Here is a 144,060-nt window from a genome sequence, read left to right as displayed (position 1 = left end):
GAGAGCCAGGGACAGCAAGAGGACAGCAAGGGAGTGACGCTGAGTGTGTGAGTCAGAGAGAGATTGTGCAGAGTCCCACCTCCTTCCTCCATCCCTCCATCCACCCCCTCTACATCCCCATTCTCCTCATAGGCAGGCAGGCTGTCAGAGCAACCCCTCCCCCCACCAAGCCCCTTCACCGTGATGTCATTTCTATACCAGCATCACAGGCCTCTCTCTAGTTTATGTTTTCCTCGACTGGCATCATACTATAGGCCCATATGCTACCTGACATATTTGAGGTTCACAATTATCATTATCTTGCAGAGAAATATATTATTTTGTGCTACAGATGCACAGGAAGAGGATGCATCAAAAACATAAAGGTCAAAGTTGAATGGTTATGATTTGTGTCCTGTTTTATTTTCTCACGGGTGACTGAACAGCTATTGATCCAGGAATCTCATTACTGTGATGTTTGACGAGGCAGCTAAAGGTAACCTCTCCTCCGTTAAGGCAAGTTTATCACGATAGCATATCTGTGATGCATACTCAGCAACTCCCTGCCTGAACATTTTGTCATATGAACTCACGCTCCCATGTGTGTGTTGGTGAATGACAGGATTGGTGGATCCACGTTCATCGAGCGAGACATGGTCTCTGACAGTAGAGATTAATCAGAGAAAAGACAGTGACTTCCACTGTGCATCTGTTTCATGGATAGGGGGAACTCACAAAATAGGGAACCATGTGAAACATTCTCACAAGGGCATGATTCAAAGTGACTGTCCCCCCAGGCATATGTGTAGATCTGAGAAGATTGGATAGGTTCAAGCAGTATGGCAAGCCTATCAGAGGGCAAGGAGGAGCTATGACCATATTGTTTATCCAGCCGATCTCTTCAGATCTGTAAAATTATGTTAGGTTTAGGGGCTAGGGATTGTTTCTGAGCAGGAGTGAGCTATCATGATACACTCATAGGGTTTGTTGCAAAAACTATAATGACACCGAAGGGGATGGCCACCATTTTACAGGCCCCTGACCAATTGCTATTTTGTGTTTTTCTGCACTGATCCCAACTTTCTTGACCGAAAAGAGCTTCTCGACATCAAAATAGAGATTACTAACCACGATTGGGGTGAGGACTTCTATTTCAATAAATCAAAGTTGAAGGATGCTCATCCCAGACCAGGCCCAAATCCCTGTCACTTGGAGGACGAGGAGGCAACGCTACAGAGGTCGGCATGCGGGATATCTATCGAGACCGTGACAGCGAGTAGATAAGTCGCCATTACCTTCCATTCTACTGGCAATCATTTAAAAATAAAGTGGATGCGCTTCGTTCGAGACTATCCTATCAACGTGATCTGAAGAACTGTAATATCCTATGTTTCACAGAGTCATGGCTGAACAAGGACATTTTTTTTTTTTTTTACCTTTATTTAACTAGGCAAGTCAGTTAAGAACAAATTCTTATTTTCAATGACAGCCTAGAAAGAGTGCCTGTTCAGGGGCAGAACGACAGAACAACCTTGTCAGCTCAGGGGTTTGAACTTACAACCTTCCGGTTACTAGTCCAACGCTCTAACCACTAGGCTACCCTGCCGCCCCATGTGAAATGTATTTTTTCTATACATCGGCAGGACAGAACAGATGCCCCGGTAAGCTGAGGGGAGGGGCGGTGTGACTCTTTATCAACAACAGTTGGTGCGCAATCTCTAATATTAAGGAAGTCTCGAGGTCCTGCTCGCCTTAGTTAGAATAACTCATAATAAGCTGTATACCTCACGATTTACCAAGAGAGTTTTCATGTATATTTTTCTTAGCTGTTTATTTACCACCACAAACCAATGCTGGCACTCAACTAGCTGTATAAGGCCATAAGCAAACAAGAAAATTCTCACCCAGATGCGGTGCTCCTAGTGGACAAGGATTTTAATACAGGGAAACTGAAATCCATTTTACTTCATTTCTATCGACATGTCTCCTGTACAACTGGAGGCGAAAAAACCTCTACTCTACACACATACAAAGCTCTCAAAGCTCTCTTATGGTCAGAAGCTCTCAAAGCTCCATCCTCTTAATTCCTGTTTACAAGCACATTTTCAAACTGGAAGTACCAGAAATGCGCTCAATAAGGAAAGTGGTTCGATGAAGTGAACGCTAATCTATAGGACTGTTTCGCAAGAACAGATTGGAATATGTTCCGGGATTCATCCAATGGCATTGAGGGGTTACCACATCAGTCACCAGTTTCATTAATAAGTGCATCAACAACGTAGTCCCCACAGTGACCGTACGTACATATCCCAACCAGAAGCCATGGATTACAAGTAACCTCCTCATTTAGCTGCCGCCACTTTCAAGGAGCGGGACACAAATCCGGACGCTTAAAAAAATCCTGTTACGCCCTCCGACAAACCATCAAACAGGCAAAGCAACAATATAGGACTAAAATCGAATCCTACTACACCGACTCTGATGCTCGTTGGATGTGGCAGTGCTTGCAAACTATCACGGATTACAAATGGAAACCCCGCCTCAAGCTGCCCAGTGATGTGAGCCTACCAGACAAGCTAAATTCATTCTATGCTCGCTTCAAGCAAACTATGCATGAGAGCACCAGCTGTTCCGGACGACTGTCTGATTACGCTCGCCGTAGCCGATGTGAGTAAGACCTTTAAACAGGTTAATATTCACAAGGCTGCTGGGCCAGATGGATTACCAGGACGTGTACTCAGAGCATGCGCTGACCAGCTAGCAAGTGTCTTCACTGACATGTCCAACCTCTCCCTGACCCCGTCTGTAATACCCACATGTTTCAAGCAGACCACCATAGTCCCCGTGCCCAAGAACACCACAGTAACCTGTCTAAATGACTATTGCCCTGTAGCACTCACATCTGTAGTCATGAAATGCTTTGAAAGGCTGGTCATGGCTCACGTCAACACCATCATCCCAGACACCCTGGACCCACTCCAATTTGCATACTGCCCCAACCGATCCACAGATGACGCAATCTCTATTGCACTCCACACTGCCCTTTCCCACCTGGACAAAACAAACACCTATGTGAGAATGCTGTTCATTGACTACAACTCAGGGTTCAACACCATAGTGCCCTCCAATCTCATCACTAAGCTAAGGACCCTGGGATTAAACACCTCCCTCTGCAATTGGATACTGGACTCTGGAGGGCCACCCCCAGGTGGTCAGGGTAGGCAACAACAACACATCGGAACACGGGGCCCCCTCAGGGGTGTGTGCTTAGCCCCCTCCTGTACTCCCTGTTCACCCACGACTGCGTGGCCACACATGACTCCAACACCATCATTAAGTTTGCTGATGACACGATGGTGGTCACCGACGACGATGAGACAGCCTACGGGGAGGTGGTAAGAGACTTGGAAGTGTGGTGCCAGGACAACAACTTCTCCCTCAACATCAACAAGATAAAGGAGCTGATTGTGGACTATGGGAAATGGAGGGCCAAGCACGCCCCCATTCATTCATATCAATGGGATGTAGTGGAGACAGAACTTCAAGTTCCTCTGTGTCCACATCACTAAGGACTTATGGTCCACTATGGTCCAAACACAACACCACAGTCGTGAAGAGGGCACGACAACGCCTCTTGCCCCTCAGAAGGCTGAAAAGATTTGGCATGGGCCAAAGTTATACAGCTGCACCATTGAGAGCATCTTGACTGACTGCATCACCACAAACTGCTCGGCCTCCGACCGCAAGGCGCTACAGAGGGCAGTGCGTACGGCCCAGTACATCACTGGGGCCGAGCTCCATGCCATCCAGGACCTCAATACCAGGCGGTGTAAGAGGAAGGCCCTAAAAATTGTCAAAGACTCCAGCCACCCAAGTCACAGTCTGTTCTCTCTGCTATGCACACAGCAAGTGGTACCAGAGTGCTAAGTTTGGGACCAAAAGGCTCTACCCCAAAGCCATAAGACTGCTGAACAGTTGATTAAATGGCTAGCCGGACTTTCTGCTTTTCACCCTCTACCTACATGTACATAGTTCAATCAATCAATCAATCAATCAATCAATCACCTAACCAAACCTACAAGTACATATTGCCTCAATCAATCACCCCAACTAAATCAAATCAAATCAAATTGTATTTGTCACATACACATGGTTAGCAGATGTTAATGCGAGTGTAGCAAAATGCTTGTGCTTCTAGTTCCGACAATGCAGTAATAACCAACGAGTAATCTAGCTAACAATTCCAAAATATACACAAGTGTAAAGGGATAAAGAATATGTTCATAAAGATATATGAATGAGTGATGGTACAGAGCGGCATAGGCAAGATGCAGTAGATGGTATCGAGTACAGTATATACGTATACATTTGAGATAAATAATGTAGGGTTTGTAAACATTATATTAAGTAGCATTGTTTAAAGTGGCTAGTGATATATTTTACATCAATTCCCATCAATTCCCAACTACCTTGTACCCCGGTACACTGACTCGGTACTGGTACTCCTTGTGTATAGCCTGTACTATATATATCCTCGTTATTTTTTGTGTTATTTCATTGTCTTACTATTTTATTTTCATCTATTTGTTAATTTTCATACTTTTTAACTGCATTATTGGGAAAGGGCTCGTACATAAAAACACTTCACGTTAAAATCTACACTTGTGATCGGTGCATGTGACATTTGAAATGTCTTTTGAGTGGGTAGATTCATTTGCACAAAGGATGTGCATATTTCTATATTTGATACTATATCGCAAGAGGCAATTTCAGGACTGTAAACCTAATGTTAAGGAAGTAGCTGGGCTAAGCTTCTCAGGTTTAGCATCTGGCCCATAAATAATAATTATGTATTTATTTATTTAGCGCTTTGAAAAACAAAAAATAGCGAATTCAGGGAGCTGACATTTCCTGGCAGAAGGTCTTCCACACCTACATGATAATGCAGTTCAATATATGAGTTCAATTGAGTGGTGGCGTCAATGGTACAGCTAGGAGGGAGAACATCAATCAGACAGGCTTTTCACCAGGAACCTCTGTATAGGAAGATCACGGCTACTCCTCCTCTGTAGGTAGGCTGGAACATCCAACACCGAAAGTGTAGTACCCACCTGGGTGATGCTTTGGCAGCTATAAGAGCCTAAGACCACCATTAGTAATCATGAAACAGTGTCTTATGAGGCGAATCTCTGTCATCCCCTCACACAGTCCACATCCTTACAGAAACAGGGGAAGGTGGAATTTAAAAAAACGGTGCTGTGTTGATCCGTTGTGAATGTTGGGCTAGTGTGAGAATGCAGTCTAAGTATAGTCTAAGTATAGTACAGTAGCCTTACCTTTGCTTTTCTATTTATTTCTATTTAGTAGCAACATATGGGCTAATCAATGACTCTGGTTATACCAAATATACCAGTTATCAGAACTCATATTACTGATAAAACAAAACAGCAAAAGCACAGTTAGTGATGCAATTTATTATTGACAAAAGGCATCCATGGAAAACGGAAACACGCCTGTAACACTGTCTCTCCCTGTGAGCCAAAACAAATATCTGACAGACCCCTTGGTTTGGACGTTAATCCCTCATCCACTCCTCGTCTAGGGGAGGGGGCTGGGCATCAGCCATGGAGGCAGACTCAGTGTAGTGTTAAACACTTAAGCATCTTATCTATCTTACTGGTTGGTTGAGGCTGGAAAGCGTGAATTTCAGGATCCGCACCGTCCAACACCCAAAGGAGGGGCTAAAAATAGGAGTGCATGTGCGATTAGCAGGGTGAGAATCCTGAATGAACAGCATGGCCTTGCCAAGAAGGGGAAGTCAATGCCACTTAGGGAAAGACTTACTTAAACTCTACCACATACTGTCTGTCTGTCTGTCTGTCTGTCTGTCTTTCCCCTCTGGATGTTTAAAAAGAACTGCACCCATTGAAAACAAATGGATTGTGATGCATTTTGTATGGGGTGACGGTTTGAATTGATTCTGTGTGTTAAACCGGAAAGCTTTTAAAATGTGACATTTTATGTTGTATTCTTCAGCAGTGGCCTCTTCTCTCTTTTTAAAAATATAAAACCTTGACAATTGTCAATACCCACTTGATTTTATATTTGTGAATCCATCCTAATAATATTTACATTTTGGATTAAGTACTAATTGTGTCATAGGCATAGCCTAGACTCACAGGCTATTGAACAGTGAGTATTGATGTAATTTTAGTTCAAATGTATAACTGTTCCATCTTACTCATTTTCACCACGTGTAATTTTCCAGACATAAAGGGCATTGTCATGACAGTCCACACGAGACAGATTAAAAATAGAAAATATATTTAATACACTGTCAGTGGGTCCTATGACTAACTTCTAGCATCAGCTGATATTGCACCAATTAGGGCCAGAACAAAATGTACTGGGAGGAAATTCATTGAACACCCTCCCCCCACATAGAATTAGCTAAAAAATAATGATTATGACCACAAATAACACTAACTTTAGCAACCCTGTGTTTATAAACGTGGATATTGGCTTTGCCTCTTTAGCATGCTTTTGTGGCACAGACCATGCCACGCAGGGCTACGGGTTGAGCATTCGCCGACCACCACAGACGAGCTCACTCTCCCTGGCTGTTTCATTGCACTACATTCAGAGCCGGCTGCAGACAATGATCAGCTAGGGGGAAATCAGATTTTCAACATTTTGATTCCATATTTTTAAATATATAAAATATATGCAACAAACAGGTTTCTGTGCCAATAAATCAAACAACCAATGAACAAAGCGTACTGACTTCGGGGACTTCAATACCATGGTTTGTGTTACCAACACAACAATAAATAGACTATGTCAATCTTGGCAAACAGAAAATACATCCCTCCCTACCTTGTAGACGCCTGCTCGTCAAACATCTCATTCCAAAATGAGAATCGTCTACAATGTTATTGTATGCTGTAGCTTTAAGATTTCCCTTCACTGGAACTAAGGGGCCTAGCCCAAACCATGGAAAACAGCCCCAGACCATTATTCCTCCTCCACCAAACTTAACAATTGGCACTATGCATTGGGGCAGGTAGCGTTCTCCTGGCATCCAACAAACCCAGAATCGTCCGTCGGACTGCCAGATGGTGAAGCATATGATTCATCACTCTAGACAATTTGTTTCCACTGTACCAGTGTCCAATGGCAGGCAAGCATTACACCTCTCCAGCCAATGAGTTTGGAACTCGGTAGTGAGAGTTGCAACAGGACAGACCATTTTTAATCTCAACATGCTTCAGCACTCGGTGGTCCCGTTCTGTGATCTGGTGTGACCTACCACTTTGCGACTGAGCTGTTGTTGCTCCTAGAGGTTTCCATGAGCAAAAACAGCACTTACAGTTGACCGGGGCAGCTCTAGCAGTGACTTTCAAAGTGGCACTGCATCCTATGAAGTCGTAAGTTAACATACACTTAGGTTGGAGTCATTAAAACTCATTTTTCAACCACTCCACCAATTTCTTGTTAACAAACTATAGTTTTGGCATGTCGGTTAGGACATCTACTTTGCGCATGACCCAAGTAATTTTTCCAACAATTGTTAACAGACAGATTATTTCACTTATGATTCACTGTATCACAATTCCAGTGGGTCAGAAGTTTACATACATGAACTTTACTGTGCCTTTAAACAGCTTGGAAAATTCCAGAAAATGATGTCATGGCTTTAGAAGCTTCTGATAGGCTAATTGACATAATTTGAGTCAATTGAGGTGTACCTGTGGATGTATTTCAAGGCATACCTTCAAACTCAGTACCTCTTTGCTTGAGCAATTTCCAAACATCTGAATGTACCACATTCATCTGTACAAACAATAGTACGCACGTATAAACACCATGGGACCACGTAGCCCTCATAATGCTCAGTAAGGAGACTCGTTCTGTCTCCTAGAGATGAGCGTACTTTGGTGTGAAAAGTGCAAATCAATCCCAGAACAACAGCAAAGGACCTTTTGAAGATGCTGGAGGAAACGGGTACAAAAGTATCTATATCCACAGTAAAACAAGTCCTATATCAACACAACCTGAAAGGCCGCTCAGCAAGGAAGAAGCCACTGCTCCAAAACCGGCATAAAAAAGCCACAGTTTGCAACTGCACATGGGGACAAAGATCGTACTTTTTGGAGAAATGTCCTCTGGTCTGATGAAACAAAAATAGAACTGTTTGGCCATAATGACAATCATTATGTTTGGAGCAAAAAGGGGGAGGCTTGCAAGCCAAAGAACACCATCCCAACCGTGAAGCACGGGGTGGCAGCATTCTGTTGTGGGGGTACTTTGCTGTAGGAGTGTATATATTGAAGCACCATCTCAAGACGTCAGTCAGGAAGTTAAAGCTTGGTCGCAAATTAGTCTTCCAAATGGCCAATGACCCCAAGCATACTTCCAAAGTTGTGGCAAAATGGCTGAAGGACAACAAAGTCAAGGTATTGGAGTGGCCATCACAAAGCCCTGACCTCAATCCCATTGAAAATGTGTGGGCAGAACTGAAAAAGCATGTGCGAGCAAGAAGGCCTACAAACCTGACTCAGTTACACCAGCTTTGTCAGGAGGAATGGGACAAAATTCACCCAACTTATTGTGGGAAGCTTGTGGAAGGCTACCCGACACATTTGACCCAAGTTAAACAATTTAAAGGCAATGCTACCAAATACTAATTGAATGTATGTTAACTTCTGACCCACTGGGAATGTGATGAAAGAAATAAAAGCTGAAATAAATCCTTCTCTCTACTATTATTCTGACATTTCACCTTCTTAAAATAAAGTGGTGATCTTAACTGACTTAAGACAGGGAATCTTTACTAGGATTAAATGTCAGAAATTGTGAAAAACTGAGTTTAAATGTAGTTGGCTAAGGTGTATGTAAACTTCCGACTTCAACTGTAGATACAGACACATTACAGAGATAGACAACAAAATACTCAACCTCCAGATGAGTATGAGGGGGGAGTTTAAGTACAATTCTTACAAGCTAGTTTGGCTGGTAGGTTATTCTTTAGATGTTTGGGGCTGCGGGTGAACCATAATGTGCAGGCATAATCAAAGTGACACTGGACTAGCGCTCTTGCCAGAGTCTTTAGGGTGTCAATAGCTAGGGTTCTATCTAATTGGTGAGAGATATTCATGTGAATATTCTAAAATCTTCATAAAAACAATATGCCATTTCAGTTTCCATTTGGAAAATTTGGCGCCGGGCAACATGACGGAAGACATTAATTTACCGGACATCCATATGCATTCAGATCCAACGTGACAGCCAGCGCCCATCAATAAACAAGAGATGTTGGCCAAATAAGCCCCATTTCTGTGTCCTTAAAAACATCCTCAAACGAATTGCATGTCTTTTTTTGGCTACTTTTCTTAAACAGTAATTGTCCACCTCATGGTTTAGCTGTTAGAGATTTGAGCACTATCTGTATCAGGGCATTGCATGCAAAGGCCTATAGGCTATGGTGTCCACTGTCTGATGTTAATATTTGAATATACACAGTACCAGTCAAAAGTTTGGACACACCTACTCATTCAAGGGTTTTTCTTAATAAAAAAAAACATTGTACATTGTTGAATAATATGAATACATCAAAACTATGAAATAACCTATATGGATTCATGAAGTTACCAAAAAAAAAGAGTTAAACAAACCTAAATACATTTTAGATTTTAGATTCTTCAAAGTAGTCACCCTTTGCCTTGATGACAGCTGACGGAAACCGCTAAGTGGTCGAGGAGAGTGTCAAATAGTTAGTAGGCGAACTGAGAAGTGTCCTTAGGTCCTCGATAGCCTTCTCCCGCCGAGGAAGTACAAGAGTACCCAACCAGAGAGGTAGAATCCAATCGCTGTCCTTTTCTCAATTGGTTTGCTCAATACCTGCTTCCTCTCTCCTCTGTCTTTTCTCGCCTCCTTTTGAAAAGGGTAAAAGGTCATCAAGGAGAGGCGTTAGATCTTTAAAGCATACTCAACTTTCGAAATTTCACATACTTATAAAACGTTCTATTTTTACATACCCAAAAGGCCTACTATTTAGAACGCATGTATGGGTATTCAGTTCCAGACCAAATAGGCAAGGCACCTGCACAGTGTACCCTCCCTCACACGCTGCCTGCCTCACCAGGGAAAACTTTAGATATCCCTGTTTTTCTACAGTCAAAAGATTACAATAGCCACAAGGTTGTTGATAAACCAAAGCAATCATACAATACCACAGTATGAGTCATTATACCCATAAAACCTAGCGGTAAGGGAAATGGTGGTAATAGTTTTTCCGCCATTCATTTTTCCCATAGGTGATTTTAGAAATAGCTGTTTTTTCGTGCAGGCTTACCCTGGCGTGATGTTTTGATAACCGTGTAAATCTCTCTAGGACAAGATTAATTTTATCAATACGGTGCATTCGGAAAGTATTCAGACCCCTTCCCTTTTTTCCATATTTTGTTGTTACAGCCCTATTCTAAAATGGATTAAATAAATGTTTTTCCCTCATCAATCTACACACAATACCCCATAATGACAAAGCGAAAAAAAGTTGTTTTAAATTTTTAAATGTATAAAAAACAAGAAACAGAAATACCTTATTTAGCTTTCAAGGAGCTCTCAAGGAGCTCGGCCTCCGACCGCGAGGCAGGGCCAAGCTTCCTGCCATCCATGACCTCTATACCGGGTGGTGTCAGAGGAAGGCCATAAAAATTGTCAAAGACTCCAGTTACCCTAGTCATAGACTGTTCTCTCTGCTAGCGCACGGCAAGCGGTACCGGAACCGGAACGCGGAATTGTCCGTAGAGCCCCGAGACAGGATTGTGTCGAGGCACAGATCTGGGAAAGGATACCAAAAAATGTCTGCATCATTGAAGGTCTCCAAGAACACAGCGGCATCCATCATTCTTAAATGAAAGAAGTTTGGAACCACCAAGACTCTTCCTAGAGCTGGCTGCCTGGCAAAACTAAGCAATAGGGGGAGAAGGGCCTTGGTTAGGGAGGTGACCAAAAATCTGATGGTCACTCTGACAGAGCTCCGGAGTTCCACTGTGGAGATAGGAGAACCTTCTAGAAGGACAAGCTTGTAGCGTAATACCCAAGGCTATAATACTCTAGGCTGTAATCGCTGCCAAAGGTGCTTCAACAAAGTACTGAATAAAAGGTCTGAATACTTACGTAAATGTGATATTTCAGTTTTTTATTTTTAATACATTTCCAAAAATGTCTAAAAAAACGTTTTTGCTTTGTCATTATGAGGTATTGTGTGTATATTGACGAGGGGTCTGAATACTTCCCGAATGCACTGTATGTAATCCAGTTCACACTGGCGTTTTGCAAGCTCGTTTTTTTTATCTACATTTTAACCAAGTTTATTGCTCAGCCTGTTAATATCAACAATAATATCCATCTGTTTGGAGAATCTGTTTGGAGCTAGCATTTTATAAGTGATGGCAAGACCATTTATTTATTTATTTATTTCATCATTACCCATTTGCTAATAGCAGAAAGTGCATAATTGAGATCGATCTCACTGATAAGATCTTTAGACTGTAAACAGAAATACTAATTCTTTGAAAGAAAATAGTGACATTTCCAGTATGGTTTAAAAAAGCTCTTATCATTAACCCCAAAGAAAGAAGGATGGAACAATGGTCTGTCAGTGGAGCTGAGGAAATATCACATTCACTGACAAGATTCAGAGGATTGGAAGATACCAAGCAATAATCAATTATAGATTTGAATTGTCTCTACTAGTTGTAGAGTTAAACCAATACAAATGTTTGAAAGTTTTATTCTGAGATTGCCAAATATCATAACGTTTAAAGTTAGAGCAGAAAGTATTAAGTTAAAACAATAGGCTGATGCCTAATTGGACATTTATCCACCCAGTCATCATGAGCAACATCATAATGACCACCAACAATAATGTTTTCTGTTGAACATTTGTTTTTAAACTCAGTTAAGACTTTGCTAAAATATGTTAGAAGAAGACTGTCTTGACTGTATGTTATAACCATTCATATTTAGAGGGGCTAATGGTTGCCTGGCTAACCAGACTCCTTGCTCCGGCTAAACGCTACGCAATGGGCGTTGGATCATTTTTATACCCATAACACAACACAATTTGAAAGGCGGTGACCAACGTTGGTCACCGCCTTTCAAATTGTGTTGTATTATGGGTATAAAAATGATCCAACTTGTGACTACGTAACTGCATGGACTTTACAACAACCCTCTGATCAAAGGTCATAAACTTTTGCTTGCAGTCGACTGAACATTTCTGCAGTTGCTCCTTGCCAACTGCATCTTGAAGTCGGAACAAAGGCATTGGGGGAGGCAACCTTCTGTTTTTTTGTGGAGGTTTTTTGGGCTCCCGATTGGCGCAGCTGTCTAAGGCACTGTATTTCAGTGCTAGAGCTGTCACTACAGACCCTGGTTCGATTCTAGGCTGAATCACAACCGGCCATGATTGGGAGTCCTATAGGGTGGCGCACAATTGGCCCGGCGTCGTCCGGGTTAGGGTTTGGCCAGGGTAGGCCATTATTGTAAATGAGAATTTGTTCTTAACTGACTTTCCTAGTTAGATACATTTACAAAAAGATGCTACATGCTCATAAATGGTTGAGGTCGCCACTGGTTATTATCAATGTATGTTTACTGTTTTGGGTGGATGACTATTTAGATCTTAACTACATCTTCATCCTTCCAATCTGATTACATAGACCTACATGTGATCCACATTTCGAACATATATAAATGAAATATTCTACTTGAGACAATATAGCTAATGTACACCGAACAAAAATATAAACGCAACATGTAAAGTGTTGGTCCCATGTTTTACGAGCTGAAATAAAACATCCCAAAAATGTACCATACACACAAAAAGCTTAATTCTCTCAAATCTTTTGCATTTCGTCTTTGCCAAGATAATTCATCCACCTGACAGGTGTGGCAAATTTAAGAAGATGATTAAACAGCATGATCATTACACATATACACCTTGTGCTGGGGACAATAAAAGGCAATAAAAGGCCACTCTAAAATGTGTAGTTTTGTCACACAAATCAAATCAAATCAAATCAAATTTATTTTATATAGCCCTTCGTACATCAGCTGATATCTCAAAGTGCTGTACAGAAACCCAGCCTAAAACCCCAAACAGCAAGCAATGCAGGTGAAGAAGCACGGTGGCTAGGAAAAACTCCCTAGAAAGGCCAAAACCTAGGAAGAAACCTAGAGAGGAACCAGGCTATGTGGGGTGGCCAGTCCTCTTCTGGCTGTGCCGGGTGGAGATTATAACAAAACATGGTCAAGATGTTCAAATGTTCATAAATGACCAGCATGGTCGAATAATAATAAGGCAGAATAGTTGAAACTGGAGCAGCAGCACAGTCAGGTGGACTGGGGACAGCAAGGAGTCATCATGTCAGGTAGTCCTGGGGCATGGTCCTAGGGCTCAGGTCCTCCGAGAGAGAGAAAGAAAGAGAGAATTAGAGAGAGCATATGTGGGATGGCCAGTCCTCTTCTGGCTGTGCCGGGTGGAGATTATAACAGAACATGGCCAAATGTTCATAAATGATCAGCATGGTCGAATAATAATAAGGCAGAACAGTTGAAACTGGAGCAGCAGCACTGCCAGGTGGACTGGGGACAGCAAGGAGTCATCATGTCAGGTAGTCCTGGGGCATGGTCCTAGGGCTCAGGTCCTCCGAGAGAGAGAAAGAGAGAAGGAGAGAATTAGAGAACGCACACTTAGATTCACACAGGACACCGAATAGGACAGGAGAAGTACTCCAGATATAACAAACTGACCCTAGCCCCCCGACACATAAACTACTGCAGCATAAATACTGGAGGCTGAGACAGGAGGGGTCAGGAGACACTGTGGCCCACTCCGAGGACACCCCCGGACAGGGCCAAACAGGAAGGATATAACCCCACCCACTTTGCCAAAGCACAGCCCCCACACCACTAGAGGGATATCTTCAACCACCAACTTACCATCCTGAGACAAGGCTGAGTATAGCCCACAAAGACCTCCGCCACGGCACAACTTAAGGGGGGGGGGGGAGCGCCAACCCAGACAGGATGACCACATCAGTGACTCAACCCACTCAGGTGACGCACCTCCTCCAGGGACGGCATGAGAGAGCCCCAGTAAAGCCAGTGACTCAGCCCCTGTAATAGGGTTAGAGGCAGAGAATCCCAGTGGAAAGAGGGGAACCGGCCAGGCAGAGACAGCAAGGGTGGTTCGTTGCTCCAGAGCCTTTCCGTTCAACCTCCCACTCCTGGGCCAGACTACACTCAATCATATGACCCACTGAAGAGATGAGTCTTCAGTAGAGACTTAAAGGTTGAGACCGAGTTTGCGTCTCTGACATGGGTAGGCAGACCGTTCCATAAAAATGGAGCTCTATAGGAGAAAGCCCTGCCTCCAGCTGTTTGCTTAAAAATTCTAGGGACAATTAGGAGGCCTGCGTCTTGTGACCGTAGCGTACGTGTAGGTATGTACGGCAGGACCAAATCAGAGAGATAGATAGGAGCAAGCCCATGTAATGCTTTGTAGGTTAGCAGTAAAACCTTGAAATCAGCCCTTGCTTTGACAGGAAGCCAGTGTAGAGAGGCTAGCACTGGAGTAATATGATCAAATTTTTGGGTTCTAGTCAGGATTCTAGCAGCCGTATTTAGCACTAACTGAAGTTTATTTAGTGCTTTATCCGGGTAGCCGGAAAGTAGAGCATTGCAGTAGTCTAACCTGGAAGTGACAAAAGCATGGATTAATTTTTCTGCATCATTTTTGGACAGAAAGTTCCTGATTTTTGCAATGTTTCGTAGATGGAAAAAAGCTGTCCTTGAAATGGTCTTGATATGTTCTTCAAAAGAGAGATCAGGGTCCAGAGTAACGCCGAGGTCCTTCACAGTTTTATTTGAGACGACTGTACAACCATTAAGATTAATTGTCAGATTCAACAGAAGATCTCTTTGTTTCTTGGGACCTAGAACAAGCATCTCTGTTTTGTCCGAGTTTAAAAGTAGAAAGTTTGCAGCCATCCACTTCCTTATGTCTGAAACACATTCTTCTAGCAAGGGCAATTTTGGGGCTTCACCATGTTTAATTGAAATGTACAGCTGTGTGTCATCTGCATAGCAGTGAAAGTTAACATTATGTTTTCGAATAACATCCCCAAGAGGTAAAATATATAGTGAAAACAAAAGTGGTCCTAAAACGGAACCTTGAGGAACACCGAAATTTACAGTTGATTTGTCAGAGGACAGACCATTCACAGAGACAAACTGATATCTTTCCGACAGATAAGATCTAAACCAGGCCAGAACTTGTCCGTGTAGACCAATTTGGGTTTCCAATCTCTCCAAAAGAATGTGGTGATCGATGGTATCAAAAGCAGCACTAAGGTCTAGGAGCACGAGGACAGATGCAGAGCCTCGGTCCGATGCCATTAAAATGTCATTTACCACCTTCACAAGTGCCGTCTCAGTGCTATGATGGGGTCTAAAACCAGACTGAAGCATTTCGTATACATTGTTTGTCTTCAGGAAGGCAGTGAGTTGTTGCGCAACAGCCTTTTCTAAAATTTTTGAGAGGAATGGAAGATTCGATATAGGCCGATAGTTTTTTATATTTTCTGGGTCAAGGTTTGGCTTTTTCAAGAGAGGCTTTATTACTGCCACTTTTAATGAGTTTGGTACACATCCGGTGGATAGAGAGCCGTTTATTATGTTCAACATAGTAGGGCCAAGCACAGGAAGCAGCTCTTTCAGTAGTTTAGTTGGAATAGGGTCCAGTATGCAGCTTGAAGGTTTAGAGGCCATGATTATTTTCATCATTGTGTCAAGAGATATAGTACTAAAACACTTGAGTGTCTCTCTTGATCCTAGGTCCTGGCAGAGTTGTGCAGACTCAGGACAACTGAGCTTTGAAGGAATACGCAGATTTAAGGAAGAGTCCGTAATTTGCTTTCTAATAATCATAATCTTTTCCTCAAAGAAGTTCATGAATTTATCACTGCTAAAGTGAAAGTCATCCTCTCTTGGGGAATGCTGCTTTTTAGTTAGCTTTGCGACAGTATCAAAAAGGAATTTCGGATTGTTCTTATTTTCCTCAATTAAGTTAGAAAAATAGGATGATCGAGCAGCAGTAAGGGCTCTTCGGTACTGCACAGTACTGTCTTTCCAAGCTAGTCGGAAGACTTCCAGTTTGGTGTGGCGCCATTTCCGTTCCAATTTTCTGGAAGCTTGCTTCAGAGCTCGGGTATTTTCTGTGTACCAGGGAGCTAGTTTCTTATGAGAAATGTTTTTAGTTTTTAGGGGTGCAACTGCATCTAGGGTATTGCGCAAGGTTAAGTTGAGTTCCTCAGTTAGGTGGTTAACTGATTTTTGTCCTCTGGCGTCCTTGGGTAGGCAGAAGGAGTCTGGAAGGACATCAAGGAATCTTTGTGTTGTCTGTGAATTTATAGCACGACTTTTGATGATCCTTGGTTGGGGTCTGAGCAGATTATTTGTTGCAATTGCAAACGTAATAAAATGGTGGTCCGATAGTCCAGGATTATGAGGAAAAACATTAAGATCCACAACATTTATTCCATGGGACAAAACTAGGTCCAGCGTATGACTGTGACAGTGAGTGGGTCCAGAGACATGTTGGACAAAACCCACTGAGTCGATGATGGCTCCGAAAGCCTTTTGGAGTGGGTCTGTGGACTTTTCCATGTGAATATTAAAGTCACCAAAGATTAGAATATTATCCGCTATGACTACAAGGTCCGATAGGAATTCAGGGAACTCAGTGAGGAACGCTGTATATGGCCCAGGAGGCCTGTAAACAGTAGCTATAAAAAGTGATTGAGTAGGCTGCATAGATTTCATGACTAGAAGCTCAAAAGACGAAAACGTCATTTTTTTTTTTGTAAATTGAAATTTGCTATCGTAAATGTTAGCAACACCTCCGCCTTTGCGGGATGCACGGGGGATATGGTCACTAGTGTAGCCAGGAGGTGAGGCCTCATTTAACACAGTAAATTCATCAGGCTTAAGCCATGTTTCAGTCAGGCCAATCACATCAAGATTATGATCAGTGATTAGTTCATTGACTATAATTGCCTTTGAAGTAAGGGATCTAACATTAAGTAGCCCTATTTTGAGATGTGAGGTATCATGATCTCTTTCAATAATGACAGGAATGGAGGTGGTCTTTATCCTAGTGAGATTTCTAAGGCGAACACCGCCATGTTTAGTTTTGCCCAACCTAGGTCGAGGCACAGACACGGTCTCAATGGTGATAGCTGAGCTGACTACACTGACTGTGCTAGTGGCAGACTCCACTATGCTGGCAGGCTGGCTAACAGCCTGCTGCCTGGCCTGCACCCTATTTCATTGTGGAGCTAGAGGAGTTAGAGCCCTGTCTATGTTGGTAGATAAAATGAGAGCACCCCTCCAGCTAGGATGGAGTCCGTCACTCCTCAGCAGGTCAGGCTTGGTCCTGTTTGTGGGCGAGTCCCAGAAAGAGGGCCAATTATCTACAAATTCTATCTTTTGGGAGGGGCAGAAAACAGTTTTCAACCAGCGATTGAGTTGTGAGACTCTGCTGTAGAGCTCATCACTCCCCCTAACTGGGAGGGGGCCAGAGACAATTACTCGATGCCGACACATCTTTCTAGCTGATTTACACGCAGAAGCTATGTTGCGCTTGGTGATCTCTGACTGTTTCATCCTAACATCGTTGGTGCCGACGTGGATAACAATATCTCTATACTCTCTACACTCGCCAGTTTTAGCTTTAGCCAGCACCATCTTCAGATTAGCCTTAACGTCGGTAGCCCTGCCCCCCGGTAAACAGTGTATGATCGCTGGATGATTCTCAAGTCTAATACTGCGGGTAATGGAGTCGCCAATGACTAGAGTTTTCAATTTGTCAGAGCTAATGGTGGGAAGCTTCGGCGTCTCAGACCCCGTAACGGGAGGAGTAGAGACCAGAGAAGACTCGGCCTCTGACTCCGACCCGCTGCTTAATGGGGAAAACCGGTTGAAAGTTTCTGTCGGCTGAATGAGCGACACCGGTTGAGCGTTCCTACAGCATTTCCTTCCAGAAACCGTGAGAAAGTTGTCCGGCTGCGGGGACTGTGCCAGGGGATTTATACTACTATCTGTACTTACTGGTGGCACAGACGCGGTCTCATCCTTTCCTACACTGAAATTACCCTTGCCTAGCGATTGCGTCTGAAGCTGGGCTTGTAGCACAGCTATCCTCGCCGTAAGGCGAGTACAGCGACTACAATTAGAAGGCATCATGTTAATGTTACTACTTAGCTTCGGCTGTTGGAGGTCCTGACGAATCGTGTCCAGATAAAGCGTCCGGAGTGAAAAAGTTGAGTAGGAAAAAACAAAAATATAAACGGTAATTAAAAAGTAAAAACCGTAAATTTGTCAGGTAGCAAAACAGGTTGGCAACAAAACGCACAGCAACTCAAAAACAAGTCTGCAAGTCGTCTCAACACAATGCGACAGATGCCTCAAGTTTTGAAGGAGCGCGCAATTTGAATGCTGACTGCAGGAATGTCCAGAGCTGTTACCAGATAATTTAATGTTCATTTCTCTACCATAAGCCACCTCCAACGTTGTTTTAGAGAATTTGGCAGTATGTCCAACCGGCCTCACAACCACAGACCATGTGTATGGCGTTGTGTGGGCGAGCGGTTTGCTGATGTCAACATCCTATATCTTCCCTATATCCGTCACTCCCCTTGTTTCTTTCCTCAGGTGTTACCAACTCTGTTTTCATGTCGGTGTGTTTCGTGTTCATGGTTTCTTTTATTTATTAAAACACTCACTCCCTGAACTTGCTTCCCGACTCGCAGCGCACTCGTTACAATCTAGATGTTACTGTAATGTTACAGCCTACAATTTGTCTGGTTTGTAATAATGTCAACAAAACAAATTTGTTGATTGCCTATTAAGTGTGAATACAATTGAATACATATTGTAGGCTACACTATTGTAGGGGATTTCTACACTGGCAATTTTAGGGGCTTAATCTGTCCGGGAAATCGGCTCTCAATGAGCAAGTACCCCAGGGAATCAACACCAAGTGCATATTGTTTACCCAGTAACTTATGTGAACTGATGTACAGTACATGTAGTCTAATACTTTTCTGTACAGTGAGTGTTTTGTCTGTAAGTGATAGAATCCAATTCTGTTCTTTACATGCTTACTGACAAAAGCAACAAATGTTGAGACTGAAAGAAATACACTACAGCCTGTAGTGACGCTGACATGCAATCAATTACCATACATTAAGAAGCTTTGTGGACTCCATTTAATGACATCTGTTACAATTCCATGTTGCACAATCACAAATAATGAGAAAGGTACAAGGGCATGAAGTAATGACAAACAGAGCAAATCCCATATGCTGCAAAAATACTGATATGTTTTCATTCTAGTAGCCTATGCACTCACTACCAGGTAATATTTTGTGAAAAACCATCACAGAAATATAGAACAAGACTTGTGAAAGAGCTTGGGGCTGGTATCTAATTTCCTTATCAGGATATTCATTCCTTGGAACATGTTGATCACGTTCAGCTTTGTGTAGAAGTGGAATTTCACTGGCATCAATTTCATCGTCATAAAAGAAGGCAAACAACATGTCTGCCATTGTCGTATACCTTCCTTTGAGTCTATTCGACTTCCGCCTTACCACGCAAACTCGCCCAGTGTGTCTGGATCTGAGTACCTCCCTGACCCTTCACCGAATGCGAATACATTCGGGGCTGCCTGATTGGTCCAGAATCTGATGGGTTGAGCCAGAACACACTTGGGTAATGCAGCGGTTTGAAAATTCACCGTTGGCTGTGATATTCTTATTGGCTAGCGCTGATCCAGTCGCTGATGACTTTGTTTTGTACAACACCCCCCGTCACCACAAACGACTTCAACGATGGCAGTCTCTGACTAAAGCCTGTCGCAAACCACAGAGAAGCGGCAGAATAGAGCGCGAGTCGTCAGGCTAGGCTAATGGTTCGATTCTGGGACTGTGAAAGGCAACCGACACGTTTATGTGACAGGGTTCAAGACTACTACCCTCCTTTCACCCCGAAGTCATGGAGAAAGAACAGTCGAATGGGTAGGGGCACATGCGTGCAAAGCTAGCAAAAAAACAAACAATGAAAGTGAAAAATAATGAACAATAAATACATGACAGACATATATTACTTGTTTCAAAGTGTATTACTTTCACATATTTGATACATCTGTATTTTTTTTTTTTATCGATACTTCACTGGAGGACTTCAACACAACAAAGATATTCAATGATATACAGTTGAGTCTCTGCCAAATAACTGACATTTTCTGCTCCTTTTTGGATGATAAAGTTTCAGAGTTAAAGGAGGGGGACGGATAGAGAAAGACAGATGAATGCTGCATTACTTACACATAGTTTAACTACAGGTTGTGGACCTAAACGGGAGGGACGTGGATATGGTCTTCGTCGCACACTTTTACAGTATCAATAAAAAAAAAACATTCTAAGAATGATATTCGCATACTTTAAAAGGGGTCTTTTTTCTAATTTACTGCTGTATGCAGAAGCAAGAGTACATCTGGCGAGAATATGGTCTGCACAACAGCCAGACTGAAACTAGCCTGGTCCCAGATCTGTTTGTACCGTATAGCCAATTGTCATGTTTGCTACGACAATGAATGACCATAGGAGATGGTTCAGTAAGATGGCACAATGAGATCTGGGACCAGGCTACACTGAAACGTCAAGTTTACACAAGTATCCACCAACAGAACCACAGTTAATCTGATATAGAGTAATAACTCCCAGACATGTACAGTCAGAGGGAAAAGCACAACGGGGCTTGATGAAAGACAATGAAACCTGGCACGACTTAGGTCACGACTGCATTACTTGAACTCTGCTATTTTGATTGCAAAGACCCCACAATTCAACATTCTTCACCAAAGACACACTTCACTTTGTGCAATTCATTTTCATAGACCACAGTTCTCTGACAGCTGGGTAGACGGCATATGTTCTTAGACTTACAGGCCTACTAACTACGATTTTGGCAGTTGGTTAAGCGCCTAACCAGATTGCACAAATGAATGAGTGGATATAAAGTGAATATAGAAATGAAACAAGTTACTTGAGTGTGTAAAACCATGGCATTTGATAAAAATGCCAGACAAAGCCTTTTTAAAACAACAGAGCTGCTTTTCGTCATTAAAATCCCCCGAATGAGTCAACAAAAAGAGTAATACAACAATTAAACATCTGTAAAAAAAACTTACCACAAATAAAAGATACTTTCAGAATACGATACTTGTTTTACATTAATAATTACAAATATTTCACATTTATGTATAGAATTCAAAGGATAAATTAATTTGCTGGATGGAAAGGGGTTTGTTCTGATATTGCAGGTACCTTCATCAGGCCTTTGGTGGGGTTTGTGTGTGTGTGTGTGTGTGTGTGTGTATGTATCTCTTAACTGTGTGTATGTGTCTATCTATCTGAGGCCATGGCGTCCTGGAAGCCCCACACCTCCAGCAGTGCCACCTGGAAGCTCTCGGTGGAGCAGAGCGGCGGGTTGTCGAAGGTGGTGCAGCGGGCTGTGCGTCCGTGGTTCAGTTCGCCGTCGATGTACAGCGCGTTGCCCTCTCCTCCCCCTGGCAGGAGACAGAACAGCAGGAGTTAAGACAGAAACATGAGCTGAATCTAGGCAAGTGCACTGGATCTGAGAGATGAATAAAACATTTAAAAAGACGCTGAGGGAGAAGAGAGGCACAGGCAAGGGCCACAGGGATCCTCAGTTCCTAGATGTTAGTTTAAATGCAACATTGTCAGGTCGACATCAGTCATTGATGAGGACAATCTACTCACTCTGGACAGTCTGTTTGATTAAGAACAAGAGACGCTGGTTAAGAAGGACTGATTTCTACTCACCCACTATGATGGAGTCAACGTTGCCGGCCATGAACATGGAGGTGTTTCTGGAGTTGAGGTTGAAGTGTCGGGCCGAGAGGAAGGGTGACAGGCGGTTGGAGGGGTCAGCGGCCGGCCTCTCCACGGGGAGGCTGTTGTCATCAGAGCTCTGCCCGTCGGTGGGAGCCTCGTACTCAGCAGGGTCCTCACTGCTCTGGGCCTTGATGGAGGAAGCCAGCTCCGGGTGGCGGATCACCACCCACTCATACCTCTCCATCTCCGGCTTCAGCTATATGGACAAACAGAGTAACAATCATTGATCACGTTTGAGTGTTTATTTTCATATATTTACACACACTTGAGGGGTTTACCTTGAATCATCCAGACACAAACTGGATACTGAGACTGTCATATTTGGGGTTTTTTTCCCTCCCCGTGCATACCTAATAGATCTGGACCCCATCTTACAGTGTGTTGTTCCGTGTTCCTGTCCTGTGTGGCTCAGTTTGTAGAACATGGCACTTGCAACGCCAGGGTTGTGGGTTCGATTCCCACGGGGGACCAGTACGAAAAAGAAGAGAGTCTGCTAAATAACTACAATTTTCAATGTATGTGGTGTCAAGTGAGGATCAAGTGCTACTGTACCGTTCGGCTCCAGTTACAGGAGTTTCCGATGAGCATGTGTACGTGTGTGTTTCTGCCTGTGCAGGGCGGTATTTACAGGCAGACGGTCAGAGCACATTGCTGTGCATCATCCTCACCAAAAACACTTTAATAATTAAACGGAAAAGGAGTTTGAAAGAAGGCCATTTCTAGATCCAGATACACTCAGCAAAACCTCTCTAAAAATGTACAAAACCTTTTGTTAAATTATCAGCTATAGCACTCAAGAAGAAATACTGCGTTTTGGACGTGACATGCTTTTCTGTTCAGAGTGGGTGGAGGCCAGACTGGTGACAAGGAGGCTTAGTATTCTGACAGTGGATGAAGAAACTATTTGTAAATGGCGCCCCCTGGTGTCCAATCTTAGTCACAAATTGCTATCTCGGAGGCAAAATTATATATGGGACGCACCCAAAAGAATCCACATAACATTCTAATCCCCAACAAGGTTATTAAAGTTGTGATTTTCTATTAGTTTTTTTTATTTGAAATTAGTTTAGGATTTTCATTTGAAATTCAGTTTCAGTTAGTTTTCAGACTTGATTTACTAGATGTCATTCAAACATTTCTATTTCATATGATTTAATATTCACTTTTAGTGTTTGGGACAGAAAGTAGCCTTATGCATGGGAGGCTAGGAGCCATTTATGTGTTGTAGGCCTATAGCGGCAGGTAGCCTAGTGGTTAGAGCATTGGGCCAGTAACCGAAAGGTTGCTGGATAGAATCCCCGAGCTGACAAGGTAAAAATCTGTCATTCTGCCCCTGAACGAGGCAGTTCACCCGCCGGTAGGCCGGCATTGTAAATAAGAATTTGCTCTTAACTGACTTGTCTAGTTAAATAAAGGTAAAAATATATAAAAATATCAGAGGTACTCAAGTACTATTTGAGATGATCCGGTCACATAAATGTCCTAGGTGGCAAACCCCAGACACCCTTCTTGATGGCAGAGATAAAAATGAGCAGTTTTGAAGCTCATTTTCTGCCATTCTACACATTATGCCATTGAACAAAGAGAAAATGAAATGTTAAAGCTTATGTCCTGCAATTCTACAAAATGTCCACGACTTGTGTGTTCATATGATACCAGGAGTCTACAAAGAAGCTGATTGTGGACTACAGGAAACGCAGGGCCGAGCACGCCCCCATTCACGTCGATGGTGCTGTAGCGGAGACTGCCGTGTCCACATCACTAACGACCTATCATGGTCCAAACACAGTCGCAAAGAGGACATGATAACACCTCTTCCCCCTCAGAAGGCTGAAAAGATTTGGCATGGGCCCACATATCCTCATTAAGTTATACAGCTGCACCATTGAAAGCATCACCGCCTGGTATGGCAACTGCTCGGCATCCGAACGCAAGACGCTGCAGAGGGTAGTGCGTACGGCCCAGTACATCTACTGGGGCCAAGCTTCCTGCTATACCAGGTGGTGTCAGAGGAAGGCCCTAAAAATGGTCAAATACTCCAGCCACAGACTTTTCTCTCTGCTCCTGCACGTCAAGCAGTATTGGAGCTCCAAGTCTGGGACCATAAGGCTCCTGAACAGATTCTACCCCAAAGCCATAAAACTGCTGAACAGTTCATTAAATGGCTCCCTGGACTTTCTTCTTTTATCAATCAATCAATCAATCAATCAATCAATCAATCACCTAACCAAATCTACACATTACCTCAATCGTCCCAACTACCTCGTACTGCCGTACACTCACTCCTGTATAGCCTTGTTATAGCCTGTATAGCCTATATAGCCTGTATAGCCTTGTTATAGCCTGTATAGCCTATATAGCCTTGTTATTGTTATTTTAGTGTGCCATTTTACCATTTTATCTTTTTGTTCATTTTCTTACTTTTAACTGCATTGTTGGGACAGGGCTTATGAGTAAGCATTTCACAAGTCTAAACTTGTTGTATTTGGTGCATGTGGCACATTTTTTTTTAATTTGAATTCCACATTTCTTTTTGATTTGAATTCCACATTTCTTGTCTTTATCCTGACATTCTTTGTGGGTGCTGTTCAGATGAACTTTGAGGTTGGTTGGGTTTTTCCATATTTAAAAAAACTAAAATAAATTCTCCTGAATTTTGTGATATCCAATTGGTAGTTACAGCTTTGTCCCATCGCTGCAACTCCAGTACGGACTCGGGAGAGGCAAAGTTCGAGAGCCATGCGTCCTCCGAAACACGACCCGCCAAGCCGCACTGCTGCTTGACACACTGCTCGTTTAACCCTGAAGCCAGCCTGGGATCGAACCAGGGTTTGTAGTAACGCCTCTAGCACTGCCTTCGACCGCTGCGTCCTTTCCAAAAATGTACTCAAAATCATCCCATACGGAGCTTTGCCTTTAGCGTCCGACCACTGCTGGTGTTGGGTTTGCTGCCGCCATTGTTCACGCTCAGTTTCCTAAATCGTTTTTCCTTTAGTGTGTTTTAGTTTGCTCCTCAACCTTGCTCCTCAATAATAAATTGGGATGAGAAAAATGAAGTAAACACAACTCACCCTGAAGACAAAACATTCTCCAGTCCCAAAGAAGCTGAGTTTGTTCCCGCCTCGCTTGCGCTCCTCCCAATCGGTTGAGAGAAAGGCTCCACATACCTGGACAGACAATACAGGGCATGGTGAGAGGGTGTATTACAGTAGAATCAAAGGGAGAAGTGGGATAGGAAATAGAAGGATGGGACAATGTCAAAAGGCGAGGAAGAATTTCGCTATTATAAAAAGCAGATACTGCATATGTATTCATTAAATGATAGGTCTTTAGCATATCAATATGATTGAAAAACTGTAGACTTAAAACACCATGCTTACTTTTTCAGTGTCATAATAATGTGAGCTCGAGAGTTACTTGTCTATTGCCGTGGTTGTCATTATACTGTTACACAAGGGTGGTAATGCACACACAATGTATTAGTGTGTGTGTGTGTGTGTGTGTGTGTAAGGTCGTTACATCAGCTTCGCAGGTCCGGATGAGTAGCAGAGTGGGCTCATACCCTTCAACATGAGCGTAAAACCTGGGACAAAAGGAATGGACAACCTCAATTACACATCCCTTAACACAATCTGGCCATGTATGCATGTGTGAAATGAACCAGAAGAAAAACACACACACATAAGCTTCCCTTTAACAATCATAATGCATCTTAAAGATGAGAAGCAAAAAGGTAGGGGGCACTTTTAACTGACAACATTACATTTAGCCTACAGTGCGATACATTCCATGTGTTTTTTTTTACAAGGTCAGATTACATTCGGTCTTGGTTTTATGAACATACTGCAGTTTCTCTTTGGTCAATGATTTCTATGTAGCATAATTCAGAAAGTTAACCCATTCCTATTGAAAAAAAACAAATGTGTGAATTTAAGTCAGAGATCAGCCTTTTTCACTAGCTGAATGAAAGTATGAAAGTCTTTATGGCCCCTAGTGATATACTTTGGATAGCTCTGATACTCACCTGTGTCTCAGCTGATGAGCAGTAAAACAATACAGGTGGGTAAATATTAACTAAACCTACAGTATTGATCCTTAAAACCTGTCCCTGGGAAAAAATGTCAGGCTACGGTTTGCATTCTATAAACAAGATTCTGTTTCTGTGTGAGCTATGAATATGACCCTGAACTAAGTCTTCCGTTTGGCCTGAGGGTGATGGATTTAGTACCCGAGGCTGTACAAGGGCAAGGGAATATTGAACAAGGGCCATTGCTGATTCATCACTAAACAAACGTTATATTCTAGTTCTATTGCTGCTGAACACAAAGACATAAATGGGTGACCTTACTGTCCAAGTCATTCCCTTACCCCTCCTTTAAAGAGGCAATCTGCAGTTCAAACAATAACAAAGTGACAGACCCGCCACTGTTTTGGTAAATAGTTGAGGGATGGGGCTGGAGAAATGTAACTGGTCTCAAATTAATAGACAGATGTAATGGCTGACCCTCCATGATATCAAAATGTATAGATTTAAGCATTTTTTAGGATATGAAGTGTTTGTGTACAATTACATTTATAAACAATGGAGTAAAACAAGCTTATATTTTGGGGACTGGTAGGGTAAGAGTTGATTGAACTAAGCTCATGAGGCATTTCTAAGTTATATTCATAGATATATATATCTATCTACACACACACTACCGTTCAAAAGTTTGGGGTCACTTAGATATTTCCTTGTTTTTTGAAGAAAAGCACATTTTTTGTCCATTAAAATAACATCAAATTGATCAGAAATACAGTGTAGACATCGTTAATGTTGTAAAATTTGATGTTATTTTAATGGACAACATTTTTTTGCTTTTCTTTCAAAAACAAGGACGTTTCTAAGTGACCCCAACTTTTGAACGGTAGTGTGTAGATACACATTTAAAAGTAAAGAAATTGACGTACCAATCGCAAATTGCCCCTTTGTGGTAAAGTAGGCATGGTAGCCAAGACTGTGGCGAAATGTAGAGTAAGCTTTATGGTAAATTGGGCCCAGTGCAAGGTAAAGTGTACCATTGAGGATGAAAAAAGTGGGCAGAATATCAGTTTCAGGGTACATTATCAGGGTATATTACAGCATACCGACGATATTATCGCATATCTGCGACATAATCATGTCTGCAATATTAATCGCATATCAGCGATAATGTTGCATATATGCGGTGATATAGCATCTCGATGACATGAAAATGTCGCTATAACCCAAGCTTAGTTGTCTCTCTAAGGTTAGGTTGGTGTGGAACCTGAGACGAAGGATAAAGTGGGTACAGGAAATTGTAGAGCGCAGGGGTACCAACCTTATTTTCCCCCATGGGCCACATTCGGTCTCCACTGAGGTCCAAAGGACAGCACTGAAACTTGATTATAATTAGCCAAAAATAGCCTAGTAAATGGAATTGTCAATGCTCCCTGACTGTCTAGCTTTTGTTTCGGTGACTGTTAGCAATCTGGACAAGAGTGTAGAGACTGTATAAAAATGTAGGTCCATTATCATTTCCACCCACTTTTAAATTTGGTTTTAGGTATTTCAATATTGACGGAGACCGTTTCCTCGCAGAAAACACATGCGGCCCACATCGGTATGTTTGACACCCCTGGTCTAGTGGTTTGCCTAGGCTGCAGTGGGTGGCTAAAGTGAGACTGGTAAAGTGGGTACCGGTTGAGGCTGCAGCCGTGGGTGGACGTGGTGAAGAGAAGCTGCGGTTCGCACAGGGCGAAGCGTTCAGGGATCCACGACCAGATGTCCCTCATCTCCTTGGCGCTGACCACCTCCGAGGAGAAGGTGTCCGGGTTCAGAGCCAGCTGCACGTTGCGCCTGTAGCCATGGTAACCGGGCAGGAAGGAGATGACTACTTTGTCAGTAACACAAACTCCTGATCGGTCAGTCAAAGTCTTTGTACAGCATGTAGGGCCATGAGGTTGTGGTAATGGAAGGTTAATAGAGTATTTTCTGAGCTTGCCTGGATATGTCATGGTTGTTGTTGTAGTTACTGTACAACTCCTGACCTCAAGGGTCACAGCGTGAGTCAGTCTGGGACTTTATTTAGGCCTATTCAATTGAGTGTTAACGAGAAGCAAAAACCAGCACACTGTTTCTTGGTTTTGCCTATGGTAGTGTGTTCTATGTCCAAATCGTGTTTTCCTGGTCACTTATAGTTAAATGATAGTTTACAGAGAATGTAGACACGGTTTCTAATACAATTTATCACTAACGAGGGAGATCAGCTCAAGTATTAACAGGTGAAGAGAGAGAGCTGAGAGAGGAGAGAGAGAAACACCTACCTCAGACTAACAGAGCCAAGTGCAAATGGGAGAATGGAGGAGCAGTAGACACATGGACACAGGAGTCAAGGTGAAAACAGAAGACGACGGTGGATGGAAAATGGACAGCAAAACAAAAGGGGGGAAAACTATGAACAGAATGGTGAGAAAAGAGCCACACAGACAGCCACAACAGGAAAAAGTGTGAGTGAACTAAAAAACAGAAAATTAGTTAACTATCCAAATGCTTTTAGCGGCAAGGTGTCCAAATGATTTTAGCTGCAGGTCGCACCGGCTTTATAAAGCCAGGAACGACAGCCACTTTTCACTGGTGGTTTTGCCTAGATGGGATGCCGAAAATGTTACTTTTTGTAGCAGGATATACGGTACGGTTTTGAGAATTAGGTTCAGGTTAGGAAAATGGTTAGAGTTAGCTAAAATGCATAATACCACATCCCTTCTAAACAAGACCCTTACTGGTGGCTAAAGTTGTCATGCACATTATTATTTTTTATTTTTTTGAGTGCATGCCTCTCATTTGTAGCATACCATTCTGAATTGTTTCATGTCTTTAATTTTTTTTTACTTTTCTCCCCAATGTCGTGGTAGTTACAGTCTTGTCTCATTGCTGCAACTCCCGTACAGACTCGGAAGAGGCGAAGGTCGAGAGCCGTGCGTCCTCCGAAACACGACCCAGCCAAGCCGCACTGCTTCTTGACACAATGCCCACTTAACCCGGAAGCCAGCCACACCAATGTGTCGGAGGAAACACCATACACCTGGCGATCGTGTCAGCGTGCATTGTGCCCAGGGTGCCACAGGAGTCGCTAGAGCGCGATGGGACAAGGACATCCCTGCTGGCCAAACCCTCTGCTAACCCGGACGACACTGGGCCAATTGTGCGCCGCCCCATGGGTCTTCCGGTCGCGGCCGGCTGCCTGGACTCGAACCAGGATCTCTAGTGACACAGCTAGCACTCCAATGCAGTGCCTTAGACCACTGAGCCACTCGGGAGGCCTACGTAGAACCTTGTCTAATGTTTATTTACACGCTGCCATTAGCTAAAGCGCTAGCATAGCATTAGCAGAGGTATTAGTGTCCACTGCCTCATTGATATCCATTCATTTCTCTAGAAGTAAATTATCGCTCCAATTTCAATTACACCCAATAAGAGCTCATGCTATGTCTCTAGCCCTCACTCACCTCTTCTGTTTCACGGTGATACCCTTCTGCTGCAGCGACTTCTCATTGGCGAGCTGCAGGAGGGTAATCTCTTTGCGACTGAACAGGCGGATGGAGAAGGCCTTCTCCAGCAGCTTGTCTGGGGTGATGCTGGAGCCGATGGCTTTGACAAAGGCCTGGATCTCCGCCTTGACCTCTGCAGAGTCCTGTTTCTGGCCCTCTGATGGCTGAGCTCCAGCTCCAGCCCCGGCTTTCTGCTTGCGATAGAACTTGAGCAGGGCCAGTGCCACGCGATACAACACCTTGTATCCTTCCACCAGGAAGACGTCTAGTACCCGGGCCACGTGGCTGAAGGGCAGGTCGCCCAGCACCCAGCGCTGCCAGCCCGAGTACACTTCCACCACGTCCTGCGCTGTGGCCACGATCAACTTGTGGGCGGCCGGGCAGTACTTGTTGGCCAGGTCGCCGAAGGTCATGCAGCTGGATTCGTAGGCCAGGAAGGTCTGGTCCACCAAGCGTCGGCCTGGCTCGTTGCAGGCCAGCAGACGGCTGATGTTCTCGAAGCACTGCGCCTCGTCGGCACTGAAGTGCAGCAGGAGGGCCGTTATGGCGGGCAGCGCCGGGCAGTGCGAGATGTCCGGGAACTGGCCAGCCAGACAGGAGATGACCCGGTGGACGGTGGTCACTGCGTCTGCTTTGAGGCAGTAGTGCGGAACAGCGCTGCCGTCCACAAAGTCCGGCAGTGGGATGACGGACGAGGCTTTTTTACCTGTGCTGTCCCCCATGAGGTCACGATAGACCTCAGCATCGGGGGTGACGGTGCGACAGGGGATGGCCTTGATGAGTTGCTGGTAAACCTGGGCACGAAGCTTGTGGTTCTTGGCCCAGTGGCCCTGCCTGGCCAGTTTCTTGAGCTCCAATGGGTCCTTGACATCCAGTTTGGAGGGGCCACTGCTGTTGGCCAGGTCCCCCATCTGGGTCCAGTCCACAAAGCAGCCGTAGTCCTCCTCAGCCATGGCTGCAGTATCTTCTGGACTGCGGCTGAGGGGTCTTGAGTATAGCTTAGCCTAACTAGCCTTCTGTCCTCTTCACAACAAATAAGTCCAGGGTGTCTCTCAACCACCCATGATGTTTACTACAGAGAGGGGAAAAGAATGAGAACATTGTTACAAACATATGGGTTTGCTTGACAGGTTATTTGGAACTTAATGCAGGGGGGGGGCGGGACAAAGTAAAGGGAATCTTGTATAAGCTAGCCTGTATGTGAGTGATTGCAGAATAAGACCTTTGACGCAGGCTAAAAATATGCAACCTACACTGGCTATATAGGTTAAGATTGCCCTGACCGGCTGAGACTGGTTTTGACTAGGTACTATACAGCTACGACCAGAAGTTACTTTTTCATAGCAGGTTAGGATAAGGTTAGAAATAGGGTAAGGTAAAATGCTCTCCTGCTACAAAAACTGACTTCTGGTCATAGATGTACTACGTCTAGTCACAACCATCTAGTCTATAAACAGCCATGTCTCAGGGCAAAGGTTGAGTGAGCAATTAAGGGCAAATGATGGTAAATATGTCTATAGTTTTAAGCAGCAAAGAAAAATGATGTTGCATGACAGAAACTGATAGAATTATTGAACTAAAGAACACTATAGTATGGGATCATCTTGGGTCTCTGACTTCAAGCCAGAGAGAGGGCTGCAATCCCAGGTACAGAGATGGAGCTGAGTGATTCCCCCAGCTAAAACTAAATGACTTTAGTTAGCTGGCTATAGATGAACTATATTGAAGAACTGCATTATTATGCTAAATTAACTGTCTGTGTGTAGGATCAGCCAGCAAGGGACACTGATGATAACAGCTAATGTGATCAAGACAGCTAGCTATACTGAACAAAAATATTTAATTTAACTACGTAAATCAGTTAAGAACAAATGTTTATTTACAATGACAACCTACCCCGGCCAAACCCTCCCCTAACACGGACGACGCTGGGCCAATTGTGCTCCGCCCTATGGGACTCCCGATCTCGGCCAGAAGTGATACAGCCCGGGATCGAACCAGGGTCTGTAGTGACGCCTCTAGCACTGAGATGCAGTGCCTTACACCGCTGTGTCACTTGGGAGCAACAATTTCAAAGATTTTACTGATTTACATTTTATTGAAGGAAATCAGTCAATTTAAAGAAATTCATTAGGCCCTAATCTATGGATTCCACATGACTGGGAATACAGATATGCATATGTTGGTCACAGATACTTTAAAAGAAATGGGCCTCAGGATCTAGGCACGGTATTTCTGCGCATTCAAATTGCCATAGATAAAATGCAATTATGTTTGTTGTTGCGTAGCTTATGCCTGCCCATACCATAACCCCACCGGCATCATGGGACAGTCCGTTCACAATGTTGACATCAGCAAACTGCTTGCCCACAGGACGCCATACACGTGGTCTGCAGTTGAGGCCTGTTGGACCTACTGTAAAATTCTCAAAAAAACAAAAAACGTTGGAGGCAGTTTATGGTAGAGAAATTTACATTAAATTATCTGGCAAAAACTCTGGTGGACACACCTGCAGTCAGTATGCCAATTGCACCCTCCCTCAATATTTGAGACATCTGTGGCATTTGTGTTGTGTGACAAAACTGCACATTTTAAAGTGTCCTTTTATTGTCCCCAGCACAAGGTGCATCTCTTTAATGATCATGCTGTTTAATCAGCTTCTTGATTTGCCACACCTGTCAGGTGGCTGGATTATCTTGGCAAAGGAGAAATGTTCATTAACAGGGGATGTAAACAAATGTGCAAAATAAATGTAGAGAAAGAAGCTTTTTGTGCGTATGAAAAAGGTATATGATTTTATTTCACCTCATGAAACCAACACTTTACGTTTATATTTTTGTTCAGCGTAGTTAGCCAACACTGACTAAGATAATTCATTTGACAGGCGACAAGGTGCCGACACCACAACTCTGCATAGCTATATGGGGCTGGGTAAGAAATGCATTCATATTGCTGGAATAAAACGGACTAAATTTAGTTGGTCAGCTAGCTTGAACCCCCGAACGCCGTGAAAACTGATAGTTAGTGGTAACCCTGGCAAAGGTGACAGGTAGCGCTAGCTAGAAATGCGGACAGAGCGCACGCTAACAAAGCGGTTTCCTTCCATTCACGTTAGCAATTGACATTGGTCCATTGTCTGATCAGTGTTATCACCAGGTCAATGCATAGCATAACATTAGCTAGAATAGCTAGCTAGTTATCACGTCAAAATAGTTTGCGACGACCATAAAGCATTTTCTTCAGATGCAGAGAGATAGTCAGCCAGCTAGCACCTAGCTAACTAGCGACAAGATAGCGAGACAAATTATCTTCCTCACTGTCAACATTGGTTGTTGTTGAACTTGCATTGCGAACGGGCTAACTAATATTATCACGATGCATAAGGGCAAGAGGACTGCGCATGTGTTAATAACTGCTGAAGAAACGACAAGACATGAAAAATACCTGTCAAGATATGAAATTACCCTACCTGGTTTGGTCAGATGTCTTGAGATGTTGGAGCTGCAGTCATATTTGTCAGTTTCGGACATGCGCAGTATCCCTACTCTAACCGCTACTAGCAGGAGCCATATGGCGGAGTGTAGAATGCAATTCATATCGGATTTGTTATGCCATTTTTTTTTGTTGTCTTTACGCTTTGTTCGATATATGAAATTGCACTGGCATCTGCTTTAAATGATGGGGAAAACCTTATAGCTATATACAAGTCCAGAAATCATTCAAACAAATAATGTAGCAGGGTGAAACAACCATTAGCCTACTATTAAAATCTAATGACCAAACATTAGAGTGCAAAGAACTTGAGAAGATTTTGAAAAACAAGATGCGCCACTGCTGTTTTAGGCAACATCTGAGTTACTGTGAGTGAGCCAGTTGGGAGTGGTGGAATAGAGGCAATATCATCTGATTCATCAAGCTTTGTTTACAGGCCTGGATGTCTGTCAAAGTAGTTACGGGCACTGGAAAAAGGACTGGAAGGCACCCAGGCAATTTTAACAAAACCCTGCTTTGTCCTCCTACTCAAAAGCACACGCCAAAAACAACGCCCAGCACATGACAGTTATTACAGATAACTCAATTAGGCCATCATTGCCACTCCAATATGGTTCTGGCCTTGTGTTTTTGCTTTGTATTCTCTCATTATGTTGTTCATTTCTTCATTTGGTGTTCTTGCAACAACAACAAGCCAATGTGTGTGATGGCCGTAGGCCTATGTGTGTGATGAAACCTGAAAAAACAAATTGCCAAATGTCCACGCCATGTCCACTCCATCATGTGTTTTTCTGAGAAGACCTTAGACATACTGTATTTTGTGAATGATAACCCACTCATATGACTCACAATGATGACATAGAATAAATACACTGTCCACAACAGTACTCCCTCTCTACTCTTTGTATAATTCTGTTGTGTTTACCTGTCTTTTCAGGTCTACCCTGTCCTGTCTGTCTCAAAGCCAGCTTTTCTATGACCATGGAGTTGGTTAATGGAGCCTTTGTTACATGCCAGCTGCTGGCATCAGTCCAACAGACATGACTGCAGGAGTGGACAGTATTCATATCATGTGAGGTACACTAATCCATAGGACGCTGACTATCGCGCTAGGGCTACAGCACATTTAGTGCTGTATTCAGCGCCAGGCCAGCCCAACATTTTATATCACGCTTTAACCTCAGAGCTATTTGATTGGACAGAGAATACCACTGTTTGGTGAGAGATTGAGGTGGGGAGAGAGAGACAGATGGATCTAAAGCCAGTAAGCCTTGAGGTCCAAGCTTATGGGGGGTTTATGCTCATCAAATCCTTCCGCTCGAACACACTGTGACATCACACCTATGGAAGGCAGGCGCGCACACACACAGGCAGGCACGTACACATGCACACAAACATGGACACGTGCACACACACACCCTTGCAATGTTTGAAGAAAGGTGTGACGTCAAGTGCTGATGTCAAGGTCGGACGTACTTAAGTGAGATGTTTGTTTGCCAAGTTGAACTTAAAGACGTTCAATGTTAATTGCATTACCAGTTTCGGTGCAATTGTCACAATGACCATATTATACCTACTATGAAGACCCTTTGACATTAAAGTGACATTGACATTTCACATTGATAAATTTGTCCTCCGATCAGGGGAGGGTGGTAATGGGACATTAGTTTAATTTCCTTATTTCATTACACTAAAAACTTTAAACGTGGATACAAGCTGAAAGGGATATCATCTTTAGTCTTCTCATTCTAATGGTAGTTGAGTTTCCCCTACAAAAATAACCTAAAGAAGGGTCATTACCAACCTACAACAGGAAATAGGCCTATCAAAACTGGGACTATGCTGCCCTCTTCAGGCTGCACGAAGAACTGCACATACTATATCTGTCCAACTACTAATTGTCTCCTGCAGTCTAAACTCCTCTCCTCTGGTATTTCTAAGGCCAGATGTCCTTCAAATGTCTTATGTGTGCGACCTGAAGTGGTGTGTGTGAGTAAACTGGAATAATAGAGAGAAGTATTATTGATATGCAAGCCTATCATGAGGCACAACGTTGTGTTTTTATTATTTAATTGCTTTTGTCAATTAAATTAGTTAATTTATGTGTTAAATCTTATAATATGCCCTCTAAGACATTCAAATAGGCTGGAGTAGCAAGTAGAGTCCCCAGTTCAGTTGTGTTTCCACTCACAAATAGGGCTTTTTATTCTGGGCGGTAGGGCTGAAAGAGGCTGTGTCACCCAATAGCGTGAGTTCTATTGTATCTGTGAAAGGCCCCAGCAGCACCATGGGTATTGTGTTCTCAAGAGAGGAATCAGGTTTCCTTGACAACCGCAGGATGCGTACCCAGAGGCCTAGGGACAGAGAAAAGGAGGCCAGAGAAGGAGGGAAAGAGACAAAAAACAAATGAGACTTTCCAGCCCCGCGTTTTCTCCAGCTTTTTTTTTATCAGGTCTTTTTTTTGAAAGAGGGAGCGATGGAGGAGGTTGCCGCCCGGTCGTGACGGAGCCTTAGAGTGTTTGTGTGGTCTGTGTGTGTTTGTGTGTGTCCGCGCTGAATCGGTAAGTACGCCTGGCTGTTCCAATGTCTTTATAACTCTGGCTTATAGACCACACAGAGTAACAAAACAAAGGGACTGAAGGATGGAGAGAGAGGGACTGGAGTATTGGCACAGTTTGTGACATGTATCAGTGTATCATTAACTTTCAATAGGAAACACAAAGGCACACGTTGAGCCACTTTTACGCCTCGTCAAAAGTATGACTGAATATGGAAGGGGATTAATATATTCCCATCAGTGTAAATGGAAACTATGATGTGATGTGGTGTTTTGGACTGAATGGTGATCTTGTACACAAAGGAATCCATTTTTACCCCATCTGCCTTATCTTCACTTTTGAGAACAGTGGGAAAAACAGGAAAAAAAATATTAGAGGCAGCATCTCTTTGCGTTTCTTTTTCCAAGTTATTGCACTATTGACTGATAATAACACTTATTTATTCTAATGTATGATTTTCTGTTTTGACAGTCAGGCCCACATCTTGATTCTGGATCATGCGTTTTACACTGCGTCCCCGGAGGTAAGGGCTCATCCCAAAAGCCTAACAATTGATTAAGACTAGATCTACTGTGTAGGAATACGGTTCAGATCTCTGGATATCGGCATGTGTATATTGCATGTTTGTCATGCCAGTTACATCGCACTTATTGGGAGTTGACTGAACATACGGTAAATGGACTATAATGTAGACTTGACTGATTGTTGGACCCACAAACAATGGGCTTACTAAGTGTTGAACTACGTGGCATCATCCTGTAACTCTTATTTTTTGAGTTTTTTCTTTGTCGCTGGTGGCCCTATAGTGGATGTTGTTTTCGCAAATACCCGGGCCAGTCACTGAGATCTCTTTGACAGATTTTTCTATATGGAGAGCTTTACTAATACAATTGAATTCAATTCAATTGAATTGAACCGGCTTGAGTGCTGAGTTTGGCCGTGTGTTTGGCTTGGCCCGAGGGCGTTTCACTTCTGGAACACACTCTTCGTAGCCGATTTGCTCCGACGAAAAGCCCAGTCCTCTTCTGCCCCAGTAAAAACCCAAACCCCAAAGGAGTCGCTTGCTCAAGTCGCTCTCACGCCATGACAGCACGTCACTCTCCAGCTGTTTGTTATGACTAAGAGAACCGCTCTTATTTGAAGCCTGTCCATGGAACAAGTTAATTCCCTCTTCTTCTCAATGTGCTCAGTGCAGGACAAACTGAGACTACACGGAGATCACCACAACAAGTTACATGACTTTAGGGCAAACTTGGTACCCCTCTACGTGGCACTATATGATACCATGTGTCGAAGCTAAATATAAGTTCATTGCAATTACATTACTAGTAGAGGTAGTTAGTTTAGTGTAGTGATGATTTCTGCTAAGCCCAACGCTAACCCATGTCCGTCTGTCCTCCTGTCTGTCTCCAGTGGCTGCTTGGTGCTGTGTCTTTCTGTCTCTCTGCTCACCCTGCTGCTGCAGAGCCTCTGGGTGCCTCCAGAGATGACCAGAGAGGAGCCGGCAGGTGCAGGGAGGTCCCCTGAGGAACAGAGTAAGTGTCCCAAGCATAGAAATATAATCTACATTCATTATACTGTATTTCTATGGTCCTACTCTTCGAGGAGTAGATTAGATAGTGAAATGCTTTACATGACTGAGATATTTTCTAGTGTGGACTCCTCTCTCTCTCCCCTACTCTCTCTCTTTGCCACTCCTTCCTGTAGTCCTATGGTTGGTGAGGAGTGATGCAGTAATTGTCAGCTGAGTAAACAGGCAGGGGGTGGATAGGGGGTGACATCACCATCATAGGGTTCCTTCCTGTATGTGTCATTGGGTAGATAGCCAATCCCAAAGGGGTCTCTGTTTAACCCCTATCTTCAGACCCCCAGACCCCACATCTACAACCTCCCTGTGGGTCCATAACCAGTGTATACACACACACACACCGGTAACCCCACACCACCGACACCCTAGCCCAAAATATTGCAGTACTATTTTATTGTCTGATTTCCACGTTTGCTCAATACTAGCTATTCAGTGCCAGGCCAGCCCAACATTTTATAGACCACTCTACGTTTGTGCAAATGCTAATGTCTCAATCAGGAAGTCCTTGATCGGCCCTCCCAAATAGCCCCTTAAAGCCCAACTGACAGGCCTCTTAAACACACATTTACTTTTTACTACGCCCCTGGTTGACTTGTTTTTCTGGCCGTCTGCTGCAGTCTGGCTGGTTAGGTTGCTGTACGCTTATTATGTATACCATGGGGTTCGTCAAACAAGGAAAAGGACTACTGCTTTAGGTCAGCCAGAGGCATTGAGTGGAAGTGGAACAAACGACATTATGTGATGTTTTGTTTTACTATATGTTTGGCTAGCGACCGTTATAGTGGGCGGTCTATGTCTACACTCTTAAAAACAAGGTGCTATCAAGAACCTACAAGGGTTCCTCGGCTGTCCCCATAGGAGAACCTTTTGAAGAACCAAATCAAATTTAATTGGTCACGTACACATGGTTAGCAGATGTTAATGCAAGTGTAACAAAATGCTTGTGCTTCTAGTTCTGACCGTGCAGTAATATCTAACAAGTAATCTAACAATTTCACAACAACTACCTTATACACACAAGTGTAAAGGAATGAATAAGAATATGTACATATAAATATATGGATGAGCGATGGCCGAATGGCATAGGCAAGATGCAGTAGATGGTATAGTGTACAGTATATACATATGAGATGAGTAATCTAGGGTATGTAATTATTATATAAAGTGGCATTGTTTAAAGTGACTAGTGATACATTTATTACATCCTATTTTTAATTATTAAAGTGGCTAGAGATTTGAGTCAGTATGTTGGCAGCAGCTACTCAATGTTAGTGATGGCTGTTTAACAGTCTGATGGCCTTGAGATAGAAGCTGTTTTTCAGTCTCTCGGTCCCAGCTTTGATGCACCTGTACTAACCTCGCCTTCTGGATGATAGCGGGGTGAGTGGCAGTGGCTTGGGTGGTTGTTTTCCTTGATGATCTTTTTGGCCTTCCTGTGACATCGGGTGGTGTAGGTGTCCTGGAGGGCAGGTAGTTTGCCCCTGGTGATGCGTTGTGCAAACCTCACTACCCTCTGGAGAACCTTACTGTTGTGGGCAGAGCAGTTGCCGTACCAGGCGGTGATACAGCCTGACCGGATACTCTCGATTGTGCATCTGTAAAAGTTTGTGCGTGTTTTTGGTGACAAGACACATTTCTTCAGTCTCCTGAACAGCGCCTTGTTCGCCACATTTCAGTTTGTCCGTGATATGTACACCGAGGTATTTAAAACTTTCCACCTACTGTCCCATCGATGTGGATAGGGGGGTGCTCCCTCTGCTGTTTCCTGAAGTCCACGATCATCTCCTTTGTTTTGTTGACGTTGAGTGTGAGTTTTTTTTTCCTGACACCACACTCCGAGGGCCCTCACCTCCTCCCTGTGGGCCGTCTTGTCGTTGTTGGTAATCAAGCTTACCACTGTAGTGTCGTCTACAAACTTGATGATTGAGTTGGAGACGTGCATGGCCACGCAGTCGTGGGTGAACAGGGAGTACAGGAGAGGGCTGAGAATGCACCCTTGTGGGGCCCCAGTGTTGAGGATCAGCCGGGTGGAGATGTTGTTTCCTACCCTCACCACATGGGGGCGGCCTGTCATAAAGTCCAGGACCCAGTTGCACAGGGCGGGGTCGAGACCCAGGGTCTCGAGCTTAATGACAAGTTTGGAGGGTACTATGTTGTTAAATGCTGAGCTGGAATCGTCTGGGCCGGCAGCCAGCAGTCTTACGAGGGTTAACATGTTTAAATGTTTTACTCACGTTGGCTGCGGTGAAGGAGAGCCCGCAGGTTTTGGTAGCGGGCTGTGTCAGTGGCATTGTATTGTCCTCAAAGCGAGCAAAGAAGTTGTTTAGTTTGTCTGGGAGCAAGACATCGGTGTCCGCGACGGGGCTGGTTTTCTGAACCCTTTTTGGTTCCAGGTAGAACTCTTTTGGGTTCCATTTAGAACCCTTTACACAGAGGGTTCTACACTGAACAAAAATATACAACATGCAAAAATGAATATAAGAAAATCCTCAATTGAAATATATTCATTAGGCCTTAATATAGGGATTTCACATGACTGGAAATACAGATATGTTTCTGTTGGTCACAGATACCTTAAAAAATAAAGGTAGGGGTGTGGATCAGAAAACCAGTCATTATTTAGTGTGACCACCATTTGCCTCGGGCAGCGTGACACATCTCCTTTGCATAGAGTTGATCAGGCTGTTGATTGTGGCCTGTGGAATGTTGTCCCACTCCTCTTCAATGGTTGTGTGAGGGTGCTGGATAATGACGGGAACTAGAACACTCTGTCGTACATGTCGATCCAGAGCATCCAAAACATGCTCAATGGGTGACATGTCTGGTGAATATGCAGGCCATGGAAGAACTGGGACATTTTTAGCTCCCAGGAATTGTGTACAGATCCTTGCGACATGGGGCCTTGCATTAATTATCATGAGGAAACATGAGGTGATGGCAGTGGATGAATGGCAGGACAATGGGCCTCAGGATCTCATCACTGTATCTCTGTGCATTCAAATTGCCATCGATAAAATGCAATTGTGTTGGTTGTCCGTAGCTTATGCCTACCCATACCATAACCCCACCGCCACCATGGGGCACTTTGTCCACTTTGACATCAGCAAACCTTGACAGCAAACCGCTCGCCAACATAATGCCATACACGCTGTCTGTCATCTGCCCGGTACAGTTGAAACCGGGATTCATCTGTGAAGAGCACACTTCTCCAGCGTGCCAGTGGCCATTGAAGATGAGCATTTTCCGACTGAAGTCGGTTAAGATGCCGAACTGCAGTCTGGTTAAGACCCTGGTGAGGAAAACAAGCACGCAGATGAGCTTCCCTGAGACGGTTTCTGACAGTTCGTGCAGAAATTCTTTGGTTGTATAAACCTACAGTTTCATCAGCTGTCTGGGTGGCTGGTCTCAGACGATCCCGCAGGTGAAGAAGCCGGATGTTGAGGTCCTGGGCTGGTGTGGTTACATGTGGTCTGCGGTTCTGAGGCTGGTAGGACGCACTGCCAAATTCCCTAAAATTACGTTGGAGGTGGCTTATGGTAGATAAATTAACATTCAAATCTCTGGTAACAGCTCTGGTGGACATTCCTGCAGTCAGCATGCCAATTGCACGCTCCCTCAGAACTTGAGATATCCTGTGGCATTGTGTTGTGTGACAAAACTGCACATTTTAGAGTGGCCTTTATTATCCCCATCACAAGGTGCACCTGTGTAATGATCATGGTGTTTAATCAGCTTCTTGATATGCCACACCTGTCAGGTGGATGGATTATCTTGGCAAAGGAGAAATGCTTACTAACAGGGATGTCAACAAACTTACCCACAAAATTTGAAAGAAATAAGCTATTTTGTGCGTATGGAACTTTTCTGGGATCTTTTATTTCAGCTCATGAAACATGGGACCAACACTTTACATGTTGCCTTTATACCTGGAACAAAAAAGGGTTCTACCTGGGACCAAAAATGGTTATCCTATGGGGATAGCTTGCGAACACTTTTGGAACATGTAGGCGTGTAGCCTGAAAACAAAAAAATGCTTGTAAAAGGACGTAGTTATGGTAGATTCAGTATAATATATCATGGGTGTTCTTTCTAAATCGCCTCTTTTTATTGTGTCATAGTAAGTACTTTCTCTCACAGTAAACTCTTTTTACCTTCTGTTGGGAGCATAGGGCATCCACATTTTGGGGGGGATCCAGCAGAGAATTCAAATGGCCTAGTTTCATACAAGGCATCGATATTGAGACCACTCATGTTGCAATGTGTTTTGGCATACACTAGAGCATAGTGTACAAAGAGCACTACACATGATGATGGGCAATGTCTTACAGTAAAAGTTGCATCTCTGACTGATATGAAATGACAGTGTTAGGGCGAGAATGTTGAAATCAACCTGACCTCAATATGACTTTAGAACTGAGGTTGATGTCATCAAGTTGAGTCAAGGGCCAGCGTTACCCGTTATGGCGTCTGTGTAAACATTCACTTATGTCTAGGAGTGTGTCTATGTGTGTGTGCCCATGTGTGTGTGGGTATGCTCGGGTGTCGTTCCTGCATGTGTGTGTGTGTGTGGGGGCGGGGGGGGGGGGGGGGGGGGTTCTGAAACCACAAAGCCACGTGAGAATAGCGTAATTATGTGAAGAGCTCCAGTTACCACTCCAACAATATTTTCATGCCAGGAATTATGACTCTTTGCCATCTGTCCTAAAATAGGCATATTGAACATTTCAGTCTCACCGTAAAAAATAAATGAAAATCCTTGCACTAGGTGCATGTAATATGGAAAATGGACGACCATAATCTCTCAATTCAACTAAAATAGATGGCGTTACGTAATCTGTTGATGGTAATGATGCAATCTGATATTTTATTTTAGGACAGGGCCTGATTGGCTTTGACATTTACAATATGATGTGTGTACAGGTGGTCCGTACAGGGGTTTCCAGTTGGAATGTTTGATTCATGACATTATTTGTCCATGTCTCAGAATTCAGTGTATTTCTCACTGTGCCATTATAACATGGACTGTGAAAAAGGATGTGAATATTATATTCCATGGGTATGCTCTTTTACTGTGCAATACAGTATGTTACCAGATCAGGGCCAGGATTTCCCCTGACCATGTGACCTGACCAAAGAAAGAGAGACTCTGGTCACATGGTAACGGAATAGATCCTGACTATATACACTGCTCAAAAAAATAAAGGGAACACTTAAACAACACAATGTAACTCCAAGTCAATCACACTTCTGTGAAATCAAACTGTCCACTTAGGAAGCAATACTGATTGACAATAAATGTCACATGCTGTTTTGCAAATGGAATAGACAACAGGTGGAAATTATAGGCAATTAGCAAGACACCCCCAATAAAGGAGTGGTTCTGCAGGTGGTGACCACAGACCACTTCTCAGTTCCTATGCTTCCTGGCTGATGTTTTGGTCACTTTTGAATGCTGGCGGTGCTTTCACTCTAGTGGTAGCATGAGGCGGAGTCTACAACCCACACAAGTGGCTCAGGTAGTGCAGCTCATCCAGGATGGCACATCAATGCGAGCTGTGGCAAGAAGGTTTGCTGTGTCTGTCAGCGTAGTGTCCAGAGCATGGAGGCGCTACCAGGAGACAGGCCAGTACATCAGGAGATGTGGAGGAGGCCGTAGGAAGGCAACAACCCAGCAGCAGGACCGCTACCTCCGCCTTTGTGCAAGGAGGAGCAGGAGGAGCACTGCCAGAGCCCTGCAAAATGACCTCCAGCAGGCCACAAATGTGCATGTGTATGCTCAAACGGTCAGAAACAGACTCCATGAGGGTGGTATGAGGGCCCGACATCCACAGGTGGGGGTTGTGCTTACAGCCCAACACCGTGCAGGACGTTTGGCATTTGCCAGAGAACACCAAGATTGGCAAATCCGCCACTGGCGCCCTGTGCTCTTCACAGATGAAAGCAGGTTCACACTGAGCACGTGACAGACGTGACAGAGTCTGGAGACGCCGTGGAGAACTTTCTGCTGCCTGCAACATCCTCCAGCATGACCGGTTTGGCGGTGGGTCAGTCATGGTGTGGGGTGGCATTTCTTTGGGGGGGCCGCACAGCCCTCCATGTGCTCGCCAGAGGTAGCCTGACTGCCATTAGGTACCGAGATGAGATCCTCAGACCCCTTGTGAGACCATATGCTGGTGCGGTTGGCCCTGGGTTCCTCCTAATGCAAGACAATGCTAGACCTCATGTGGCTGGAGTGTGTCAGCAGTTCCTGCAAGAGGAAGGCATTGATGCTATGGACTGGCCCGCCCGTTCCCCAGACCTGAATCAAATTGAGCACATCTGGGACATCATGTCTCGCTCCATCCACCAACGTCACGTTGCACCACAGACTGTCCAGGAGTTGGCGGATTCTTTAGTCCAGGTCTGGGAGGAGATCCCTCAGGAGACCATCCGCCACCTCATCAGGAGCATGCCCAGGCATTGTAGGGAGGTCATACAGGCACTTGGAGGCCACACACACTACTGAGCCTCATTTTGACTTGTTTTAAGGACATTACATCAAAGTTGGATCAGCCTGTAGTGTGGTTTTCCACTTTAATTTTGAGTGTCTCCAAATCCAGACCTCCAATGGAAATCAAATTTATCAACCCATGATCATTTTTGTGTGATTTTTGTTGTCAGCACATTCAACTATGTAAAGAAAAAAGTATTTAATAAGAATATTTAATTCATTCAGATCTAGGATGTGTTCATTTAGTGTTCCCTTTATTTTTTTGAGCAGTGTACATACACTCAGTGCACAAAACATTAGGAACACCTTCCTAATATTGAATTGCACACCCTTTTTCCCTCAGAACCTCCTCAATTCATTGGGACATGGACTTTATAAGGTGTCGAAAGCATTCCACAGTGATGCTGGCCCATGTTGACTCCAGTGCTTCCCACAAATGTGTCAAGTTGGCTGGGTGTCCTTAGGGTGGTGGACCATTCTTGAGACACGCGGGAAACTGTTGTGTATGAAAATTCGAGCAGTGTTGCAGTTGTTGACACACTCAAACCGGTGCGCCTGGCACCTACTACCATACCTCCTTCAAAGGCACTTAAATATGTTGTCTTATCCATTCACCCTCTGCATGGCACACATACACAATTCATGTCTCAATTGTCTCAAGGCTTAAAAAACATTTAACCTGTCTCCTCCCCTTCATCTACGCTTATTTAAGTGGATTTAACAACTGACATCAATAAGGGATCATAGCTTTCACCTGGATTCACCTGGTCAGTCAATGTCATGGAAAGAGCAGGTGTTCCTAATGCTTTGTACACTCCGTGTATAATATCAACTTTCTGTGCTGTCAATCATCCCCCAGGTCACCATGGTAACAGCGTGCGAAGACTGGCTCTACGCTTAGAGGCTCTGAGCTCTCAGGTGCAGCGGCTAGCGAGGGAGAGAGACACTCCCCAGCCTGCTAAAGAAGAACTTATTAACCTTCTGCAAAGGTACATCTACACTCCTAACACACATCCACACTCAGACAAAGTAGTTAAAATCATGTTATTGGATATTCAATACATAAATTCAACATTATATCAGACACACAGCACTGAAACTGCATTTTTCTGGTGAGTCTCATGTGGGTGTGTATGTGCGTAATTGTGTGGTCACCCAGTCTCCGGCAGGACCAGGAGGGCTTGGTGCGGTCCGTGGAGCGAGAGTTACAGAGAATGGCCCAGAAGCTGGAAAGCCTCGGTCATCAGCCCCACACACCACGACCACAAGACGACCACAGACCGCAGACAGGTAGGACCACAACCAGCCCTGGTCATAGCCTTTCTCTAACTAGTAATAATACAATATGGTTCTTTAGTAGGCATACATTTATTATCAAAAGCAACTTACAGTACAGAGGGGCCATGCAGGAATCAAACCCCAAACTTGGAACCACATTGGAACTACATCATATAACATTAGCTAGAGAAGCTTACCATAACAGAGAGACCTATAATTACAATTGGATCCTGTGTTGCTCAGATGGTAGATCATGGCGCTTGTAACACCAAGCGTCGTGGGTTTGATTCCACTGGGGCCACCCGCATGTAAAATGTCTGCATGCATGACTGTAAGTTGCTCTGGATAAAACCGTCTGCTAAATGGCATATATTATTATACACTGAGTATACCAAACATTACAGTGGCATGTGAAAGTATTCACCCCCCTTGGCATTTTTCCTGTTTTGTTGCCTTACAACCTGGAATAAAAATATATATCTTTTTTTTGGGGGGGGGGGTTGTATTATTTGATTTACACAACATGAAGATGCAAAAAATATATATTTTTGTGAAACAAACAAGAAATAAGACAGTCATTACTTCGTAGAGCCACCTTTTGCAGCAATTACAGTCTCTATAAGCTTGGCACATCGAGCTACTGGGATTTTTGACCATTCTTCAAGGCAAAACTGCTCCAGCTCCTTCAAGTTGGATGGTTTCCGCTGGTGTACATCAATCTTTAAGTCATACCACAGATTCTCAATTGGATTGAGGTCTGGGCTTTGACTAGGCCATTCCAAGACATTTAAATGTTTCCCCTTAAACCACTCGAGTGTTGCTTTAGCAGTATGCTTAGGGTCATTGATTGTCCTGCTGGAAGGGGAACCTCTGTCCCAGTCTCAAATGTCTGGAAGACTGAAACAGGTTTCCTTAAAGATTTCCCTATATTCTATCACAGTGCCATCCATTTTGTTACCAAAGCCCCTTATACCACCCACCACTGCGACCTGAATGCTCTAGCTGGCTGGCCCTCGCTACATACAGTGCCTTGCGGAAGTATTCGGCCCCCTTGAACTTTGAAACCTTTTGCCACATTTCAGGCTTCAAACATAAAGATATAAAACTGTATTTTTTTTGTGAAGAATCAACAACAAGTGGGACACAATCATGAAGTGGAATGACATTTATTGGATATTTCAAACTTTTTTAACAAATCAAAAACTGAAAAATTGGGCATGCAAAATTATTCAGCCCCTTTCAGTGCAGCAAACTCTCTCCAGAAGTTCAGTGAGGATCTTTGAATGATCCAATGTTGACCTAAATGACTAATGATGATAAATACAATCCACCTGTGTGTAATCAAGTCTCCGTATAAATGCACCTGCACTGTGATAGTCTCAGAGGTCCGTTAAAAGCGCAGAGAGCATAATGAAGAACAAGGAACACACCAGGCAGGTCCGAGATACTGTTGTGAAGAAGTTTAAAGCCGGATTTGGATACAAAAAGATTTCCCAAGCTTTAAACATCCCAAGGAGCACTGTGCAAGCGATAATATTGAAATGGAAGGAGTATCAGACCACTGCAAATCTACCAAGACCTGGCCGTCCCTCTATGTCCATAGGACAACAATCAGTCGTATATTGCACAAATCTGGCCTTTATGGAAGAGTGGCAAGAAGAAAGCCATTTCTTAAAGATATCCATAAAAAGGGTCGTTTAAAGTTTGCCACAAGCCACCTGGGAGACACACCAAACGTGGAAGAAGGTGCTCTGGTCAGATGAAACCAAAATTGAACTTTTTGGCAACAATGCAAAATGTTATGTTTGGCGTAAAAGCAACACACCATCCCCACTGTCAAACATGTTGGTGGCAGCATCATGGTTTGGGCCTGCTTTTCTTCAGCAGGGACAGGGAAGATGGTTAAAATTGATGGGAAGATGGATGGAGCCAAATACAGGACCATTCTGGAAGAAAACCTGATGGAGTCTGCAAAAGACCTGAGACTGGGACAGAGATTTGTCTTCCAACAAGACAATGATCCAAAACATAAAGCAAAATCTACAATGGAATGGTTCAAAAATAAACATATCCAGGTGTTAGAATGGCCAAGTCGAAGTCCAGACCTGAATCCAATCGAGAATCTGTGGAAAGAACTGAAAACTGCTGTTCACAAATGCTCTCCATCCAACCTCACTGAGCTCGAGCTGTTTTGCAAGGAGGAATGGGAAAACATTTCAGTCTCTCGATGTGCAAAACTGATAGAGACATACCCCAAGCGACTTACAGCTGTAATCGCAGCAAAAGGTGGTGCTACAAAGTATTAACTTAAGGGGGCTGAATAATTTTGCACGCCCAATTTTTCAGTTTTTGATTTGTTAAAAAAGTTTGAAATATCCAATAAATGTCGTTCCACTTCATGATTGTGTCCCACTTGTGTCCCATTCTTCACAAAAAAATACAGTTTTATATCTTTATGTTTGAAGCCTGAAATGTGGCAAAAGGTCGCAAAGTTCAAGGGGGCCGAATACTTTCGCAAGGCACTTTATTTGTCGCCAGACCCATTGGCTCCAGGTCATCTATAAATCTATGCTAGGTAAAGCTCTGCCTTATCTCAGCTCACTGGCCACCCTTAGCACGCGCTCCAGCAGGTATATCTCACTGGTCATCCCCAAAGCCAACACCTTCTTTGGCCGCCTTTCCTTCCAGTTCTCTGCGGCCAGTGACTGGAACAAAATGCAAAAATCGCTGAAGCTGGAGACTTATATTTCCCTCACTAACTTTAAACATCAGCTATCTGAGCAGCTAACCGATCGCTGCAGCTGTACATAGTCCAACTGTATTGCCTACCTCATCCCCATATGTTTTTATTTACTTTTCTGCTCTTTTGCACACCAGTATCTCTATTTACACATCATCATCTGCTCATTTATCACTCCAGTGTTAATCTGCTAAATTGTAATTACTTTGCTACTATGGCCTATTTATTGCCTACCTCCTCACGCCATTTGCACACACTGTATATAGACTTTCTTTTTTTTTCTATTGTGTTATTGACTGTACGCTTGTTTATTCCATGTGTAACTCTGTGTTGTTGTTCGTGTCGCACTGCTTTGCTTTATCTTGGCCAGGTCGCAGTTGTAAATGAGAACTTGTTCTCAACTAGCCTACCTGGTTAAATAAAGGTGACAAAAATAAAATAGAAATTTAGCGACATCCATCATGCCTTCAATTCTGACCAGTTTCCTTGTCCCTGTTGATGAAAAACATCCCCACAGCATGCTGCCACTACCATGCTTCACTGTGGGGATGGTGTTCTCGGGATAATGAGAGGTGTTGGGTTTGCGCCAGACATAGCGTTTTCCTTGATGGCCAAAAATGTCATGGAAAGGTGTTCCTAATGTTTTGTACACTCAGTGTATATATATTATCGTAGAACGTCATACCAGTAACATAGCATATAATGTATCATATCATAACGCATTAGTGAAGATACAATGACTACATGCTTTTGTTGGAGTTGGCACCTGATTAAGCCAATGCAGCCAGTCTCCCCATTACACCACAATAAAACTATTGGTTGACTATAGTGCTTTAGAGATTGGCTGGAGGGACTCTGATATTGTTACTCGAGGCCGCAGTTCAGGGCTGTACAATAGTTCAAGTTCAAAGATTAACAACATAGTGAAGTTAATAGCCTGGGATTCTAGAAGGGATGGTCGTTGGCCAGTAGGGGTCAAAGGTGAGAGACTACAGGTGAATATGATGGAGGGAGTCCTTAAGGCTGATGAATAAGGGGTTTAACAAGTCCCAGAGAGCTAGCTATGCTGGCGGAGTGTGTGTGTGTGTGCATGGTGGTGTGTGTGTGTGTGTGGAGCACCCGCCAGTAGGAAAAGGTTTACGTCCCCGTCCCCCCCCGGAGAGGTGTCAGGTGGGAGTCGGGTTACTGGCCGACCCTGCCACGTGAGGACGGATGGAGGGAGCTGGGGAGGGAGGCAGAAAGGGATAGAGGGATGGAGGGAGAGAGAGAGAGAGAGAGCAAATGAAAGAGAGAGGAGGAGGGAGAGGGAGAGCGAAGAGAAAGTGAATGCTCACAAACCCTGAATAAGGTGATTCATACAACGCAGGCCACCCCCCCCCCCCACACACACACACACACTTCTCACCACGAGCAGCCCACCCTCCTTCCCGACCCGCCTCTCTTCCCCTCACATTACCTCAGACCCCATAAAGAGCGATCAAATTACCCAGGAGTCCTTTCAATGGCCTGTTGACTCGTACGCGTGTTTTTTCAGATGCTGATTTTTTTTCATCTTCTCATCAGCTTTTTCGGGCTTCGCACCTTGGCTGTGACTGGGATTTTATTTTATTTTCTGCCCGTTTTACAAGGTTGTTTTACACAGCTAAGGCCTGTGTGTTTTGGCATGGTCTGCATTGTAAAGGAGAATGTTTGGGGTGGGGTAGGCAGGTGGGTTAGGTGTGTATGTTTGACATTTATGTGTGTGTGTGTGTGTGTGATTGACACTAGGGGGAAGAAGGTGGAGTGCTTACGGGAAGGGGCCTCTTTGGGAACACAGTGGGTTTCTTCTCATGCTATAGAATGCTACACTGTAAAAAAGCCAATTTAACCAATTGCTCAATCAGCGTTATTCTGAGTTGGGTAGACTTTGAAAGGACACCAAATTCAGCTAATGTGTGTTCAAAAAAAGTTTCACTCAACAAACTTTGCTCATAGTGAGTATAAAAACTTGAGTCAAATTACTAACTCATGTTTGCCTTTGGAAGGCAACACTGTATGTTGGTTCAGCTATATGCCCAAATGTTGAGGAAATTCATAATCCTATTGCAGCTTTTGCCGTACAATTGTACGTTGAATCAACAAACTGCTGCATCAAAGCTTGGACTGAGAGACTGAAAAACAGTTTCTATCTCAAGGCCATCAGACTGTTAAATAATCATCACCCGGTTACTCAACCCTGCACCTTAGAGGCTGCTGCCCCATATACATAGACATGGACTCACAAGTCACTTTAATAATGTTTACATACTGCTTTACTCATTTCATATGTATATACTGTATACTATTTTACTGTATTTTAGTCAATGCCACTACATTGCTCGTCCTAATAGATATATATTTCTGAATTACATTCTTTTACTTTTAGATTTGTGTGTGTTGTTGTGAATTGTTAAATACTACTGCACTGTTGGAGCTAGGTACACAAGCATTTTGCTACACCCCCAATAACATCTGCTAAATTAATCAATTTTAGAATAAGGTTGTGACATACCAAAATGTGGAAAAAGTCAAGGGATCTGAATTGCTAATTAACTAATTGCTAAGTTGCTAATTTAATAATGAGGACAGCAATCACTTTTGCTCCCCGCACTGCATGGTCGTAGCGGGAGAAGAAGAGAAGCTAACTCTGAGTTGGTCAAAACATCCTAAAGGTCTGAACCATTTCATTATGAGATGGGGGGAAATCCAAAGTTGTGCTATATATTCATTGGCTATGTCATAGATCATTTTTTTGTTGAATTTTACCCTGTTTTTCTCCCCAATTTCGTGGTATCCAATTGTTTTTAGTAGCTACTATCTTGGGCTCGGGAGAGACGAAGGTTGAAAGTCATGCGTCCTTGCCAACAAAGGGTATATAACAAAGTATTGAAATAAACTTTTGTTATTGACCAAATACTTATTTTCCACCATAATTTGCAAATAAATTCATAAAAAGATCATACAATGTGATTTTCTGGATTTTTTTTCTCATTTTGTCTGTCATAGTTGAAGTGTACCTATGATGAAAATTACAGGCCTCTCTCATATTTTTAAGTGGGAGAACTTGCACAATTGGTGGCTGACTAATTACTTTTTTGCCCCACTGTATATAATATCACAATCTCTTTTGTCAGGTCTCCGTGAGGTTTGTGAGGTGCCCGAGGACCCTGTGTATCCCCACTGTGCTGAGAAAGTTGCGGTGAGTCACAACACAATTAGTTGACAGTTAATCTTGTAAATGCTAAATCTGTTCTTGTTGTTGGGCCCATGAAGTCAACATTTCTCCTGTTACTGTTGTCCCAAACCAATTTTTCTGTCTCGATCTCTTTCTTTTCGAACACAAACACTTTGGCGTTACATTCCCAGTTCCTGCAAGCCCGTTGGGACTCAGACCTCTGCTATGCTTTCTACGGGGTGGATGGTACCACCTGCTCCATCCTGACCTACCTGAGTGAGAGAGAAGACTTCTGTCCCCCACACCCTGGAAGAAACCATTCAGTACCACCATGGCACCAGCAACCACACACCCACAAAGAGAAGGTAGCTTTAGAACAGGTTGAATGTCACTTGGCATAGGTATTATGACTATCAAAATCTGTCATGGAAAAAACAATGTTTGTATGTATGTCACTGAACATATGCTGACAGTTTTAGTAGCCTTTTGTCGAGATATGAAATGATCTTTTATTATTTTTTATTTAACCTTTTTATTTAAGCACAGAGTCATGCTGAGACCACTGTCTCTTTTGCAGATGAGCCCTGCATTTATTTATTGAAACTTTATTTAACTAGGCAAGTCAGTTAAGAACAAGTTCTTATTTACAATGACGGCAAAAGGCCTCCTTCGGGGATGGGGGATAAAAAAAAATTATATAAAAATAAAGGACAAAACACACATCATGACAAAAGAGACAACACTACATAAAGAGAGACCTAAGACAACAAGATAGCAAGGCAGCAACACATGACAACACAACATGACAACATCATGGTAGCAACACAACATGGCAGTAGCAAAACATGGTACAGTAGCAGCACAAAACATGGTACATGCACAGACAACAGCCCAAAGGCAAGAAGGTAGTGACAACAATACATCACGCAAAGCAGCCACAACTGTCAGTAAGAGTGTCCATGATTGAGTCTTTGAATGAAGAGATTGAGATAAAATTGTCCAGTTTGAGTGTTTGTTGCAGCTTGAGCACATCAATAAATGACAATGACACTATATATACAGTTGAAGTCGGACGTTTACATACAGTTAGGTTGGAGTCATTAAAACTTGTTTTTTAACCACTCCACAAATTTCTTGTTAACAAACTACAGTTTTGGCAAGTCGGTTAGGACATCTACTTTGTTCATGACAAGTAATTTTTCCAACAATTGTTTACAGACAGATTATTTCACGTATCACAATTCGAGTGGGTCAGAAGTTTACATACACTAAGTTGACTGTGCCTTTAAACAGCTTGGGAAATTATGTCATGGCTTTAGAAGTTTCTGATAGGCTAATTGACATCATTTGAGTCAATTGGAGGTCTACCTGTGGATATATTTCAACACCTACCTTCAGACTCTGTGCCTCATTGCTTGACATTATGGGAAAATCAAAAGAAATCAGCCAAGACCTCAGAAAAAAATTGTAGACCTCCACAAGTCTGGCTTATCCTTGGGAGCAATTTCCAAATGCCTGAAGGTGCCACGTTCATCTGTACAAACAATAGTACGCAAGTATAAACACCATGGGACCACGCAGCTCTCATATCGCTCAGAAAGGAGACATGTTCTGTCTCCTAGAGATGAACGTACTTTGGTGCCAAAAGTGCAAATCAATCCCAGAACAACAGCAAAGGACCGTGTGAAGATACTGGAGGAAACAGGTACAAAGTATCTATATCCACAGTAAAACAAGTCATATATCGACATAACCTGAAAGGCCACTCAGCAAGGAAGAAGCCACTGCTCCAAAACCGCGATAAAAAAGCCAGACTATGGTTTACAACTGCACACGAGGACAAAGATTGTACTTTTTGGAGAAATGTCCTCTGGTCTGATGAAACACAAATATAACTATTTGGCCATAATGACCATTGTTATGTTTGGAGGAAAAAGTGGGAGGCTTGCAAGCTGAAGAACAACATCCCAACCGTGAAGCACGGGGGTGGCAGCATCATGTTGTGGGGGTGCTTTGCTGCAGGAGGGACTGGTGGACTTCACAAAATAAATGGCACAATGAGGTAGGAAAATTGTGTGGATATATTGAAGCAACATCTCAAGACATCAGTTAAAGCTTGTTTGCAAATGGGTCTTCCAAATGGACAATGACCCCAAGCATACTTCCAAAGCTGTGGCAAAATGTCTTAAGGACAACAAAGTCAAGGTATTGGAGTGGCCATCACAAAGCCCTGACCTCAATCCCATAGAAAATGTGTGGGCAGAGCTGAAAAAGCTTGTGCGAGTAAGGAGGCCAACAAACCTGACTCCTTTACACCAGACAATAATTATGTTGGTCGCACAGGTCACCACCTTTGTGAAGGGGGAGTATATGGGCTGCCTTCCAGACCCTGGGGATGGTACAGAAATAATTGTAAGGTTAAAAATGTGTGTTTAAGATTCTGCAATCAGAGGAGCCGAAAGCTGCAGCAAGAAAGGGTCAAGCAAATCAGCCCCAGTGTTTTTTACATTAATATTGCGCAAGGCGTCTGGCTCATTACAAGTAGAAAGTTGTTGGAATGAAAACAAAGATTCACCAGAAGTTGACGGTACTTCCATCGAGCCAACTAGAGGCTGGGAAATGGGCAGGCAGTCGACTGTCTGACCAGGGTCAATTAAACCACAATTTCTTTCAAATTATAAAGCCTGCCGAGATAAAATGCTGATTTTAGAAGCACTATTTATCTCATCTTTCTCAGTAATGATGCCAGTCTGACAACTTGCTTAGTTAGGGAAGGAGAGGAATTTCCACGCTACAGTGCATTAACTGTTTTCCAACATTTTCGAAATTTCACCACAAGCTTTCTTTGAGGAAGTGCATCTATTTCTCAATTGCCGAAAAAGCTGCCAATCAGCTACGGAGTCAGCATTTCTTGATTTGTCAGCATAACTAGATCTGAAAGTTCTATAGAGAACCAAGAATGTGTTCTATTTCTTACTCTAAGGCGTTTACAGGGACTGTTTTTCTGCCAGAGAGAGAAAATGAATGAGAACAATTCTAGAGCTAATTCAGGGTCAGGCATGCAGCTAATAGAGGAGAAGTCAGAGTAACACATCATGAAGAAAAGCTTGTGGGGAAAAAAATTACATCTACAGTGACTTCAGAAAGTATTCACACCTCTTGACTTTTTCCACATTTTGTTGTGTTACAGTCTGAATTTAAATTGATTAAATGTAGATTTTTATTGTCACTGACTTACCTACACACACAGAATGTTTTTCAACATTTCTACAAACTTTTTTTTTTTGTTTACCCCTTTTTCTCCCCAATTTCGTGGTATCCAATTGTTGTAGTAGCTACTATCTTGTCTCATCGCTACAACTCCCGTACGGGCTCGGGAGAGACGAAGGTTGAAAGTCATGCGTCCTCCGATACACAACCCAACCAGCCGCACTGCTTCTTAACACAGCGCGCATCCAACCCGGAAGCCAGACGCACCAATGTGTCGGAGGCTACACCGTGCACCCGGCAACCTTGGTTAGCGCGCACTGCGCCTGGCCCGCCACAGGAGTCGCTGGTGCGCGATGAGACAAGGACATCCCTACCGACCAAGCCCTCCCTAACCCGGACGACGCTAGGCCAATTGTGCGTCGCCCCACGGACCTCCCGGTCGCGGCCGGCTGCGACAGAGCCTGGACTCGATCCAGGATCTCTAGTGGCACAGCTAGCACTGCGATGCAGTGCCTTGGACCACTACGCCACTCGGGAGGCCCAGGCATTCTTTCTAACTCAGTTGCCGGAGAGGAAGGAAACAGCGTTTAAAACATTGTTTAATGGCTGTGATAGGAGAAAACTGAGGATGGATCAACAACATTGTAGTTACTCCACAATACTAACCTAATCGACAGAGTGAAAAGAGGAAAGCCTGTACAGAATAATATTAAAAACATGCATCCTGTTTACAACAATGTACAATAAATGTGGCAAAGCAATTCACTTTTTGCCCTGAATACAAAGTTGTATTATTACCACTCAGGATATGACCTAGATGCAGACATAGGAGGTGGATAGTATAGTTCTCAGATAATTGATTATAAATCCTGGGCAGGCAAAGGGCAGGTAGAGGACCGGCAGAGGTTCGTGATCAGGTCAGAGTCAGGCAGGTACAAGATTGAAAGCAGGCTCAGGGTTAGGGCAGGCAGAATGGTCAGAACCAGGAAATAGGAGACAAAGGGCTGTGAGATATAGGTTTAATCCTAGACACATGAAAAGTGGGATGTATGCAGAGGGTACAGGGCAACAGAAGACGAACAGCAGAGGGGCTAAGAATCAAAGAGATGGGGAAAGGGCCGATAAAACGTGGGGACAGTTTGCGGGACTCTACCCGGAGGGGCAGATCCCGAGTGGACAGCCATACCCTCTGCCTGAGACTATACGGGGAGCTGGGGACCGGTGGTGTTCTGACTGTCGTCGATACCTGGGGGTGGTCTTGAGAAGAGCCAACCGGGCTCTCTTCCAGGTACGGTGATGGCGGCGGACAAACATCTGGGCCGAGGGTATGTTGACCTCTTGCTCCTGGAAGAGCGGGGGCTGATATCCCAGGGAGCACTCAAAATGCGAGGGGCTGAGCAAGGGAGGATGTTGCAGGCGTACTCTACCCACACGAGCTGCTGGCTCCAGGTGGGGGGATTGGCGGACACGAGGCAGTGAAGAGCCTGATTGGCTCGCTCCGACTGGCTGTTAGGCTGGGGGTGGAACCCGGAGGACAGGCTGGTCGATGACCCAATCAGCATGCCGAACACCTTCCAGAACTAGGATGAGAACTGAGGACCCCGGTCAGAGACCATGTCCATCGGAAGTCCATGGATCCATGAGCTGCACCATCTCCTTGGCTAAGGGTAGCTTGGGGGAGAGGAATAAAATGTACGGCTTTGGAAAACCGGTCCACCACGTTAAGGATTACTGTGTTGCCATCAGACAGGGGGGAGACCAGTGACAAAGTCCAGGGATTTCCACTCATCCCCTTCCCATATCCATACCAGATGGTAGGCGTTCTGGAGGTCCAAATTGGAGAAGATGGTAGCCCCTGGAGAGGCTCGAAAGCCGAGGCGAGGAGTGGAAGTGGGTAACGATTTTTAACCGTGAGGTCATTCGGGCCCCGGTGGGGAAGGCAGAAAGTGCCGGCGGGGAGGCAGAAGGACTGATACCCCCTGTAGCCAGGGAGTCCTCAATATACATCTCCATCGCCTTGGTCTCCGCCCTGACAGGGAATAAAGCCGCCCCCGAGGTGATTTAGTGCCCGGGAGAAGGTCAATGACTTAGTCATAGGGCCAATGCGGAGGAAGCGAGGTGGCATGGGCCTTGCTGAAAACCTCCCGGAGGTTCCTGGTACTCCGTGAGAACGGCGGAAAGGTCCGGGCTTTTCCCAAGCCCGCAGGAAGACGTCCCGGGGCAGGAATTGCTCCAGCAATGTGTTGAAGGCATGTCCTGGTGTTCCGCCAAGGTCTGGAATCCTTCCATAAGACCTTGAAGTAACTCCTCATGTCTTCCAATGGTGGCTCCCTGGGAGGAGATGGGAGGGCTTGGTCGGTAGGGGTGTCCTTGTCTCATCGCGCACCAGCGACTCCTGTGGCGGGCTGGGCGCAGTGTACGCTAACCAAGGTGGCCAGGTGCACAGTGTTTCCTCCGGCGCATTGGTGCGGCTGGCTTCCGGGTTGGATGTGCGCTGTGTTAAGAAGCAGTGCAGCTTGGTTGGGTTGTGTATCGGAGGACGCATGACTTTCAACCTTCGTCTCTCCCGAGCCCGTACGGGAGTTGTAGCGATGAGACAAGATAGTAGCTACTACAACAATTGTCTACCACGAAATTGGGGAGAAAAAGGGGTAAAAATTCAAAAAAATAAAAAAAATAAAAAAATAAATGCACAGGGGATAAGGGGGCAGATGGGCGACACCTGGAGGGGGGTGGAGACAAGCACAAAGACTGGTGAAACAGATCAGGGTGTGACATTTATGTTTGGGGCAAATCCAATACAACCTATTACTGAGTACTGAGAATTCCATATTTTCAAGCAAAGTGGTGGCTGCATCATGTTATGGGTATGTTATGGGTATGCTTGTAATCGTTAAGGACTGGGGAGCTTTTCAGGACAAAAAAGAAACGGAATGGGGCTAAGGACAGGCAAAATCCTAGAGGAATACCTGGTTTAGTCTGCTTTCCACAAGATACTGGGTGATGAATTCACCATTCAGCAGGACAATAACCTAAAACACAAGGCCAAATCTACACTGGCATTGCTTACCAAGAAAACAGTGAATATTCCTGAGTGGCCGATTTACAGATTTGAATTAAATCTGCTTGAAAATCTATTGCGAGACCTGAAGATTGTTGTCTAGCAATGATCAACAACCAATTTGTGAGGGCTTGAAGAAGGGGGTAAATGCCATCAACAGATAGTTGTGTATTTTGGCTTATGGACATATCAAAAACCAAAAGCACATTTTTTGGGGGTGATATTTAGAGAACTTGATGCCACGAGTTGATTTCACTTATATAGCCACCCTCCCCCTTCTTTCAGTCTGTGACACCTGAAGATGTGGTAATCAGCAATGTCCTTATCCGGGATCGAGCCATTTGTCCAAGTCTCTGTGAGAACCAAAATCTCCAGGCTCATGTCATTCACCCAAATATCATGAAGGTCCATCTTTGACGTCAAACTTTGTGCGTTGATATGTATCAACCCAACTCTATGCAATTTGAATACAGCAGGGGTATCCATTTTTGTGGTATTTGAAATAACATTATGGGACGAGCTTACCACAGTGGGATGAGTTTCCTGAGCAGGGGTTGGGATGTTTTTGAGTCAATGATTTATAAGAGCCTCCTTAATGTTGGCCAAGATAACTTTTGCCCCTTTCATATTTGGATGCAAGCCATACCTCAATCAAATTATTTTACCTAATTCTAACTTGCATACACTACTTTCGTACTGCTTTAATATTGTTGTTCAATAATCCCTTTTTATTTCACACAGGCAGAGGTCCGGACGACTCTGAGGCCATTGTATGAGGTGTTTGGTGGAATTCAGGGTCCTGCAGGAAGGTTCATCCGGTCCAGGGTGGAGAGGCTGTCTACATGCTGGATAAAGGCGGGACACAGGATACGAGAGAACACCACAAAGACGACTTCACTGCAGAAGAGGGTGGGTTAACCACAGAGATCCTATTAAATTAACTTCTAATGTCATTCTATGGGGTTAACATACTTTGAAGTTCATTCGATTTCAAACTCCCACATACTGCATCTATATTTATAATCCCCCTATCTCCTGCTGTAATATTTTCATACACTTGAAGTTGGAAGTTTACATACACCTTAGCCAAATACATTTAAACTCAGTTTTTCACAATTCCTGACATTTAATCCTAGTAAAAATTCCCTGCAGCAAAGCACCCCCACAACATGATGCTGCCACCCCCGTGCTTCACGGTTGGGATGTTGTTCTTCGGCTTGCAAACCTCCCACTTTTTCCTCCAAACATAACAATGGTCATTATGGCCAAATAGTTATATTTGTGTTTCATCAGACCAGAGGACATTTCTCCAAAAAGTGCGATCTTTGTCCCCATGTGCAGTTGCAAACCGTAGTCTGGCTTTTTTATGGCGGTTTTGGAGCAGTGGCTTCTTCCTTGCTGGGCAGGCTTTCAGGTTATGTGGATATAGGACTCGTTTTACTGTGGATATAGATACTTTGTACCTGTTTTCTCCAGCATCTTCACAAGGTCCTTTGCTGTTGTTTTAGGATTGATTTTCATTTTTGGCACCAAAGTACGTTCATCTCTAGGAGACAGAACGCGTTTCCTTCCTGAGCGCTATGATGGCTGCGTGGACCCATGGTGTTTATACTTGCGTACTATTGTTTGTATAGATGAACCTGGTACCTTCAGGCGTTTGGAAATTGCTCCCAAGGATGAACTAGACTGGTGGAGGTCTACAATTATTTTTCTGAGGTCTTGGCTGATTTCTTTTGATTTTCCCATGATGTCAAGCAAAGAGGCACTGAGTTTGAAGGTGGGCATTGAAATACATCCACAGGTACACCTCCAATTGACTCAAATGATGTCAATTAGCCTATCAGAAGCTTCTAAAGCCATGACATAATTTTCTGAAGTTTTCCAAGCTGTTTAAAGGCACAGTCAACTTAGTGTATGTAAACTTCTGACCCACTGGAATTGTGATACAGTGAATTATAAGTGAAATAATCTGTCTGTAAACAATTGTTGGGAAAATGACTAAAAGTCGATGTCCTAACCGACTTGCCAAAACTGTAGTTTGTTTACCAGAAATGTGTGGAGTGGTTGAAAAACTAGTTTTAAAGACTCCAACCTATGTGTATGTAAACTTCCGACTTCAACTGTATGTCTTCAATTATTTTTAGTTACTATTCCTTAGGTTAGTCATAGTGCTTGCGCTGATATGCTGGTGGGATGATTGTTGAATGTGTAATATTGAAGTGATAAAACCTCTATATACTCAAAAAGGCTGTGTTTTAAAAGTTATTTCTGCATGTGCTCCCAGGTGCTAGAAATATTTCTAATACCTTGATATCCAACATCATTGTGGCTTCGCGTATCCATTTCAATGTAATGAAGACTGATCTAATCATGAGTAATCATCTTCCTCCACCTCCATGTTCTCCCCCTCTCTAGGTCCTGCTCTACCCAGGGGTCCTGTCTGGGAGTGCGGGCCAGCGGTTCGGGGCCATGGTGGATCAAGGGGGGCCTCTGGGAGAGCTGGTGCAGTGGGCTGACCTCAGTGCCTCTCTCTTCATCTTGGGTCACAATCTGACCTTTACCACCTCCCAGAACCACCTGCACAGGTAACACACCATAGAAATAGAATTACTATAATGGGAATCCCCATTCAAGTCAATGTTCTGTGATGGATGGGTCAGCGGCCATATTAAGTGAACCCATAACCAGGAAGGCAAGCCAGAAGTACAGGATTCAAGGTGTGCTTTACACACCTTTTAATAAAATATGTCTAGTACCTTGATATCCAACAACATCATCATGGCTTTGCATATCCATTGAAATTTATTGAAGACTGATCTAATCATGAATAATCATCATCCTTTGACAACTTAAAGCTCTCACAATGCATTGTCACTTTGAGTTCTATCTCACCATCACAGAGTGTTTGTTTGTGTTTGGTGGAGCAGTGTGATAGGTGCAGCCCCGGGCAAAGGAAGCTGCCCCATCCAGATGCCCCTGCCCTTTGACCTCATCTATACAGACTACCACGGCCTAGCCCATCTCCAGGGAGCCATGGGGCTGGCCTTCAATCACTACCAGTAATGGCACTTTGGTTACTTTTGTTAACATGTTGGATTAAATGAGCCTTATTCCAAGGTACTGTAACAATATATATCATTACCATGTAATTACCATGAAGCAAACTCGTAAGTACTAGATTCAAGACAGTTTTTCCACATAATTTCAAGTCACATAAGATACAGTTCAACACAATGAAATATTCCTATGATGATACATTTCTTCCTCTCTCCAGATGCCGCTTCCGAATCCTTGACTCTTTTGGTACGGAACCGGCTTTCAACCTAGGGACGTATGCCCGTAGCCATGGTTACAACACGCTATGGGGAAGCTGGCGTCTACAGCCACTGCAGTACATGACCATGTTCCGTGAGTATACTGTATGTGTATGGGTGGGTTAACAGATGTGATCGTACGTGTAACAGATGTGTAACTAACTCTCTTGCATTGTGTTTTTAAAGAAAGGAATGCTCAGCCAGAGATCCCAGTTGATTGGTGTTTATTCTGACGGTAGACACAAGGAAGCACATTAGATGTGCAGGACAACAGTATGTTGATGGCTGCAGATTTGTCTGTTAGCATGGGAATAACTGTGAATTAGCAGGGAGCTAATGCGGCCGTTACAATTAGAGCATGCTTGCTAGCTCGCTCTTACAGCAATAACATACAAAACACATCCAAGGAAGCCAGAAATATCTAACACGTACCACACACACACACACACACACACACATTTACTGTATATATACAGTGCCTTCAGAAAGTATTCACACCCCTTTTTCCACGTTTTGTTGTCTTACAGCCTGAATTTCAAATGGATTCAATTGAGATTTTTGGTCACTGGCCTACACACAGTACCCATAATGTCAAAGTGAAATTATGTTTACAAATGAAAAGTTGAAATGTCTTGAATCAACAAGTATTCAACCCCTTATGGCAAGCCTAAATAAGTTCAAGAGTAAAAATGTGCGTAACAAGTCACATATTAAGTTGCATGGGCTCACTCTGTGTGCAATAATAGTGTTTAACATGATTATTGAATGATTACTTCATCTCTCATCTCCACACATACAATTATCGGTAAGGTCCCTCAGTTGAGCTGTGAATTTCAAACACAGATTCAACCACAAAGACCAAGGAGGTTTTCTAATGCCTCTCAAATAATGGTACCTATTGGTAGATGGGTAAAAAAAAATGTTTTATCAGACATTGAATATCCCTTTGAGCATGGTGAAGTTATTAATTACACTGTGGATCAATACACCCAGTCACTACAAAGACACAGGTGTCCTTACTAACTCAGTTGCCAGAGAGGAAGGAAACCGCCAATGTGATAGGAGAAAACTGAGGATAGATCAACAAAATTGTAGTTACTCCATAATACTAACCTAATTGACAGAGTCTTAAGGTGAATTCATCTCCCTGTGTCTGGTGGAATTTTCACATTTTTATTTTTTTGTACAGAATACATTTTTTCGAAAATATGCATGCTGTTTGCAACAAGGCACTAAATTAATACTGCCAAAAAATGCACTTTTTGTCCTGAATGCAAAGTGTTATATTTTGTGGAAATCCATTACAAAACCTGGTTCAGTCTGCTTTCCACCAGACACAGGGAGATGAATTCACCTTTCAGCAGGACAATAACATTAAACACAAGGCCAAATTTCACAATCTCCCCCTATCTGCAAGCGTAGCAAATAACACAACACCTGACTAATATGTCAATTCAACCAACCAATAGGAATACATAAACATTGAATACATACAGTGGGGCAAAAAAGTATTTAGTCAGCCACTAATTGTGCAAGTTCTCCCACTTAAAAATATGAGAGGCCTGTAATTTTCATCATAGGCACACTTCAACTATGACAGACAAAACGAGGAAAAAAAATCCAGAAAATCACATTGTAGGATTTTTTATGAATTTATTTGCAAATTATGGTGGAAAATAAGTATTTGGTCAATAACAAAAGTTTATCTCAATACTTTGTTATATACCCTTTGTTGGCAATGATAGAGGTTAAACATTTTCTGTAAGTCTTCACAAGGTTTTCACACACTGTTGCTGGTATTTTGGCCCATTCCTCCATGCAGATCTCTTCTAGAGCAGTGATGTTTTGGGTCTGTTGCTGGGCAACACGGACTTTCAACTCCCTCCAAAGATTTTCTATGGGGTTGAGATCTGAAGACTGGCTAGGCCACTCCAAGACCTTGAAATGCTTCTTACGAAGCCACTCCTTCGTTGCCCGGGCGGTGTGTTTGTCATTCATCATTGTCATGCTGAAAGACCCAGCCACGTTTCATCTTCAATGCCCTTGCTGATGGAAGGAGGTTTTCACTCAAAATCTCATGATACATGGCCCCATTCATTCTTTCCTTTACACGGATCAGTCGTCCTGGTCCCTTTGCAGAAAAACAGCCCCAAAGCATGATGTTTCCACCCCCATGCTTCACAGTAGGTATGGTGTTCTTTGGATGCAACTCATCATTCTTTGTCCTCCAAACACGACGAGTTGAGTTTTTACCAAAAAGTTCAATTTTGGTTTGATCTGACCATGTGACATTCTCCCTTCTTCTGGATCATCCAAATGCTCTCTAGCAAACTTCAGACGGGCCTGGACATGTACTGGCTTAAGCAGGGGGACACGTCTGGCACTGCAGGTTTTGAGTCCCTGGCGGCGTAGTGTGTTACTGATGGTAGGCTTTGTTACTTTGGTCCCAGCTCTCTGCAGGTCATTCACTAGGTCCCCCCGTGTGGTTCTGGGATTTTTGCTCACCGTTCTTGTGATCATTTTGACCCCACGGGGTGAGATCTTGCGTGGAGCCCCAGATCGAGGGAGATTATCAGTGGTCTTGTATGTCTTCCATTTCCTAATAATTGCTCCCACAGTTGATTTCTTCAAACCAAGCTGCTTATTGCAGATTCAGTCTTCCCAGCCTGGTGCAGGTCTACAATTTTTGTTTCTGGTATCCTTTGACAGCTCTTTGGTCTTGGCCATAGTGAAGTTTGGAGTGTGACTGTTTGAGGTTGTGGACAGGTGTCTTTTATACTGATAACAAGTTCAAACAGGTGCCATTAATACAGGTAACGAGTGGAGGACAGAGGAGCCTCTTAAAGAAGAAGTTACAGGTCTGTGAGAGACAGAAATCTTGCTTGTTTGTAGGTGACCAAATACTTATTTTCCACCATAATTTGCAAATAAATTCATAAAAAATCCTACAATGTGATTTTCTGGATTATTTTCCTAATTTTGTCTGTCATAGTTTTTTAAGTGGGAGAACTTGCACAATTGGTGGCTGACTAAATACTTTTTTTGCCCCACTATCTCTGCAGTGGCAAGTGGAAACAAAATGAACCCTGTTATACAGTACTAGTCAAAAGTTTGGACACACCTACTCATTCCAGGGTTTTTCTTTATTGTTACTATTTTCTACATTGTAGAATAATAGTGAAGACATCAAAACTATGAAAAAGCACTCTATGGAATCATGTAGGAACCAAGAAAGTGCTAAACAAATCAACATATATTTTATATTTGAGATTCTTCAAAGTAGCCACCATTTGCCTTGACGACAGCTTTGCACACTCTTAGCATTCTCACAACCAGCTCCATGAGTTAGTCACCTGGAATGCATTTCAATTGATTGTTCAATCAATCAAATGTATTTATAAAGCCCTTTTTTCATCAGCCGAAGTCATAAAGTGCTATACAGAAACCCAGCCTAAAACCCCAAACAGCAAGCAATGCAGATTCAGAAGCAATTAAAAGTTAATTTGTGGAATTTCTTTCAGCCAATCAGTTGTGTTGTGACAAGGTATGGGTGGTATACAGAAAGATAGCCCTATTTGGTAAAAGACCAAGTCCATTATATGGCAAGAACAGCTCAAATAAGCAAAGATAAATGACAGTCCATCATTACTTTAAGACATGAAGGTCAGTAAAAACTATCAAGAGCTATGATGAAACTGGCTCTCATGAGGACCGCCACAGGAAAGAAAGACCCAGAGTTACCTCTGCTGCAGAAGATAAGTTAGGGTTAACTGCATCTCAGATTGCAGCCCAAATAAATGCTTCACGGAGTTCAAGAAACAGACACATCTCAACATCAACTGTTCAGAGGAGACTGTGTAAATCAGGCCTTCATGGTTGAATTGCTGCAAAGAAACCACTACTAAAGGCCACCATAATAAGAAGAGACTTGCTAGGGCCAAAAAACACGAGCAATGGACATTAGATTGGTGAAAATATGTCCTTTGGTGTGATGAGTAAAATTTTAGATTTTTGGTTCCAACCGCCGTGTCTTTGTGAGACGCGGAGTAGGTGAATGAATGATCTCCGCATGTGTGGTTCCCAACGCGAAGCATGGTGACACGGTCAGTGATTTATTTAGAATTCAAGGCACACTTAACCAGCATGGCTACCACAGCATTCTGAAGCGATACGACATCCCATCTGGTTTGGGCTTAGGACTATCATTTGTTTTTCAACAGGACAATGACCTAACACATCTCCAGGCTGTGTAAGGGCTATTTGAACAAGAAGGAGAGTGATGGAGTGCTGCATCAGATGACCAGGCCTCCACAATCACCTGACCTCAACCCAATTGAGATGGTTTGGGATGAGTTGGACCACAGAGTGAAGGAAAAGCAGCCAACAAGTGCTCAGCATATGTGGGAACTCCTTCAAGACTTTTGGAAAAGCATTTCAGGTGAAGCTGGTTGAGAAAATGCCAAGAGTGTGCAAAGCTGTCATCAAGGCAAAGGGTGGCTACTATATTTTTGGATTTGTTTAACACTTTTTTGGTTACTACATGATTCCATATGTGTTATTTCATGGTTTTGATGTCTTCAATATTGTTTTGATGTCTTCACTACAATGTAGAACATAGTCAAAATAAAGAAAAACCCTTAGTAGATGTGTCCAAACTTTTGACTGGTACTGTATATGTAAGTCTGTTAGTTTTTTTTGCATTTGTGTGTGTTTGTTTGTGTATGTGTTCATGCGTGCACGCACGTGTGTGTATGCGTCTGTATTTAGGGTTGGGCTTTACCATTTAGAGACCAACAGTGGTGACACACTGTGGGAGTGTTATTAACTATGGCAGTGCTGATGTATGTTCCACAAAGGAGACTTCATATGTCTGCAGACTTAGAGGATTAAGAACAGGTTAAATAAACGTGAGCCCTTGCCCTTCCCAAAATCTTCTCAAACACTTCCTAGTCATCTCTCCCACTCCGACTAGACTGAGACAAGCTGGAGAGCGCCGAACAGTCCGGACCACTCCCACAGGCAAGAACGCTGCTGTTTATTTGTGCTGCTCGTGCGGCAAGAGGGATGTTGCCCGCGGCGATGGCAGCTCAGAGAGAGGAAGAGACGGAGGGAGAAAGGGATTAGAGGTGGTGTCGATGGGGCTTTGAAGTGCTAGAAAGGATCTGTTGAGTGTCAGGGCCTTTGGGAAGGCATTGGTTATTGTGTGTGTCTGTGTGTCTGTCTGTCGAAAGCAATGGTTCTATCTAACCATCGCTCCCCTATTTGCACCATTTTCCATATTGATCATGATTCATGTTGCTGTGTTGGTGTGAGCCCACTAAGATGATGAATGGAGGTGCTACGCATCTGGTGTGCTTGTGGAGGAGTGTTGGAGAGAAGCTAGGATAAATTAGGCTGTTATTCACCCAGAGAGGACCTTCTTCACAGTTGTGAGGAGGAGTTAGGAGACAGGAGAGAGTTATTTGGCAGGGTCTTTTAAACAACTGTTGGGGGGGACAGACGGACTGACACATGTGGACTAATACGCAGACACACACACACACACACACACATTCACAGACACATTCTTGTATTTCTTAAAATAAATATCCCATCTCTCACACCTCCCTCTCTCTGTTCTGTTAGGATGAATCTGAGAAGCTGTGTGAAGTCAAAGTGTATGGCCTATCCAAACACACTGACACTAACCCCTAAGAATAGTTTTTATTTCCATCATCATGTGATTTATGTCTGTTTCTCTCCTTTCACGTCGGCCCATCGAGACGCTCCCAATGTTATTACTCAACTGTCACTACCCGCATTCTTGGCCCCTGATGTCGACATCGCCGGTCCAAAACAACCTTTTTTCCCACATCTTTCTGTCGTTCTCCTGTACTAATGCTGTTTGTTATAGTCTCCTCCTGTCCTGACAGTTTTGGCATCTCCAGCTGCACATAGACACACAGACATATTAGACACATTAGGCATATTAGACATACAGTATTAGACACATTAGGCATATTAGACATACAGTATTAGACATATTAATCACATTAGGCATATTAAACACAGACACATTAGACATAATAAACACATTAGGCATATTAGACACATTAGGCATATTAGACATACATTATTAGACACATTAGACAAATTAGGCATATTAGACACATTAGACATATTAGACACCATTAGGTATATTAGACTTATTAGGCATATTAGACACCATTAGGCATATTAGACTTATTAGGCATATTAGACACATTAGGCATCTTAGACACATTAGGCATCTTAGACACATTAGACAAATGAGGCATATTAGACACATTAGGCATATTAGGCATCTTAGACACATTAGACAAATGAGGCATATTAGACACATTAGGCATATTAGGCATATTAGACACATTAGGCATATTAGGCATATTAGACACCATTAGGCATATTAGGCATATTAGACACATTAGGCATATTAGGCATATTAGACACCATTAGGCATATTAGACTTATTAGGCATATTAGACACATTAGGCATCTTAGACACATTAGGCATCTTAGACACATTAGGCATATTAGGCATATTAGACACCATTAGGCATATTAGGCACCATTAGGCATATTAGACACATTAGGCATATTAGGCATATTAGACACCATTAGGCATATTAGGCACCATTAGGCATATTAGACACATTAGGCATATTAGACACATTAGGCATAACAGACATACAGTTTTAGACACATTAGACATATTGACAAGTTAGGCATATTAGACATACAATATTAAACACATTAGACACATTAGGTATATTAGACACATTAGGCATCTTAGACACATTAGGCATCTTAGACACATTAGGCATCTTAGACACATTAGGCATCTTAGACACATTAGGCATATTAGGCATATTAGACACATTAGGCATATTAGGCACCATTAGGCATATTAGACACATTAGGCATATTAGACACATTAGGCATCTTAGACACATTAGGCATCTTAGACACATTAGGCATCTTAGACACATTAGGCATATTAGGCATATTAGACACATTAGGCATATTAGGCACCATTAGGCATCTTAGACACATTAGGCATCTTAGACACATTAGGCATATTAGGCATATTAGACACATTAGGCATATTAGGCACCATTAGGCATATTAGACACATTAGGCATATTAGACACATTAGGCATAACAGACATACAGTTTTAGACACATTAGACATATTGACAAGTTAGGCATATTAGACATACAATATTAAACACAGACACATTAGGTATATTAGGCATATTTGACATACAGTATTAGACACTACAGGAATATTAGACATACAGTATTAGACACTATAGGCATATTAGACATATAGTATTAGACACTATTACATTAAGCATATGAGACTTATTAGGCATATTAGACCAAATTAGACACACTCAATTTATTAGACACAAACTTATTAGACTTATTAGACGTATTAGGCGTATTAGACTTATTAGGCATATTAGACACATTAGGCTAATATGATGTTAACCCACTGTTCCTAGGCCGTCATTGAAAATAAGAATTTGTTCTTAACTGACTTGCCTAGTTAAATAAAGGTAAAATATTAGACATAAAATATTTGACACATTAGACATACAGTGTTAGACATATTTGGCACATTATACATTTAGTATTAGACATGTTAGACACATTAGGTATATTAGACATCCAGTATTAGACATATTAGGCATATCAAACATATTAGTCTTGTTAGACACATTAGGCATATTAGACCTATTAGACACATTAGGCATATTAGGCATACAGTATTAGGCATATTAGACATAAATTCTGAGACACATTTGACACATTAGACACACAGCATTAGACACATTAGACATATTGACAAGTTAGGCATATTAGACAAAATATTTGACACATTAGACATACAGTGTTAGACATATGACACATTTGGCATATTATACATTTAGTATTAGACATGTTACACACATTAGGTATATTAGACATCCAGTATTAGACATATTAGACACATTAGACATATTAGGCATATTAAACATACAGTGTTAGACATATTTGACACATTAAGCATATTAGACATTTAGTTTTAGACACATTAGGCGTATTAGACTTATTAGGCATATGAGACTTATTAGGCACAATAGACATATTAGACACATTTGGCATATTATACATTTAGTATTAGACATGTTACACACATTAGATATATTAGACATCCAGTATTCGACATATTAGACATTAGGCATATCAAACATATTAGGCATATTAGTCTTGTCAGACACATTATGGATATTAGACTTATTAGGCATATTAGACACATTAGGCATATTAGACACATTAGGCACAATAGATTTATTAGGCATATTAGACGTATTAGACACAAATCAAATTGTATTTGTCACATACACATGGTTAGCAGATGTTAATGCGAGTGTAGCGAAATGCTTGTGCTTCTAGTTCCGACAATGCAGTAATAACCAACGAGTAATCTAACCTAACAATTCCAAAACTACTACCTTATACACACAAGTGTAAAGGGATAAAGGATATGTACATAAAGATCTATGAATGAGTGATGGTACAGAACGGCATAGGCAAGATGCAGTAGATGGTATAGAGTACAGTATATACATATGAGATGAGTAATGTAGGGTATGTAAACAATGTGGCATAGTTTAAAGTGTCTAGTGATACATGTATTACATAAAGATGGCAAGATGCAGTAGGTGATATAGAGTACAGTATATACATATGAGATGAGCAATGTAGGGTATGTAAACATTATTAAGTGCCATTGTTTAAAGTGGCTAGTGATACATTTTTTACATCAATTTCCATTTATTAAAGAGGCTGGAGTTGAGTCAGTATGTTGGCAGCAGCCACTCAATGTTAGTGGTGGCTGTTTAACAGTCTGATGGCCTTGAGATAGAAGCTGTTTTTCAGTCTCTCGGTCCCTGCTTTGATGCACCTGTACTGACCTTGCCTTCTGGATGATAGCGCGGTGAGTGGCAGTGGCTCGGGTGGTTGTTGTCCTTGATGATCTTTATGGCCTTCCTGTGACATCGGGTGGTGGAGGTGTCCTGGAGGGCAGGTAGTTTGCCCCCGGTGATGCATTGTGCAGACCTCACTACCCTTCTTCACAACGCTGTCTGTGTGGGTGGACCAATTCAGTTTGTCTGTGATGTGTATGCCGAGGAACTTGAAACTTACTACCCTCTCCACTACTGTCCCTTCGATGTGGATAGGAGGGTGCTCCCTCTGCTGTTTCCTGAAGTCCACAATCATCTCCTGTTTTGTTGACATTGAGTGTGAGGTTATTTTCCTGACACCACACTCCGAGGGCCCTCCCTGTAGGCCGTCTCGTCCTCTACCTACCACTGTAGTGTCGTTCGCAAACTTGATGATTGAGTTGGAGGCGTGCATGGCCACGCAGTCGTGGGTGAACAGGGAGTACAGGAGAGGGCTCAGAACGCACCCTTGTGAGGCCCCAGTGTTGAGGATCAGTGGGGTGAAGATGTTGTTACCTATCCTCACCACCTGGGGGCGGCCCGTCAGGAAGTCCAGTACCCAGTTTCACAGGGTGGGGTCGAGACCCAGGGTCTCGAGCTTGATGACGAGTTTGGAGGGTACTATGGTGTTAAATGCTGAGCTGTAGTCAATAAACAGCATTCTCACATAGGTATTCCTCTTGTCCAGATGGGTTAGGGCAGTGTGGTTGCGATTGCGTCGTCTGTGGACCTATTGGGGCGGTAAGCAAATTGGAGAGGGTCTAGGGTCTAGGGTCTAGGGTGTCAGGTGATATGGTCCTTGACTAGTCTCTCAAAGCACTTCATGATGACGGAAGTGAGTGCTACGGGGCGGTAGTCGTTTAGCTCAGTTAGTTACCTTAGCTTTCTTGGGAACAGGAACAATGGTGGCCCTCTTGAAGCATGTTGGAACAGCAGACTGGGATAAGGATTGATTGAATATGTCCGTAAACACACCAGCCAGCTGGTCTGCGCATGCTCTGAGGACGCGGCTGGGGATGCCGTCTGGGCCTGCAGCCTTGCGAGGGTTAACATGTTTAAATGTTTTACTCACATCGGCTGCAGTGAAGGAGAGCCCGCAGGTTTTGGTAGCAGGCACAATAGATTTATTAGACACATTAGGCATATTAGACACATTAGGCATATTAGACACATTAGGCATATCAGACATACAGTATTAGGCATTTTAGACATTTTAGACATAAATATTAGACACATTTGACACATTAGACGTATTAGACACATTAGGCATATTAGACACACAGTATTAGACATATTGACAAGTTAGGCATATAAGACATAAAATATTAAACACATTAGACTTATTAGGTACATTAGACTTATTAGGCATATTAGACACATGGTATATTAGACATACAGTATTAGACACATTAGGAATATTAGACTTATTAGGCACATTAGACACATTAGGCATCTTAGACACATTAGACCTATTAGACATATTAGGTATATTAGATACATTAGACCTATTATACACATTAGGCTTGTCAGACTTATTTGACATATTAGACAGACTTATTATACACATTAGGCATATTAGACTTATTAGACACATTGGGCATGTCAGACTTATTTGACATATTAGACATATTAGACTTGTTAGACACATTAGGCATATTAGACTTGTTAGACACATTAGGCATATTAGACTTGTTAGACACATTAGGCATATTAGACTTGTTAGACACATTAGGCATATTATACTTGTTAGACACATTAGGCATATTAGACTTGTTAGACACATTAGGCATATTAGACTTGTTAGACACATTAGGCATATTAGACTTGTTAGACACATTAGACTTGTTAGACACATTAGGCATATTAGACTTGTTAGACACATTAGGCATATTAGACTTGTTAGACACATTAGGCATATTAGACTTGTTAGACACATTAGGCATATTAGACTTGTTAGACACATTAGACATATTAGACTTGTTAGACACATTAGGCATATTAGACTTGTTAGACACATTAGGCATATTAGACTTGTTAGACACATTAGGCATATTAGACTTGTTAGACACATTAGGCATATTAGACTTGTTAGACACATTAGGCATATTATACTTGTTAGACACATTAGGCATATTAGACTTGTTAGACACATTAGGCATATTAGACTTGTTAGACACATTAGGCATATTAGACTTGTTAGACACATTAGGCATATTAGACTTGTTAGACACATTAGGCATATTAGACTTGTTAGACACATTAGGCATATTATACTTAGACACATTAGGCATATTAGACTTGTTAGACACATTAGGCATATTATACTTAGACACATTAGGCATATTAGACTTGTTAGACACATTAGGCATATTATACTTAGACACATTAGGCATATTATACTTAGACACATTAGGCATATTATACTTAGACACATTAGACACATTATACTTAGACACATTAGACACATTAGACTTGTTAGACATATTAGACTTGTTAGACACATTAGGCATATTATACTTAGACACATTAGGCATATTAGACTTGTTAGACACATTAGACTTGTTAGACACATTAGGCATATTAGACTTGTTAGACACATTAGACATATTAGACTTGTTAGACACATTAGACATATTAGACTTGTTAGACACATTAGGCATATTAGACTTGTTAGACACATTAGGCATATTATACTTAGACACATTAGACATATTATACTTGTTAGACACATTAGGCATATTAGACTTGTTAGACACATTAGACATATTAGACTTGTTAGACACATTAGACATATTAGACTTGTTAGACACATTAGGCATATTAGACTTGTTAGACACATTAGGCATATTAGACTTGTTAGACACATTAGACATATTATACTTAGACACATTAGGCATATTATACTTAGACACATTAGGCATATTATACTTAGACACATTAGGCATATTATACTTAGACACATTAGACACATTAGACTTGTTAGACACATTAGGCATATTAGACTTGTTAGACACATTAGGCATATTAGACTTGTTAGACACATTAGGCATATTAGACTTGTTAGACACATTAGGCATATTAGACTTGTTAGACACATTAGGCATATTAGACTTGTTAGACACATTAGGCATATTAGACTTGTTAGACACATTAGGCATATTATACTTAGACACATTAGGCATATTAGACTTGTTAGACACATTAGGCATATTATACTTAGACACATTAGGCATATTATACTTAGACACATTAGGCATATTAGACTTGTTAGACACATTAGGCATATTAGACTTGTTAGACACATTAGGCATATTAGACTTGTTAGACACATTAGGCATATTAGACTTGTTAGACACATTAGGCATATTAGACTTGTTAGACACATTAGGCATATTATACTTAGACACATTAGGCATATTAGACTTGTTAGACACATTAGGCATATTATACTTAGACACATTAGGCATATTAGACTTGTTAGACACATTAGGCATATTATACTTAGACACATTAGGCATATTAGACTTGTTAGACACATTAGGCATATTAGACTTGTTAGACACATTAGGCATATTAGACTTGTTAGACACATTAGGCATATTAGACTTGTTAGACACATTAGGCATATTAGACTTGTTAGACACATTAGGCATATTATACTTAGACACATTAGGCATATTAGACTTGTTAGACACATTAGGCATATTAGACTTGTTAGACACATTAGACATATTATACTTAGACACATTAGACATATTATACTTAGACACATTAGACATATTATACTTAGACACATTAGACATATTATACTTAGACACATTAGACATATTAGACTTAGACACATTAGACATATTATACTTAGACACATTAGACATATTAGACTTAGACACATTAGACATATTAGACTTAGACACATTAGACATATTATACTTAGACACATTAGACATATTATACTTAGACACATTAGACATATTATACTTAGACACATTAGACATATTAGACTTAGACACATTAGACATATTAGACTTGTTAGACACATTAGGCATATTATACTTGTTAGACACATTAGACATATTATACTTAGACACATTAGACATATTATACTTAGACACATTAGACATATTAGACTTGTTAGACACATTAGGCATATTATACTTAGACACATTAGACATATTATACTTAGACACATTAGGCATATTATACTTAGACACATTAGGCATATTAGACTTGTTAGACACATTAGGCATATTATACTTAGACACATTAGGCATATTAGACTTGTTAGACACATTAGGCATATTAGACTTGTTAGACACATTAGGCATATTATACTTAGACACATTAGGCATATTAGACTTGTTAGACACATTAGGCATATTAGACTTGTTAGACACATTAGGCATATTATACTTAGACACATTAGACATATTAGACTTGTTAGACACATTAGGCATATTAGACTTGTTAGACACATTAGGCATATTAGACTTGTTAGACACATTAGGCATATTAGACTTGTTAGACACATTAGGCATATTAGACTTGTTAGACACATTAGGCATATTATACTTAGACACATTAGACATATTAGACTTGTTAGACACATTAGACATATTAGACTTGTTAGACACATTAGGCATATTAGACTTGTTAGACACATTAGGCATATTATACTTGTTAGACACATTAGGCATATTAGACTTGTTAGACACATTAGGCATATTAGACTTGTTAGACACATTAGACTTGTTAGACACATTAGGCATATTAGACTTGTTGGACACATTAGGCATATTAGACTTGTTAGACACATTAGACTTGTTAGACACATTAGGCATATTAGACTTGTTAGACACATTAGGCATATTAGACTTGTTAGACACATTAGACATATTAGACTTGTTAGACACATTAGGCATATTATACTTGTTAGACACATTAGACATATTATACTTGTTAGACACATTAGGCATATTAGACTTGTTAGACACATTAGGCATATTAGACTTGTTAGACACATTAGGCATATTATACTTGTTAGACACATTAGGCATATTAGACTTGTTAGACACATTAGGCATATTATACTTGTTAGACACATTAGGCATATTAGACTTGTTAGACACATTAGGCATATTATACTTGTTAGACACATTAGGCATATTAGACTTGTTAGACACATTAGGCATATTAGACTTGTTAGACACATTAGGCATATTATACTTGTTAGACACATTAGGCATATTAGACTTGTTAGACACATTAGGCATATTATACTTGTTAGACACATTAGGCATATTAGACTTGTTAGACACATTAGACTTGTTAGACACATTAGGCATATTAGACTTGTTGGACACATTAGGCATATTAGACTTGTTAGACACATTAGGCTTATTAGACTTGTTAGACATATTAGACATATTAGACTTGTTAGACACATTAGGCATATTAGACTTGTTAGACACATTAGGCATATTATACTTGTTAGACACATTAGGCATATTAGACTTGTTAGACACATTAGGCATATTATACTTGTTAGACACATTAGGCATATTAGACTTGTTAGACACATTAGGCATATTAGACTTGTTAGACACATTAGACTTGTTAGACACATTAGGCATATTAGACTTGTTAGACACATTAGGCATATTAGACTTGTTAGACACATTAGGCATATTATACTTAGACACATTAGGCATATTAGACTTGTTAGACACATTAGGCATATTAGACTTGTTAGACACATTAGGCATATTAGACTTGTTAGACACATTAGGCATATTAGACTTGTTAGACATATTATACTTAGACACATTAGGCATATTATACTTAGACACATTAGGCATATTATACTTGTTAGACACATTAGGCATATTATACTTAGACACATTAGGCATATTAGACTTGTTAGACACATTAGGCATATTAGACTTGTTAGACACATTAGGCATATTAGACTTGTTAGACACATTAGGCATATTAGACTTGTTAGACACATTAGGCATATTATACTTAGACACATTAGGCATATTATACTTGTTAGACACATTAGGCATATTATACTTAGACACATTAGGCATATTATACTTAGACACATTAGACTTGTTAGACACATTAGGCATATTATACTTAGACACATTAGGCATATTATACTTAGACACATTAGACTTGTTAGACACATTAGGCATATTATACTTAGACACATTAGACTTGTTAGACACATTAGGCATATTAGACTTGTTAGACACATTAGGCATATTAGACTTGTTAGACACATTAGGCATATTAGACTTGTTAGACACATTAGGCATATTATACTTGTTAGACACATTAGGCATATTAGACTTGTTAGACACATTAGGCATATTAGACTTGTTAGACACATTAGGCATATTAGACTTGTTAGACACATTAGACATATTAGACTTGTTAGACACATTAGACATATTAGACTTGTTAGACACATTAGGCATATTATACTTGTTAGACACATTAGACATATTAGACTTGTTAGACACATTAGACATATTAGACGTGTTAGACACATTAGGCATATTAGACTTGTTAGACACATTAGGCATATTAGACTTGTTAGACACATTAGGCATATTAGACTTGTTAGACACATTAGACACATTAGACTTGTTAGACACATTAGGCATATTAGACTTGTTAGACACATTAGGCATATTAGACTTGTTAGACACATTAGGCATATTAGACTTGTTAGACACATTAGGCATATTATACTTAGACACATTAGGCATATTATACTTAGACACATTAGGCATATTAGACTTGTTAGACACATTAGACATATTAGACTTGTTAGACACATTAGGCATATTAGACTTGTTAGACACATTAGACGTGTTAGACACATTAGGCATATTAGACTTGTTAGACACATTAGGCATATTAGACTTGTTAGACACATTAGGCATATTAGACTTGTTAGACACATTAGACATATTAGACTTGTTAGACACATTAGGCATATTAGACTTGTTAGACACATTAGGCATATTAGACTTGTTAGACACATTAGGCATATTAGACTTGTTAGACACATTAGACTTGTTAGACACATTAGGCATATTAGACTTGTTAGACACATTAGGCATATTAGACTTGTTAGACACATTAGGCATATTATACTTAGACACATTAGGCATATTAGACTTGTTAGACACATTAGGCATATTAGACTTGTTAGACACATTAGGCATATTATACTTAGACACATTAGACATATTAGACTTGTTGGACACATTAGGCATATTAGACTTGTTAGACACATTAGACATATTATACTTGTTAGACACATTAGGCATATTAGACTTGTTAGACACATTAGGCATATTAGACTTGTTAGACACATTAGGCATATTATACTTAGACACATTAGGCATATTAGACTTGTTAGACACATTAGGCATATTAGACTTGTTAGACACATTAGGCATATTATACTTAGACACATTAGACATATTAGACTTGTTGGACACATTAGGCATATTAGACTTGTTAGACACATTAGACATATTATACTTGTTAGACACATTAGGCATATTAGACTTGTTAGACACATTAGGCATATTAGACTTGTTAGACACATTAGGCATATTAGACTTGTTAGACACATTAGACATATTAGACTTGTTAGACACATTAGGCATATTATACTTAGACACATTAGGCATATTATACTTGTTAGACACATTAGGCATATTAGACTTGTTAGACACATTAGACATATTATACTTGTTAGACACATTAGGCATATTATACTTAGACACATTAGGCATATTAGACTTGTTAGACACATTAGGCATATTAGACTTGTTAGACACATTAGACATATTAGACTTGTTAGACACATTAGGCATATTAGACTTGTTAGACACATTAGGCATATTATACTTAGACACATTAGACATATTAGACTTGTTAGACACATTAGACATATTAGACTTGTTAGACACATTAGGCATATTAGACTTGTTAGACACATTAGGCATATTAGACTTGTTAGACACATTAGGCATATTATACTTAGACACATTAGGCATATTAGACTTGTTAGACACATTAGACATATTAGACTTGTTAGACACATTAGGCATATTAGACTTGTTAGACACATTAGGCATATTAGACTTGTTAGACACATTAGGCATATTATACTTAGACACATTAGACATATTAGACTTGTTAGACACATTAGGCATATTATACTTGTTAGACACATTAGGCATATTATACTTGTTAGACACATTAGGCATATTATACTTAGACACATTAGGCATATTAGACTTGTTGGACACATTAGGCATAGTAGACTTGTTAGACACATTAGACATATTAGACTTGTTAGACACATTAGGCATATTAGACTTGTTAGACAAATTAGGCATATTATACTTGTTAGACACATTAGGCATATTATACTTGTTAGACACATTAGGCATATTAGACTTGTTAGACACATTAGACATATTAGACTTGTTAGACACATTAGGCATATTAGACTTGTTAGACACATTAGGCATATTAGACTTGTTAGACACATTAGGCATATTAGACTTGTTAGACACATTAGGCATATTAGACTTGTTAGACACATTAGGCATATTATACTTGTTAGACACATTAGGCATATTATACTTGTTAGACACATTAGGCATATTATACTTGTTAGACACATTAGGCATATTAGACTTGTTAGACACATTAGACATATTATACTTGTTAGACACATTAGGCATATTAGACTTGTTAGACACATTAGGCATATTAGACTTGTTAGACACATTAGGCATATTATACTTAGACACATTAGACTTGTTAGACACATTAGGCATATTAGACTTGTTAGACACATTAGGCATATTAGACTTGTTAGACACATTAGGCATATTAGACTTGTTAGACACATTAGGCATATTATACTTAGACACATTAGACTTGTTAGACACATTAGGCATATTAGACTTGTTAGACACATTAGACTTGTTAGACACATTAGGCATATTAGACTTGTTAGACACATTAGGCATATTAGACTTGTTAGACACATTAGACATATTAGACTTGTTAGACACATTAGGCATATTAGACTTGTTAGACACATTAGACTTGTTAGACACATTAGGCATATTAGACTTGTTAGACACATTAGGCATATTAGACTTGTTAGACACATTAGGCATATTAGACTTGTTAGACACATTAGGCATATTAGACTTGTTAGACACATTAGGCATATTATACTTAGACACATTAGACATATTAGACTTGTTAGACACATTAGACATATTAGACTTGTTAGACACATTAGGCATATTAGACTTGTTAGACACATTAGGCATATTATACTTGTTAGACACATTAGGCATATTAGACTTGTTAGACACATTAGGCATATTAGACTTGTTAGACACATTAGACTTGTTAGACACATTAGGCATATTAGACTTGTTGGACACATTAGGCATATTAGACTTGTTAGACACATTAGACTTGTTAGACACATTAGGCATATTAGACTTGTTAGACACATTAGGCATATTAGACTTGTTAGACACATTAGACATATTAGACTTGTTAGACACATTAGGCATATTATACTTGTTAGACACATTAGACATATTATACTTGTTAGACACATTAGGCATATTATACTTGTTAGACACATTAGGCATATTAGACTTGTTAGACACATTAGGCATATTATACTTGTTAGACACATTAGGCATATTAGACTTGTTAGACACATTAGGCATATTATACTTGTTAGACACATTAGGCATATTAGACTTGTTAGACACATTAGGCATATTATACTTGTTAGACACATTAGGCATATTAGACTTGTTAGACACATTAGGCATATTATACTTGTTAGACACATTAGGCATATTAGACTTGTTAGACACATTAGGCATATTATACTTGTTAGACACATTAGGCATATTAGACTTGTTAGACACATTAGACTTGTTAGACACATTAGGCATATTAGACTTGTTGGACACATTAGGCATATTAGACTTGTTAGACACATTAGGCTTATTAGACTTGTTAGACATATTAGACATATTAGACTTGTTAGACACATTAGGCATATTAGACTTGTTAGACACATTAGGCATATTATACTTGTTAGACACATTAGGCATATTAGACTTGTTAGACACATTAGGCATATTATACTTGTTAGACACATTAGGCATATTAGACTTGTTAGACACATTAGGCATATTAGACTTGTTAGACACATTAGACTTGTTAGACACATTAGGCATATTAGACTTGTTAGACACATTAGGCATATTAGACTTGTTAGACACATTAGGCATATTATACTTAGACACATTAGGCATATTAGACTTGTTAGACACATTAGGCATATTAGACTTGTTAGACACATTAGGCATATTAGACTTGTTAGACACATTAGGCATATTAGACTTGTTAGACATATTATACTTAGACACATTAGGCATATTATACTTAGACACATTAGGCATATTATACTTGTTAGACACATTAGGCATATTATACTTAGACACATTAGGCATATTAGACTTGTTAGACACATTAGGCATATTAGACTTGTTAGACACATTAGGCATATTAGACTTGTTAGACACATTAGGCATATTAGACTTGTTAGACACATTAGGCATATTATACTTAGACACATTAGGCATATTATACTTGTTAGACACATTAGGCATATTATACTTAGACACATTAGGCATATTAGACTTGTTAGACACATTAGGCATATTAGACTTGTTAGACACATTAGGCATATTAGACTTGTTAGACACATTAGGCATATTAGACTTGTTAGACACATTAGGCATATTATACTTAGACACATTAGGCATATTATACTTGTTAGACACATTAGGCATATTATACTTAGACACATTAGGCATATTATACTTAGACACATTAGACTTGTTAGACACATTAGGCATATTATACTTAGACACATTAGGCATATTATACTTAGACACATTAGACTTGTTAGACACATTAGGCATATTATACTTAGACACATTAGACTTGTTAGACACATTAGGCATATTAGACTTGTTAGACACATTAGGCATATTAGACTTGTTAGACACATTAGGCATATTAGACTTGTTAGACACATTAGGCATATTATACTTGTTAGACACATTAGGCATATTAGACTTGTTAGACACATTAGGCATATTAGACTTGTTAGACACATTAGGCATATTAGACTTGTTAGACACATTAGACATATTAGACTTGTTAGACACATTAGACATATTAGACTTGTTAGACACATTAGGCATATTATACTTGTTAGACACATTAGACATATTAGACTTGTTAGACACATTAGACATATTAGACGTGTTAGACACATTAGGCATATTAGACTTGTTAGACACATTAGGCATATTAGACTTGTTAGACACATTAGGCATATTAGACTTGTTAGACACATTAGACACATTAGACTTGTTAGACACATTAGGCATATTAGACTTGTTAGACACATTAGGCATATTAGACTTGTTAGACACATTAGGCATATTAGACTTGTTAGACACATTAGGCATATTATACTTAGACACATTAGGCATATTATACTTAGACACATTAGGCATATTAGACTTGTTAGACACATTAGACATATTAGACTTGTTAGACACATTAGGCATATTAGACTTGTTAGACACATTAGACGTGTTAGACACATTAGGCATATTAGACTTGTTAGACACATTAGGCATATTAGACTTGTTAGACACATTAGGCATATTAGACTTGTTAGACACATTAGACATATTAGACTTGTTAGACACATTAGGCATATTAGACTTGTTAGACACATTAGGCATATTAGACTTGTTAGACACATTAGGCATATTAGACTTGTTAGACACATTAGACTTGTTAGACACATTAGGCATATTAGACTTGTTAGACACATTAGGCATATTAGACTTGTTAGACACATTAGGCATATTATACTTAGACACATTAGGCATATTAGACTTGTTAGACACATTAGGCATATTAGACTTGTTAGACACATTAGGCATATTATACTTAGACACATTAGACATATTAGACTTGTTGGACACATTAGGCATATTAGACTTGTTAGACACATTAGACATATTATACTTGTTAGACACATTAGGCATATTAGACTTGTTAGACACATTAGGCATATTAGACTTGTTAGACACATTAGGCATATTATACTTAGACACATTAGGCATATTAGACTTGTTAGACACATTAGGCATATTAGACTTGTTAGACACATTAGGCATATTATACTTAGACACATTAGACATATTAGACTTGTTGGACACATTAGGCATATTAGACTTGTTAGACACATTAGACATATTATACTTGTTAGACACATTAGGCATATTAGACTTGTTAGACACATTAGGCATATTAGACTTGTTAGACACATTAGGCATATTAGACTTGTTAGACACATTAGACATATTAGACTTGTTAGACACATTAGGCATATTATACTTAGACACATTAGGCATATTATACTTGTTAGACACATTAGGCATATTATACTTAGACACATTAGGCATATTAGACTTGTTGGACACATTAGGCATATTAGACTTGTTAGACACATTAGACATATTAGACTTGTTAGACACATTAGGCATATTAGACTTGTTAGACACATTAGGCATATTAGACTTGTTAGACACATTAGGCATATTATACTTAGACACATTAGGCATATTAGACTTGTTAGACACATTAGACATATTAGACTTGTTAGACACATTAGGCATATTAGACTTGTTAGACACATTAGGCATATTAGACTTGTTAGACACATTAGACACATTAGGCATATTATACTTAGACACATTAGACATATTAGACTTGTTAGACACATTAGACACATTAGGCATATTATACTTAGACACATTAGGCATATTAGACTTGTTAGACACATTAGACACATTAGGCATATTATACTTAGACACATTAGACATATTAGACTTGTTAGACACATTAGGCATATTATACTTGTTAGACACATTAGGCATATTATACTTGTTAGACACATTAGGCATATTATACTTAGACACATTAGGCATATTAGACTTGTTGGACACATTAGGCATATTAGACTTGTTAGACACATTAGACATATTAGACTTGTTAGACACATTAGGCATATTAGACTTGTTAGACAAATTAGGCATATTATACTTGTTAGACACATTAGGCATATTATACTTGTTAGACACATTAGGCATATTAGACTTGTTAGACACATTAGACATATTAGACTTGTTAGACACATTAGGCATATTAGACTTGTTAGACACATTAGGCATATTAGACTTGTTAGACACATTAGGCATATTAGACTTGTTAGACACATTAGGCATATTAGACTTGTTAGACACATTAGACATATTATACTTGTTAGACACATTAGGCATATTAGACTTGTTAGACACATTAGGCATATTAGACTTGTTAGACACATTAGGCATATTATACTTAGACACATTAGACTTGTTAGACACATTAGGCATATTAGACTTGTTAGACACATTAGGCATATTAGACTTGTTAGACACATTAGGCATATTAGACTTGTTAGACACATTAGGCATATTATACTTAGACACATTAGACTTGTTAGACACATTAGGCATATTAGACTTGTTAGACACATTAGACTTGTTAGACACATTAGGCATATTAGACTTGTTAGACACATTAGGCATATTAGACTTGTTAGACACATTAGGCATATTAGACTTGTTAGACACATTAGACATATTAGACTTGTTAGACACATTAGGCATATTAGACTTGTTAGACACATTAGACTTGTTAGACACATTAGGCATATTAGACTTGTTAGACACATTAGGCATATTAGACTTGTTAGACACATTAGGCATATTAGACTTGTTAGACACATTAGGCATATTAGACTTGTTAGACACATTAGGCATATTAGACTTGTTAGACACATTAGGCATGTTAGACTTGTTAGACACATTAGGCATATTAGACTTGTTAGACACATTAGGCATATTAGACTTGTTAGACACATTAGGCATATTAGACTTGTTAGACACATTAGGCATATTAGACTTGTTAGACACATTAGACTTGTTAGACACATTAGGCATATTAGACTTGTTAGACACATTAGACATATTAGACTTGTTAGACACATTAGGCATATTAGACTTGTTAGACACATTAGGCATATTAGACTTGTTAGACATATTAGACTTGTTAGACACATTAGGCATATTAGACTTGTTAGACACATTAGACATATTAGACTTGTTAGACACATTAGGCATATTAGACTTGTTAGACACATTAGGCATATTAGACTTGTTAGACACATTAGACGTGTTAGACACATTAGGCATATTAGACGTGTTAGACACATTAGACATATTAGACTTGTTAGACACATTAGACATATTAGACTTGTTAGACACATTAGACATATTATACTTGTTAGACACATTAGACATATTATACTTGTTAGACACATTAGGCATATTATACTTAGACACATTAGGCTTATTAAACTTGTTAGACACATTAGACATATTATACTTGTTAGACACATTAGGCATATTATACTTAGACACATTAGGCATATTAGACGTGTTAGACACATTAGACATATTAGACTTGTTAGACACATTAGGCATATTAGACTTGTTAGACACATTAGACATATTATACTTGTTAGACACATTAGGCATATTATACTTAGACACATTAGGCATATTAGACTTGTTAGACACATTAGGCATATTAGACTTGTTAGACACATTAGGCATATTAGACTTGTTAGACACATTAGACTTGTTAGACACATTAGACATATTATACTTGTTAGACACATTAGACATATTATACTTAGACACATTAGACATATTATACTTAGACACATTAGGCATATTAGACTTGTTAGACACATTAGACTTGTTAGACACATTAGACACATTAGACTTGTTAGACACATTAGGCATATTATACTTGTTAGACACATTAGACATATTATACTTAGACACATTAGGCATATTAGACTTGTTAGACACATTAGGCATATTAGACTTGTTAGACACATTAGGCATATTAGACTTGTTAGACACATTAGACATATTAGACTTGTTAGACACATTAGACATATTAGACTTGTTAGACACATTAGGCATATTAGACTTGTTAGACACATTAGACATATTAGACTTGTTAGACACATTAGGCATATTAGACTTGTTAGACACATTAGGCATATTAGACTTGTTAGACACATTAGACATATTAGACTTGTTAGACACATTAGACATATTAGACTTGTTAGACACATTAGGCATATTAGACTTGTTAGACACATTAGGCATATTAGACTTGTTAGACACATTAGACATATTAGACTTGTTAGACACATTAGGCATATTAGACTTGTTAGACACATTAGGCATATTAGACTTGTTAGACACATTAGACATATTATACTTAGACACATTAGGCATATTAGACTTGTTAGACACATTAGGCATATTAGACTTGTTAGACACATTAGGCATATTAGACTTGTTAGACACATTAGACATATTATACTTAGACACATTAGGCATATTAGACTTGTTAGACACATTAGACATATTAGACTTGTTAGACACATTAGGCATATTAGACTTGTTAGACACATTAGGCATATTAGACTTGTTAGACACATTAGACACATTAGACTTGTTAGACACATTAGACATATTAGACTTGTTAGACACATTAGGCATATTATACTTGTTAGACACATTAGACACATTAGACTTGTTAGACACATTAGACATATTAGACTTGTTAGACACATTAGACACATTAGACTTGTTAGACACATTAGACATATTAGACTTGTTAGACACATTAGGCATATTAGACTTGTTAGACACATTAGACACATTAGACTTGTTAGACACATTAGACGTGTTAGACACATTAGACGTGTTAGACACATTAGGCATATTAGACTTGTTAGACACATTAGGCATATTAGACTTGTTAGACACATTAGGCATATTAGACTTGTTAGACACATTAGGCATATTATACTTAGACACATTAGGCATATTAGACTTGTTAGACACATTAGGCATATTATACTTGTTAGACACATTAGGCATATTAGACTTGTTAGACACATTAGGCATATTAGACTTGTTAGACACATTAGGCATATTAGACTTGTTAGACACATTAGACTTGTTAGACACATTAGGCATATTAGACTTGTTAGACACATTAGGCATATTAGACTTGTTAGACACATTAGACTTGTTAGACACATTAGGCATATTAGACTTGTTAGACACATTAGACATATTAGACTTGTTAGACACATTAGGCATATTAGACTTGTTAGACACATTAGGCATATTAGACTTGTTAGACACATTAGACATATTATACTTGTTAGACACATTAGGCATATTAGACTTGTTAGACACATTAGGCATATTAGACTTGTTAGACACATTAGGCATATTAGACTTGTTAGACACATTAGACTTGTTAGACACATTAGGCATATTAAACGTATTAGACACATTAGGCATATTAGACTTGTTAGACACATTAGGCATATTAGACTTGTTAGACATATTAGACTTGTTAGACACATTAGGCATATTAAACGTATTAGACACATTAGGCATATTAGACTTGTTAGACACATTAGGCATATTAGACTTGTTAGACACATTAGACATATTAGACTTGTTAGACACATTAGGCATATTAGACTTGTTAGACACATTAGGCATATTAGACTTGTTAGACACATTAGGCATATTAGACTTGTTAGACACATTAGGCATATTAGACTTGTTAGACACATTAGACATATTAGACTTGTTAGACACATTAGGCATATTAGACTTGTTAGACACATTAGGCATATTAGACTTGTTAGACACATTAGGCATATTAGACTTGTTAGACACATTAGGCATATTATACTTGTTAGACACATTAGGCATATTAGACTTGTTAGACACATTAGGCATATTATACTTGTTAGACACATTAGGCATATTAGACTTGTTAGACACATTAGGCATATTAGACTTGTTAGACACATTAGGCATATTAGACTTGTTAGACACATTAGGCATATTATACTTGTTAGACACATTAGGCATATTAGACTTGTTAGACACATTAGGCATATTAAACGTATTAGACACATTAGGCATATTAGACTTGTTAGACACATTAGGCATATTAGACTTGTTAGACACATTAGACATATTAGACTTGTTAGACACATTAGGCATATTAGACTTGTTAGACACATTAGACATATTAGACTTGTTAGACACATTAGGCATATTAGACTTGTTAGACACATTAGGCATATTAGACTTGTTAGACACATTAGGCATATTAGACTTGTTAGACACATTAGGCATATTAAACGTATTAGACACATTAGGCATATTAGACTTGTTAGACACATTAGGCATATTAGACTTGTTAGACACATTAGGCATATTAGACTTGTTAGACACATTAGGCATATTAGACTTGTTAGACACATTAGGCATATTAGACTTGTTAGACACATTAGACATATTAGACTTGTTAGACACATTAGGCATATTAGACTTGTTAGACACATTAGGCATATTAGACTTGTTAGACACATTAGACATATTAGACTTGTTAGACACATTAGGCATATTAGACTTGTTAGACACATTAGACATATTAGACTTGTTAGACACATTAGGCATATTAGACTTGTTAGACACATTAGGCATATTAGACTTGTTAGACACATTAGGCATATTATACTTAGACACATTAGGCATATTAGACTTGTTAGACACATTAGACATATTAGACTTGTTAGACACATTAGACACATTAGACTTGTTAGACACATTAGGCATATTAGACTTGTTAGACACATTAGGCATATTAGACTTGTTAGACACATTAGGCATATTATACTTAGACACATTAGGCATATTAGACTTGTTAGACACATTAGGCATATTATACTTAGACACATTAGGCACATTAGACTTGTTAGACACATTAGACTTGTTAGACACATTAGACATATTAGACTTGTTAGACACATTAGACTTGTTAGACACATTAGGCATATTAGACTTGTTAGACACATTAGACATATTAGACTTGTTAGACACATTAGACACATTAGACTTGTTAGACACATTAGGCATATTAGACTTGTTAGACACATTAGACTTGTTAGACACATTAGACATATTAGACTTGTTAGACACATTAGACTTGTTAGACACATTAGGCATATTAGACTTGTTAGACACATTAGGCATATTAGACTTGTTAGACACATTAGACATATTAGACTTGTTAGACACATTAGGCATATTAGACTTGTTAGACACATTAGGCATATTAGACTTGTTAGACACATTAGGCATATTAGACTTGTTAGACACATTAGGCATATTAGACTTGTTAGACACATTAGGCATATTAGACTTGTTAGACACATTAGACTTGTTAGACACATTAGACACATTAGACTTGTTAGACACATTAGGCATATTAGACTTGTTAGACACATTAGGCATATTAGACTTGTTAGACACATTAGACTTGTTAGACACATTAGACACATTAGACTTGTTAGACACATTAGGCATATTAGACTTGTTAGACACATTAGACATATTATACTTGTTAGACACATTAGGCATATTAGACTTGTTAGACACATTAGACATATTAGACTTGTTAGACACATTAGGCATATTAGACTTGTTAGACACATTAGGCATATTAGACTTGTTAGACACATTAGGCATATTAGACTTGTTAGACACATTAGACTTGTTAGACACATTAGACATATTAGACTTGTTAGACACATTAGGCATATTAGACTTGTTAGACACATTAGGCATATTATACTTAGACACATTAGGCATATTAGACTTGTTAGACACATTAGGCATATTAGACTTGTTAGACACATTAGGCATATTAGACTTGTTAGACACATTAGGCATATTAGACTTGTTAGACACATTAGGCATATTAGACTTGTTAGACACATTAGGCATATTAGACTTGTTAGACACATTAGGCATATTATACTTGTTAGACACATTAGGCATATTATACTTAGACACATTAGGCATATTAGACTTGTTAGACACATTAGACTTGTTAGACACATTAGGCATATTAGACTTGTTAGACACATTAGGCATATTAGACTTGTTAGACACATTAGGCATATTAGACTTGTTAGACACATTAGGCATATTAGACTTGTTAGACACATTAGGCATATTATACTTGTTAGACACATTAGGCATATTAGACTTGTTAGACACATTAGGCATATTATACTTGTTAGACACATTAGGCATATTAGACTTGTTAGACACATTAGACATATTATACTTGTTAGACACATTAGGCATATTAGACTTGTTAGACACATTAGGCATATTAGACTTGTTAGACACATTAGGCATATTAGACTTGTTAGACACATTAGACATATTAGACTTGTTAGACACATTAGGCATATTAGACTTGTTAGACACATTAGGCATATTAGACTTGTTAGACACATTAGACATATTAGACTTGTTAGACACATTAGACTTGTTAGACACATTAGACATATTAGACTTGTTAGACACATTAGACATATTAGACTTGTTAGACACATTAGGCATATTAGACTTGTTAGACACATTAGACTTGTTAGACACATTAGACATATTAGACTTGTTAGACACATTAGACATATTAGACTTGTTAGACACATTAGACATATTAGACTTGTTAGACACATTAGACATATTAGACTTGTTAGACACATTAGACATATTAGACTTGTTAGACACATTAGGCATATTAGACTTGTTAGACACATTAGGCATATTAGACTTGTTAGACACATTAGACATATTAGACTTGTTAGACACATTAGACTTGTTAGACACATTAGACATATTAGACTTGTTAGACACATTAGACATATTAGACTTGTTAGACACATTAGGCTTATTAAACGTATTAGACACATTAGGCATATTATACTTGTTAGACACATTAGACATATTAGACTTGTTAGACACATTAGACTTGTTAGACACATTAGACATATTAGACTTGTTAGACACATTAGGCATATTAGACTTGTTAGACACATTAGACATATTAGACTTGTTAGACACATTAGACTTGTTAGACACATTAGACATATTAGACTTGTTAGACACATTAGGCATATTAGACTTGTTAGACACATTAGACATATTAGACTTGTTAGACACATTAGACTTGTTAGACACATTAGACATATTAGACTTGTTAGACACATTAGGCATATTAGACTTGTTAGACACATTAGGCATATTAGACTTGTTAGACACATTAGACTTGTTAGACACATTAGACATATTAGACTTGTTAGACACATTAGGCATATTAGACTTGTTAGACACATTAGGCATATTATACTTAGACACATTAGGCATATTAGACTTGTTAGACACATTAGGCATATTATACTTAGACACATTAGGCATATTAGACTTGTTAGACACATTAGGCATATTAGACTTGTTAGACACATTAGGCATATTATACTTAGACACATTAGGCATATTAGACTTGTTAGACACATTAGGCATATTAGACTTGTTAGACACATTAGGCATATTAGACTTGTTAGACACATTAGGCATATTAGACTTGTTAGACACATTAGGCATATTAGACTTGTTAGACACATTAGGCATATTAGACTTGTTAGACACATTAGACATATTATACTTGTTAGACACATTAGGCATATTAGACTTGTTAGACACATTAGACATATTAGACTTGTTAGACACATTAGGCATATTAGACTTGTTAGACACATTAGGCATATTAGACTTGTTAGACACATTAGACTTGTTAGACACATTAGACATATTAGACTTGTTAGACACATTAGACATATTAGACTTGTTAGACACATTAGGCATATTAGACTTGTTAGACACATTAGGCATATTAGACTTGTTAGACACATTAGACATATTAGACTTGTTAGACACATTAGGCATATTAGACTTGTTAGACACATTAGACATATTAGACTTGTTAGACACATTAGACTTGTTAGACACATTAAACGTATTAGACACATTAGGCATATTAGACTTGTTAGACATATTAAACTTGTTAGACACATTAGGCATATTAGACTTGTTAGACACATTAGGCATATTAGACTTGTTAGACACATTAGGCATATTAGACTTGTTAGACACATTAGGCATATTAGACTTGTTAGACACATTAGGCATATTAGACTTGTTAGACACATTAGACATATTAGACTTGTTAGACACATTAGACATATTAGACTTGTTAGACATATTAGACTTGTTAGACACATTAAACGTATTAGACACATTAGGCATATTAGACTTGTTAGACACATTAGACATATTAGACTTGTTAGACATATTAGACTTGTTAGACACATTAGACATATTAGACTTGTTAGACACATTAGACTTGTTAGACACATTAAACGTATTAGACACATTAGGCATATTAGACTTGTTAGACACATTAAACGTATTAGACACATTAGACATATTAGACTTGTTAGACACATTAGGCATATTAGACTTGTTAGACACATTAGGCATATTAGACTTGTTAGACACATTAGGCATATTAGACTTGTTAGACACATTAGGCATATTAGACTTGTTAGACACATTAGGCATATTAGACTTGTTAGACACATTAGGCATATTAGACTTGTTAGACACATTAGACACATTAGACTTGTTAGACACATTAGACATATTAGACTTGTTAGACACATTAGGCATATTAGACTTGTTAGACACATTAGACACATTAGACTTGTTAGACACATTAGACATATTAGACTTGTTAGACACATTAGGCATATTAGACTTGTTAGACACATTAGACACATTAGACTTGTTAGACACATTAGGCATATTAGACTTGTTAGACACATTAGACACATTAGACTTGTTAGACACATTAGGCATATTAGACTTGTTAGACACATTAGACACATTAGACTTGTTAGACACATTAGGCATATTAGACTTGTTAGACACATTAGGCATATTAGACTTGTTAGACACATTAGACTTGTTAGACACATTAGGCATGTTAGACTTGTTAGACACATTAGACTTGTTAGACACATTAGGCATATTAGACTTGTTAGACACATTAGGCATATTAGACTTGTTAGACACATTAGACACATTAGACTTGTTAGACACATTAGACTTGTTAGACACATTAGGCATATTAGACTTGTTAGACACATTAGGCATATTAGACTTGTTAGACACATTAGACTTGTTAGACACATTAGGCATATTAGACTTGTTAGACACATTAGGCATATTAGACTTGTTAGACACATTAGACATATTAGACTTGTTAGACACATTAGGCATATTAGACTTGTTAGACACATTAGACATATTAGACTTGTTAGACACATTAGGCATATTAGACTTGTTAGACACATTAGACATATTAGACTTGTTAGACACATTAGGCATATTAGACTTGTTAGACACATTAGACATATTAGACTTGTTAGACACATTAGGCATATTAGACTTGTTAGACACATTAGGCATATTAGACTTGTTAGACACATTAGGCATATTAGACTTGTTAGACACATTAGGCATATTAGACTTGTTAGACACATTAGGCATATTAGACTTGTTAGACACATTAGGCATATTAGACTTGTTAGACACATTAGGCATATTAGACTTGTTAGACACATTAGGCATATTATACTTGTTAGACACATTAGACATATTAGACTTGTTAGACACATTAGACATATTAGACTTGTTAGACACATTAGACATATTAGACTTGTTAGACACATTAGGCATATTAGACTTGTTAGACACATTAGACATATTAGACTTGTTAGACACATTAGACATATTAGACTTGTTAGACACATTAGGCTTATTAAACGTATTAGACACATTAGGCATATTAGACTTGTTAGACACATTAGACATATTAGACTTGTTAGACACATTAGACATATTATACTTGTTAGACACATTAGGCATATTAGACTTGTTAGACACATTAGACATATTAGACTTGTTAGACACATTAGACATATTAGACTTGTTAGACACATTAGACATATTAGACTTGTTAGACACATTAGACATATTAGACTTGTTAGACACATTAGACATATTAGACTTGTTAGACACATTAGACATATTAGACTTGTTAGACACATTAGGCATATTAGACTTGTTAGACACATTAGACTTATTAGACTTGTTAGACACATTAGGCATATTATACTTGTTAGACACATTAGACATATTAGACTTGTTAGACACATTAGACATATTAGACTTGTTAGACACATTAGACATATTAGACTTGTTAGACACATTAGACATATTAGACTTGTTAGACACATTAGACATATTAGACTTGTTAGACACATTAGACATATTAGACTTGTTAGACACATTAGACATATTAGGCTTATTAAACGTATTAGACACATTAGACATATTAGACTTGTTAGACACATTAGACATATTAGACTTGTTAGACACATTAGACATATTAGACTTGTTAGACACATTAGGCATATTATACTTGTTAGACACATTAGACATATTAGACTTGTTAGACACATTAGGCATATTAGACTTGTTAGACACATTAGACATATTATACTTGTTAGACACATTAGACATATTAGACTTGTTAGACACATTAGGCATATTAGACTTGTTAGACACATTAGACATATTATACTTGTTAGACACATTAGACATATTAGACTTGTTAGACACATTAGGCATATTAGACTTGTTAGACATATTAGACTTGTTAGACACATTAGACTTGTTAGACATATTAGACTTGTTAGACATATTAGACTTGTTAGACACATTAGGCATATTAGACTTGTTAGACACATTAGACATATTATACTTGTTAGACACATTAGGCATATTAGACTTGTTAGACACATTAGGCATATTAGACTTGTTAGACACATTAGGCATATTAGACTTGTTAGACACATTAGACATATTAGACTTGTTAGACACATTAGACATATTATACTTGTTAGACACATTAGGCATATTAGACTTGTTAGACACATTAGGCATATTAGACTTGTTAGACACATTAGACATATTATACTTGTTAGACACATTAGGCATATTAGACTTGTTAGACACATTAGGCATATTAGACTTGTTAGACACATTAGACATATTATACTTGTTAGACACATTAGGCATATTAGACTTGTTAGACACATTAGGCATATTAGACTTGTTAGACACATTAGACATATTATACTTGTTAGACACATTAGGCATATTAGACTTGTTAGACATATTAGACTTGTTAGACACATTAGACTTGTTAGACATATTAGACTTGTTAGACATATTAGACTTGTTAGACATATTAGACTTGTTAGACATATTAGACTTGTTAGACACATTAGACATATTAGACTTGTTAGACACATTAGACATATTAGACTTGTTAGACATATTAGACTTGTTAGACATATTAGACTTGTTAGACACATTAGACATATTAGACTTGTTAGACATATTAGACTTGTTAGACATATTAGACTTGTTAGACACATTAGACATATTAGACTTGTTAGACACATTAGACATATTAGACTTGTTAGACATATTAGACTTGTTAGACATATTAGACTTGTTAGACATATTAGACTTGTTAGACACATTAGACATATTATACTTGTTAGACACATTAGGCTTATTAAACGTATTAGACACATTAGGCATATTAGACTTGTTAGACACATTAGACATATTAGACTTGTTAGACACATTAGACATATTAGACTTGTTAGACACATTAGGCATATTAGACTTGTTAGACACATTAGACTTGTTAGACACATTAGGCTTATTAAACGTATTAGACACATTAGGCATATTAGACTTGTTAGACACATTAGGCATATTAGACTTGTTAGACACATTAGGCATATTAGACTTGTTAGACACATTAGGCATATTAGACTTGTTAGACACATTAGGCATATTAGACTTGTTAGACACATTAGACATATTAGACTTGTTAGACACATTAGGCATATTAGACTTGTTAGACACATTAGACATATTAGACTTGTTAGACACATTAGGCATATTAGACTTGTTAGACACATTAGACATATTAGACTTGTTAGACACATTAGGCATATTAGACTTGTTAGACACATTAGGCATATTAGACTTGTTAGACACATTAGGCATATTATACTTGTTAGACACATTAGACATATTAGACTTGTTAGACACATTAGACATATTAGACTTGTTAGACACATTAGACATATTAGACTTGTTAGACACATTAGACACATTAGACTTGTTAGACACATTAGGCATATTATACTTGTTAGACACATTAGGCATATTATACTTAGACACATTAGGCATATTAGACTTGTTAGACACATTAGGCATATTATACTTAGACACATTAGGCATATTAGACTTGTTAGACACATTAGGCATATTAGACTTGTTAGACACATTAGGCATATTAGACTTGTTAGACACATTAGACGTGTTAGACACATTAGGCATATTAGACTTGTTAGACACATTAGACGTGTTAGACACATTAGGCATATTAGACTTGTTAGACACATTAGACATATTAGACTTGTTAGACACATTAGGCATATTAGACTTGTTAGACACATTAGGCATATTAGACTTGTTAGACACATTAGACATATTAGACTTGTTAGACACATTAGGCATATTAGACTTGTTAGACACATTAGACATATTATACTTGTTAGACACATTAGGCATATTATACTTAGACACATTAGACATATTAGACTTGTTAGACACATTAGGCATATTATACTTAGACACATTAGACATATTAGACTTGTTAGACACATTAGGCATATTATACTTAGACACATTAGACATATTAGACTTGTTAGACACATTAGGCATATTAGACTTGTTAGACACATTAGACATATTAGACTTGTTAGACACATTAGACATATTAGACTTGTTAGACACATTAGACATATTAGACTTGTTAGACACATTAGACATATTAGACTTGTTAGACACATTAGACTTATTAAACGTATTAGACACATTAGACTTATTGGGCATATGTGGCATATTAGACATAGCCATATTAGACAAATTATACTTATTAGATATATTAGACACAGACTTATTAGACATATTAGACACATTGTTTTGTCTTATCCTTCTCTCTTGTTCGTTCTGATAGAAGCCAAGGGATGAAACAGGTTTTATTCCTTTGAGGTCTAACTGAGGATTTCTACTTGTATCTTTGCTAATGAAATAATGATTTGCTGTAGTTCTTGACCACTAGACAATATACTTCATGTGAGAACTTATCGGTTGTTTGATGGCTAAGACGTTGGTCTGTGGTTATAATGTGACCTCAAACAATCAATACAACACTTTCCTAACGATATAATCCAACATTGCATTCTGACCTGTTGCGTCTTCGTCTCCTGTGTAGCTCATACCCCTGACAACTCATTCCTGGGCTTTGTGAGTGAGGAGGCGATGGTGGAGCAGGAAGAGAGGGAGGAGGAAGTGGAGCCAGGGCCCTACAGGAAGGACAACACGGCTGTGGTCTACGGGAAACAGGACTACATGTGGCAGGTAAGGAGGCGGAAAGAGTTAAAGGGTGCAGTGACCAACGACAGTGCCATCCAGTAATGTCCTTACTAGACAGTAATGTCCTTACTTACAATGAACTTCTACTCTACTCCATTCTTTTATTTTCTATTCCAGGGCAAGGAACGTTATCTGGAGCTGATCAGTCAGGAGCTGGAGACCCACGGCACTGTGTACCAGCCTCCAGGCCACTCCGCTCAGCTGCCCAGTAACATCATCAACCACGGCCTGCTGACCCAGGATCAGTTCTTACAGCTCCTCAGAAGAGCCAAGGTAATAACCGAACATGAACCCATGCCACAGTGTCTCAGGACCCATGAGGACAATTACTATCTTAATTTATTGTGCAAACTTCCGTGGACATCTATGCATGGTTTCAGTCCTGGATCTAATATATAGCTTGATATGTTAGGATTCAAACACTTTCTACAATATCTCTGTAAGCCATGCAGTGATAGGGATTCTAAATGCATAGCTGCATTGCCCTCCCCCTCCAGGTGTTTGTGGGTCTTGGATTTCCCTATGAGGGTCCAGCTCCTTTGGAGGCCATAGCTTTAGGGTGTGTCTTCCTCCAGCCTCGCTTCCAGCCCCCTCGCTCCTCTGAAAACAGTGACTTCTATAAAGGGAAGCCCACAACACGACAGGTACTAGAAATGAACTCATCCAAAAATGTATTAAGAAATTAATCAAATTTAAATTGAAAAATGTCAAATGAACAAAACAATGTACCTAAAGACTTTGTGTGTGTGTGCGCGTGTGTGTGTGTTGGTGTGTGTGCATGCATACATGTGTGTGTCTGTCAGGTCTCCTCCCAGCACCCCTATGCTGAGGAGTTCATCGGTAAACCCTACGTTTGGACCGTGGACATGACCAACACTACTGACGTTCAAGAGACGGTCAGGGCTATTCTACGCACAGAGGTCAGTTTCCATAACCTTGATTCTACTGTTATGAATGTTAAATTAATTCTTATGTAAGAATATTCTAAGATAAATACACAACGCAGAGGACTAACGGTCAAGAGGGAATTAAAGATCAATGGAAATAGTTGTTTTTCTGTAATGGGGAACTGAAGCTTAATGGGTCAGGGACATGGGAGGAATTTCAGTCCAAGACTTATGTGACTCATGTGGCAAGTTCTCATTGGTCCAAATGGTCTATACATTGAGCCTGAGATGGGATACTTGTTATTTGACCATTGGACCCAATTTTACTGCAAGAAATTCTAATTGGTCAACCACACGCTAGGCTTGGGGTATAAAATACACCCTGTCTCTTTGTTCAGTGGAGAAAACCCTGAGTACAGGGAAGAATGACCATCTACTTTCCAGCATAACAACTATGATTTATTATCTTTGAATAAATATCTATTTTTTGTGTTAATGAAGATTAACATCAACTACTAACACGTATGAAGGTTCACATGATTAGCACAAATATTAAATGAAGTTATAATGGATCTCGAGATCTATGGAAGATAGAAGTAGTCTGTTTTACATGGGAAACTTCTTATCCATTGGTATGGCTGTGATATGAATGCTTATGAAGGCTCATATGATTAGCATAACCCTGATATGAAGCTGTATTTAGCTCCTATGTCTGTTTTAAAGGTCAAGCCCTTCACCCCTCGAGAGTTCACCAGTGAAGGGATGCTGGAAAGGGTCCATGCTTACATCACTCATCAGGTACACAACACATCAATAGTCCCCAGAAACACTTTAAAACTTCTTTAAAGGGATAGGTTTCTATCTGTTTTATACGGTCTATGGTTTATATTACAATATGTGTCTTATGTCTTATATTAGGGGGCATTGGAACAAAGAGCAGTCTTAGTGATATATGTATATAAATGGTAGTCATTAGCTGGTCATGCTAGAAAGAACAATGGCGGCAATATTGTCAGAACAGATTGGCAAGTATGGCACATTTGTGTTACTAATTTAGGTCAAGGATAGTGGGTGGTCATTTTTTGACGTTTGAAAAGTCTGTACCTCCTAGCGTGGCCAGATAGTGAGGACCCTAACGGAGTTGAACAACCTTGTTTTATACTGTTCCAAACCCAGTCTCATGAGCTATATGATACATTCCAACAGTTTTGTAAAATAATATAACTGTTGTTCCTGTCTTCTTGTTGACCCCAGGACTTCTGCAGCATGTCCTTCCCTACCTGGCCACCTGAGAGCGCTCTGAGAATACATCTGGGCCCCCTGGGCCAGTCATGTGTGAGTGTTTGTCGACGTGCCTCCCTGGTGTGTGAGCCGGCACTGTTTCACCACCTCAACAACCCCGCAGCGTTCACCAGGTGAGAGACAGACATACAGGCAGGCAGACGGAACAAATATACTGCAAACAGGTACAAGGGCACAGCTATCCAAGACCTACGTACAGTGCATTCAGAAAGTATTCAGACCCCTTCACTTTTTCAACATTTTGTTACGTTACAGCCTTATTCTAAAATGTATTAAAATAGTTCTTTTCCCCTCATCAATCTACACACAATACCTCCATAATGATAAAGCAAAAATAGATTTTTTAAATGATACATTTACATAAGTATTCAGACCCTTTACTCAGTACTTTGTTGAAGCACCTTTGGCAGCGATTACAGCCTCGTGTCTTCTTGGGTATGACGCTACAAGCTTGGCACACCTGTATTTGTGGATTTTCTCCCATTCTTCTCTGCAGATCCTCTCCAGCTCTGTCAGCTTGGATGGAGAGTGTCGCTGCACAGCTGTTTTCTTTTCTCTCCAGAGATGTTCGATCGGTTTCAAGTCCAGGCTCAAGGACATTCAGAGACTTGTCCTGAAGCCACTCCTGTGTTGTCTTGGCTGTGTGCTTAGGGACGTTGTCCTGTTGGAAGGTGAATCTCGGCACCAGTCTGAGGTCCTGAGCGCTCTAGAGCATGTTTTCATCAATGATCTCTCTGTACTTTGCTCAGTTAATCTTTCCCTTGATCCTGACTAGTCTCCCAGTTGCTGCCGCTGATAAATATCCCACAGCATGATGCTACCACCACCATGCTTCAGAGTAGGGATGGTATTGGCCAGGTGATGAGTGGTGCCTGGTTTCCTCGACGTGAAGTTTGGCATTCAGGCCAAAGAGTTTAATCTTGTTTCTCATGGTCTGAGAGTCCTTTAGGTGCCTTTTTACCAAACTCTTAAGTGGGCTGTCATGTGCCTTTTACTGAGGAGTGGCTTCCGTCTGGCCACTCTACCATAAACGCCTGATTGGTGGAGTGCTGCAGAGATGGTTGTCCTTCTGGAAGGTTTTCCTACCTTATATAGACAGGTGTGTGCCTTTCCAAATCATGTCCAATCAATTGAATTTGCCTCAGATGGATTCCAATCAAGTTGTAGAAACATCTCAAGGATAATCAATGGAAACAGGATGCACCTGAGCTTAATGTTGTGTCTCATAGCAAAGGGTCTGAGTATTTATATAAATAAGCTATTTCTGTTTTTCATTTGTAATACATTTGTGAACATTTCTAAAAACCTGCTTTTTCATCATGGGGTATTGTGTGTAGAAAGATGAGGAAGAAAAGTGACAATCAATTTTAGAATAAGGCTGTAACTTAACAATATGTGGTGAAAAGTGAAGGGGTTTGAATGCTTTCTGAATGCACTGCATACACAGGTGTGAGGGCACAGTTATCCAATACCTACATGTACACAGGTGCAAGAGGACTAGCCAATACATACACATAACACACACAGTGGTATTATATTGTGCCATGGTTTAGGCTGGATGCATGTGTGTAGATCTCAAACACCGTGCAATAATCTCAGGTGTCTGTTAGTACTCGTGCGCTACATGTACACTTTAGCATCCGCTGTAATTCTCCAGACCAGGTAGGCCAATACAATCCCTGTTAAATGTTTTCAAAATTCCCCAATTACAGTGTGTAATGGTTTTTGTTCCAGCCTAGCGCTAAAACCCATGTTTTAGTCCCGAGTGGTGTAGCGGCCTAAGGCACTGCATCACAGTGCTAGAGGCGTCACTACAGACCCGGGTTCGATCGCGGGCTGTTTCACAATCGGCCGTGATCGGGAGTCCCATAGGGCGGCGCACAATTGGCCCAGCATCATCCGGGATAGGGATGGGTTTGGCCGTGGGGGCTTTACTTGGCTCATTGCACTCTAACAACTCCTTATGGCGGGCCGGGCACCTGCAGGCTAACCTCGGTCGTCAGGTGAACGGTGTTTCCTCTGACACATTGGTGCGGCTGGCTTCCGGATTAATCATCAAGGCCTTCGCTAGTTGAATTGATTATGTTAGTGCTGGTCAGGAACAAAAGCCTGCACCCTCTGTAGTTCTACCAGGACTTGGGGTGTTGATCCGGAGCTGTGACATATAACTAGTATGTCAGCTTAGGTGACATATAACTACAATAGTTAAATGTCACAATTTCGAACAGATTCTGTTGAGATCATACTGATTGATCCCAACTGCTTTTCCCTCTGGCAGACTGGGCCTGTCCTGCTCCAGCATGGACCAGGAAGTGGACAACCATCTATTTCCTGCCTACAGCCCGTGGGGTCGTCGCTGTGGCCTGCAGCGGGAGCGTCTCCTGTTCAGCTGCGCTGGGTCCGACCCTGTCCACCGCAGACTCTGTCCCTGCAGGGCCCACCGGGCGGGACAGGTGGCGCTGTGTCCTGACTGCCTCTAAGGGGCAGACTCTCAGGATTCTCATTGGAGATAAAAGAGGAAATGTAAGGTTGAAATGCATCCTATGTCTGGGGTCATGTTCGCTAGGCACGAAACAAAAGAAAACCAACTGAAATGGAGAGGTGCTATTTGAACTTGTCCAATAGGAAGCTTTTTTTTCGTTTTCTATTGCAAAATGTTTTGTTACAGTGTGCCCTGATGAACACAACCCTAGGCTCTACACTCACAGGAAATGGATGTCACGTTCCCGGTTTATCTGATATCACTCAGGAAGAAAGAAGATATAGAGCCCTGATCCGTCATGTCTCCTCAGTTGCACAAAGGAATAGGAGTAACATAGGCCAAATATGTTTTCTGTCTCTCCATATAGGCCTGACATTACTTGGCCTCACACAGGATATATCAGTGTTGTGGCCTTTCATTCCCAGTATATCTGATCTCTCTCTGCCTTCGCCTATGTGGCCTGTAAAGTGACCACAACCTTTCATACCAGAGGTCACTCTATGACAAACTGAGTCAGGCCTCTGAGCAGTTTTACAACCAGAGAGTCCATCACATCACATTCAAGTAATAGCTTCAACAGAGGGCCATCACTCATTGATGTGGGGTGTATTTAATGAGGTAAAACACAATGTTGCAGGTGGAAATGTGATGTGTAGTGCTGACATGACCCACAGTTCTAAATGACAAACAGCCATACCTGATCTACACAATACATTTCTATCGTAACGTTCTCTTGAACAGGCTTCCATAGTAGTGGTGGACTGGGGAGTGTGGGATTACTAGCCATGTACAATGGCCGCTCGCGTTGCATCGCCGGCCCTGAATATTACCTCAGTCCTCCTCGGATTTGTGACAGAGTAAATAATGGGGGCCAGAACCATGTATTTAGAGTTAGGCCAACTTTTAGAATTTTGAATATTGTTCTAATTATAGACATTCAGTTACATAGTATTAAGTATTCCCCATGTAATGTTAATGGGGAGCTAAAATGGCTGCCATAGAATGTTGAAGTGTCATGTAAATGCATCATAATACAGAAATCATATTGGCCCAACTCTCTAAATACATGGCTCTGATGGGGGCCATTATCAGAGTGAATCATGGGTAATCAGCACTGAATGTTTTTGAGAGGGCAAGGCAATAAGACCACGATTATTCCCTCCAAATAAACACATTCAAAATGCTGTACTATATACTATGTGTACTGTATAAGATATTTGTTTATATGACAGAATATTAATAGTGTTATTGCCCTATTGCCTTTTGATATGATATATCTATAGTGATCTGGCTGAACTTGTAGGGAGGACGATTTTGAAGGACGATATCCTGCTCAGGAGCGAACGTTGAATTGAACTAACAAACAGACCCGAGCCAAATGAAGTGAGGGGTGATGGGTCACAAAACCTAGTGTGGAGGTTGGGAAGCCTGTCTTCTTCTCGCCTGGCTTCTTCCATCACCCCTTTCTCTACATATAAGAGTGAGGGAAGAAGTGAGAGACCGAAACAGACGTAAATGAATAGCACTAAACTGAGGGCTCTTATCTGTTAGAAGTGATCGGGTGGGGGCTTACACAGTGCAGCTGCTAGCCTAGCTTCAGGCCAAGTCCTTGGACTGTCTATGGGCTCCTTCACCTAAAACTAGAAAACTGAAAGAGGGTTTCTCAGAACAGACACATGTGATTACCGTGACTGTCCCAATGCACTCCGCGTAACCCAAACACAGCACAGCTCAGGAATTGGACGGGACCACTCAGGGCTGTGACAGAATTGGTCGACAGGATGACGGACAGCTCGGTGACTGTAAAACGTCTGTCTAAAAACAACAGTGGAACTGACATAAGCAGAATGTTTAGCAAATTCAGCTGGCCCTGTCAAGTGAGACTTGAATGTGATTTGACATACGTTCCAAAGATGATAAGAGTGAGTGGACTCGTGTTTTGTTTCAAGGCACTGTTTGTCAGTTACGGAAAATAAAATTGTACTTGACCCAAAGGAATTATACAATGAGAAATAAGTTCATTGGGAAATGTTGTGTAATTTTGTGACTCACACTCACTGTTTTGTTTAAAGGTTCTTGCATAACACTTGACGAGCTGATAATGTAAGGTTATAGAAGGGTTAAGATAAAATAAGATAGTAAAATATAATACAATATAATAAAGTATTTTTTTAAACTCTTTAATATTGACATTATTGGAGTGTGACTGGCATACTTTAGGTGCTACCAATAGCTACACACACTGCTAGATCTCAAAAGCCCACAAACGTCAAACAACATGTCCCAATTCTAGGGTGGCATCTGTAAACTATACAGTGCCCTCCACTAATATTGGCACCCTTGGTAAATATGAGCAAATCGGGCTGTGACATTTGTTTATTTACTGTTTATCCTCTTGGTCTTTCATTCAAAATATTCACAAATATCGAACCTTTAATTGAAAAAAAATGATTGAAAAAAATGTATGTGAAATAAATTAACTATTTTTCTCCGAAACATGTGTGCCACAATTATTGGTACCCCTAGATGTTCTTATGAGAAAAATCTAGCTGAAGTCTATTCCCATTCATATTTTATGTTTTTAAGTTCACCTGAGTAATTAGGAACACTTAAGTGGTAAGCCATGACTTCCTGTTTTACTGGGGTATAAATATGAGGTGACACACAGGCCAAGTTCCCATAGTCATCCTTCATTATGGGAAAAACCAGAGAATACAGTAATGATGTGCGACAAAAGGTTGTTGAGCTGCACAAATCAGGAAATGGCTATAAGAAAATAGCTTAAAGGTTGAAAATGCCAATTTCCACTATCAGGGCAAAGAAATTTAAAGCAACTGGAGATGTTAGCAATCGGCCTGGAAGAGGACATGTGTCTATATTGACCCCACGCACAGTGAGGAGGATGGTTCGAGTTGCCAAACAATCTCCAAGGATCACAGCTGGAGAATTGTAGACGTTAGTTGGGTCATGGGGTCAGAAAATCTCCAAAACTACGATCAGATGCCACCTACATAACCACAAGTTGTTTGGGAGGGTTGCCATAAAAAAAGCCTTTGCTGTCATCAAACAACAAACTCAAGCGCCTACAGTTTGCCAAATGTTACTGGATCTTTCAATGGGACCGGATTCTATGGTCAGATGAGACCAAAATAGAGCTTTTTGGAAACAAACACCAGAGGTGGGTTTGGCGTAGACAGAAAGATAGCCATGCAAAAAAGTACATCATCCCCACTGTGAAGTATGGTGGTGAATCTTTGATGTTATGGGGCTGTTTTTATTTCAAAGGTCCTGGACCACTTGTTAGGATACATGGTATCGTGGACTCAAGTACATCAAGTACAAGCAGATATTAAATCAAAACCTGACTGCCTCTGCTAGGAAGCTTAAACTGGGCCGTGGTTGGATCTTCCAGCAGGACAATGAACCAAAGCACACCTCAAAATCAACACAAAAATGGTTCACTGACCACAGAATCAAGGTTTTGCCATGGCCATCCCAGTCCCCTGACCTAAACCCCATAGAAAACCTGTGGCATGAGCTGAAGAGGAGAGTCCACAAGCGTGGACCTCGGAATCTGAAGGATCTGGAGAGATTCTGTGTGGAGGAATGGTCTCAGATCCCTTGCTATGTGTTCTCCAATCATGTTAAGCATTATAGGAGAAGACTCAGAGCTGTTATATTGGCAAAGGGAGGTTGCACAAAGTATTGAATGAAGGGGTGCCAATAATTGTGGCACACATATATTTGGTAAAATATTTGCATTATGATAAGAATGAATTTTTTCTTCTAATTATTTTACTTTAATTAAAGTGTTGATTTTTTTGTGAATATTTTGAATGAAAGACCAAGAGGATAGACAATAAAGAGGTTTTTTTTCGCAGCCCGGTTTGCTCATATTTAACAAGGGTGCCAATAATAGTGGAGGGCACTGTAGAAGGAATTCATAGCTGAGTGATTAAAGGGTTAAAAAAGAAGGGATGACTGGCGGGGAAAGGAGGACAATAATGAAGTCAGGAAACATGAACCTGTCACGGTCAGCCAGACAGGCAGGAAAGTTCACGGTCCAATAATGTTTACCTTTGCACTTTTTAATTTTACATTATTATTATTTTTTTTTACCATGAGTATGAATACTTATTGGAGAGATGAGGGACTGAGAGTTAAAGCCAAAAGATTACTTTCGAAAAACTTGTGAAGTTACTTTTTTACCCTATACTAGGTCATGTAGACCAAATTAGTTGTGTCATCATAAGATGTTAGGATTGCACCAATATAACTAGGCTTTAGCTCAGCGGGCTAATAGTCTTATTACAGTAACACAGACCTAGATTCAAGTCGACTCAGGTTGGTCAACAACGGTTATAAGAGGGTTTATTGTATGCCCAATATTTAACTTCATAACATGTTTCATGTTAAACAATTACAGTTGAAGTCGGAAGTTTACGTACACTTAGGTTGGAGTCAATAAAACTCGTTTTTCAACCACTCCACAAATTTCTTGTTAACAAACTATAGTTTTGGCAAGTTGGTTAGGACATCTACTTTGTGCATGAGACAAGTAATTTTTCCAACAATTGTTTACAGACAGATTATTTCAGTTGTAATTCACAATATCACAATTCGAGTGGGTCAGAAGTTTACATACACTAAGTTGACTGCTTAAACAGCTTGGAAAATTCCAGAAAATGATGTCATGGCTTTAGAAGCTTCTGATAGGCTAATTGACATCATTTGAGTCAATTGGAGGTGTACCTGTGGATGTATTTCAAGGCCTACCTTCAGACTCAGTGCCTCTTTGTTTAATCAGCTTCTTGATATGCCATACCTGTCAGGTGGATGGATTATCTTGGCAAAGGAGAAATGGTCACTAACAGGAATGTATTTTGTGCACAATAAACTTTTTGTGTGTATGGAACACGAAACATGGGACCAACACTTTACATGTTGCGTTTATATTTTTGTTCAGTGTAATTAGAGCTCTAAGCACAGAGATGCAAATGACATTGTGTGTTTAAACCAGCACGTAATAATAAAGGAATTGGTATAATGTCCCTACTGGTAAAATATTCAACTTACTGAACACATTATGCTGATTAGTTCCTCTCTCGCGCTCTCTCTCTCGCTCTCACACAAGCTCTCTCTCTCACTCTCACACGCTCTCTCTCTCGCTCTCACACACACTCTGTCTCTCTTTCTCTCTGTCTGTCTTTTTCTCCCCCTCTCTCACTCCCTCTCTCTGGAAATATCTTAGAATGATAGTTGAGGCTAGAGTCATGAGGTGGGACCACCAGTGTGTATAGTTATTGCGTTTAGGGTGTTTAGATTCTGATGTTCCCTCAATCACACTGTTTATGTTGCACCCAGTCAAAATACATTTTCTGTCACAGACTAAGGGCATGTCTCTATTTCTGATTTATTTTCTTTCTCTCCCTTTACTCTGCTCTCTCATACCAACTCACTGTTTTCTCTCTCTCTCTCTCTCTCTCTATCTCTCTCTCTCTCGCTCTCTCTCTCTCTCTCTCGCTCTCTCTCTCTCTCTCTCTCTGACCTTTCCAAAGTCTACACTTTCTTTCCTTTAAATTTTTTGTTTCTGATCCTGCACTCACACAGTTTACCCCATAGGGGGCAGTGTGGTCTTGCTAACCGGACTTGCTAACCATCTCTCGCTCTCTTTCTTTCTTTCTCTCTCTCTCTCTCTCTCTCTCTCTCTCTCTCTCTCTCTCTCTCTCTCTCTCTCTCTCTCTCTCCTTCTCTCTCTCTCTCTCTCTCTCTCCCTCTACAAAGTAAGGCATCCCGCAAAACACTCGGCATTCCAGCAAAAAATCTCTTCACCACCTGCCTGGAGAGGAAAACAGTTGGGCATATGTGGATGATGCTTCCAGTTTAGCGCTCTGAGCCTATTCCCTACACTCTGCAAAAAGAGGGGGGAAGGAAGAAAATCTTTACTACCATAACAAAGCAGCTGCTTTTATTGAAACCTGTTATTGGCGTGCCAAGATTAGGCCTACACTAAACAACAGCCCCCCTCCTCGGCCAAATAAAATTCTGACAACAAACACTTGGCTTGCCTACAACGCTGCAAGAAAAGCCACAGAGGTTGGCCCTAATGATATTTGGTAACCATTACGGAAGATTAAGTGAAATGAAGAAAACAAAGAGGCAAACAATGATTTGTTTGAAAGTTGTTGCTTCCAGACAAAGATAGTGAGTCATTGCGGGGTAACCTCTAGACAACGGTATATTGTTTGTTGTGTTGTGTGCGAGAGTGTGGCTACTGATGATGATGATACTGATTGATTTTATTATAGGGTCATGCATCTTATTGTTTCCAAATGAAATGATCACACTTATATATACGTAAATAGCCTACGCACACAAAACAAAACCTTTCAGTTAAACAACTTATCTTGTTGAGTCTTCCAAGCTTTGGAAATAACATGTGCAACCAGGAACACTTATTTTCTGAATAGCCATTCAAGTTTTAATTCATCACTACTCATCATATCAATTACAGTCAAAGAAAGTATAATTTTGTTCATTCTCAATCATTACCTTGTGTTATGGTGCAACTGTGTGATTGTGTGCCTTGTCTCTCTGTGTGTGTGTTCTATAACAATAGTGCTTGTATGCAACTGTTTACAGATGTGTGTTCTATCAAGCTGGTGCTGAAGTTCTTTTCCCAGACACTGAAACTGTATGTGTGTGTGTGTGTGTGTGTGTGTGTGTGTGTGTGTGTGTTCCATCAAAAAGGCGCTACCATGCTGTGTTTTAGGTGTGTGTGTGTGTGTGTGTGTGTGTGTGTGTGTGTGTGTGTGTGTGTGTGTGTGTGCTCTGCGGTGGTGATAAGTATGGCTGTGCATTCTGTCAGACTGGTGCTGAAACAAAAATATAAATGAAACAGAATAAAAGTATTTTACGTGATGCGCTGTCACTTCCCTCCACAAAGCACACAGGCCCCATATATTGTGTATGCTTGAGTGCTTGGAATGAGCCAAAGAAATTCCCAGTTTTTCCCAGTTGTCCTGCGTCAGTGTTCCAGGGATGCCTGCTGGCTACACCTGAGTAACCCAGAGGCTGACAATTTTCCCAGGAGAGTGTGTATGTTCAAATCACTCCTCAACCTTTTGTTTCTATGCATTTATTCATCTTGAATGTAAATCCATATTGGAGGCAAGGAGGTCAGTGCCAAAATATTTCACCACCAATAGGGCAGAGGGAGTCTGGAATAGACCAGAGTTGACAAATCGTACTACTCACTGCAACAAACTATACCACAGTAACAAACAGCCTCAAAAAAAATATTTAATTGCAATGTGGAAACAACATTTTTAGGATTCAATTAATGTCTACTTAAAAAAAGACATGGGATTCCACATTGCAATTAAATATTTAGTTGATGCTCGTATATTAAAAAAGTATTTATGCTTTATTGTCACATACACCGGATAGGTGCAGTGAAATGTGTTGTTTTTGTTTGTTTGCACCAAGTAGTCAGATTTATAAACTCTGGTTCCAGAGTCCCCCTGCCCTATCCTATGTGCCAGAGCACGGTTCTCTCATCATATAAGACAGAGAGGAGAGAACGTCATAAAGATCAAACTTCTGCTGACTAACTTCTATTGGTAATGTCTGCTAGCACCAGAGAAGAAAACACAGAAAGCAGCTAGCTAACGTCTGCGAGTGCCAGAGAAAAGGAACACAGAAAGCAGCTAGCTAACGTCTGCTAGTGCCAGAGAAAAGGAACACAGAAAGCAGCTAGCTAACGTCTGCGAGTGCCAGAGAAAAGGAACACAGAAAGCAGCTAGCTAACGTCTGCGAGTGCCAGAGAAAAGGAACACAGAAAGCAGCTAGCTAACGTCTGCGAGTGCCAGAGAAAAGGAACACAGAAAGCAGCTAGCTAACGTCTGCGAGTGCCAGAGAAAAGGAACACAGAAAGCAGCTAGCTAACGTCTGCGAGTGCCAGAGAAAAGGAACACAGAAAGCAGCTAGCTAACGTCTGCGAGTGCCAGAGAAAAGGAACACAGAAAGCAGCTAGCTAACGTCTGCGAGTGCCAGAGAAAAGGAACACAGAAAGCAGCTAGCTGACGTCTGCGAGTGCCAGAGAAAAGGAACACAGAAAGCAGCTAGCTAACGTCTGCTTGTGCCAAAGAAGCCTTGTCATCTTTCATCCCACACCTCCGAGTTTCCTTCATTTTCTTGGGGCTCATAAATGGCCTCTTATTGTCCCATAAATGGCTCCTTTTGGGGGATTTATAGTGGAGGGGGAAATAAAACCCTCCTTTTGATGTCCCCTCTGCTTAGTAAGGAACACAGGCGAGGTTGCCCATACACCACGCATACTAGGTCCTCTGTGCTTGCCTTGCGTGCGAATCGATCCAGGCACATTAAAAGATATTGAGCTTTGTTTCTGCTTTCGTTCAGAATCATGCAAAGTAATAACTTCGAGTTGAGACGGGTTCCAGTTAGGCTGTCCCACTTCCTCTATACTCTGGCTGTAATTAAAATACTGTGTGTAATGGAAGAGGGGGTGCCGTTTACGTCGCAACCCCTGATCCTGACCTTTGGAAAGACCTTTGGTTCCATAATGGTAAGAAGCCCCTTTTTGGGGGGCAGAATAGCTTCTGCGTAGATTCAAATGTACTTTGAGAGTGTATCTCCAGAGATTGAGATGTCATCAATTACATTCATACACACAATTATAGAAATAAGTGCACAAATAATGGACGGAGAAATTCTCATGGACAGAGCTATGCTTTCTTTGCCCTCTCATTCATATACATGGCCCACACTTTTCTCTCTCTCTCTCTCTCTCTCTCTCTCTCTCTCTCTCTCTCTCTCTCTCACTGAACAGGCCACGAGGTCACAAATCTTGCTGCTGTGATGGCACACTGGTATTTCACCCAATAGATATGGGAGTTTATCAAAATTGGATTTGTTTTTGAATTATTTGTGGGTGTGTGTAATCTGAGGGAAATATGTGTCTCTAATGTGGTCGTACATTTGGCAGGAGGTTAGGAAGTGCAGCTCGGTTTCCACCTCATTTCGTGGGCAGCGTGCCCCCCTATCGCCCCCCTATCGCTCTCTTTCTCTCACCTCCCTCTCTATCTCCCCTCTCCTGTGCCTTTCTTTCTCTCCCTCTCTTTCAATTCAAAGGGCTTTATTGACGTGGGAAACGTGTTTATATTGCCAAAGCAAGGGGAATAGACAATAAACAAAAAGGGAAATAAACAAGGGAAATAAACAATCAGAAATGAACATGAAACATACAACACACCTACATTTTTAAAAGAATGTAGACATTTCAAATGTTATATCATTGGCTATGTACAGTGTTGTAACAATGTGCAAATATGTAGTTGAAGTATGAAAGGAAAAATGAATAAAGAGATGAACATAGGTTGTATTTACAGTGGTGTTTGTGCTCCACTGGTAGCCCTTTTCTTGTGCCAACAGGTCACACATGTTGAAACTGTTGTGGGTGTGTGTAATCTAAGGGAAATATGTGTCTCTAATATGGTCATACATTTGGCAGGAGGTTAGGAAGTGCAACTCGGTTTCCACCTCATTTTGTGGGAAGTTGGCACATAGCCCGTCTTGCCTTGAGAGCCAGGTCTGCTGATGGTGCCCTCTCTCAATAGCAAGGCTATACTCACTGCGTCTGTACATAGTCAAAGCTTTCCTTAATTTTGAGTCAGTCACGGTGGTCAGGTATTCTGCTATTGTTTACTCTCTGTTTAGCGCCAAATAACATTCCAGTTTGCGTAGTTTTTTTGTTGATGCTTTCCAGTGTTTCAAGTAATTCTCTTTTTGTTTTCTCATGCTGAGTCTAATTGTGTTACTGTCCCGGGGCTCTGTGGGATCTGTTTGTGTTTGTGAACAGAGTACCCATACCAGTTGGCTGAGGGGACTTTTCTCCAGGTTCACCTCTCTCTCGCTTTTTTATAGGTTGTTGTAGAATTGAATGACTCTTTTCTGGATTTTGATCATTAGCGGGACTCATCCTAATCTGCCCTGCATGCATTATTATTTTTTTTTTTTAACGTTGGACACAGAGGATGTTTTTACAGAATTCTGCATGCATTTTCCCAATTTGATGTTTGTCCCATTTTGTGAAATCTTAGTTGGTGAGTGGACTCCAGACCTCACAATCACAGAGAGCAATGGGTTCTATAACTGATTCATGTATTTTTAACCTGTTTTTGTATGTTCCTTTTAATGGCGTAGAAGGCCATTCTTGCCTTGTCTCTCAGAACGTTCACAGCTTTGTGGAAGTTTGGCCAAGGTAGGTATAGTTTTTTTTTGTGGGCTTTAGGGCAACAGTGTCTACGTGGAATGTTGTATTTATGGTCCTGGCAACTGGACCTTTTTTGGAACACAATTATTTTTGTATTACTGAGATGAACTGTCTGACATAATCTGTGCAGAAGATCTAGGTGCTGCTGTAGGCCTTCCTTGGTTGGGGACAGAAGCTCCAGATGATATGCAAACAGTAGACATTTGACTTCAGAGTCCAGTAGGGTGAGGCCGGGTGCTGCAGCCTGTTCTAGTGCCCTCGCCAATTCATTGATATATATGATGAGGGCGGGGCTCGAGCTGCATCCCTGTCTCACCCCCCCCCCCGGCCCTGAGGAAAGAAATCAGTGCGTTTTTTGCCAATTTTAACCGCACACTTGCTGTCTGTTTGCATGGATTTTATGATGTCGTATGTTTCCCCCCCAACCCTGCTTTCCATCAATTTATATAGCAGACCCTCATGCCGAAGTGAGTCAAAAGCTTTTTTAAATCAATAAACCATGAGAAGACTTTCCGTTTGTTTTGTTTGTTTGTCAACAAGGGTGTGCAAGGTGAATATATGGTCTGTCATATGGCAATTTGGTAAAAAGCCAATTTGACATTTGCTCAGGACACTGTTTTCACTGAGGAAATGTAGGAGTCTGCCGTTAATGATAATGCAGAGGATTTTCCCAATGTTGCTATTGACGCGGTAGTTATTGGGGTTGAATTTGTCTCCACTTTTGTGGATTGGGGTGATCAGTTCTTGGTTTCAAGTACTGGGGAAGATGCCAGAGCTGAGGATGATGTTGAAGAGTTTACATAAAGCCAATAGAAATGTGTGGTCCGTATGCTTTATAATTTCATTTTGGATACACCAAAGGCCTTTTTGTGTTGAAGGGTTTGTATTTTGTCCTGTAGTTCATTTGATGTAATTGGAGAATCCAGTGGGTTCTGGTATTCTTTAACAGCTGACTAAGATTTCTTATTGATCAGGTATACATTTTTGCTGTTTGTCCTTTGTTATAGGGCCAAAAAGATTGGAGAAGTGGTTTATCCATTTATCTCCATTTTGGATAGATAGCTCTTCATGTTGTTGTTTGTTTTGTGTGTTCCAATTTTCTCAGAAGTGGTTAGATTCTATTGATTCTTCCATCACGTTGAGCTGATTTCTGATGTGCGGTTCTTTCTTTTTTCTTTGTGTATTTCTGTACTGTTTCAGTAAATGTCAGGTTTTCTGGGTCTCTGGTTGGATAGTTTCAGCAAATTCTTTCTTAGGTTTTTGCTGTCTTCATCAAAGCATTTGTCCTTGTTAATTTTCTTAGGTTGAAATGTTGAAATGTTGAGATTTGGTAGGGACGCTCAGAGGTCAAATGTACTATTTTGGCTTTCTACTGACAAGTTTACACCTTCGCTATTGCAGTGAAACGTTTTGTCCAGGAACTGGTCTAAAAGGGATTTAATTTGTTGTTGGCTAATTGTTTTCTGGTAGATTTCTGCATTACCTTTGCCTTTGATGCCTCATGATTCAGTATTGCTCTGTTCAAGTAGGCTGTGATTTTGCTGTGATCTGATAGGGGTGTCAGTGGGCTGACTGAATGCTCTGAGAGACTCTGGGTTGAGGTCGGGGATAAAATAGTCTACAGTACTGCTGCCAAGAGATGAGCTGTAGGTATACCTACCGTAGGAGTCCCCTCAAAGTCTACCATTGACTATGTAAAGACCCAGCATGCGACAGAGCTGCAGGAGTTATGACCCGTTTTTGTTGGTTGTTTTGTCTTAATTTTGTCTAGGGGGTCATGTTGGGGAGAGAATGCTGTTACCTCCAGGTAGGTGTTTATCCCCGTTTCGCCACAGACTACTACATGTCCCTGGGTCTGGAAATTATTGATCTCTCCCTCTAGGATGGAGAAGCTGTCTTCACTAAAGTATGGGGATTCTAGTGGAGAGATATAGGTAGCACACAGGAGGACATTTTTCTCTTTTGAGATTATTTCCTTATGTCTCTCTCTCTCCTGTTTCTTTCTTTCTTTCTTTCTTTCTTTCTTTCTTTCTTTCTTTCTTTATTTCTTTGTCTCTCTCTCTCTATCTCTCTCTCTCTCTCTCTCTCTCTCTCTCTATCTCTCTCTCTGAGAGGCAGATGAGCCAGGTGATAGTGACACACCCAGCTGTATGCCGGTTACCACGGTGATGACAGCTCCCTGCCCAGGTGCACAGGCAGCTGGGAAGCCAAGGAATGTGTGTGTGTGTGAGGGTGTGTGTGTCTGTGACTGAGATACTGTGAGAGAGTGTGTGTGTGTGTGTGTGTGCGTGCGTGCGTGCGTGTGTGTGTGTGACAGAGAGAGAAAGAGAAAGAGAAAGAGAGATAGGAGGGAAAGGAGACAAGGGCGTGAGAGAAGAGACAGGTGTGTGAATGATGGAGGAGAGAAGAGCGTGGGAGAAGACCAGGATGGAGACCTTTGACCTTGTGTCATCTCACCAGCCTCTGGAATCCACCTGCACTATGACTCACAATGGATCCATGTGATATTATCACTCATTTACTGCTCTAGGTTACAATGGAACTGTGTACATGTAAGTCCATACATAACGTATGATGGTGATAAAATACATCTAAACGGCATCATTTGATGCTGTCGCTCTTCATTTCATTGATGATTTGAGTCCTATTGAGTCATGACAACAAAGCACATTCCTCCTTCTGTGCACCTGTGAGAGAGAGAGAGAGAGAGAGAGAGAGAGAGAGAGAGAGAGAGAGAGAAACTGAGGAGACGACTCCTCCTTCTCCAGTGCTTCAAATTATACCTCTCTTTCTCTCTCTCTCACACTCTCTCCATCCTGGCTTGGAACATTCCGGACCACTCCTCTCCTGCACCTTCTCCTGGGTGCTCCCTACGTGCCTCCCCTTTTCCCCTCCTCCGCCTGTCCCCCCCCCCCCCCCCCCCCCCCCCGCTCCCTCCCTCCCTCTCCCCCCTTTCTCCCCCTCGCTCCTCTGAGAGCGGGAGGCCACAGCGCCCATCACTCACCACCAGGTGATAACCGGCACAAAGGGGCCTTGGTGACCAGTCGAGCCCAGGCAGCATGCAGTACCGCTGGGGAGGGTGGGGAGGAAGGTCCCCTCCACCACCTCCACCCTCCTCCGCTCCACCACTCCCTGGATGATGAAAACCCTGTCAGGTTGGATTATAGGAAGGAGCGGCATGCGTCTAAAGAAATACAAGTGATAGAAGTGATAGAAGCCAGCCTCATCTTTTCTTTTACCTCAGTCTCTTTTTGTCACTTCTGCCTGTGGATGATTCTCCCTCTCAATCCTTTGTCTATCGCAAGGCCTTGTGTGTTTTTGATGCTGTTTTAACATGTTAGCGTTTAGCTTCTATGAGGCTTTTTTGTTTGGTGTCGGGATTTCAGTGATCAAACTGAAGTTTGGTTGAAGGATCCTGCCGTTCAGCGTCCATCAGGGGATTTAATAGAAACGTTCACTGGTAGCAGCAGTATATTGAGTCAAGAGAAGAAAGCCTGCTCAGACCAGTGGCATCACAGTGTCTCCGTGTGTGGTCTGAGTGTCTGAGTTAGCGGGAGGAGAGGGAGGAGGGAGAGTAGACTCTTTATTATTCAAATCCCCTTGGCAATGGTGGATCCACGTTGGAGCTGACCAATGAAGCAACCCAAAAATCTTTCAAATTATTGCCACAAAAGTAAAATACATTGATACTACATGAACCTTGACTTTGACATTGGCAAGTTTATGATGTGATGTTTCTGACTCTGTGGGAGGGAGGAAGGGAGGGAAGGAGGGTGGGAGGGAAGGAAGGAGGAGGAAAAAGAGGGAGACAGAAGAGGGGAATTGTGGGTGGCTGGGTGCTGCTAGGGCACTGAAGGATTCTGGGACAGGGATGGGGGGTATTCTTTCTAGCCTGGCACAACATCGGTCTCGCTTCATGGCAAAAGAAAATAGGAGCCGAGGGGAGGAGGGAGGGGGCAAAAAAATCAATTTCATGGCCCGAGTCAGACAGACCCCGAGGTAGGAATAGTTAGTGTGTGTGAGTGTGTGAGAGTGTGCCTGTGTGTGTGTCTATGAGCGAGTGTGTATATGTGTGTGTGCGTGCGTGCGTGTGTGCGTGCGTGTGTGTGTGTGTGTGTGTGTATGCGTGCGTGCAGGTTTTGAGGGCTTCACAATGGCAGAGGTTGAGAGAGGGGCGGGTATGGTATCAAAGAGTCTGCAATCTGCATGTGAAAACAAGAGACCACTCTTCAACCATGTTGTTTTTCTGTCTCGACATCATTAGCAGCAAGGAAAACGACAAAAAGCGGGTATTTTCACAGCATGTCGCTGTTCGTTGTTTACCATGTCAATTCAGGAGGATCCTGATTGTGGCCCAGTGTCTTTCTGGGTCACATTTAGGCTAGGACTGAAGTAAATGTATGCATTTATTTTCCAATTGGTAAATAGTTGAAGTGGAGGTGTGAAAATAGCAGGTGAATGAGAGAAATGCATCCATCTGAAAACTGTTGAAAATCTGAGATTCCATCTCATTGATAACATTACATGATTTTTCCTATGCAACAGAGACTGAAGACTAGCAAACGAGAAGGTTAAAGCTCCCTTCGATCAGCCAATAATCACACATTATAATGTGATGAAGAGGAATTCCATAGAGAAATCTTGTGGCAGGTCTTACTATTTAGCATCAATTTGCATTTGTGGCTACTCCCCCTCTTAGTGCTCACCCCATTTGCACACCCACACCCACCAACCTGCACTCTCTCTCTGCCACACACACGCTTACGCACGCTCACGCACGCACGCTCACACACACACTAAAAACCTTTAAGAGTATCTTGAGTGTGTTTGGTCTCCTCCATATTCAGACCTTTCTCATTGTTTCCTTTATTCACACGCATTACCATCCATCTTGTGGTCAACCAGTCTCTTCCGCTCCTTCCTTCCTTCCCTCCTTCCTTCCCTCCTCTCTCTCTCTCTCTCTCTCTCTCTCTCTCTCTCTCTCTCTCCCTCTCTCTCTCTCCCTCTCTCTCTCTCTCTCTCTCTCTCTCTCTCTCTCTCTCTCTCTCTCTCTCTCTCTCTCTCTCTTTCTCTCTCACTTTCTCTCTCTCTCTCTCTCTCTCTCTCTCTCGCTCTCTCTCTCCTCTTTCGTGTTTTGTCCTCAGTCGATGGCTCTCCCTTCTCCCTCTCACTTTCGTTCCATCTTTTCTCCCTTCGTCCCTCCTCTCGCTCGCTCACTCTCTTTCGGCCCCCTTTTTGGCATCTGTGGCAGCATCTCTTTTAAGGCACATGTCAAGAGAACTGTCTGCCTCTCTCAAAGGCCTTTGTGTCCTGCCTTTCTTTCACTAATTTGGTTAGCCCAAAACACTTTCCCATAGCATGGCTGTCTCGCCCCTTTCTCCCACCTACCCCTTTCCTCTCACTCCTCTGCCCGTCCTTAATAAGTTATTCCGGGGAGAACGCTATGGAAACAAACCTAAACATTGCGAGAACTCAGACTTTCAAGTATCAGGTGGGGCGCTGGTGTATGAGCTCATAATGATACATATCATGTTACCTGTGTGGTGTCATAACACAATCCATATTTATTTATTTAAATTTTCATTTCACCTTTATTTAACCAGGTAGGCAAGTTGAGAACAAGTTCTCATTTACAATTGCGACCTGGCCAAGATAATGCAAAGCAGTTTGACACATACAACAACACAGAGTTACACATGGAGTAAAACAAACATACAGTCAATAATACAGTATAAACAAGTCTATATACGATGTGAGCAAATGAGGTGAGATAAGGGAGGTAAAGTCAAAAAAAGGCCATGGTGGCAAAGTAAATACAATATAGCAAGTAAAACACTGGAATGGTAGATTTGCAGTGGAAGAATGTGCAAAGTAGAAATAAAAATAATGGGGTGCAAAGGAGCAAAATTAATTAATTAATTAATTAATTAAATACAGTAGGGAAAGAGGTAGTTGTTTGGGCTAAATTATAGGTGGGCTATGTACAGGTGCAGTAATCTGTGAGCTGCTCTGACATATGGCGAAAGGTCAGCGCTAAATCCCAATTTAAATTGAAAGAAATCAATGTATATGTGTTGATGGAGTTCTGTCTAATTTTCTTAACATAATCAAAGGAGTGCCAGAAGGCTCAATACTAGGTCCTTTACTGTTCACTATTTACATTAATAATGTTGGTTTGTCCCTTAACTTACATCTCTATGTGACACAGTTATTTATTCCCGTGCCCCCTGAGTGCAGCAGGCCATTCACGACCTTCAGCTTGGCTTTGATTCAATTCAATAATTGTTCACATATCTTAAATTAGTGCTAAATGTTGATAAAACCAAGTTCATGTTTTTCTCCAGGTCTCGTAAAATGTATCCTAAAGATCTGCGTATCTGTACCTTGAGAGGAACCCAAATTGGGCTAGTCCCCCATTATAAGTATCTAGGTATTTGGATTGATGATAAAGCACACATTGATGAGCTGACCTAAAAGTTGCCAGTAAAGATTGGTTTCCTGGTTTCCAGCCTCTGTGTTAAAACCTCTATATTCAGTCTACCACTCAGCCTTGCGTTTTATCACTGGTGATCATTTCCGTACGCGGCGTCTCTTATATAGTTCTGTTGGCTTGGATTTTCTGACTACCAGAAGAGCCCAACATTATTATTATTCAAATAGCAGGACTTGCAAACTATCATGGATTACAAAGGGAAACCCAGGGAAATCCAACGCAATCTACTCAGTGATGCAAGCCTACCAGACAAGTTAAAGACCTTCTATGCTCGCTTCAAGGCAAGCAAAACTGAACCATGCATGAGAGCACCAGCTGTTCCGGACGACTGTGTGATCACACTCTCCGTAGCCGATGTGAGCAAGACCTTTAAACAGGTTAACATTCACAATTCCGCAGGGCCAGATGGATTACCAGGACACGTACTCAGAGCACTGACCAGCTCGCAAGTGTCTTCACTGACATTTTCAACCTCTCCCTGACCCAGTCTGTAATACCTACATGTTTCAAGCAGACCACCATAGTCCCTTTGCCCAAGAACACCAAGGTAACCTATCTAAATGACTATTGCCCTGTAGCACTAACATAATTTATTTGAAATGTTATAACTGTAATTTTGTAGTGAACATTCTTGAATTGTTGCTCACGATGCTTGAGCTATTATTCTCAGGGCACCATTGGAAATGAGACCCTGGTCTCAATAGGTTCCCCTGGTTAAATAAAGGTTAAAAAAAGAAATAAGCCATGTTCCCGTGTTGGCGGAGACTGCATTCACGGTAAAAGTTGCATTTGTCGGCTCAATTGGAATTTACCTTAAAAATGTTATTGCGCAAACACTTCAGAGATTCCTATTTTTATTTGGACAGAACAGTCACAAAGTATCTGTGTCTGTTTAGTGTCATAATAAACTGAAACTCAAGCGCCCTTTTATTTTTATGCCGATATGATCATAACTCCATGACAGTGACTGGGCTCTCTGGTGTGTCCAGAGGATCAGGTTTCTCTACAACCTCTTCCCATGACTTCACTGAACACATAGGGAGCCCCTTGTCATGGCAACACCTTCACGTCTTCCAAATCACCCTTCTGTTTTTATTTAACTAGGCAAGTCAATTAAGAACAAACTCTTATTTTCAATGACAGCCTAGGAACAGTGGGTTAACTGCCTTATTCAGGGGCAGAATTACATTTTTTTTTTTACCTTGTCAACTTGGGGATTCAAACTTGCAACCTTTCAGTTACTAGTCCAATGCTCTAACCACTAGGCTGTGAGACAGGTGAGGGAAAACGACCCTTGAAAAAAAGAGTTGAAAAGGAAAGAAGGGTCATAGCTCCGGGAGAACACAGCAGAGATCACACAAAGTGTTGCGACCTGTGATAAGTCGGTGCAGAGAAATGAGTAATGAGAATGAATACGTGGGGGCCCCTGGTGTGTGTAAGTGATGGAATTCGTTCCTTGCGTGTGTGAGTTTATTCCGCCGTGTCCTCGCCTCGAGCGGACACGTGGTTCCAATTGCCCATTCGCCAGATTCCTTCTCTTGCTTTCTCACTCTCTTTCTTTCTTCCCTCAATTTCTCTCCCCTTCTCATTATCCCCCTATTATAGTAATACTACCCCCCTTACCTTCATCCAATCAATCCTCTTTTTTTTTCTCCTACACCTCTTCTGTCTCTTTCCCAACACTCTCTCTCATTGGCCCATCACCACATCATCTCTTCTCCCTCCAACACTCTTTCTCTCTCTTTCTCTCTCTCTCTCTCTCTCTCTCTCTCTCTCTCTCTCTCTCTCTCTCTCTCTCTCTCTCTCTCTCTCTCTCTATCTCTCCCTCTCTCTCTCCGCCTTTCCTCATGGCTCATATCTTTTCTTGTTGCTCATGCCCGCGTACAAACAAAGACTCAAGAGGGAAGTTCCGGTGGTCAGGTCTGTACAATGCTGGTCTGACCAATCAGAATCCATGCTCCAAGACTATTTTGATCACATGAACTGGAATATGTTCCGAGTTGCCTCTGGGGATAACATCAATGAATAAGCCGACTCAGTGAGGGGATTCATAAAACAATGCATAGATGACGTGACACAGATGGTCTTTCTAAACGTACCCAAAATCACAAACCGGGATTGTTGGCAGCCTTGCCGGGAAATTGAAGGAGAGAGATGCTGCTTATAAACATGACAAGGAGATCAAGACGGCGAGACACAAGCATAGGGACAAAGTGGAAGAGCAATTCAGCGGGTCGGACACAAGGCTTATGTGGCATGGGCTTCTAACGAGATTCACGGATTACAAAACAAAAGCCAGTCACCAGCAAAACACCTTTTTCTCCTGCTTTGACGACTCAAAGCTGCCGAGGAGAGCCCCACAGGTCAACGAGGGCTACGTGCTTACGGTCTCCACGGAGGAGAGCGTGTTAACCCGCGCAAGGCTGCGGGACCAGGCATTATGGCCTGGTACTGCAACTCCACCGCCGCTGACCGCAAGGCTCTACAGAGGGCGATACGCTCAACCCAACGCACCATTGGGTGCTCACTTCCTACCCCCCAGGACATCTACAACACCAGGTGTCGCAGGAAGGCCAAGAAGATCATCAAGTACCTCGCTCCCCAAGCCACAGCCTGTTCTCTCTGCTTCCATCACTCAGACCCGGGCGGTATAGGAGCATCATGGCAAAAACTGTAAGACTGGCCAATAGCTTCGACCCCAGACCATCAGGCTGTTGCATAGCAACTAGTCAGCTACCTGCTCCCCCTGTCCTCCTTCTGCCCCCCTGTCTTCTCCCCTTGCTGATACCCTAGGAATATTCTACACCCCAACGAACATTACCCTGCCCCCACCCCCAATGGACATTTATCAATGTTACAACTGTAAATATGTATTATTATTTTTTATTCGTGTTTCATTACCTTCTCACTTCCCCCCCTGCTGCTCTTCCTATGGACGTTCACTCCAATTTATGACAGATTTTCATGCAATAATTCTCAAATCTGCATTAAACAATATGCCATTTTCCCACCAGAGATGTGTTTCCATCAAACAGACTTTTTGCTGTGCGTGATGACGTACTGCACATAAAAATACATTTTCCCGTTAAATTCCCATGTACTATATGACAAATACAAGTTAAATGGTGTTTCCATCGCATTTCCAACTCTACTGATGGTTTTGCCACTAAAACTGTTGAGTTATATAGCAAATGTGCCCACTCCGGTCTTGGTACAGTGCCTTGCGAAAGTATTCGGCCCCCTTGAACTTTACGACCTTTTGCCACATTTTAGGCTTCAAACATAAATATATAAAACTGTATTTTTTTGTGAAGAATCAACAACAAGTGGGACACAATCATGAAGTGGAACGACATTTATTGGATATTTCAAACTTTTTTAACAAATCAAAAACTGAAAAATTGGGCGTGCAAAATTATTCAGCCCCCTTAAGTTAATACTTTGTAGCGCCACCTTTTGCTGCGATTACAGCTGTAAGTTGCTTGGGGTATGTCTCTATCAGTTTTGCACATCGAGAGACTGACATTTTTCCTCATTCCTCCTTGCAAAACAGCTCGAGCTCAGTGAGGTTGGATGGAGAGCATTTGTGAACAGCAGTTTTCAGTTCTTTCCACAGATTCTCGATTGGATTCAGGTCTGGACTTTGACTTGGCCATTCTAACACCTGGATATGTTTATTTTTGAACCATTCCATTGTAGATTTTGCTTTATGTTTTGGATCATTGTCTTGTTAGAAGACAAATCTCTGTCCCAGTCTCAGGTCTTTTGCAGACTCCATCAGGTTCTTCCAGAATGGTCCTGTATTTGGCTCCATCCATCTTCCCATCAATTTTAACCATCTTCCCTGTCCCTGCTGAAGAAAAGCAGGCCCAAACTATGATGCTGCCACCACCATGTTTGACAGTGGGGATGGTGTGTTCAGCTGTGTTGCTTTTACACCAAACATAACGTTTTGCATTGTTGCCAAAAAGTTCAATTTTGGTTTCATCTGACCAGAGCACCTTCTTCCACATGTTTGGTGTGTCTCCCAGGTGGCTTGTGGCAAACTTTAAACGACACTTTTTATGGATATCTTTAAGAAATGGCTTTCTTCTTGCCACTCTTCCATAAAGGCCAGATTTGTGCAATATACGACTGATTGTTGTCCTATGGACAGAGTCTCCCACCTCAGCTGTAGATCTCTGCAGTTCATCCAGAGTGATCATGGGCCTCTTGGTTGCATCTCTGATCAGTCTTCTCCTTGTATGAGCTGAAAGTTTAGAGGGACGGCCAGGTCTTGGTGGATTTGCAGTGGTCTGATACTCCTTCCATTTCAATATTATCACTTGCACAGTGCTCCTTGGGATGTTTAAAGCTTGGGAAATCTTTTTGTATCCAAATCCGGCTTTAAACATCTTCACAACAGTATCTCGGACCTGCCTGGTGTGTTCCTTGTTCTTCATGATGCTCTCTGCGCTTTTAACGGACCTCTGAGACTATCACAGTGCAGGTGCATTTATACGGAGACTTGATTACACACAGGTGGATTGTATTTATCATCATTAGTCATTTAGGTCAACATTGGATCATTCAGAGATCCTCACTGAACTTCTGGAGAGAGTTTGCTGCACTGAAAGTAAAGGGGCTGAATAATTTTGCACGCCCAATTTTTCAGTTTTTGATTTGTTAAAAAAGTTTGAAATATCCAATAAATGTCGTTCCACTTCATGATTGTGTCCCACTTGTTGTTGATTCTTCACAAAAAAATACAGTTTTATATCTTTATGTTTGAAGCCTGAAATGTGGCAAAAGGTCGCAAAGTTCAAGGGGGCCGAATACTTTCGCAAGGCACTGTACATGCGCTCTAACCAACAGCTTGCAGATACAGTTCGGGTAGTTATCTACATAGATTACTATGGATAAGAACTATATCATTTGCATTTGTCAAACGGCAGCCAAGAGTTGATCATCATGTCACCAGAATAAAACCCTCTGTATTTATTGGAAAGGAGCATCAAGCTCATCACCTTGCACATTCACCACCCTATGAAGTTCATCGTACGTTATTTCATCTGTAGCCTAATAAACTAAATGCTTTCCCAAGTCGTAGAGAAGGACCACACAGCACATCACCTCTTTACTCCAAGTTTACTTCGATATGATGATTATTATATCAATATTTGTGAATGAAGACATTTCCATAATACATTTTACCAACACAAAAAGATCCCACCATGTCAAACGAACAAATTGTCTGTGGCATTTATAAAATTGTACCGGCGTTTCATGTTTCCTGGTTGTGACTTTTTTCATAAGTCAGATAATTCATCTACGTGAAATGGTTGGATGGAAATGTGGTTTCTAACCAGGTCTCCATGCAACCTTTTTATGTGATTAAAGTAGACCTACGTTGGACAAAAAATGTCATGACAGGGTCTGATAGAAACCGCATATTTGTATGTAAACTTTCCAAATATCGACAAAAGAAAATATGCTAGACAAGGTGGTATCTTTATATGTCTGTCAAATTAATGATGCGAGATATGGTGGTGGAAACGCCTTTAATTGCATTATATGTTTAATGACCATCATATTGAAGTAAACTTGCATCACTCTATGGTATGTACGACTATCATCACCCTATGGTATGTACGACTTGCATCACGGTATGGTATGTACGACTATCATCACCCTATGGTATGTACGACTTGCATCACGGTATGGTATGTACGACTATCATCACCCTATGGTATGTACGACTTGCATCACAGTATGGTATGTACGACTATCATCACCCTATGGTATGTACGACTTGCATCACTCTATGGTATGTACGACTATCATCACCCTATGGTATGTACGACTATCATCACCCTATGGTATGTACGACTATCATCACCCTATGGTATGTACGACTATCATCACCCTATGGTATGTACGACTTGCATCACGGTATGGTATGTACGACTTGCATCACGGTATGGTATGTACGACTTGCATCACTCTATGGTATGTACGACTATCATCACCCTATGGTATGTACGACTTGCATCACGGTATGGTATGTACGACTTGCATCACTCTATGGTATGTACGACTATCATCACCCTATGGTATGTACGACTTGCATCACTCTATGGTATGTACGACTTGCATCACTCTATGGTATGTACGACTTGCATCACTCTATGGTATGTACGACTTGCATCACTCTATGGTATGTACGACAATACGACTTGGGAAAGCATGTCGTTTATTAGGCTACTGATGAAATAAATTAGGATTTTATATAGTTCTAAGTGAGGTTTCCTCAACTCTTTTTTTTGACTCTCTGGGGGATGTGAAATCAATTGGGAAAGCTGAGAGGGAACAGTGTGATGACCCTATTATAGTTGAAGAGATAATTTATTCTATTGAACACCTTAACATAATAAGTCTCCTGGGACTGATGGTATGTCTGCTGAGTTTTACAAAACTTTTTCTCAACAGTTCTCCCCATTTCTGTTGGAGTTCTATTCTGAAAGCATTGCAAACAATGCTTTCCCTCCCAGTTTGACTCAAGGTCTGATTACATTAATACCTAAGACCAAGAAAGACTTGCTTCTCCTCGATAATTGGCATCCAATCTGTTTGCTCAATAACGACTACAAAAAAAAGAATGAAGGCATTACTGGACTCAATTATAGAAGAGACCCAATCTGGCTTCATGAGGAATAAACATACAATATATCTAATAATATCTGACTGGTGTTAGACCTCATTGACTATTCTGATCTAATCTTCGAAGATAGTTTTATTGTCTTCTTAGACTTTTATAAAGCCTTGGATACAGTGGAACATGAGTTTCTATTTCTCTCCCTTGAGAAATTTGGTTTTGGGGAATTCTTTTGTAGTACTATTAAAACTCTTGATATGAATGGGAACAGTTCCATTACGTTAAATCATGGCACTTATCCTAGATTTGATTTGAAAAGAGGAATTAGGCAAGGTTGCCCAATTTCACCTTATCTCTTCCTGCTTGCAACCCTTACAAGTTTTGTTAAATCCAATGAAGTAAAAGGGATCTCTATTGCAGACAGAGATATTATCATAAGTCAGCTTGCAGATGACATCCCCCTCTTTTTTGAAAGATGCTGACCAGATTCCTAGAGTAGTTGATGTGCTAAATATTTTTTTCCAAAGCATCTGGTCTTTGCCTAAACCTTAATACGTGTGAATTGTTTGCTGTTAAAGACTGTGTGATACCCTCTATATGCAATATTCCCCCAAAAAGTAACATTCCTTGGGATTACCATATCTAAGGATCAACAGGGAACATGCTCATTACATTTCATACCTATTATTGAAAAAATCAAAAAGAAGTTGAACCATTGGTTGCAGAGGGATTTATCCTTGAAAGGTTGAGTATTGCTTTCTAAAGCTGAAAGTGTCTCCAGACTTACTTATGCAGCCCAGTCCCTACATCTAGACAACAAAGCAGGTAAAACGGTTGACCAGATGCTTTTCAACTTCATCTGGAAAAATCGTAGACATTATATTAGGAAATCTGTCGTTATGCACACATATGAATATGGTGGTCTCGATCTTTGAATAATACTTTTAAGATAAATTGGGCTAAAGATTTCTTAAAGAATCCAACTTCAATTTGGAATTTCATCCCTCATTATATCTTCTCCTGTTTTGGGGGCTTCAATTTTATGTTACTTTGTAACTATAACATTGATAAGATTCCTACAAAATTGTCTGCTTTTCATAGACAAGTATTCATAGCGTGATGTGAAGAAAAAAAGGTAAACAGGTCAACATTCACAAAGCCGCTGGGCCAGACGGACTACCAGGATGTGTACTCAAAGCATGCGCGAACCAACTGGCAAGTGTCTTCAATTACATTTTTAACCTCTCCCTGACCGAGTCTGTAATACCTACATATTTCAAGCAGACCACCATAGTCCCTGTGCACAAGGGAGCGAAGGTAACCTGCATAAATGATTACCGCCCCGTGGCACTCACGTTGCCCCCCGTGGTACTCACGTGGCACTTGCTTTGCAAGGCTGGTCATGGCTTACATCAACAGCATCCTCCTGGACATCCTAGACCCACTCCAATTCGCATACCGCCCCAACAGATCCACAGATGATGCAATCTCAATCGCACTCCACACTGCCCTTTCTCACCTGGACAAAAGGAACACCTATGTGTCATTGACTACAGCTCAGCATTCAACACCACAGTGCCCACGAAGCTCATCACTAAGCTAAGGACTCTGGGACTAAACACCTCCCTTTGGAACTGGATCCTGGACTTTGTGATGGGTCGCCCCCAGGTGGTAAGAGTAGGCAACAACACATCTTCCACACTGATTCTCAACACTGGGGCCTCTCAGAGGTGTGTATTTAGTCCCCTCCTGTATTCCCTGTTCACCCACGACTGCGTGGCCAAACACGACTCCAACACCATCATTAAGTTTGGTAGGCCTGATCACTGACAACAATGAGACGGCCTATAGGGAGGAGGTCAGAGAACTGGCAGTGTGGTGCCAGGACAACAACCTCTCCCTCAATGTGAGCAAGACAAAGGATCTGATCGTGGACTACAGGAAAAGGCGGGCCAAACAGGCCCCATTAACGTTGACGGGGCTGTAGTGGAGCGGGTCGAGAGTTTCAAGTTCCTTGGTGTCCACATCACCAACGAACTATCATGGTCCAAACATACCAAGACTGTCGTGAAGAGGGCACGACCAAACCTTTCCCCCATCAGGAGACTGAAAAGATTTGCATGGGTCCTCAGATCCTCAAAAGGTTCAACAGCTGTACCATCGAGAGCATCCTGACCTTATGAGTCACCGCCTGGTATGGCAACTGCTCGGCATCTGACCGTAATGCGCTACAGAGGGTAGTGCGAACGGCCCAGTACATCACTGGGGCCAAGCTTCCTGCCATCCAGGACCTAAATAATAGACGGTGTCAGAGGAAAGCCCAGAAAATTGTCAGAGACTCCAGTCACCCAAGTTATAGACTGTTTTCTCTGCTACCGCACGGCAAGCAGTACTGGAGCGCCAAGTCTAGGACCAAAAGGCTCCTCAACAGCTTCTACCCCCAAGCCATAAGACTGCTGAACAATTAATAATATCACCACTGGACAAATTACATTGACCCCCCCTTTTGTACACTGCTGCTGCTTGCAGTTTATTATCTATGCATAGTCACTTCACCCCCACCTACATGTACAAATGACCTCAACCAACCTGTACCCCCGCACACTGACTCGGTACCGGTGCCCCCTGTACATGGCCTCGTTATTGTTATTGTTATTGTGTTACTCATTTCTTAACTCTTCTTGAACTGCACTGCTGGTTAAGGGCTTGTAAGTAAGCATTTTACGGCAAAGTCTACACTTGTTGTATTCGGAGCATGTGACAAAGTTTAATTTAAATTGATTTGAGTATAAAAACATAATTTTTCCCTGCATAGGTATTTCATTTGGAACAATAAGGATATTTTGTATAGAAACAAGTCTTTCTTTTTTAAGAACTGGTTCAATAATCATTTCCTGCTGGTGAGTCAACTTTCTTATGCAGAAGGATTGTTACTCAATTATGAGAACTTTTATCTGGGTACAATATCCCTGTTACACCTAGAGAGTTCGCCATAATCTTTGATGCTATTCCATCTGGAACTCTCATGTTGTTTAGAGGTGTAACCAGACCTCACCTTCTTGACCTACCCTCGCTTAATCCAGTTGACTCACTAATAGGAAAAGTGTATTTCTCCTTGCTCCCTCAGAACAACAGTTGTATTTCAAATGGATATTGTATCCGTTCCTTATGTCACAATTTACTGGAATACATTTGTCAATAATATCTGTTGGGAAAAAGTCTGGTTATTACCACACAAAATACCTGCTTGTTAACAAGGTCAAAGAGGTCTCTTTCAGAATGATCCATAAGTATTACCAAGTGAATCATTACCTGAAGAAACTCAACAAAGACTTTAATATTAACTGTACTTTTTGTGTTCAGCATCCAGAAACAGTTTTGCATTTATTTTAGCATTGTCTCTATGTAAAGAAATGATGGATAGATATTAATAGTTTTATAATTGTCAATATTCTTGATTACTTAGTTTTTTTTTATGGGAGAATGTGCTGCTTGGTTTCCTTAAAAATGTTTTACCTCAGAAATCTAATTGTGCTAATGGCAAAATGTAATATTCATAAATGTAAATTGACGAATAAAAAAAACATTCTTCTGTGTTTTCTATGAGGAATTCGAGCAGTACGTTAAGACCGATCGACATTCTTTTAATAAGAAAGCTGTTAAAACAATCAGTGTGTGTGTTTCTTTTAAGGTTTTTGTATAATCTGTGATTTATTGTAACCACTAGCATATGTTATCATTGTCTGTTTGTATACTTCTTGTATGTACGCATACTGGTTATTCTGCAATAAAAAAATATATAAAATAAACATTGGATGGTGGTAAAAATGCAATAAAGGGGAATTGTCTGTTCTCCTCGCGCCCAATGTTTATGTTTACAATGAAATGTATTCCCAATGTTAAAATGTTTCCAATCAAATGTATGAATTAAGTAAGACTGTTTTCTAATCAGTCTAGTTTGCATAAACATTGTGATTGGATGATATCTGTGAGGGATATTGAATCAGGATCAAATCCTCTGATCTCCTCAAGCTCACTAATGATACTGTCACACCTACTCAAAATCATCCAATTTCATTGGTCACGTACACGTGTTAAGCAGATGTTATTGCGGGTGAGGCGAAATGCTTGTGTTTCTAGCTCCAACAGTGTAGTAATATCTAACATGTAATATCTAACAATTTCACAACAATACACACAATACACACAAATCTAAGTAAAGGAATGGAATTAAGAATATATAAATATATGGACGAGCATTGTCAGAGTGGCATTGACTAAAATACAGTAGAATATAATATAGTACATACATATGAAATGAGTAAAGCAGTATGTAAACATTATTAAAGTGACAAGTGATTCCATGTCTATGTATATAATGGAATTAAGAACATATAAATATATGGACAAGCAATACTCCATCCCTCCAGCGCTCGACATCGCTGGTCCATGAACCACCGGTCCTGGCAACTATGATTACGCACACCTGCTCTCCATAATTTTACAAACCTGGACTTCATCATCACCTTGATTACTCCCCCTTCATTTAGCTCTCAGTTGACATCAGTCATTAGGTAGTATTGTTTGTTTGTATTGATTCATTATTGAACTCATCTTCTGCACCTGCTTCCTGACTCCAGGCGTATTACCTTACAGAATACAACGTCAGAAAAATGGAAACAGCAGAGGATAACACCATCTCCAGATGTTCAAGGAACAGGGTCATCTACTCCACCAACACCACGACAAGCTGACACAACTGAGTACGGCCATGGATGAGGTCCTTCGCGTTCTCCACCGCCTCGACACCACCAGCGAGGCTCTCCATACCCCTAACAGAGGGCCTCCTATCAAAGGTCATCACAATGACCCAGTCCCCCAGCCTACCCAGCCGTCCGCCCATGTCAGCAATGCCCGTCTGTCCCTTCCGGAGAAGTATGGCGGTACTCCATCGAAATGCCTTGACTTCCTACTTCAGTGCTCCCTCTACTTGGCCTATTAGATGGGAGACCCCCATCCCGGAGAGGTCCAAGGCTGCCACGGTCATTTCCCTGCTGGCCAGGCAGGCGTTGGATTGGGCTACGGCCGTCTGGGAGAGAGGAGTGGAGGAGCTGGATTCCTATGAGAGCTTCATGGCTCTGTTCAGGGCGGTCTTCGACCCTCCCCCCAGAGGGCAGAGAGGGAGGTGAACAACTTTTCCAACTCCAGCAGGGTGCCCAAACTGCTGAGGAGTGCGTCCTCACCTTTCGGACTGTGGCAGCCTCCAATGGATGGAATGAGCCGGCGCTTCGCACTCTATTTAAGAGAGGGCTACATGAGGAGGTCCAGACAGAGTTGGCATGTCGAGGTGATAACCTATCCTTGGACGCCATCCTCCCGGATAACCTTCTTCAGGCCCGCTGATGCCCATCTCGCCACTAGCCTCCCACCTTTTGCTGTCCTGAGGCAGAGCATGAACCCATGGAGGTAGGGGCCACACACCTCTTCACGGCAGAGCGGCGTCGCCGGAGACAGCTAGGGCTCTGTCGCTATAGCGGCCAGGAGGGGCACCAGCTTCAGCAGCGTCTGGTGCGTCCCAACCTGGGTCCACTAGAGCAGAGGGGCAATCTTCTGTCTCCCAGGGTAGGTGTGAGTATCCATCATCGTTTTCAGCCAAACCCTTTCTGATTCCCATTTCACTGGCCGGCTGTCCCTCGGGTGTTGTCTCTACAGCTTTAGTGGACTCCGGTGCCGCAGGGAATTTCATCGACCAGGCCCTCGCCTCCTCCTTGAACATAACTTCCTACCTGCTCTCGTCTCCTTTCTTGTCCAAGCCCTGGATACGTGACCATTGGGATCTGGTACAATTACACACATCACAGAACCACTCACCCTCACCGTGGGACCCATGCACCAGGAAAGCCTTCCCTTTCCCATCATCACCGTACACAAGGTCGTCCTCAGCCTCCCGTGGCTCCAACTTCATAACACCACCATCTCCTGGTTGAGGATGAGAATCACCGGATGCCGGAGGACCTGCTGTCCCGCACCCTGTGGTTCCATGTCAGTGGAGGGTCCTGTGAGTGTTCCTCCAGCCCATCAATCTGTCATCCCGTATCGTTGGCCCTGTGTTTACGGATGTAGATGTGGACATCGCCAGGTTCCTGCTACCTTTCCCCCAGAGTGCATCTACGTCCCCACAGGGGTGAGAGATCGGCTGTTGATCTGGGCACACACGTCCCTCGCCGCTGGACGCCCAGATATCATCCACACCATGTAATCCCTCTCCGATAAGTACTGGTGGCCCACCTTTGCGCAGGACATTGTCAGCTCATGTTCCGCATGTACCCAATCCAAATCTCCCTGGCACGTTCCAGCAGGGAAACTACTTCACCTTCCCGTGCCTCAGTGGCCTTGGTCCATGGACTTTGTAACTGATCTCCCCCTTTCTGATGGATTTACCACTAGTTGGGTTGTTTTTGACAGATTCTCTAAATCCTGCCATTTTATCCCTCTCTCTGGTCTACCTACTGCTCTCCTGTTCACTAAGGCACTATTCCAGCAGGTCTTTCAGCGGACATCGTTTCCAACCGTGGTTCCCAATTCATGTTGCGAGTCTGGAAAGCCTTTATGGAAAAGCTGGGGGCCACGTTCAGCCTCACATCCGGGTAGCTCAGTCTAATGGGCATGTGGAGAGGACCAACCAGGAGCTGGGGAAGTTCCTAATGAGTCACTGCCAGGACCGGCAGGGGGAGTGGGCCCAGTTCCTTCCCTGGGCGGAATACGCCCAGAACTCACTTTGTCACTCCACCACCGGGCTGAATCCCTTTCAGTGCATCCTGGGATATCAGCCAGCCCTGGCTCTGTCGACTCCAAGCCAGTCCAAGGCTCCTGCAGTGGATGAGTGGTTCGGGTGAGCAGAGGAGGTGGAACGCCACCACAGTGAGGCTCTCGTGTTCCATCATGGTGATCGCGTCTGGCTCTCTACCAGGAACCTCCCGCTCCACCTGCCCTGCCGGATACTGAGCCCCCGGTTTGTGGGGCCCTTCAAGGTACTCCGGAGGGTCAATGAGGTAACCTATCGTCTAAAACTCCACACCAACGACCAGATCTCACCCGCCTTTCCCTCCTCAAGCTGGTGGTTCCTGGTCCCCTGGATGATGCCATCCCGCGTGACACCCCTCCTCTTCCCCTGGACATCGAAGAGACCCCCGCCTATGCTGTACCTGGTACCTGGTGGACTGGGAGTACCTGGTGGACTGGGAGGGGTACGGTCCTGAGGGGCGCTATTGGGTCCCGGTGTCGGACATCCTTTATTAAGCCCTTAGTTGACATCCGTCATTAGGTAGTACTGTTTTTTCTCACGTTTCTGTACGCTTCTCAATTTTGTTAATCTGCATTGTTTCATTATTAAATTCACCTTCTGCACCTCCTTCCCGACTCCCTGCATATTACGTTACAGACGCAATGTTGATATCTGAAGATTGCCAAAAAGGCCAGTCTCTTTGGCAAATGACAGGAGTCTCCTGACCCCTCCTGTCTCAGCCTCCAGTATTTATGCTGCAGTAGTTTATGTGTCGGGGGGCTAGGGTCAGTTTGTTATATCTGGAGTACTTCTCCTGTCCTATTCGGTGTCCTGTGTGAATCTAAGTGTGCGTTCTCTAATTCTCTCCTTCTCTCTTTCTCTCTCTCGGAGGACCTGAGCCCTAGGACCATGCCCCAGGACTACCTGACATGATGACTCCTTGCTGTCCCCAGTCCACCTGGCTGTGCTGCTGCTCCAGTTTCAACTGTTCTGCCTTATTATTATTCAACCATGCTGATCATTTATGAACATTTGAACATCTTGGCCATGTTCTGTTATAATCTCCACCCGGCACAGCCAGAAGAGGACTGGCCATCCCACATATGCTCTCTCTAATTCTCTCTTTCTTTCTCTCTCTCGGAGGACCTGAGCCCTAGGACCATGCCCCAGGAATACCTGACATGATGACTCCTTGCTGTCCCCAGTCCACCTGACTGTGCTGCTGCTCCAGTTTCAACTATTCTGCCTTATTATTATTCGACCATGCTGGTCATTTATGAACATTTGAACATCTTGACCATGTTTTGTTATAATCTCCACCCGGCACAGCCAGAAGAGGACTGGCCACCCCACATAGCCTGGTTCCTCTCTAGGTTTCTTCCTAGGTTTTGACCTTTCTAGGGAGTTTTTCCTAGCCACCGTGCTTCTTCACCTGCATTGCTTGCTGTTTGGGGTTTTAGGCTGGGTTTCTGTACAGCACTTTGAGATATCAGCTGATGTACGAAGGGCTATATAAAAAAATAAATTTGAATTTGAATTTGGAACGTAATAGCTGACCAGAGACGGCAACCAGAATAGCTCTGAAATGCTCTCTCTTCACAAGGCCGTCATAAATGTGTGTGCTGTCAATATAGGACGTATTTAGTAACATGGTCCGCCATCCCACCACTTTGAGAACCCCTTGCCAAAAACATATCTAATTCAGGAGTGACATTTTACACAATGATTCCTCAACCCTTTCTGAGCAACCGTTGGGCACAGACATCAATTCAACGTCTATTCCACGTTGGATCAACGCTTTGTCACAAACAGAGCTGAATCCGCACCACGCATACATTCCAACTGCGTGGAATCAAATCCCATGTCCGTCACTTTTAAAGCTGTCTATCCAATCCTGTAGATCTTACATGCATATTTTCGACTGTCTAAATAAATGTTGAATTACATAGTTAAATGTTTAAAAAAAATTAATCAAGCGTCTGGATCTTAAATTAGGATTTGGGCCAAACAGGGTACAATATCACATCCGCTGCCACACTCCCAGTCCTATTCCTTGTGAAGTGGAGCGGCGAGCAGAAGAGGAGCTTGTCAGATTCTGGTTCCCAGCCGTAGTTCTGTGTCCCAGCTGTGAGGGGTTTGATGGTTGGCTTCGTTTGGTCCACAATAACAACCTCTCCCCTTCGCTGCTGGGCCAGAGGTACTGTGTACTGGGGGTCAAAAGGGGAGCACGGCCAATGTGGAGAGAACAGGGGACTAGTGTGTATCCACCAATGTGAGACCTGAGATGTGGAGATGCTATGACAGTGGGACACTGGGGTGCGGAGGATTTCAATGTACACAGCATACTTGTTATGATCTATTGAGGGAAACATGTTCCACTCCTCACATCCCCTTGATTGTTTTGTCAGCCTGCACCCTATGCCCTAATATAGTGTCCTATTGTTGATTTTCTGTCAGAGTCAAACCCAAACTCGGCCTCCGCCCACCCCCCCCCCCCAGGGGGAATGAAGATGGAAGTGTCCGTGTCTCAGCTGTACTGTATTTGCCTCCCTCTCCTCATTAATCCAAACCATTCTTCCAAACAAAGGGGTATTCTGCTGGATACCACACGCTGTGGCGCCTTGACGAGTTGTGGAAATAGCCAGCAAACACCCATGCCTAGCTTCAGCGGAGGTGGGTGGTTGAAATAAGTTTGTTAAGGCAGACGGCTGGAAGAAGACATCTCCCTCTCAGCGAACGTGCTTTTACTCGTGTCCAGTGTCTGTGCCAGAACACTCCTCTGTGTCTGGAGTGAGGACATGACGATTCACATAAATCCCCCAACAAACCTACGCCAGCACTCGGCTCATCTGCCCCCCATCCGGAATCATTTTGGGCTTTTTTTTAAGCGTGCGCATCTGAATTTAGGGTTCAGCCCTTTGAAAGAAAGGTCATCAATGAGACAATATATTGGTACATTTCGGTGATAGAACCAACGTGAGACACCATCAGAGTTCAGAGTGTCACCATTGTGTTGCGTGCAGACAGTCAATAATTGTGAAAACAAGATTACATTAAATGAGGAAAATATTGGGGAAATCATTGGGGAAACTACAAAACAAATCTTCAATCAAAGCTCTGCATCAGCGGCTTTGTTATTCATTTATTTATTTGGTTTCCGAAGGAGATACGCTGCCACTGTAAAACCGTTGATTAGCGCTCCCAAGCGTGCGTGAAATCACAATATATTTTGTGTTGCAGCCATGCAGGCGAGAGCGCTGTCTCCCTGGCCTGTATCTGGGGGAGCAATAACAAGCCTGGAGGCTGCAGTTGCGCCGAGACATCAGAGCCCTGCTGCCCCGACTGCCCAGATCCCCCCCTCTTTCTTCCTCTTCGTCCCACTGTTTATTTAAGCTCAGACATAAAGTGGAGAGAGAAAGAGAGAGAGCGAGCGAGAAAGGGGGAAAGGGAGAGAGAGAGTAGGGGATTTGACAGCAGTGGTTTTGATGGCCGGGGGCTGGAAACGATTTGGAACAACGAATTTAATACAAATTCCTCCCAGCACAGCCATCTGCCCCACCGACCCTTGATACCTCCCCCCACGACCCTCCAACACCACCGCACCTCCAATCCACACAGCACCACCCAGTCTCCCAGCATGCCCGGCTGTCCATCAGTGCTGTCCGTCAAAATCGTGTAGCAGTTGATGCCCAGGGTCTGTGTACATAAGAGATGTGGGTTTTTGATTTCTTTTAGACATTCGAGGAGTCAATCAACCCACCACTGTGAATGACAGCAAACATCCACACCGCAAGAATATTGTTCCACTGAATTGTAGTGTGGATGTGGCCTGTACCTCCCTGAAGCGCTAAAATACTGTATGAGTCTTGCCACAGCGCTATTCAACTCGATGTAATTAGATGTATTACACGCAAGTGGATACGTTGCATTTAAAATCATTGAGGATGACAAAAAAAGGTTTTGTAACTTAGTTATTTTGTGGTCCTCTGGTTTTGATTGTTCCTCCGCTGCTATTCAACTGCCTTAACTAAAGAGACTGTGCGGGATGTTTCGATGACCACTGATTTGCCAGTTTAATCTTACCAGTTTAATTGGCTAGAAGTCCACACACCTGGTTTACTGATGAGCAACGGATTAAGAGGACCAGGATGAGAGGTAGCAGACCATAGAAATAGATTCAGATTATATTTCAGCAGACAAAGTGACCCTTAGAGAAAAGCTGCATATGTCCTCTGGCTTACTGCTTCAACCTGTCTGCCATTAGGCCATTACTCATGCTGATTTGATCAAATAAGTAATTTGTGGTTAGGATTAGGTTTAGATCATACTTAGCAGTCATTATATGAAAGCAGCGCAGAGTGCTTTAAGCCCGACATGGACTCTCCTTGGAAAGAGATACCCTATACTTTTCTGCACCATTGGCTTGAATGATTGGCCGCAGTTCGGACAATTATAGACAATTTTAATGACTTGAACAAATTGATGACTTGGTTTATATTAGCAGCTGTCCTCATTTTGATCTTATTGATCCTCATCATACAAGATGCCACTGTCAGAGTATGGAGATATGTGTGTGGAGGGGGGTGGGGGGGGGGGGGGGGGGGGGGGTGGAATGATGCTAGGGTGGGATATGTGTGTGTGTGTATGTCAGAGTGTGTGCATGTGTGCGCAGGTCATTGTATGTTAGAGAGAAAGAGAGAGTGTGTGTGTGTGTGTGTGTGTGTGTGTGTGTGTGTGTGTGTGTGTGTGTGTGTGTGTGTGTGTGTGTGTGTGTGTGAGGGTGTTGAGTCACATCCAGCGTTCATCTGTAATCACCGTTGCTGCAGGTGTCCTCGTTCCCCCTGTGATTCTGAGCCGCCTTTCTTTTCCCACGAAAATGCTTTCAACCGGCGTAGGGTTACTCCAAAGAAGCTCAGACATCTGAGAGATGCCAGGAATGTCTCTCTCCCATCAAAGCTCATGCAGCAATCAGCCACTTTTTTTTACATCAGCAATTAAAACAGAACAATAAGGAAGAGGAAGAATGAGAGAGAGTGAGAGAGAAAGAGAGAGAAAGAAAGAGAAAAGAAACAAAGGAGGTAAGAAGAAAATGAAAATGTTGAGCAAAAGAGAGCTACAGAGAGAGAGAGAGAGAGAGAGAGAGAGAGAGAGAGAGAGAGAGAGACTGTGATGGTGTCAGCACCTGCTAAGGGTCCGTTGGCTGCCAGTGAAACAAAAAGAAAGATGGAGTATGATTTGCTACCCCCCTACTCTTTTTAATAAAGCCTCTTTAATAAGAGACTGACCCCCTCTGAATCACTCCCTGCATCTGGATGTGGTTGTGGCGTGTAGCACCTTGCCAAGGCTGGAGAGAGAGACGCAAGCTGATCTCTCGCCATGGTTTCTCTCAGTGCTAACAGAAGCCCATGCCATGATGGGAACAAATGGACCAGTACCTCTTCACACCTTTTCTCCCTGCTTAATAGATACACACATGTACACTGAACGAAAATATAAACACAATATGTAAAGTGTTGGTTCCATGTTTCATGAGATGAAATAAAAGATTCCAGAAATGTTCCATACGCACAAAAAGCTTATTCCGCTCAAATTGTGTGCCCAAATTTGTTTACATCCCTGTTAGTGAGCATTTCACCTTAAGCCAAGAAAATCCATCCAATTGATAGGCGTGGCATATCAAAAAGCTGATTAAACAGCATGATCATTACACAGGTGCACCTTGTGCTGAGGACAATAAAAGACCTCTCTAAAATGTGCAGTTTTGTCACAAAACACAATACCACAGATGTCTCAAGTTTTGAAGGAGCGTGCAATTGGCATGCTGACCGCAGGAATGTCCTCCAGAGCTGCTGCCAGAGAATTTATTGTTAATTTCCCTACCATAAGCCGCCTCCAACGTCGTTTTAGAGAATTTGGCAGGACGTCCAACCGGCCTCACAACCGCAGACCATGTGTAACCACGCCAGCGCTGGGGAAGTGTGCTCTTCACGGATGAATCCTGATTTCAACTGTACTGGGCAGTGTGGCGTTTTGTGGGTGAGCGATTTGCTGATGTCAATGTTGTGAACAGAGTGCCCCATGGTGGCGGTAGGGTTATGGTATGGGCAGGCATAAGCTACAGACAACAAGCACAATAGCCTTTTATCGATGGAAATTTGAATGCCCAGAGATACTGTGACGAGATCTTGAGGCCCGTTGTCGTGCCATTCATCCACTGCCATCACCTCATGTTTCAGCATGATAATGCACGACCCCATGTCGCAAGGATCTGTACACAATTGTCCTAGTTCTTTCATGTCCTTCACACTCACCAGACATGTCACCTGTTGAGCATGTTTGGGATGCTCTGGATCGACATTTACGATGGCGTGTTCCAGTTCCCGCCAATATCCAGCAACTTCGACACAGCCATTGAAGAGGAGTGGGACAATATTCCACAGGCCACAATCAACAGCCTGACCAACTCTATGCGAAGGAGATGTCGCGCTGCATGAAGCAGATACTGACTGGTTTTCTGATCCACGTCCCTACGCCCCTGCATGCACATCTGTATTCCCAGTCATGTGAAATCCACAGATTAGGGCCTAATGAATGTATTTCAATTGATAGATGTCCTCATATGAACTGGAACTCAGTGAAATCATTGAAATTGTTGCATGTTGCGTTTATATATTTTTTCAGTGTATATTCACATCTATTTTGAAATGAATAGAATAGAAATGTACTTTTAATTTCCTGATGCACTAGATCCATGCAGGTGATGACATAATGGTGGTTATATGGCCCGGAAGAGATGGAGATTAAAATCCTGTTTGAAGTATATCTTATTTTTGTAGATGTTGAAGAAGATGTAAAACAATCTTAGCTTAGTAAGTCAGTCAGATGCATTTTTATTGAGCTATATTCAAACTCAATCACAAGTAATGGTAACCATTAAAGAACACAAGGACAATGAGACCAAAAAGACAGTAGACATTTCTATTAAATCAATATAATAATATAGCCTACAAAAATGATAGTAACATATTTAGTAAATGGAGTTTCATGCTGTCAGAAAAAAATAATATCTATATATTAATAAATAACAACATGCAATGAAATGGTGCTCGCCCACTTACAGCACATGAAACTTTATTTCAGATTGGTTGAGTCGAGTTGCTATCCTCAGCAGACGGACCTCCCTCTCTTCCCATTGGTTCCCTCAGAGTCTGAACTTCCTGGGTCAAGGGCTGATTCCGTTGTCCTCTCCTGGGTGACCTGGTAATTAGAATACATGTCATTTTCAATGATTTTCAAGTCTTCCAAGGAATACATAAAAGCACAAAAGCAACAAAAAAAAGCTGTGCCACCAGAGACTCTGGGTTCGCGCCCAGGCTCCGTCGCAGCTAGCCATGACTGGGAGGTCCTTGGGGCAACGCACAATTGGCCTAGCGTCGTCCGGGTTAGGGAGGGCTTGGCCGGTATGGATATCCTTCTCTCATCGCTCACTAGTGACTCCTGTGGCGGGCCGGGCACAGTGCACGCTAACCAGGGCGCCAGGTGCACCGTGTTTCCTCCGACACATTGGTGCGGCTGGCTTCCAGGTTGGATGCGCGCTGTGTTAAGAAACAGGGCGGCTTGGTTGGGTTCTGTTTCGGAGGACGCATGGCTTTCGACCTTCGTCTCTCCCGAGCCCGTACAGGAGTTGTAGCGATGAGACAAGATAGTAACTACTAATAATTGGATACCACGAAATTGGGGAGAAAAGGGGACAAAAAAAACAAAGCAAAAGACAGAATACCTCTTCCCTTTCAACCAGGATGTGCTGCTAGGGTCACACTCCTTATTTCATCTGGCGGGGGACCCATGGTGGCACCACTAGGCTAAGGAAACTGTTTGAGTCCTCTTCCTCTTGGAGGGCTGGTCCTCTGGCTGAAAGTATCCTGGACAACTAGAAGAGACTGATTCTCTGGTCCTCTGGCTGAAAGTCTCCTGGACAACTAGAAGAGACTGATTCTCTGGTCTGGCTGAAAGTCTCCTGGACAACTAGAAGAGACTGATTCTCTGGTCCTCTGGCTGAAAGTCTCCTGGACAACTAGAAGAGTGATTCTCTGGTCCTCTGGCTGAAAGTCTCGTGGACAACTAGAAAAGGCTGATTCTCTGGCACTCTGGCTGAAAGTCTCCTGGACAACTAGACAAGACTGATTCTCTCTGGTCCACTGGCTGAAAGTCTCCTGGACAACTAGACAAGGCTGGTTCTCTGGTCCTCTGGCTGAAAGTCCCCTGGACAACTAGACAAGGCTGATTCTCTGGCCCTCTGGCTGAAAGTCTCCTGGACAACTAGACAATGCTGATTCTCTGGCCCTCTGGCTGAAAGTCTCCTGGACAACTAGACAAGGCTGATCCTCTGGCCCTCTGGCTGAAAGTCTCCTGGACAACTAGACGAGGCTGATTCTCTGGCCCTCTGGCTGAAAGTCTCCTGGACAACTAGACGAGGCTGATTCTCTGGCCCTCTGGCTGAAAGTCTCCTGGACAACTAGACGAGGCTGATTCTCTGGCCCTCTGGCTGAAAGTCTCCTGGACAACTAGACGAGGCTGATTCTCTGGCCCTCTCATGGGAGACTCTCCACACCATTGTGGCATCTTCAGCTGATCTCTCACTTGAATGTTCTGTCCTCTGGCTGGAAACCGCAAGTCAATGCTTTCCTGCTTCTTATCCAGGCAACCCATGATGGCACCAACACAGGCACAGGCCCTCTGGTGATCTCATGGCTGGAGTTCTGGGGCTCCACATGGTGCTTGCTCATCATGACCCCCATGACATTCAGGCCCACATGGGCCATAGTCTGGTCCACTGGCTGTTCCAGCTCAGCCCAGTTCAGGGCATCGTTCCTTGCCACTGGGGCTCCACGGCCCTGGGTCTTTGGCGAGGATGGCTGGGAGGACGTGGGTTCTATGACGAGGCTCACCTCTCTGGACTCCTCTGACTTGTCTTCTGACTCAACGTTACAGTCAGAGACGAAGCCACACTCGTAGTCCGAGTCAAAGTTAGAATCATTGTCTTCCTTTTCAGATTTATAGTACTCAGTCTTTTCAGTACTGATGCAGGAGAAACAGCAGCAGCAGCAAAAGCAGCAGCAGGAGAGGCAACAGCAGCAGAAGAAGCAGCAGCAGCAGCAGCAGCAGTGGGAGAGGCAGCACCATTTGGAAAAATGAACTTGGGAGGAGATCCTAAACGGGAAAGGACCCTGGGCAGAGCCAGGGGAATATTGCCACCCCAAAGCAGAGCTGGAGACAGCGAAAGCAGAGAGGCGGCATTATGAGGAGCTGGCACGCAGAGCGGCTGGAAGCCCGAGAGACAGCCCCAAACATTTATTGTATATACTGTAAGGAGCCATGGATGGAATTGGAGCTGTCGGCGAAGCTGAGGGCTGAGTCTGAGAGGATCGAGGAGTTATTGGACAAAATGGAGGAGAGTGAACGGATGGGAGATGAGGAGACACTCGAGGAGGTGTTAATAGAATTGGGGGAGAGTGAAGAGAGAGAGCAGTTGATTTGGCGTAGTATGCAAGGCATTCGCCCTGAGGTGTGTGCCCTCAGCCCGGTACCACCAGTGCTGGCACCCCGCACCAGGCTGTCTCTCCGTCCCATAAATACGGGTGCTCCCGCCTGTCCGGCCCCAATCAGAGCTTCCGCCCCTCAGTCCAGAGGCGCCAGATCCCCTCAGTCCAGAGGTGCCAGAGATCCTCTGTCCAGCGCGGCCAAAGCATTCCTCCTCTCCAGTGCTTCCAGAGTCTCCCGCCTATCCGGCGCTGCCAGAGCTTCCACCCCTCAGTCCAGAGGCACCAGAGCCCCTCAGTCCAGAGGCGCCAGAGCTCCTCTGTCCAGCGCTGCCAGAGCCTTCCTCCTCTCCAGCGCTGCCGGAGTCTCCAGTCTGCCCAGCGCCGCCTGAGCTTGCCGTCTGCCCAGCGCCGCCTGAGCTGCCCATCTGCCCAGCGCCGCCTGAGCTGCCCGTCTGCCCAGCGCCATCAGGGTCTCCCGTCTGTCCAGAGCTGTTAGAGTCTCCCGTCTGTCCAGAACTGCTAGAGCCTCCCGTCTGTTCTAAGCTGCTAGAGTCTCCCGTCTGTCCAGAGCTGCTAGAGTCTCCCGTCTGTCATGAACCGCCAGAGCCGCCAGTCTGTCATGAGCCGCCAGAGCCGCCAGTCAGCGTGGAGCCGCCAGAGCCGCCAGTCAGCGTGGAGCCGCCAGAGCCGCCAGTCAACGTGGAGCCACCAGAGCCGCCAGTCAGCGTAGAGCCGCCATTCAGCCAGGATCTGCCAGAGCCACCATTCAGCCAGGATCTGCCAGAGCCGTCGGTCAGCCAGGATCTGCCAGAGCCACCATTCAGCCAGGATCTGCCAGAGCCGTCGGTCAGCCAGAAGCTGCCAGAGCCGTCAGTCAGCCAGAAGCTGCCAGAGCCGTCAACCAGCCTGAGCTACCTCTCAGTCCTGAGCTACCTCTCAGTCCTGAGCTACCCCTCAGTCCTGAGCCACTCCTCAGTCCTGAGCTACTCCTCAGTCCTGAGCTACTCCTCAGTCCTGAGCTACCTCTCAGTCCTAAGCTACCCCTCAGGCCTGAGCTACCCCTCAGGAGGTGGTCTAAGACAATGATGGAGTGGGAGAGCCAGCCACAATGATGGAGCACCAGAGCCAGAGCCAGAGCCGCGGACAGATGCCCACCCAGACCCTGGTCGGAGTCCGCACCTGGGGGGGGGGGGGGGGGGGGGGGGGGGTACTGTCACGTTCTGACCATAGTTCTTGTGTGTTTTACTTGTTTTAGTGTTGGTCAAGACGTGAGCTGGGTGGTCATTCTATGTTGTGTGTCTGGTTTGTCTATTTCTATGTTTGGCCTGATATGGTTCTCAATCAGAGGCGTTAGTCATTGTCTCTGATTGGGAACCATATTTAGGTAGCCTGTTTTGTGTTGGGATTTGTGGGTGATTGTTTCCTGTCTCTGTGTTCTCTGCACCAGATAGGACTGTTTTCGGGTTTTGCCACGTTTATTGTTTTGTAGTGTCTTCATGTTGAGTTTCGGTCATTAAAGAACCATGGACACTTACCACGCTGCGCTTTGGTCCTCTCCTTCCCAGGAAGAAAGCCGTTACATCACCTCTCCGGAAAACTTCTGACTGCTCATCTGACTCAGAGTCACCTTCAGACACATATCCATGGTCGACCAAGTCAGAGATAGAGTCAGACTCTTCCTTGTCAGACTGAGAGTCAGACTCGCAGCCAAAGTCTTAGTGACGTGACATTTTAGCAATGCAAAGTTATTCAGTGTCTCAAAACAACGTGTCTTCTCAGAAGGCGTGGTTGTTTATGAGGAGACTCTTGAATATGTCTGTAGAATGTTGGGTTGTACAATGGCACAGATGGATTCCATGGCAAACCAAACTGATTTCCTTGTGGACGCTCTAGAGCCATGCTGGTGATGTCATAACGGTGGTTATGTGGCCAAGGAGAGATGGAGTTTCAAATCCCCCAAAATCTTTACATTCAAATCAAATATGTTTTTTTTTGTCTCGAGAGGTAACTTCTTGTGTGTAGTTGTTCATACAACAAAAACACACTACAGGCAGTAAAGGACAGGACATATATTACAAAACAAAACTTCACAAACGTAGAACTCACACCCGGTACATAGTAATGCTAACTTTTTCAATCAACATCCCCCTCCTTCTCAAGTGTGCATAGTGATATTCTACTCATACGAGTAGGTTGTTTGATTCCCATTCCCCAGTGTTGTGATCTAATACTATAAACAGAGCATTTAACATCTTTCAGTGCCATGCATGATGATTTTGCACATTGTAACAAACATATGGAGCAAATAAATGGCATTTTACTGTGAAGCTCGAGGAGTATTATTGGCAGCCTGGAAGTTTTATTCTCCCAAAAACAAATCCCAAGTAATGTCCATAAAACCCTTTAACCGTGTTAGATTTACAACCAGACGTTTCAAACTGATAACAGCATTCATAAAGATTGATGTGTGTTTGAAGAGTGGAATGTTTGCTTGGCATATTGTTGTCAATGGCTCAGTTGTAATATTGATTCATAGTACTCTCATGGACAAACATGTAGTCAAATGTTTTTTATTCACACTGATGAACGTATCTCAGACTGCTCCCAAAGACAGACAGACAGACAGACAGACAGACAGACAGACAGACAGACAGACAGACACATACACACACACACACACACACACACACACACACACACACACACACACACACACACACACACACACACACACACACACACACACACACACACACACACAAAGACAACACATCACTCTGTAAAGAAGGCAGAAATAAAGAGGAAAGCCCAAAATTGTTCCCACGAAGTATTGAGTGAGGAGAGACCACATGTTTCCAGGGGTCTCTTTTTGGCGAAAGCTTGGTCGAGAGCTCTTTGAGAACACTTGCTGCCCTCGTCATTATTTCTCAATCTATGCCTATTTATATAGTGTAAGAATGTGGTACTTTATACAAGCCAGGATGGGGTGTTGCGTACACTTTGGCGTTTTTGTGGCTTGTAAAAATGTGGTCCTGGGTACTGTACCACCTGTGCATAGTGCTTTTTGCTCCAGTCTGACTTTGTTCAATATATTATTCAGCTGATGGTATTATTGTGGTGCCAAAAGGATCGTTAAGTTTGAGCATGATGCGAATCACATCAATATGAGTGTTCATATTACTCGTATTTATTTAGTATAGAAGTATCTGCCAAATGTCCGTATTCTTATTT

At 41.7% G+C, this 144,060-nt stretch overlaps 1 protein-coding gene across 2 annotated transcripts; it reads left to right on the top strand.

Annotated features, from left to right (window-relative positions):
- Positions 1-32,463: 32,463 nt before the first annotated feature.
- LOC110491633 (alpha-1,6-mannosylglycoprotein 6-beta-N-acetylglucosaminyltransferase B) lies at positions 32,464-104,769 on the top strand. Of its 2 annotated transcripts, XM_036946502.1 has the most exons (19): positions 32,464-32,513; positions 34,012-34,151; positions 36,104-36,155; positions 37,046-37,167; positions 44,570-44,699; positions 44,870-45,000; positions 50,881-50,945; positions 51,113-51,286; positions 57,934-58,101; positions 59,608-59,777; positions 60,120-60,251; positions 60,467-60,600; positions 96,251-96,396; positions 96,529-96,684; positions 96,909-97,055; positions 97,215-97,331; positions 98,022-98,096; positions 98,553-98,713; positions 100,879-104,769. In XM_036946502.1, exons 3-19 carry the CDS (start codon positions 36,130-36,132, stop codon positions 101,078-101,080), a joined length of 2,256 nt encoding a protein of 751 aa, XP_036802397.1. In that variant the 5' UTR covers positions 32,464-32,513; positions 34,012-34,151; positions 36,104-36,129; the 3' UTR covers positions 101,081-104,769. The 2 variants fall into 2 exon arrangements, with proteins under 2 accessions (XP_036802397.1, XP_036802396.1); XM_036946501.1 differs by lacking the exons at positions 32,464-32,513; positions 34,012-34,151 and adding an exon at positions 35,369-35,635 and having other exon boundaries at positions 100,879-104,768.
- The last annotated feature ends 39,291 nt before the right edge of the window (positions 104,770-144,060 follow it).

Source organism: Oncorhynchus mykiss, chromosome 16 (assembly GCF_013265735.2).
Source record: "Oncorhynchus mykiss isolate Arlee chromosome 16, USDA_OmykA_1.1, whole genome shotgun sequence".
In the NCBI taxonomy this organism is placed as follows: domain Eukaryota; kingdom Metazoa; phylum Chordata; class Actinopteri; order Salmoniformes; family Salmonidae; genus Oncorhynchus; species Oncorhynchus mykiss.
Note: the sequence above shows the minus strand (reverse complement) of the source record. Positions and strands in the feature narration are given on the sequence as shown.

Coding starts and splice junctions, on each gene's coding strand:
- LOC110491633 (XM_036946502.1), top strand. CDS start 36,130: ATGCGTTTTACACTGCGTCCCCGGAG. Junction 36,156..37,045: donor TTTACACTGCGTCCCCGGAG/GTAAGGGCTCAT, acceptor GTCTGTCTCCAG/TGGCTGCTTGGTGCTGTGTC. Junction 97,332..98,021: donor GGGCTATTCTACGCACAGAG/GTCAGTTTCCAT, acceptor TCTGTTTTAAAG/GTCAAGCCCTTCACCCCTCG.